Here is a 121896-nt window from a genome sequence, read left to right on the forward strand (position 1 = left end):
CCCAACCGCTCTCATTTATGCAGATGATCAGCTCTATGTGACATTTATGTAGGGACGTGAACCATGGCAGTTCATCAGACTGTCCCTTGGTGTCAAGAAACTGAATTCCAAGGCAAAAGCCTCTTAGTGCAGGACGCACTCACCAGCTGGTCAGGGAATATACAAAAATGACTTGATTTCCTAACGCTTAAGGCTCAAGAAAATGTAAGTTTATATTTAATTACCTTTTCAGAGGAGGGCCTACCTTTCAGAAGGAGCAGTAGCTTGGATGTGCCAGCTTCAAGTAGATCAGTGTAAGAAAACAACACACCAGATGGAGAAGCTTTTTGGCTGGCTGAGAAGAAGCTGTCCCAGATTCTTCACAACAGCCAGGGTTGTCCCCATCTTTCACTATGGGGCTGTTTGGAGACTCCTGCCCAAGGTGACCAATAAAGCATGAAGTGGGCAAACCCAGCAGTGGCTATTTACACGTCAACAGCATTATGTCTATTTAAGGAGAGAGAACATGAATCTTCAAAAGATTAAGCATTGAATTAAATTGAGGAAAATCAGTAGTGAAATGGCAGGAGTCAATAGGTGATTGGAAGCTCAGCTGTCCCCAAGGAAAGGGACAAGGCCCCTTACCACCCTGCCGCATGAACGTTTTGTTGCCCACACAAAGCCTTCCGTTCTGTAGCTCTGGGCAACGTACTCATCACACAGTGTGGGATGCAGCGTGTTGGCCAGCACTGAATCCCTGAGCTGAGGTTCGAGTTTCAGGTGGTGCTGAAGGCACAGGGCTCCCTCGCGCCTGGTACCAGCTGCCAAGCAAGAAAGCAAGTGGAAAAGTGTGACCTATAGGAAACTATGAGAGGCACGCCTGTCTCTGTAGGCTACAGATGAGCTGACGATACCAATGCTGGAAACAGATGCTAAATTAATTGGAAATTATTTTGGCAGAAAGCCATTACTGGAGCAGGAGCCTTGGTACAGAGACAAATTGATGCAAAATGTGTTTTTGAGTCTCAGACCTATTTGGGTTTGAGAAAACAGTGAGTGGGTCTCTTTTTGGCATAGCTGCAGGAACGTGCACAATTCATCTTTCAGAAAGCAGTAAAATCCATGCTCACATGCTGTGCGACAACAACAAGCAGGTCTGCTTGGGATCCAGCAGAGTGTCAGGTCATGACTCCTTGACTCCATGTCTTGTTGGCTGATGGTTCTGGAAGGATGCAAGGATCACCAATTTCAGCTCCTCCTGCTGCAGGCAAAGTATTGGTATCAATGGTCACCCCTTGCTCTAGTGGTGGTTAAATAACGAATGATCTTTGGAAGAATTTTACCAAACCTTGAAACCAGAAACGGCAAATATGGGCTAGTAGAAGGTGAAGGTTAGGGGGGTGCAAAAATGCAATGAATCCTGGAAAAGCCTTTTTCCCTAATGTGCAAAGTCAGGGGTCGAGCCTGTGCTGCCATAGAACAGCTTGGGTAGGAAGGGATATTAAAGCCCGCTCAGTTCCAACCCCTGCTAGGGGCAGGGCTGCCACTCACCAGCTCAGGCTGCCAAGGGCCCCATCCAACCTGGCCTTGAGTGCCCTCAGGGATAGGACATCCACAGCTTCTCTGGCCACTGTTCCACCACAGGCAGAAAAGGAAAGCTGGAAGCTTTCTAAGGCTGATGGATTTTTTCCCCCCTTGTCAACACACAAGAAACTCAAATCTATATTAGACCAAAAAGAAAAGGAATAAATGTTTGTTAATTAATGTTTAAAAATGTAAAAAAAGTTAAAAATGTTTGTAAATTCCTGTAGGGACAGGAATTTAATAGGCCTTCTGTCAAGATATATTTGGGTCAATGTACTGACATATAAGAAAAAATACACAGTAATTGTTGATTAAACTTCTAGACAGACACACACAGGCTTTGTTTCACTAATGACTGGAATAAAACTTTCCTCCTTGAGGCTCTGATTCAGAGAACAGCTTTGTGCAAACACATTGAACTTGTATTGAAAACCTGTGCTCTGTCGTGATTGATTGTATCACAGCATTACAGACCCTCATGCTTCATTTCAGCAGCTCTGCCTTGCCTGTGGGCCAACATGATTGCATGTCAGTCCCACACTTCTCCACTGCAGTGGGGTTTCCACAAAAGAAAACAACTTGGTAAAAGTTTCACACTGGCAGCACTGGTCACAACTTCAGTGCTGTGAGCTTGCATTGCTGTTCTTTCCTCAAATTCAGATAGTCTTTTACTGTTTTTCTCTCTGGTAAGAGACTATTCCACTATCTTCTGGTCACTGCTGATATGTCTTCTTTAAGCTTCCTATTTAAACAGCAGCACCTGTGTGTTCCTACAAGTCCAATACATTCAGCACACCACCACTTCATATTTGGAGCCAGAGATCTGGATTCCTGCAGAGACAAGAAAGCCCATGACCTTTACACACGAACATGACAAATTCTGTCAAAGCTTTAGCTGGAGCTCTTTCTGCAGCTCATATGCCTGTAGTGGCAACAGATTTGCTTATTTTAACCGAAAGAAATTGTGGAGAAATGCTTGCCCATGAGCTTTTTGTGCATGTGATTTCCATTCACTCACATGTGCACTGATGCTGGACAGACAGGGCTACGGAAAGATAATCAGATGTGACAGATAGTTCTGCTCTTGTGTCCTCTCTGTTTATACAGAGAGAGAAAAGGGAATGAAAGAAACAAGTTACATATCTACAATACATAAAAGGCCCTTTCTTCATCTCATCTCAAGATGACCCCAGAATTTTGAAAACCTTGAGGTATTCCTACAGAACAAATTCAAGTCCAGGCAGAAGGTCATCCTTACCTCTAGTTGTTACATACATATCTTCTGATGGTACCAGGCTGGTTTCTTAACCACAGCCTTCAGCTATTTACATTAGCCAAGGACCCACAGCTATATTGCCGATGCAGCTTTTATTCTCGTAATCAAAACAGGCTCCATGTGTGTGAACATTCTTCATACAAAGATACATACAGGCAGTTTCTATCAACCAGAAACATACTCTTTTTGACTGTTCACACAGTATCTAGAACAGATGCAGTCCTGAAGAGCACTTTAGGCCCTCTGTTGTAATAAAAAAAAAAACAAATCCATGCAAGGAAGAAGTGAGATTTTAAAACATGCTTATTTAAAATAAGTTTATTACAATGAAATAATAAAAAAGTCTGGCAGAAGTCTTAACAATACTCAAAAAAAAAAAAAAAAAACCCAAAAAAAAAAACAGATGCTGTATCATGTGAGAGATGACGCAGATTGGAAACTCCAAAATTTCAAGATTGAACTGCTTATGACAGCACAATTTGTGCAATGCTTACGCTGGTGGAGGTGATTTCTAGGGCATGACCAAGCCCTTAGAATTAAACTGTGAGGCAATATACCTTCTCTTCATCTTATATCTCAATAAGGCTCACTGTAAGCTCAGCTTATCATTAATAAAATGAATGCCCAAAACTGGATTGAAAGATGCAAGAAAATAGAAATGGAAACCACAAAAGTAAGCTGCTTTGGTTTTCAGTTCAGTCACCATATTCCAGAATGCAATTTGTTTGTCTTGTTTCAAGTAGACAAAAATCACCAACTTTCAAGGTGGCTTTAAATGAAGGAATCAAATAATATATTCGGGATCCCTAAAAGCTGCAGTGCACAATAAAGTAAACAAATGTGAAACTTCCTTGTTTCCATATCCTGATTCCTTCTCAATACAAAGTTAAAAAAAAAGTCTTTAGACATCCAGAGTATGGGGGTGCACACACACAGAATACTATACCAAGAAAGGGATATTAACAAATGCCAGTGAAAGGCCACATTTTGAAGAAATGCGTGCCAGTGTAAGAAGTCTGTCAGTGAAACATATGCCTGTGCTCAAACTTCAAAGCAAGTGCTTAAATCCTTGTGTGAACTGAGTAGGATGAGCTCCTGAATGGGTTTGCAGAGTGCGTGCTCTGGTCTCCCCACTGCACATGGGTGATTTCATACCAGAGCATGCAGGACATCAAAGTGCGCAGGGTTTGCTCACCAAGGGGCTACTGAAGGCAGCAAAAAGGTAGGAATTCAGTCATGAGTTCCCCCCTCCTCTCTGTTTTGTTATCGGTACTATGCACGCAAAGAGAGGAGAAATAAGCCCATTAAAAATACAAAACCCCATGCTTTCACTCCTAAGAGGTAGAGCTGCCAATTTTGAAATGTCCTGATTTAAATTCAATCAATGAAATCGGCATGGTTGTCTTAGCAGAGTATCTCAAACCAGGGCAAAGCTTCAAAGAAAAGCAGCACATTCTCCATCCAACTCTGTCCTTGCCACAAAACTCAGATCTGCTTTTCAGTTTCCCATTTAACGACTTATAAAACCTCCTACTTCACACTGCTACGGAGATGCTTTGGCTGGACGGCAACAGCTCTGACAACAAAGAAGATGACAAATGGGAGGAAGGGAAGGAGTGGGAAACAAGTGGGGAAGAGGAAAGATAGAAAGGTGGGAGTGTGCTAATGATCTTTTTTGGTATCTAAAATTTAGGGGTCTTTAAAGCTTTTCACAAAAGCTGAATCAATGATAAAAAGAGATGGTGAGAGGCTCCAGTATAAGCACACAGGTAATACCATTCTCTATAGTCCACGTCTCTTTGCCAAAGCACATCACAAACAACTGGAGCACATTTTGGGCATACTTCTATGTGGGCAGCCGAGGAAGTGACAATGTTCAATCTGTGATACATTTTTAAAGCAAATGACTGCAACCTAAATCCTGATGATGCTTTACAAAAGGTTTGTTGGTGAAGGTCTGCAGTCCTTAGCTTTAAGCGCATTTGTTGAAGGGAGACTCATATTACAACAGTATCAAGACAAAATGTTTCAATGAGACCTTAGCGATAAAGCACTTGAGTATGCAATTCAGACTCCACAACTGTAAAGTCAGAGAACTTCAGTATGCAACTGAGTGCAGTGTCTTAAAATAGCAGAGGGGGCTCCAAAACACAGTTTGCTTTAAAAAGAAATACGTAATAAATAAAATAAATAAAAGCCTGCCAGTGCTATGCAGAACTCGACTGAAACCACTTAGGAGCTCTGCTCTAATGCCAACAGCACTGTATTACAAAGATGTGTGTAGGATCTCTACTAAAATATGCTGACAGCCATTATACAGCACTAGATAGCACTTTTTTTTCAGATTGCTTTGGGATTTACCATGTCTCAGCAAGGATGTGCGCTGGACAGACTTTGTCTGTGTCATGAGCTGTATCAGAGTTCTATACCCAGCTCAAAAAGCAGTCTGACTCTCCTAGGGTAAGGCTGTGATTACTCTTATTTTGCCATGGCTAAGTAATATCCCTGAGAATATGCAACTGTTGGACACTGAAGAAACAGCTGAAAACACTTGTAAAGGAAAAGGACAAAAAAACTTCAGACTAGTGCAGTTTAAGAAATTAAAGCAGTTCATGTAGAGTATACAGAGCAAGGGTGCTGTTATCTGAGTCACAAAGACTGCTATCTGTATACAGGTCAGTTGTTTATAAATGTCAGCCACTAAACAAAGACAAGGAAACCCAACCCATCATCACTAATCAATGAGCCAAATAAATCAAGCAAAAACCACCTACCTCTTCTCCATTTCTAAATTTGAGGGCCAAAGTTAGTTGCTTGTCCTCTACAATTACTAAGAACCATCTTCTATGCTTGCCAGAAAAGAAATTGTCATCTAGCTGTGTATTTGTTTATGTGTAATGATCTGGTCTATTGCATCCTTAGAGGTATAACTTGGAGTTCAGCTGTGCAACATGCTGCAGCATTTCTCAGTGGTAGTTTGAGAAGATAGCATCCTTAAGTCTTAAAAGCGCTCAACATCCTGCAAGAACAGTGCAAGAAGCAGCACAGGTTTTGAAAGCAAGGTGACCTTGCTCAATTCCATTTCTAAAAGTCCCCTATTTAACAACCCGGACACTGGCATCTCCTGAAGCCACCATCTTCACAGAATGTTCCCAAGCACCAATTCCACAGTTTAGAAAGACCAACTTTACACAGAAGAGCAAGGCAAGAAAGCCTGCTCTGAGGGCGGATGCCATGCTAATTACACAATATGCACTGCAGATCACTTCCTATTTGTTGGAAGAAAGAAGAACTGTAAAAGTTGGTAATTGCTGAAGCTAGTGGCCCAGTGAAGCTGTTCAGTTCCTTGCTTAAGAAATAAACCTTCTTTACTTCTAGTATCAAATACTTGGCTTGGCAAGCTACTAACAAGCCAGCGGTTCTCTCACTAGCTGAAAAAACAAAACAGAACAAATGAAACAAAAGCAAAAAATGCCCAAGCCTTTAAGTGCTAGATCTGTTTTGCTGCTACTGAAAAAGCTTACAGTTAAAAAAAGAGAAGTCAATTTCCATCATGATTTCACTATCAATTTTTAGAGAAGACTGATCTCTTCCTGCCCTCCCCACACACTCCTGCTATTCTGCGGCAATGTGGTCTCCATCTAATCACAGCATTAAGACCTGTTACAGAAAAGTTTCCCACATAATAGCAGAAAAGATTGAGGAAACCACAGGGGATGGAGAGCTGGTTGTTCTGCTGGTTTTTTTTTTGTTTTTTTTTTTTTGTTTTGTTTTTTTGTTTTTTGGTTTTTTTTTTGCATTCACACTGTGAAGAAGCAGACAGTCATATCTCAAAGGCTCTCTGCTTCATTTTTAGCACTGCAAGTACTGAAATAATTGAATTGAGCTTTGGTCAAAAGTTTTGACTTCATATTTAAACAAACATATACTAATTAAAACAAGAAAACTCCAAGAACTAAAGACCCTATATCCTTCTGATTCTATCCTGGTGCACGTAGGGACTATAGATAGTCACAGTTCAGAAAAGATGACAGGAACAAGAAAGTCATACTACTTAAATGCCCAATTACAGTTCTAGTATCTTGCTTTACTCATCAAGTGTGTCATTTGGTGTTTTCTTCACTCACCATATACTTTTCTTAAAGCCTCCAGTGCTAGGCTCCTGAGAAAAAATCAAGTATTACGTATGCAGAGACTGCTTTCTCAGAATGATGCAGCAGGCCTGCAGTACATTCATTTTAGTCAGAATGTGCTTTTTAGCCTAGCAAAAGCCAGTATTTATCCTGTGAGTATGGTGACAACAAATTGTACGAGGATTTACCAAAGTTTAGGAACCTCATGAGCATTAGTCTTATTTGCCCATGAGTTATACTCAGCTCTTTGGACAAAGCTATCCAAAGCCATCCAAAGCCCTGTGTCACTACTGAGAAACCCACTTATACCTTGAACTGGCAGTAAGTAACTCATAGTGTTCTAATCTTCAACACAAGCAGGAATTTTGTCCTTACTCATTTATGTATAACAAACTACCTAGAAGGATTTCTTTATCACTTCTAACAGCAACTAGGTGCACTTTTTTATCTGTAAAGGAAGAAAAGTGCAAATTTTACCTTCTTACTTCCTAGCCACTTCTGCATAATTTTAGATTTTAAAGTCTGCAAATGGCATAATGTACAACAACTCGGTGATAAATTCTAGCTTCCCCTAGGCTTTGCTATTTCATGCTCACTTTCAATAATACAGGGCAGAGGGAACAATAGTGGTACCAGTGCAGACAGAATGGCACTCCATGCTCACAGCGTTCCCTTCTCTTGTCATGCACACACTTTTCCTTCCTGCACCACAATATATGTTGCAGCACGCTCATCTCAAGCAATATGGGCAGGAGCATCTTGCTGTGGAGGGCACTAAGGAAAATTTCCTTTAGATTTGGCTCACTGTCAGGAGCCAGAAGGGAAAATGTGGTACAAACAAGTAGCTGGGACAGAACACAATGGCTAGTTTCCAAGACTGGTTCCCTGTGGAAGCTCAGACCACCAGCTACATGTGCTCGTGGTGAAGATCTCTAACACTTTTAGAGATGCTGCACTAACAAAACAAAAAAAAAAAAAGCAACAAAAAAACCCCAAACATAACAAAACAAAAAAACAATTAAAAAAAAGATTCAACCCAAAATAAGGTAAAAACTCACTGCATACCTGTTAAGCTGGCATTTAACCACCCTTTCTTCTGCTACAATAAGGTTCACTAGAGTGGGAAGAACAGGGCAGGAGAGAGTCCGAGCCAGCAGTGCCTGCTTGGTTCCACGTGGATATCATGACAGCTCTGCTGCATGCGCAGCTCCCACACAAAGTGTGGAAGCAAAGGGCAAATTCTGCTCCATTACTTTTACAAGGTGAAGGGAACAGGGAGTGAGGAAAGTGAGGAACAGTCCAAAACATTCATTACAGACATAGTTATAGCCCAAAAAGAAACTGTACCTCTGCATTTAAACACAAAACAAGCACAACAAGAAATAAAAACCATACATACCCTTCCCCCCAAACACTCACACCTCTCCCACCTGAAAAGCTATACTGAACAGAAATGATATTCAAAAAAATCTTTGTTAACAGACACAGTCCCTGAAGTTTTAAGATGCTGTCTTACTGTAGTCATACCACCTCATCTGACTCCAAACCATGTACTTCATAGAGAGTGTCCAAGATATTTAGCTGCTTTTCCATGGCTGGTAAGTAAATGTTGAGGTCCCTCTGCATTGCTTTGTAAAATGTTTCCTCCTGAGGATCACAGTCTTCTACAGACAGAGCTGCTACGAAGTCTTCGTACGTTGGAGCTGCCCTTAAAGCTAACTGGGAAAGGAAACAAAGCTTTTAGATTTACCAAACAGAACAGGAAAATAAACCCAAGTGAAACTGTGACACCTAGATTGCCTAGATTTAATACACTGACACATATATGGATATGTTAAGTCTATTAATTGATAAAAGAGACTAAACTGTTTATTATCTCTGTGTAGATCCTCATTTTAAGAAATCCTCAGAGGTGCCAGATTTATAGGAAGTGTCAGTTTATCATATTTTGTACAAACAAAGAACATCAGAAGTTACTTAAACAGAAAATCCAACTAAGTCTAGATTGTTAGGGAAGCTCCCAACCTGCTTCAGCACTGAAGTCCCATTCTCAAAATGCTTTTTAGAAAACTCTCCTCACTATTCCTGTTTCTCCCAATCCCAGTTGTGATCAGCTGGCTGAGGCATTCCTTTTTCTTTTTGTAGTCTCACTAATAATTTCCAGAGAAAGACACAAGGGGGAGCTGGTAGACCGGACAAAAAATAAACTACTGGAGCCTATACATTCAACTCTGCCACACTGCATCAGCCCTTCTCAAATGCTCATACACAAAGAAAGATGAATACTCAAACAAGCAATCTCAAAAGATCGCTTATTTTAACAGGCATGCAAAAGTGAAGTGCAAAACACACGATAAAAAACAATATACATGCAAAAATAATCCATTTCAGGTCCAGAAAACAAGTTCTATCCTGAAAGCTCAGCGCTAAATACCTTGATAGCTACAGTGTGCGCTCTGAGAATAAGATTCTAAGAAAGGAATCTACTTATTTTAATGTTTCAATTTTTAATACGACATTAATTAAAAATAATAGAAGCTCTCAATAACAAGACCCTCAAGTTTAACAGTAGCTAAGAGAAGCACTTACCGCAAACACCCCACGGACAACCCAACCATGGTGCTGCCGTAATGTCTTTCCATAAGCACTGTCTTAAAGTAAAACAAACAAAACAAGATACATGTATGGCATTTAGTTTTGCATCACCAAAGGATATTGCAGCTTAGGAACAACTAGTCAAGGATATATTATTGCTACCTGATGCAAATGATTGCTTTAAGCATTAAAGTTATGACTCAAAGGAAGGAAAAAAGGAGAGGCAGATCAGGATTCTGCACTGGGGTCTCAGCTCAGCTGTCAGCCTCCTATAATGGCAAGTTAGTGTTCTAGCAGACAGGAAGGCAAAGGCAATTACTTGATTAGCTGTGCTTCATTACTAACTTTTCCTCTATTATCTAGTTCTTAGTTCAGTGCAAGTCTGAGAAAATATTACATGGGATGGAACTATATTGTGAGCAGATCATTAGCCAGCTTCAGCCTACATGATTAACTCAGATAATGAACAAGAACTTTCTCTTTACATTTGAGAGCCAAGTTTAAGAACCCTCGAAACAGAAAGCAGAGTCTTAAAAAAAACAAAACACACAAACTCCATACCTCTCTTGTGAGTGCTCCCAAGTGCAGCCTTGGATGAAGATCCTAATGTTCCTAGATAGCTCCACTTTCATATAGAAAATATTTTATATACAAAATGAACACCTTTGAGCCTTATTTTCCAAGTTTGTTACTGTCAATGTTCAATATCCTTGGCTTTCACTTTAATTTTTAAGTATCTGGTGTTGTTACAGATTCCCTGAACTGCATCGAGAAAATATCTCTTTTGCTGCATCTGGATCTTTGCTCAGCGAACCGCAGACAGTTATTCTTGAAGAGCATATAAAATCAGTAAAAGCTAGCCACAGTATCTGCTCCAATATGAAATACTCCACAGCTACCAGTCTAATGACTGGCAAATATATCCTTTTTATCTTTACAGTAAGAGATGTATGTGGAAGGTATACAGCAGTAAGAGCAAAGAAATAAGGGGGAAGTAAGTACTGTGTAGCAAATAGTATTGACAAGTCTATTCTCGGCCTTAACAACAAATATAGAGGCAAACTTCTCAAGAAACTGAAGAAATAGAACAGCAACTGTGAATTTGGGAATGCTCTCGCTGCATATCAGCGGAGAAAATGGGTTGAGACAAAGAACTTTTCTCCTAAGATATGTCTGCTCCCTTGCCAGAAGTATTCCTATTAAGCAAACATTTATGTGGCACTAAATCATTATTTAGCAATCTGCTTGATGATGGCCACTTTTAAACAACAGACGTTTTCAGAAAAAGTTGTGTCTTGGAGGTTATTCATATTATTAATCACCAAAGAAAAGAAAATACATTCAAAACAAGAAGGAAAATAGCTATGTAAATTCACAAGCACATGAAGAATAAACCAACTGGTACTTACTCAGAGCTGTTTGGATATTCTTTTCTCCATTCTTCACTTCTGTCAAAAACCCTTTCAAGAACTTTAAGCCTCTTCCAGAATGAAACAACAAAACAAAGAGAAATCATATTTATAACAAAGTAAGTCCCATAGAGTTCGGTACAGCTCTGGAGGTTTTGTAATGTCAGTATACAGTCAATTTCTCATTTCCACATATCAGAGGGATATTCTGGAGCCAACTCAACACCCATTGCTTACAAAACTCAGAATTACAGAATCATTTTCAATCTGAACAAAGAAATGTAGCCACGTCCTCCAACCTCTCTTCCAGCTTAAGGAAAAAAAATACTCCTGAAACATTTGTGCTGAAGACTGAAATGATCTGCATGATGTACTGTCCCAGCAGGAACAGTCATTCCCTATAACTTGTTCTGTTGTTTGTTTGTTTTTTTTAATAGAAAAAAAGACTGTCTGTGATTACTTTCTCAGGTCTTTTGGTAAAGTTGCTGCGACACAACTACAGATAATACATTAATCTTGAGCTTAGTCAATTTAGATGGAGCCTGTGAAAGTAATATACATAAGCTTGTGCTGACCCTTTGTTGCACTTGATCGTTTAGAGTTGAAATAGTTATAAAACTGTTACCTTTTCAGCCATAGGAGTGCCTCTGTAGCAGAATTTCTAACTTGAGCTACACCTGCACTGACTTCATGCAGTACTATCTTCTGCAGGGTATCAAACTCTTCTTTGTTGGTTATAAATTTCTGATTTATTTTCTGGAGGAAAGAAAAACAAGAGGCAAAGCTTTGTGTTTGAGATTAAACAACAACTTGTCCCATGCATGCCACTTATTTATCATAATTTTTTCCCGCAGAGAGATATTACAGATCCCCCTCCACAATCAGTTCCATCCTCTTATACTCATTACGTGTCATTTAGAGGCTGTACTCAGGCTGAGGGAGTTGGGCTAGGCTGAGGGAGTTGGGCTTGTTCAGCCTGGAGAAGAGAAGGCTGCGGGGTGACCTCATTGCAGCCTATCAATACCTGAAGGGAACCTACACCCACGAGGGGAGTAAACTCTTCAAAAGGGCTGACAACAGCAGGACTAGGGGAAATGGATCGAAGTTGAAGGAGGGAAGATTTAGGTTGGATGTTAGGGGGAAGTTCTATACAAGGAGAGTGGTTAGGCCCTGGAACGGGCTGCCCAGGGAGGTTGTGGATGCCCCGTCCTTGGATGTGTTTAAGGCCAGGTTGGACAGGGTCCTGGGCAACCTGATCTGAATGTGTGTGTTTGGTGGCCCTGCTAGGCAGGGGGGTTGGAACTACATGATCCTTGAGGTCCCTTCCAACCCGGGTGATTCTGTGATTCTGATTCTGTGATTCTGTACTGAGGGATGTGGTTTAGTGTGAAATACTGCTGATAGGTGGGCACTTGAGCTGGATGGTCTTAGAGGTCTTTTCCAACATTGGAGATTCTGTGATTATGTGGTTGGGCAACTGCAACTGACAGGCTTATGACATGCATTCCCCATGGCTGCACACAGCTCCATATACACCTGGCTAGTCACGAGGGGCCACAGATTTGCTGGATCAGCCTTGCACCACGGCACTGCCTGGTTCTACCTGCACCAGGACTTGGCTCCTACTGTGATCCCACCACAAAACGCAAACGAAAGCAAGTGGCTCAGTCAAGGATCTGCTTTTTTTTTTTTAACTGCATTCTTCCAGTGTTTGTTATCATACACTCAGGAGATATGCTTTGCTTTTTTTGTTTTCAGCCTTGAAAGAAAAGCTATGAAGAGTCTCACTTTGAATACATCTTATCTCACAAGTAGCAAACCTTTTCAGACTTAGAGCTGGAAGAACTTTCAGGAGAATCTAAGTTGAAGGATTTGTTCCCCATTTGCAGCTGCTGAGAAACTGGTTCTTAGTGAGCTAATTTGCTCCTTCTTGGGTGAGGAAAGGTGTTTATGTCCTGTTTGACCAGCAGTCTAAAGTTAATATTGATATCACCACATAATAACTTATGATCTTTTCAGCGCAGAATCAAAGTCATATAAATTATGTAATAGACTTTTTACTTGGCAGTCAATTAAGTATTTTTCAAGTTTGCTCATACACAACAGTTGGATTTACTAAATACATGATATCTGTAAGAACGGAATTAGAAATATTTCAGCATTCTGATCAGGCAGATAGCAAAATTATCAAATGTTATAAAGCCTTCCAGAATTGACTACTACGACAAAAATTCTTGGGGTCTGGTAGCTAAGGCAGATATTTTGTTTAAAAGGCAGCATTAAAAAATCAAGTTACCTTGATGTTACCTACAAAATCCATTTTAACAGGAGCAAAAACAGTTGGTCCCAACTTGTCTAGAGGAAAAAAAGGGATACATACTTTAAAATTATTACTCTTTTCAGTCCTCATGTCCTAGTACCAATTTTATTTACTGTCTTAACAATATCTCTAAAAAGCTAGAAAAGTTAGCTTTCTTCTAAAAAGGAGAAGCTAGAAGAACAACATAAAAGTCTTTCTTTTGTGCAGAACAAATCTGTATTGGCTGGAACAAATGTTAAAATACGCAGACTTCCAAACGCTAAGTCCTCAAGATGCACACTTAAAAGGACTTTATACCCACTGTTAGATTTAGGGACAATGGAGGTGAAGGACTGCACCAGCTGGAAACAGAAGTTATTTGGGGCACGGGGGAGAATCAAAGAGTGACAATAGATAGTACAGCTGATGGTACAGCAGACAGCTGTACTGGATGCATAAGGAATTACGTGCTGTTCTTTTGAGGAGAAAAAAAAATTACTGTTCCAGACATAGCCATGGATTTCCAGACAGCTTATACACAGGTCCTATCTAAATGAGAGAGGATCCTCTATAAAGAGCAAGAATGAGAAACATCTCCTAGTACCAGTCACATTAATTCTGCTGGCAGGAACTACTTACATTACCTTAATTCAGGGAACTAAACAATTTGCCAGAACAACTGATCCACCTTTTCTCCCAGCTGGTGGCAGATAAAAGGACTCAGAGGCACCACAGCATGAAAAGAAGCTGCTTACCCAGAACGGGCACAATTGCATAACATGACTCCAGGAACTCTTCTGTCGGTATGCCCTCTTCCTCCTGAAGTTCAATATCACTGAACCTGGTATCCAAGACGAGCAGAAAAAATTGTTACTTTAACAATGCCTTTTCTGTAACTGCTAAAAACCAGAGCTGTTTCATGCTTACTTAATTTGAACAGAATTAAAATTTATACAGATTAAACCACCAGCATAGCTTTTGTTTTAATAATTTAATGTCTACAGAAAATACACATCTGGTGGCATGTGAAGCATGTAATTACAAACAAGGGAAAAACCCTCCCACTTCTCTCTGTACAACTGATTTTACAAAGGGCATCTTCATCCATTTCTGTGCTTTATGCATTCTTGTTACATATTATTTCAGCAAATTAAGCTTTGCAGACAGAACAGACTTGAAAATGAGTCAATTAAAGGCTTAAAAAGTTTTATCATCCTCATGATTTAAATCTGCAACATGTACTACCTATTGCTCATGACACTGAAGAAAGTAGGAAACCCGTTTTCATTTTCATCTTCCTCACACAGAGTCAATCCACTTAAAGAATTTGTTTCTGACTGCAGCAACTTCTGGGCATCAAGGCTTTCTACAGCTTGCAGCTTGTTCTCTCCATCTTCCTTCATGCCTTAAAATTCAAAGAAAACAAAAGAATAAATAAATAGAAAAAGAAAAGCCACATACCCATACTATTATTACTATTCCTCAAGATATGTCCTATTTGAAGGAAGGCATTAGGATAACTGGTCATGTAAGTTTTCTCTGCCAGCACCATGACACCACACTTCTACTGCTCTCAGCTACACTAAGACAACATTTAGACCAGTCTCCTTCCCACTATTTTTAATCAGCCAAACCAAGTACCAGGCTGCAATGTCACCATACTCATGCATCCTCAACAAGGACAGCCTTAAGTAGAGAAGAGCTTTGAAAATGCTATTATATGCAGGTCAGTACAGATTGATCTGTTTGAAGGAAAATAGTTCTCACCCAGCTGTAGCTTCCCCAGTACTGGTAAGCAGCACTGCCCATTTTCAGAAGCTGACTTGTTTGCTTTTCTTGGTAAGTAAAGTGCCTGTTTAGGTGGGTAGTGCTATGATATTAAAGGTTGTTGCATTCTCATGATTTGAAATAATAACCTTCGAGTTTCCCAGAAAAAGATCCTGTTCTCTTTTCCCCCAGTGCAGTTAGTTTTATTTCTCCTCTAGGGACAAGTACATCTGCTTAATGCGGAGGACTACAAAATCACTTCCAAAGCCAAACTTATCTAAGTTTTATATACCCAAAGAAAGGTCACATCCATGCATGGCAAGACCTCCTGACCTCATAGGAAACTGCAGGCCAAAGCACATCCTACTGCCACACCATTAAATAAACAACCAGAATTTCTCAGGGAACTTCTCTCTCCAGAAAAGGAATACTTGCCAATGCCACTGAAGATTTATAGACCCGAAGTGAAATTGAACTTCTGGCAGAAAAGATTCAGCTGCAACAAACTTTCTTCCTCTGAAGATAGCCTGAAAGTAATTTTGCAGCAATCCCAATCATTTGCAGAACCACTAAATAAGCCTGGAATGTGTGCTGGGTGAAAAGAACCATTCACATCTGGTAACAGCAGCAGCAATGAGACTTCACCCATGATCCCCAGGGCAAAAACAAACAAACAAACAAAAAAACCAACAAACCAACACCACAAAAAAAACCCAGAGAAAAATGGCCTCAGCCATCACTATATCCCTGCCTTGTTTCCAAGCAAATAAACGCTGTAAGGAAATGGTAAGGAACAAGAGTTTGGAGGATGTCACTGATTTGTCCTGCAAAAAGACAGAGGACTCAGAGAGTAAAGAAACAGCCCATGTCCTCTGTGAGTGCCATGCATCAAGACCAGGGACTTCTGAAATATCTAATTCAAATAGTAAACCCTAAGTGACAAAAGAGCAAAAGCTCTGAGATGAAGACATGCTAAAGTACTTCAAACCTATAGAGAAATCAAATCCACTGAAAAGATTTTAATAGGTTTGATTTCAGGACAGCTGGGAAAAATACTGGGGGTAAACACCTCTTGTCAGGCCAGGAAGTCTAAGAGGTGCTTTTAACATACTCTGTTGGAAGGAAAAAAGCTTTAGTTTTCCATAAATATTTGTCAGAACAATCATCAGCAACTACAAGGTCAACCACTCTGACACAGGCACCTAAAACTTCAATGTTCCTTTCTGACACTGCAACCCTATATACTCGCAGAGGTGCTGATCTTCCCAGCAGAGAGCCTCTGGGAATTAAATACTTGTTCACAGATCAAGAAGATCCCATGCTCTGCCAGAACATATCGGTGCTCCTGTCTATCAGCATCTAGAGAAGCCTGCACCTTTCCAAAAGAAAAAGAACATCTTATTTGTTCCCCATTCAGTCCTAAGACCAACAAGGGAAAGAACTAAGCTGAGAAGACTTGACAACGGGCAGGTATCAGACTGAACTACACTGACATTCCCTTTCCCAGGAAGCAAAATATCAGCAGCACTCTCTCAGGCAGCCTACAGAGCCCTCCACTTACACTACAAGAATGACGATGCTGGGTAAAGATGGTACTCAGACTTACCTGCCGAATCTTCTGCAATATGATCCTCAACAGAAACAACACTGCTCCCCTCATTTGTTTCCAAGTTTAAACATGCTAGACTTTTTATAAAGGTTTGCTCTTGCTGGTTAATTTCTGCTTTTACAGAGCCGTTTTCACAGGGGTTCAATTCCATCTGTCTGAAGAAAGTGAAGGCATGATGGTTAGTATGAAACAGTACTTCTTCCTGAGAAAACACACAAATAACAATACAGGAAAAACAGTTGTCACAAATTACATGCTGTCACAGACTGCTCTGAGCAAAATAACTTCTCTACAATAACAAAAGGAACAAGGCCACTTATCCACAGCAAGCACGATATATACGTCAGTTTTCAGAATATCGAATGTACTGACAATAATCTATTAAAAAGAGATGCAATCAAAGAAGTTCAACTGATTACAAAAAAATGGAAATCACGGGAGGTATTGTAACCAAAAATCATCCCTGCATTAGTGCTTTTAAATACTATGCATATAATATATATAGACAATTCTTGCCATTTCATGATATTTCTTGCCATAAATAATATAGCTTGCTCTCCATCAATGATTTAATGAGCTTATGCAGTGGAACCTAAGATGTAGGGAAGAGCATCGAGGTAAAAAGAGATGGCTGGTGACTGGCCAGGAAGTCACATGGTGGATGGCTGGGGAGGAGAAAAATAAAGGGGAAAAGGCTGAGAAAGAAAAGATATGAAGTGGGAAGAGCTAGCTCCTTTTCATTGCATCTGTTCCCAAGTATATGGCTCAGAGCAATATAATTCTACCTGTACTCGCTACTGGTAATATCAGAGAAAAACATGGAAAGAACAGACACTATCAGAAACAGATTAGAAAAAGATTTATAGTAAAGATTTATTATACCTTTCTGTTGAGGTGTGACTGGACAAGACTGAGTGTTTTATCTGTAAGATAAGAGGGGGTGGGTGGGGAGACACTATCTATAATAAGACTGTATTGTGTTTCAGAACTTTGCATTTTAACAAATCCAAACTGCAGTCAGCAGAAAAGCTAGGCATAGACCCAAAAACAATATACAGAGAAATACGAAAAATATGACAACACTATTATAGAAAAAAAAAAAAAATTACTTATTTCAGAAGCTAGCTACCTAGCAAGTACCAAGTGAGATGCCATATAGCACATGTACAAAACTAGGGCAAAGTGTTTTCCTTGCAGTGATATTTTCTTTACTTAAAAAAAAAAAACAAAAACTGAAAAACCAGGATGAGAAACATGGAGCCAGGCACCAGATAGAGCGGAGTGGATTCACTTCTCAGGTGCAGTGAAGTATCTACATTTCTACGTACACCTTAACCAGCTGTTTGCCAGAGATGCTTCAATTTTACACCTGTAGCTATGGATTTGAGATTAAAGAAAGTCAGTAAGAAGATAAGCTCATCAGCCCCTGGTGGCACATTAAGACAGATGTGATGCTAGTAACTCAGGAATATTAATTGCTGTGATCTCCTACAATGGACCACCCTGGGCACACAGTCAGGATTTTTTACACGCCTGCAGCTGGATCAGGCCCTGAAAGTTAATGGTTAATAGCTTCTACCTATAATTAAGAGTTAAGAGATTGGCCACCAAAAAAAAAAAAAAAAAAAAACACCTCATTATCTGCTTCCACAAATGCTAACTTAAGAAACGGCACCTTCCACACCAAGACTGATAGAAAAGGGTACTGGTCCCTACCCTGTTTGTTCTGAGAACTGCTAAATGTGGGGATCCTGGAGGGGTCTGATGTAATAACTCAGAAGTAAAGGCAGTATTTGCAATCTGCATACATTCTTCAAGAGTCTTCAGGAAGGTGTCACATGTTGATTTCAACAGAGCTCCCACATCAATCCCACTCTGTAGGAATAAACCAATTGGAACACACAGACACACCACAGAAGATCAGCTTGGATCAACTAACATCTACAAATCCCATAACTGCTACAGACATGATTGTTGCTTGACAAAGCTGTTGTTTGACAAAGTGTCAGCTGCTGAGAGAACTGGCATCCCATATTACTGGCCCAATGCCCCTTTATAGCATTGCTGCTTTCATCAGTTTTTCTCTACAACAAGCAGAGTAGATTTGTATTATAATATATATATGTATGTATATTTTATATATATATAATATATGCCTTTTAAATTACACATCTCTGATGTTAAAAATAGATTAACTGTAAGCTTTGCTGTATTCAGTAGTGGTACTCCAGTGGTATCACTGACAAGGGAAACGAAAGTAAACAAACGAGACAGAATAATCTGAAGAAAACTTTTGAAGTAACTTCAAAAATCCCACAAGCAAAAAAAAACAAACTTACACAGAATGAAGTAACACATTGCCAACAACAATACAGTATTACTTCATTTAAACAAGAACTGTTGTGTGGGTATGCAACTTCCCACAGGTCCTCAGCAGAAAGACAGTGCAACAGTAAGTGTGAACAAATACTGTACTGGCTAACCAGAAGAGTTCAGAAAGCTTAAGTCTTTATTGAAGAGGTCCACACCAAAAATAGAGCTGTACCTCTGGTTCTGATACAGCAGAAATGCTGGCTTCCTTAGTTTTATGCACTTGCTGAACAAGAAGGTTACAGTATAGTCTAAGTTCAGACATTTTAGTCTTCAAGGCTTCTGTGTTTTCAGTGAACTCTAAAAATGAAAAAAATAGTAATGTTGAATTCAGTGCATCCATCTTGCAGTATGTGATTTTGTAAAGCTGCTGAGACATTACTATCCAATCTAATTCAATGAATACTACTGTGTTTCAAAGCATTTTCTATAAATTCAAAAAGATGAGCAGGGTTGGCCAAATATTACACTTGTGACAGGTAAATACGTTTCACTATTTGCTGCCATAGGCTCAGAACGTTCCTAGGCTTACAGCACAGAAAAAAACAAAGAAACAAGTAGACAACATTTGACCTCAAAGGACCTTATGAATAAGACAAAATCCCTACATACTGTATTTTTGTTTGCCTGTTTTTACTAAGTAGCAAACAATTACACTGAGTTAAAGAACTGGGATTCTACCTTCTGAGCAGAAAACGCTGGAGGGAAAAGACATTTACTTTCAAGTACAAAACTTAATGTATATCTTTGAGTCATAGAACGGTTGAGGCTAGAAGAGATCAGCAAGTCTGACTCCTCTGTTTAAAGCAGGGACAACTAGAGCAGGTTGCTCAGGATCAAGTCCAGACAGATCTTGAATACTGCCAATGCTGGACTCTACAACCTCTCTGTGCCACCTGTTCCAGTGCTCCACCACCCTTAAATAAAGACATTTTGTCTTGTATGAATGGCATTTTGTGTACTCTTCTTGTACTCATGGAAGCCATCAGCACAGTTTTCAAAATATTTATACACAGCATGTCTTAAGGAGAAGTATTCAAATCCCTGCAGTGAGAGTTAATGCCTGACATCGCTATCTAGAGCTCCCACATCTTGGTGTTTATCAGCACCAAAGGCCTGAAGCACAGGTTGGACACAGAGATCAAGTACTGATTTTGTCATCTTTGTGTTTCATCTACTAGGGGTTGGGGAAATAAAATGCAAACATGTGTGACAGCAAAAGGGATTTCTTGCCTTTTTCCTTTTGTGTCCTGCTGTCTGTCAGACAGGCTTTGGCAGTTCCTAGCGCAACCAGCCACTTTTGCCTCTCAACTGCATTTCTTGCTTTCAGATAGAAGTACTGTTCCCCTGGGATGATCAGGTCCATTCGTGTGTTATCTGCAGGATGAACTAGAAGCAACACAGATTTCAGGCCAGCTCCTCCACCTTTCCCAGCCCAACTGAATATCTCAGCAGATATGCTAGCCTCAAAACTCCCCCACCGCCATTTTGTTACTTCTGAGCAAGGGAATAGACAGGACACGTATACAGCTGTGGGACAAAAGGCTATGAAAAGCAGCTTCACAATCAGTACAGTAGCATTCAGGAGCTGTGCCTCCCATGGCAAGTAAACCCATTTGAGAGAGCAGTATCAAAGTTTATTACTCATAATTTTAGTTTTAGCACTTTGTGCATAGGAAGAGTCACTTGAAGCTCTGTGTTCTTCCACTATGGCTCATGAAAGAACAGCGACACACCTCCATGTAGAATACCCACTGTATGAGACTTGCAGCTCTTCTAACATTTTCAAAATACTACCTTGTACATAAATCAAGTTCCTTATTTACTAGAAATACATAGCATCAAGATAAGAGCACAAACAGCTCTCGTGACCCGAAATTTCACCTAAAATGCAATATATGCTTATTAGCCAAACCTTGTGCAATTGCGTCACTGCATCTGACTTACCTTGAATTTCACACACAGCCATTTGGATGCTTCCTTTGCAACCCTTCCAGGCATCTTCCTGAGAATCATAGTAGGACAAGATACCACCACAGAGAAGAAACCAACGAGGCTGCCAGCCTAAGAGACAAAATTGCATTTCTCCATTACTGCATCCCCTGCAATTCCACCACCTCTCTAATTCAAGACTTGCTGCAAATAAGGCCCCAAAGATTCTTGGTTCCCCCAGGAAAAATAAATCATTCCAACAGGTAAGACTGTGACAGGTCTGGATGTTGTACTCTACAACCACTGCTTGCCAGCAATTACACATCCTTCCTGCAGGCAGATGGACTTGAAGGCTGTCAGCTACACTCCGGAGGTATATTCCTGAGATGCCAAATGTCATTTTCAGTAGTTATACTAGCAAGGTATAACGGACTCTTTCTCTCCTTATAGCACCTTCTCAGAACACCAGTTTCATCCACTGCTTCTCAATCCACCCCTTCATTCTCTCCAGAAGTCAGCACAGCTGTCTTGCCTTATGTACCTACCTTCCTTCAGAAAGGCCCATTCCAACTACCTTCAGAAACAAAAGGCAAGAAGATCTTATATCAAGGGAAAGAGGGGGAATACACTGATTTCTGAAAGTTGTCTTTTAACAAAGCTTTTCTCAATAGCTTGTGAAACTCCCATGCTGTCCCTATAAAAAGCAGCCTGTAATTAATAACTTGCACTTCTGGACCCATTCCAGGAAAACAATGAAAACACCAGGCTAGACCAAAACAAATCATTTTGAGCATTGCTTTTGCCCACCCTGCTGCCCAACTTCAGAACTAAACTATCCCTTCTGTTTTCTTCTTTTGGAAGCACTTCTTAGCATGAAAGGATACAAATAAACAAGACTGAGTAGCCACCATTTATTTCTAATTAAAAACTAAAAGCTCATTAACCTAAGAAGTAAGACAGCAACGTCACTGGAGCAAATCAGCTTTCATTCCTGAGCTGCAACATGCTTCTCTGGACAGGGCCAGAGCTGAGATACCCATATTCCACACTGGGTCAGCAATCTTACAGGAAAAAAACATGGCCATGATGCACGCAGCACCCCAAGAACCTGAGCACATCTCTTTGGAGGAGTGACTGCTCTTAATCAGCTGGCTTTAAGCCAGTGCTGTAGCCAAGCATTACTCGGTTCACCCCTAGAAAGCCCTACAGCCCCAGACAAACAGTAGGAGATGGGTTTTGTTTTGCGTATAAGCAGTACCACAGCACGAAGGACAGCCTGGTCTACACATTACCAAACCTTTGGGGAAATGGGAAAACAAATTAAACATAAAGCCTTCTTCATATTCTTCTAGAGCTCCTCCACTGCTTTCTAGAAGAATATAAAAGTGTTGTAAATGCCAAAGCATTCTCAAAGGTTCTTTATTTTGCTTGAATGGCAAAAACTACAAAGATTGAAACTTCTAAAGGAAAAAAAAAGAAAAAAAGAGAACAAGTTTGGTTCTTATTAGTCTTGTCACCAAAATACAGTAAGTATCCTAAAATCATTATTTGTATGGAGGAGCTCACAAAAAAAAGGAGATGATTGTTGAGGAGAGAGAAGCAGTTCATTGCTTCAGACACTTGATGGCACAGATTCAATCCCTTAAATAACACAGTGTCACAGTCAATACAGGCCTCTAATTCAGTCTGGAGATCCAGCTGGTGCACGCAAACTATTTCAGCTTTGCTCATGCAGCTGATGCTCTACTAAATTGCATCTCATCAATCAAAGGCTAAGCTATCAATTAGCCAACATGCAAAGCACTCTGCCCCTGTCATTTCAGATGCTGGTTAAAAATGTCATGAGTCAATACATTTTGTGGAGGCTTTTGTTTGTTTGGGGTTCATCTGCAGTATCAGCAATTATCTGTCTTGCTTCTTGCTTTGCAGAACCTAAGTCTTCTTTATTAAGAAGGCATTAAAAGTGCAGAGATAGACAACTGTTAACTTGAACAGCATATATTTTCTGAACACAATCATCACTATTCTAATAAAAATGCATTTTGGTAAAAGTAAACAATTAAAAAAAACCCCAATCACAGCAGGATTCTGTCAGAAGATGCAGTAACCACCTGGTTCTCAATGCCACAGGAAGGTTATCCTAAACAACCAGCTAAAAATAGTGCGTGGCTGACAAATCCCGGACAGTGCAACAGGGTTACAATCTTCAATTACAGGCACTTCACATTCACAGACAGACAAAGAGCAGAGAAAGAAAACAACGAAGAGAAAGCAGCAAAAAGATACTTTGATAAGCACAAATCCTGGCTTTATTTGGTTTTATTCTCTACCCATAAACTCCAGTAGGAAGACTGCAACAGCTGGAACGCAGGCTTCATCTGAGATAGAAAGCTAAAGCCAAACCTCTGGCGAGAGCACTGACACAACAGCAGCATTTACTGAGTCCATTCATATCGCTGGTGTACAGGCACGACTAAATGTAGCACCTGCTTCCACAGCTTGTCTTAGAGGCACAGAGCCATTAACAATAAACACCCAACAGACACTGGTTACTGGTCCTAATAAATACAGCACTTCTTTGTGAAACTTGAAGTTAGTACCTGCAGAGCCTGGAAGACCAAATATTGTCCAGCACAGAAACAAACATTTAAGCAGTTTCCCCAGTCTGAGAGATCTGCCTACTTCCATCACTACCCTTCAGGAAGTCTGGATGTGGCTGTTGCTGAGTAAACTTGACATTTCTTGATAACACCGCTGAAATTTGGACATAATTCAAATTTTAATGTTACACAATTCAGACTCCAGAAAGCTCTGGTTGCAAAGTACCAAGCCTGGAGAAACAAAAAAACAAAAAAACTCCACATTTGAAGACATGTAGATCATGTCAGACATCCATAACGCCAAACCATCTGGGAGAATTACATACTCAAGAAGTCAAACTGATGACCTGGAAAACAAGCTGCAATTAAGAGATGCCAGTTCCAGTTGCATTTCTCAAAGGCACAAAGGCAAGACACATAGGCTTTTATTACTACTTGCTTCCCAGGAGAATTTTCTAAAACTTTATGCTTACTAATTTCTTGAGCTTCAACATAAGTCTTTAGAAAAACATATACAATAAATAAATAATCCTTGGATTTCTTGGACCTGAATTCAGATTTTAAGTGTGGATAGGAGATAACTACGAACCTTCCACATTACAGCAACATCCACCTAACAGGAGCCTACACACCCCCATCCCCACTGCTAATATCCCAGCAACATGACTCTGTGGCAGGCCTTTGCACTTCTTCTTTGCAAAGTCATGAGAGACATCTCACAGCAAGTGCAAGCAACATCCATCTCTTCATCCCACCATGGGTAGGGTAAGCAGTGTTCAACATACTTCCACCCATCATTTTATCTCCCAGCACCCAAGGTATCATGTCCATGACTGATAGCCTGATGAGAACTGCTGGAAAAGCTCAAACAAGCCCAAGGCAGTGCTGTTAGCTTGCAAAACCTAAGTGAAATGCTAAGTTGCCAGCGCTAATGCAAGCCTATGAATGTAATACAAAATTTGGATCTTTGCTAAACCCAGCCTGCCCCTCGTTGTTCAGATAGTAGCTATTACCCAGAATACACCATCTTCTTATCATGTAACAGTTACTTACAAAATGCCTGCCTTCCAATGATGAAGAAAACTAGGTTTTCCAGTAAAAGGATGCATCTTCAATGGACACAACACAGGACCGAGTCAAGAGATCTTATTTCCAGCTGCCTGACACCTTGCTGAGCTGTCCCAGGCTGTGCTGATAAACTTCCTCCTCCACTGAGCTCCCTGCACTTCCTCAGCTGCACAACACAAATAACACAAATACTCCATGTCAGCCCACAAGCAACCCTATTGATTTTAACACACTAATATCTGAAGGACATGGCATGGATTTTTCTGTCAAAGAAAGGCAATAAAAATCTCCATGCTGCAAAATGACAAAATGTTTTCAAAACCCCAACTTGTTTGTAATCTCAAATATTAGGAGCATACATGGTAAATCTTAAAGTTCTGATCTTAAGAATTAATTTCTTTTACCTCTTATGAGATTAAATTCAGTTCTCATGTCCAAATATTTAATGTTATCATTCAGGAACAGTATTCAGAAGAAGAGCATTTTGCCTAGACAAAGCTTGAAAATTTCCCTTTTCCCCTGCAGAAACAATGCAGGAATGGGCTATCCTGACAGAAGTAATGTGCACCAGAACTGCTGCATTTCCAAACCACCTTCCAAAGCTATGAAAGGATTTTGTGAAGGTGCAACCTGAGGCATCGGAATGCATTTTGCAACCTTAACTCTGTAGTGAAGCAATTTGCCAGGATAAAAATCCACACATGAGGGACAGCAGAAATGCTGCGAATGAACGGGTCACGATTCATACAACAACCTTTGAGTTGTTATCCTCTCACCTAGAGAGCAGCTGCCAGGAATGCCTGCAGACTACTTTATTAGGGAGGATGTGCATGGTAACAAAAGGTAGCCATAACAATAGCCTCTGAAAGCCTTGAAATTAACAGACATAGCACTTGAACCATTGTATCACTTTTTGTCATGAATTCATCACTCTTTTGAGGGAGAAAAGTGGTGCAAGTGAAGCACACAGCAGCTAGAACTGGCTTAAATACAGAGACCCTTTCCCAAATGTTTTTTCTCCCAGAAGTCTCACAAAATCCAGCCCCATTCCAAATATAACTGTTAGCACAATACTTGCAGCACTGGAAAAGCAACCTGCTATCACAGAGCAACTGTCTGTGTGTTTGCAAATGTAGCTCTAGATAGCTCTACAGCCGTGGCCAGCTATCCTTAAGAGGAATGGAGAGCATCATCCCAGTAACCAGGCATTTTTGAAAGGGATGGTGAAAGGACAAAGGGCAGAGAAGGGATTGATTGCTGACAGTGATGGAGGCAAAAGTGCAGCAAATCAGCTCACTGCTCAGACACACTAATTTGAGTCTTCTAAGCAACAAAACATTCACCTATCAAAATTCCCCTCCTCTGTTCGCACTTCCCCAGCTTCTGTCTGTGACCTGCGCTGTGGTTAACCTGCTAACCGCAGTCAACACAATGACTTTACCAGAACACACAAGACAATCTCTACCGTCATTCTGCCCCACCTTCTGCTTGTGTTCCCTGTGATGGCTTATTTCCGTGCAGAAGGGCAGAATGAAGAGGCACCGGTACTGCAGCATACCTGCTGGGAAGCGCTGTGCTGCTCTGCAGCTCCCTCACCTACAGAGGAGAGAGGGGACACTGCCGGCCTTTCCTGCAGCCTCATCCAACTTCTCTGCTGCAAAGCACGGCGCTCATTTCCAAAAAGGTATGACAGAAGCAAGACTGCTGTGTGAAGGAAAAGCAGTGGAGTGAGGGAGGTGTGCTTGCAGAGAATGGATGGGAAAGGTCAAATCACACAAACAATTACACAAAATGCAAAGACTAACAGCTAGTCTGACAGCAGACACGGTCAGTAATGCTGGTCAGACCACTGCCCTTCTCATTTTATGCAGTCACAAGCTGGACTATAACCAGAGCCAAAAAGAGGGAGAAATGTGATAAACAAAAGCTTTTGGGAACCAAATGTTTACTTAATGTGCAGTTTTCAACTACTTCCTCCATCTAAGAAATAGAGGACTTTACTTCTCAGAGCTACATATCGAATAGATGTGTACATATCCCCCATCCTGAAAGGTCAGATTTCTTAAACTCTGAAATCAAAAACTCATTCTAAGCAATAGCATCCAAATATCCGCAGATCTATGTATCCATAGCTACAAACATTTGAAAGAGCGTCAGTTTTCTTTAAAGTTTCCCCTCAAGTTGTTTAAGGAAGTCTGAATCATTAGAGACATGAGTAACTTCAAGCTCTACATGAAGCCTAAAATCTACTGCTTGGTACTGGCTCTTGGCATCTTGGAACAAACTGCAAAGAATTCAGAGTGTAATAATAAAATTACAGGGAACAAACCATAAAGGCAGACGAGAGGAGCCAGCTGTGGCATGTGGTGCGATGCAGCATCACGAGCAATGGCATGAATGTGAGGTGCCTTAGGGAAGATGAACTTGGTAGGGTTAGAGTTACTCAGCAAAGGGAATATTTAAACACCAGGAAAAGGTTAGAAAAAATAAAACCAATCAAAGCCACTTCCCTAAGCACATAAAGAATGCTAGGCAAATCAGTGGAGGCAGTCAGCATTTTTCTTTCTAATGACTAAGCTGCCTTTGATCCACAAGCCAAGACCTGATACATCCCATCCCTTCCAGAGTCAGCCTCAGTCCTGCCTGGGGCCAGTTAACCCAGGTAAAGCATGCCTTATGCTGAAGATCTGAATTTAATTCAATTTCAGAAGTAAAATTGTAGAAAAATCAATCAGAGTGCCAAGCTGATACACACATAACTGAAAGAAAGTATTCCTTGTCTCCACCCTATTTCCCTTTGGATAATAATAGCTTGCTCATTCTATAAACCTTGTGAGAAATCAAAATCCCAGCTTATTTTTACAAGGCAATCTCCGAAGAGTTAAGAAATTTATTTTCTTAATCACAGAGTGTGACAAACAAGAAGTGTGACTTGCAGCCTGAGTTCAGCAGAAGCATCACATGGAGGCAGCTTCCAAGCAGAAGTGAGCAGCTTGTGTGTGCAATCCATCTCTGCTATCTACTTTTCTTTGTTCTGCAATCAGCATCCCCCCTGTTTGGGAACAGTTACATTACAGCACCGCAGCCAAAAGTCTGCTTTGACACTGTACGTGCCAGAGAGCTCTCAGCTGGCCTGGGCCACAGGGCAGCAGCACAATAGACCAAAGAGGCATAGGGAAGGTACAGGGTGATGCTCTTAGCACTCAGACTGCTGGCTACAATAGGCCTCACAACTTTTACCAAGCAATGCTGAAATACAGTTTTGGCGAAGGATGAAATGTAGGAATTTTTAAGACCAAATTGCATGCTCTGATCACAGACTTGGCTGAGGCTATCTAACTTGCATGCCTCCAAGATTTAAGATAACCAGAGTTTAAGGATTTGTAATTGGAAGCTTGCTGATGCATCGTATTTACCAAGTGAAAAAGTTCTACCACATTTAATACTTCAGCAACGATTCTTACAAAGGGCCCCATTCTCTTTAATCTGCTTCAGAGGATGAGACACAGAAAAGAGTATCTGATCCCTACTCTAGGGAATGTGCTTTAGCAGTGGGGTTGGACCGGATGTCTCTGGTCTCCCAGTCTCTGCACCTCTGTAACTCCAGGAAAGTTTACATGACCATAAAAAAAATAGTAGTAATAATGACATAAAGAGAAACCACTGTCTGGTGACCATTGTATTGGGGATAAAACAACTGAGTTCTAAAGCCCAAACTCTCTACACTTGGATTTCATGGGCAGCTTGGAGGACCTGTGTGTAGAAATCACAACACAAACTGAGGCTTAACACCAGAGGAAAACCTATCTCCAAGCAGAAATCAATCAATACTAACTCACATCATCCTAATCTATAATAAAGCAAACAAATGTGTTTATTGTGAAACGAGGTAACTTGTTTGAGCAGTAAGGAAAGTTCATCTGTGTTTCAGGTGGCAATCCAAACATTCCAACCTTTGCCCATGGTAAATCCAATTCATTTCCTACTTCTGAAACGTTCTTGCTATCAAGTAAACATGTAGGTCATAACAAAGATGTAGCTTCCTGCCCCAGGGCTGTGGGGAAATACACCACTGTATTTTTTTCTGCATGATCGCATAAAGTTATAACTCAGTGGCCTCAGGGCAGAAAATATATGCCTAAAGAAAGCACATGCAACATTGCTAGTTTGCAGAACAGCCAATTTACTGTTCTCAAACACAACACAGACAGCCCTTCAACAACCTGGGAAAAGACAGGGTAACCTTGGCCACTATGTTCACTAGCGGAAACAAGAAATAAGAAAGATACTTCAATCATCCATTACATGGTTTCTCCCTGTGAAGAAGAAAGCTTATCTAGCTTTCACTTGTGGCAAACCTCATGCACCCAGATAAATCAGATTATTTCGCCCTGCATTAATTCAGATTGACGTTTGCACAGCGTCATCTTTCTTCATAACGGTCGATTGAAAGGGAATCACGGAATCATTAAAGTTGGAAAAGACCTCTAAGGTCCAAGCACCGACCCACTCCCTTCATGCCCACTGATCACATCCCTCAGTGCCACATCCACGCTGTCCTCGAACACCTCCAGAGACGGTGAATGCACCACCTCCCCGGGCAGCCGGTGCCACTTTGCAACTCTTCTGGAGAAGAGTTTTTTTCCTAACGTCAGCGTGGATAAAAGATAAAGCGCTGACGGAGACGGACCATTTCTAGCAGAGCAGCTGCTGAGCCCACCACAGCCGCGCGCCCGGCAGTGCCAAAGGCGCTCGCTCAGCTGCAGCGGCACGGGGACACGGAGCTCAGAGCTCACGGCATGAAAGCAAGCGTGAGGCTTCAAAATACGCCCCAGCACCTACGTGAAACGGGCGAAAACAAACAGACACAACTTTAGATCAAACGGACACAGGACTTGATTTCTTACCGACGATGGGGAAATGACTAATAACACTGCAACCCGCACTGAAAGCCGAGAACGGCTGCTCCCGCCGCACAGATACCACAACATAAGGGTATTTACTAACGAAGAAACCCACGCCTGGTGCCTCACTGTCTGATTCCCCTCAGAGCCCCGGAGGCGTGAAGGGGAAGAGCGGCAGGAATGCCCCAGCACATTCTACCCCGCCGCCTGGCTCGCGCTCGCCGCCCGGCCGCACCTCGCTCAGCCCTAGCTGGGATCGCCAGCGCCCTCCCACCCGCACAGCAAGGCGCGACTGACACGGTGCCTCCCCAGAGGACCAGACCCCGCCGCTGGCGAGGGACAGCGACTCACCGCTCAGGTAGTTGGTCCACTTGTACAGCACGCCCTCCATGGCGACCGGGCCCCCGCCCCCATGCAGCGCGGCCGGCCCCCGGCGCGCTCACGCCGTTCGCCGCTGCCTCCCGCCGCCGCTTCTGCCGGCACCCAGGGCCATAGCGGGGCACCGCCCGCCCTGCGCGGCCCGGCCCCCGCCGCCGTGCCGGCCCTCTGCCACGCTTCTGGCGCAGGGTGCGCCCAAAGAACCACCCCTCAGCGCTACGGTTGCGTAAAACATTCCAAGAATCGCAACTCCGCCTGACGAGCACGCGAAAAGGGGAGGGAACGGGCGCAGCACGCCCGAAGCAGGTGGCCTCCCGCAGCCTATAGGAACGCCTTCTTGGTGACGGCGCTGCCCAATCGGAGGCCGGCAGGAGCCGGCTCTATTGTGCGGACTCTCCGGCGCGCTAACGTTCGCTTCCTGGAGCTCAGGTCCCGCCCCCTTCGCTTAGCGACCGTCTCGCAAAACGCCGCTTCCGATTGGGCAATCCGAGCCTCGGAAAGGGCAGCCAATGGGCCAACGCTTCTGCTTGAGCTGAACCAATCAGAGGACGTGGTTCCCCCTAGTCCCGGCCGGCAAGAAGTCGAGGGCTGCCGGCCGTGAGGGCAGCTGCCACGTCTGCGGGCTGGCCGGGCCGAGCGGCCGCCGTGCTGCCAGCAGCTGGTGGGCCATGATGGGCTCGCGGCGCTGAGGTGGGCGCTGGGTCTGGCGGCGGGGCGGGATGGCGGCGCTGCGGGCCTCCCTGCTGGGCGTCCTGCTGGGCTGCGCGGCCGCGGCCCTCATCCCCGCGGCCGACGTGAAGGTGGAGGTGCTGCAGAAGCCGTTCCTGTGCCACCGGAGGACCAAGTGGGGGGACATGATGCTGGTGCACTATGAGGGCTTCCTGCAGAGCGACGGCTCCATGTTCCACTCCACGTGAGTTTCCCGGGGCGCGGGGCCAGCTGTGTGGACAGGGTGTATATATGTGTGTGTGCGTGTAAGTGTGTGGTGCAAGAGGATGAAACAAGCTAGACGAGAGCTTTGCTATCACCTCAGAGCTGGCAGCCAGGAAGCTTGCATTGCTGGCAGGGGCTGCTGCCTTTTAGATTCAGATGTGCTGTAAGTGGTGTTCCTTACCCGCCCCAGACACATCGCATTCTGAGGGCAACTGCAATGCAAATACGAGGAGGAGCCTGCAAATCCCTTGCTAATGGTGCCTTTCCTGTGAAGCGATGGGGTGCTAACAATGGGAGACAGCGAGATGCTCACGAGACCGCAGGCTGCACTGGAATCACTTGTGGAAGTCATTTTAAATAGCAGCCAAAACAGACAACGTTTTGCATGTTCACGGTCCTGCAGATGCAAATTAAAATCTCACTAATTTTCTCTTGTAGTTAACCCGCCTCTCTCAAAGGAGTTGTAGTGACGCTTTAAGTTTTTGCTGCTGACTAACTCCTGTAAGTGCTCTTATGTCGTGTTCGGCACCTTTCTTGCATGGCTAGAAATGGAGCTTTGGGCTGTAGTTAAAATTCTGTGCCTGTCAATAGATTGGAAGTGGTTGTGTTGTACCACCTGGTTATATTTGAAAAGGGGGTCGTCTGCCTGTTTTAAGTGTTTTGCATGCATTTATTTCTCTTTTTCTAGGTATCTGTTGTGTAGTCGTTTTTTCTTCCGCTGGCTTTTTCAGAAGAGATGTGACTGACTCTTCTAAGCATGTTATAAGGTATACTGCAGTCATGGCCAAGCTGATTTGTGACTTGCGATTTACAAAGAGCTTACATAGCCTTGAGCATAACTTCCAAGCATAAATGCCTTTCTAGTCTGATCAGTTTCAAAGCAAAATAAATGATCAGGAAAATGGAGATGAGGATCCAGGTTTCTCAGCGTTGTCATGAGTGCACCCTGTATGTGCTGTTTCATTCCTTTGCAGTTCTTAAGGCGCCTTGTCATGCAAGACATAACTTCTAAGGACTTTAAAAGTGTAGAACTTTCATTTGAGAAATACCAAGATACCATATAGGCTTTTATTTTTTTTATTGCATAAGTGTGAGTGTTTTTGGTCTGTCCCATTTGCCTTTTATGGAACTTGCTGTTTAAAGATTGTTTTATTCCATTCTTTTCCAGTCACAAACATAACAATGGGCAACCTATGTGGTTTACACTTGGCATAAGAGAAGCCATCAAAGGCTGGGACAAAGGTTTGAAGGACATGTGTGTGGGGGAGAAGCGGAAGCTAACTATTCCACCAGCCCTTGCTTATGGAAAAGAAGGGAAAGGTAAAATGCCTGAACTCCTTCTCTTGCTTAAATTGTTTTTAATCTCTATTAATTTTACTGATTTTGACTGAAGAGGTTAGCAAGTTTTCCATGTTGATATCATTAATTAAGGGAAATTATTGGAGTGGGGTGCTCTTTCTCAAAAACTTGTTTTCTGCAGAAAATACTCATTAAGTGTCTAAAGTGGTGAATGCAGGAGAGGAATTCATGACAGCAGCTGTGCTGTACATTCTGAGTATTACTTCTGTTAGTGCTGAGCTCAGCAGTGCTCTGCTTTATTATTTATTTTCAGTCAAGCTTGAAGTGGTTACTGTAGTTAATACTTTGGTTGTTGCATCTGTGTTTGTGATAATAATTCCATGAATGTGCATGTGCAAGCCTTATTCTTTTTTGTGGGTTTCTTCTAGGAAGCTGAAGAACCTCCAGTTCTGTTCATCCTCTTTATGTTCTTAAATGTTACAGTGAAAACTCACCATTTATTTCTCCATATAGGGGCACTTCATTCTTTACAACTTTGGGCAGCTGTGCCTGTTAACCAAAATAAGATATGTGGGAACATTAACAAGCAAGCTGGTATCTACCAAAAATGTACTGAATGATGTGCAGGCAGATAAAAGCATGGCTTGTAATGTTTTCTCTCAACCTGTGTGCTGCTGGCAGTACTTTTCTCCCCTTTCAAACATTTTCAGACAAACCTTCTTTTAACGAGAAGGTCAAGACTGGAATGTGTGGTTAAATGAGTGACAGTTTAAATGATGCAGGAATGTTACTTTTTCTGCTTTATGCAGGGCACAGCTGTAAGTCTTTTTCTACAAAAAAAAAAAAAAACACAAACAAACAAACAAAAAACATTAAATGCTGTAGAGGCTCACCTGGTAATTACAGGCCTAATTGTTTTGACTGAAGGCTAACTGTAGTGATTTACATATTAAAGGCTTGCAAGCCTCACTTATGTATTTAATGCAAGAAGGCTAAACTAGTAAACACTGCTAGCTGCCGTACTTTGGGAAAACACTGAAGTATTTGAATACATGAACCTTATGTTGCTGTGCTGTTGAAGAATTCTGTTTTCTTCATACTTTCCACTGAACGCTCAGGAGTTCACCAGCTTCCCACCTGGTGCCTTTCTTGCTCTGCCCTGAATGATGAGTCACATGCCTTATTCTGCAACCCTCAGGAAAAAAATTTACCTATGTTCCAAACCCCATGCAGGCCACCGTGGCCTATATTTCCAGAAGATTCTGTACATTTATTCATTCTGGAGATCTGTTAGCATGTTAAATATATTCTGAACTGCAGGAATAAACATCACAGCTTCCAAACTGTTAAGTGAGGATTAATTTTCTCCTTATTTCAAGGCATGCACGTATTTTTGGAGTGCCTCTATCCAATATAGAAATAGAGAGGTTAAATAGGACCAAATGGCAGAGGAGCAAAGTTCAAAGCTAAATCTTTGACAGTAGCATCAGCCATTAGGGTGAGGATGTATCATGCTATTGAAAAAGCCAGAGACTGATAAACTCTAGGGATGGTAATAATTAAATGTTCTCTGGCACTATCAGAAAATTATTAATGTATTGACTTGCATCAAAATGGAATGATGTTAATAACCTTATGATCAGGCTTATGTGCCCAGTTTCTGCTGTGTGTTTGGAAGTAGTTCAGTGCTTTTTGTGCTACAATTCAGAGACAGCCATAGGATACTGACAGCATTGCTGCCCTTCTGCTTTTCTTGTCAAGAAGTGTCAGGATACCACATACAGAGGTAGCATTCAGTCCATCTGATGCACTACTTGCCTTGCTGTCCATTGGTCTGAGCTGTGTACTGAAACAGTGGCCACCTAACTTTATGGTCTACTTCACTGCTTTCTGCTCAGACTCGGTCTGGCTCAAAAAGTGGCTCAAGAATCTTGTCTCGTAAGTCTGTGATGAGTTACTGAATAGGAGCTCACAAGAGTACACGCTAGCTTTCAACAAAGCTGGTTGCATCTGAACTTGCACATGTGTTGCAAGGGCTGCTCAGGGTCTGAGCTACAATCTAAAATAGTTGCACTTAACACTGTTACAGATGGTTATTCATTTTGGCTCAAAATGCAGGTTGCTTTGAAATAATGGGATTACTCTGAAGCATGTGGCTTTCATGGTGCACTAAACGTGTATCTTTCTAACTTCGTTCTGTGCAGGGAAAATTCCACCTGAGAGCACACTGATCTTCAATATTGACCTTCTAGAAATTAGGAATGGACCCAGGTCTCATGAGTCATTTCAAGAGATGGATCTTAATGATGACTGGAAGCTGTCCAAGCAAGAGGTGAGTGGGTTACTTTTCTTGCAAGCAAATTTAACAGAATTATGTAGTAAAAATGAAAAGATAAGATAAAGCTTGGAAGCTTAGCTTTCAATAAAACTAAGCTGAAGATGCACGGTTATGCTGTACCAAGCTGAGCCTTGGATCTTGAACTGCTGAACTGAGGAGTCTACAAGTGGATTTTGCAAGCTGCAGCACAGCATGTGATGGAAGTGCACCCCACACTTATGGAAAACTTCATAAAGTAAAACATCTTAGAAATAAAACTTCAAGGTTTGGTTGTTTTTTTTTTTTGAGTTAGTTGCTGCTTTACTAATAAATTAGATTTTGAAGATCACCTACTGTGAAGCAGTCCTGTTTTGTAGCTTTTACTGCCTGAAGAACCTTTATGGAGCATTATTCTGCATTATTCTTGTTGCCTTTTATTTTCAGGCTTCTGTTTTTACGCTGTGTGGATGTTATCCATGAGAAGTTAGGATAAACCACTAAGTTCATAGAATTACCAAGACTGGGAAGGATCTCCAAGGTCTTCTAGTCCAACTGTCCACCTACCACCAATGTTTTTCCACTAAACCATGTCCCTAAGTACTATGTCTAAAGATTTCTTGAGAACTTCCAGGGATTGTGACTTAACCACCTCCCTGGGCAGCCTGTTCCAGCATCATTTTTTATTTGGGGACTGGTTCAGTTTGTCAGTCCTTAGGAGGGTTATCTTTTTGTAATGCACAGCAGCTAGGCAGTGTCAGTGTTTCCAACATGCATATTAGAAACATGAGTAATGACCATAACACAGACTGGAATGTGAAATGAATAAAACAGACCTGAAGTGTGACCCATTTATCTTCCTGTTAACAGTCCACTCTTGCAGTTTCTGTTAAACAGGTTCTGTCTATTTAACAAAGGGATGTGTTGCTATTAATATTCTGGAGATGCGTTGCTATTAATACTCTGATAGAAAGCTTTGTGATTCAGAACACTTAGGCTCTTGGTAGTTAAACTTAGTAAAAATTGCTTGCCGTTTGTTAATGGCTTGGTGTACATAACTGTTCTAGCTCTCCATTCAAAAACTGCCTTGAATCTATTTGCCCTTCAGAGCCTTGAGATTTCTAGTAATACATTGTAATGTGTTGCCATTAGAGCAGTAAATGTAAAGATTATGGATAGATTTCTGTATCATTTTGGGGTTGCTGTTTGGGTTTACATCTGCTAGTTTGACAAATTGCTAAGACATGAGAATGCTGTTTTAGTTCTGACCAATTGGTAGTTATAATTTCTGCCTACCCGTTCATACTTTACTATATAGACATCAGATGACATACCTTCTTGGCACAGTTTTCAGTCATACAATAAAGCCATGGCAACTAGTTTGCTAGCTTTATTTTCTTTCATCACCAAGCAGGGCCAAAGAATCTAGTTAGACAAGTTTCCTTCTGTTGTGGCGTAGGAAGGAAGATAACTATTAATAGTTTAATACTACCATCCCAACTCTCTCTTACATTCCAGTAATCAATTATCTTAAATATGAAGGCATTAACTCTCATCTTTTATCTAATAGGTGAAAATTTACTTGAAGAAAGAGTTTGAGAAGCATGGAGCAGTGGTAAATGACACCCAGCATGATGCTTTGGTTGAAGACATATTTGATAAAGAAGATGAAGACAGTGATGGGTTTATATCTGCAAGGGAATTCACATACAAGCATGATGAGCTGTAGGAAAGGATGACATAATTTTTTTGACACAAATGGCAATGACTTAGACTGTCTGGTTCTCTTGTCGTCTTGATTCTGTGTTTTGGAGTTGACAGCTGCTATTGGCAGAAGAGAAATGACAAAAAAAACCCCACTTTTTTATATTAAAAGAGAATTTCAGTTGTTTACGTTAAAAATATATATATATTTTAAACTATTTGTAAGATTGAAATTGTACTTACTGTTGTGCAATGAAGACTTGCACGTTTTGTTTTTTAATTTTGTATTAACTTATTTTTTCAGAAATGAAACAAGGTTTCCAGGTATCGAACATCTTGAAAATCAAAATCCAGTACAGTGCCTTTCTGTGCTTTATTTCTTCAGATCACATTCAGTGACTTTTACATATGACTTCTAGTCTGACTTAATCAATTATTTGACCTTTTTTGTACCTTGCTGCTTGTAAAGCAGTGTGCTGGCATTGCTTGCTTTCTGCAGATTTTGAAATATCCACTAGAAAGCACCAACACCTTGTAGGACAGCTGAGAAACTCATACGAAGCTGAATGAGAAGAATGGCTGTCCTATGCTGATTCTGCTTTTCTAAAGGAGAATACCAAAATAACTGTTTGCATCACTAAAGGAAAACAAACAAAAAAATAGGAGTTAAATATCAGACCTTCTCATTTTTATATTAGCAGTGTTCTAGAAGATAAGGTACTATTTTCCAAGTAGTTTTGTTGTTCTGCAGAGGTAGCGTCCTTCACTTCCTTACATGCATTGGTTTGTGAAGAGATTGCATTTTCTTCACCTCAGGTGTTGAGAGACATCTAAAGAAAAAATTTAGCAAATTTTTTTTCCCCATTTTCAGAAAGGAAGGAAGGAGCATGCTAACATGCAGGTCAGTATGTCCTAAAGAACACTTTGTGTTACTTGCCAGCTTTGCTACTGCCTGAATTGTAGAATTTGTCTTATTTTTTTTGCACCTTTGCTGTATTTTCACAGGTAGCACAAAAGTTATCTGAGTCTTAAGAAATAAAGTGACTTTTAAAAAAAAGAAAAAAAGTGAGGTAAACATTCTGCTGCTGAATCTTTATGGTGTGGAGATGATGAGGATTTCAGCTCTGTCTTGTGTGTTTGAACCCTCTCTAAAGAGGAAGAAGCTTAGTCATCATCCATGGGCCTGAATGAGTGGGTGAGGTATCTCTTAGAAGGATTTAGCCTTTATTCTTCCAGCACTAAAATGGGTTTTTGTACAGAATACTTAGATTTAAAAATACTGCCATAGGTTTTGTAGGGATATGAGGTAAACCAAATTGTATAAAATCAGTATTGCTGTAATGTGCTAAGGAGGGGTGGGGGAGCTTGGGGGGAGTTGCATTCAAGATCCTCAGTTAGCTTGATGAAAATTTTCTCTGCAATCTAGCGTTGCATGTAAGTATTAGAAGACTGCTTTATTGTAGACAGCAAGGATTTCTGTACAGTGATTGTGCTACGTGAAGATATGCAGGGGTGGAGTTTTTGCGTTCCAGCATTTGGTATTTTATGGCATGTGGCTTACATGATGTGGAGTTTTCATATTTTGTTTTAAACAGTGTTTTTTTTCCCCTCCTTCACAATATCTAGTTTTCTTGAACCTATTTATTCTTTAGTTCTGTGGCAGTCACAGTAGAATGGCATAGGATGCTACTTCCATTTGTTCTTATGCTTGTTGCCTGTCCTGGTTATTGTGAGGAAATAATTAACAAGTCATCTTACCAGTCATGAGTTTACATAAACTTTTTTTTTCCTTTTTGCTCTAGAAAGTTTGTCTTGCCTGACATTGTTTGTGTGCTGAGCATCTTGATTTCTCCTACAGTCACCAGAGCACAAGGCACTTTAGAGTAATTCGTCATATTTATATAGTTCATATTCTGTTAGGGTAGATGCCTTATCAGTCAGAGGTGCCTATCTTCCCCCATTAACTACGTGGGGAGCATAGACAATTCTTGCATCCAAGGCCAAGAATGTCTAATGGCTTATAAAGTTGACCCTTGAGGCATTACTGCTTAAGATTCAGGATCTGGTTGGTAACAGCCAACCAAATAGAATTACAATGTGAATGCTGCTGGGAAGAGTAGAATTGAGACTTGGAATGGGTATATCAGGTTTTAAAATCATCTGCAGTATTTAGCACGCTCACTGAACGTCTGGCTGGGAAATGAAAGCATAAAAGCATGAAATAAAAAATGACCCTGATTACTGGCCAAATACTTCAAGTGTAAGCTTTTTTAATGGATACCAACCTACTTCTAAAGTGAAGGCCAAATGTTTTGCTTGTATTCAGTAGGAGTTTAGAGTCGGTGAATACTGTGAAATATGCATTATCTTCTGTTTAGATTTTGAAAATATTTCATAAAAATAACTTCAAGTAAACATACTGTAGACAGTTAATGCCAGCAGAGTATTAAAGCTGCAAGGCCAAGATGATTTATTTGGTGTGCTGTGCGTAGATTTACACGAAGTGAATTCGTTTTAATGCTTTTCTTGGTAGCTATGTTACATTTCTGAAATTGAACTTAAAAATTTTTTAAAAGTGCAAAATCAGCAGCAGATTTCAGAAGCTGCTGCAACCTCATTACCATTTGCTGTCATTCAAGTCCTTCTGTGAAAATGAAGAAATTTCTTAGGAAATAACTGCCTGTCTTACCCTCAGCTGTGTCTGGTTGTTAGTCCCTGGGGCGTGCTTCTGCATTGTCAGCAGGAGCCAGCTAGCTACTTACAGGGGAGCAGACATGAGCAGCTGCTCCTCCTCTGATGGGAGAAGAGGTATTGGAACTTCAGTAGCACTCAGCAACCGGCTTCTGTGCAAACTGCAAGCTCTATTTCCATGAGGAAACAAACCTTTGCTGCTTGTCTGTAAGATGCTGCACTTGAAAAAGTGGAGATGGCTCAACAGTGTTGTGAGCACGTACTGGATTGTTCCTCTTTCTTGTTTTCTGGTTATAGATGAAAACACTTTTTTTTTTTTTTTACATACAGCAGTCTGTCATTCAGAGCTATGACCTAGCAATTACAATAGGAGTTGCTGTTTTGTGTACTTCAGAGCTCCTTTTATTTGAGAATCCTTGATAAGCATTGCAGTGACACAAGAAGGCTTTTGGCAAAGCTTCAGGAACAGTGTTTACAATCTTAAGTGTTTTCTGAAGCTTTCTTCTCTGAAATCAACTGACACAGCAAATGGTGTTGAAGCTAAAGGAAATTGCTTTACTGGGTTTCAAGTCTTTGCTTTATAATATTTTACATCTGTGCTATCCACAATGTTTCTGGTATTGAGGTGTTTATGATGGGATCATAAAACTGCAGTGTGAAGTATGTATTGCACTGCTATGATAATGTATTGTTCATGATACTTAGGACAAAAGTGATCTATGGCATGTTTGAGAATTCCACATAAAAATAGGTGTTACAGGTCAACCATTAAATTACAAGTGCCTTTGTCATATGTGCTCTCCAAACCACAGTCTCTGTTGCTGGAGAGTCTACCTCTTAATCCAGAGATCTCAGCCTGAAATGGCAGCTATCAGCAGGGTGGAGAGAGCTCACTGCTTTGGGATGTTTCTGGGAAAAGGAGTGAAGCTAGGGCAAGTGCAGTAAGGCACAGAAGAGTGATTTGAGAAATGCAGAAGGCTTTGTTGTCTCAATCCTTTGGCATCTGATTCCTTGGCAGAAAACTGGCAGCCACTGCTACAGGTACTGCACGTTGTAAGGCGGCGGGTTCTTGGTCTGACTTGGGTTAGAAATAGCTGCTTCAGCTGATTCTTTTTGTTTCTTTTTGTGGGTTCTCCTCTTATCACAAAGTTAATTCACACTTTCAAGGTTCATTAAAGAATATCCAGAATAGTTACTCTGAGTTTAATGTTGTCTTAAAAGTATCTCAGCCTCACTGTAAAGCTTTTGCAAAAACAAAAACTAACTATGAAATAAACCCAAAACAGCTTCATTATTTTCATATAATCCTGGATAATTTTAGCTTTTCCTGAAAGCCAATCATAATGCTTACGTTCTGTGCCCTACTTTTCTCCTGGTGTTCAAGAAAAACAACTGTGACATAATGATCTTTCTTCAGCTATCCTGGTTCTGCTCTTACATCTGTGCTTGATTATGTCCACAGTTTTACTCAGGAAGTTAACTAAGAAGATCAGTAAGAAGCTGCAGGGACAAACACATCCTTGCTTAGCTTTCCCAACCTGCAGTGAGCTCAGATGGGAAACACCTTTCATTGCATAATTTTAATTCCCAGAGCTTCAGATCCAAAAGTAGAGTGGTTTAGCTTTTACTTGATTTGGAAGCCTTGTGTTATTTTCTATCTTGGATGATATTAAAAAAAAAAAAAAAAGAAAAACTTAGTTTAGCTGAGAAATTTGCCAGTAAAGTATATGATAAACTGAAACTTCAGCGTGTCAGGCAGATTTTGTGCAAGGTTTCTGAATACCCTGTTCTTGATGGAGGGTGAGAGTTTGTACAGAGGAATTCATTCTCTACTAGAGAAACAACAAAACATCTGAAGGCTTACATTAAAAGCTTGCTGGCTTTTTATTTACTGACTGAAATACTTTTCATAATATTGTTAGTAACACATCATGTACGTGGGAGGGATTTTAAGCATATGTGCTGTCTATTCCTTATCCCTGTCCTTGCGAAGGGCTGGACTGAGCCATAAGTGGAAACCAGGGAAAACGATGTTCTGGGGCTTTTGCACATGTATGCATGTTTGTTGTGGAGGTGGTGCTTTGTTTTCTTGTAACTGCTCTGCATCTTGACTAGGTAAATAATGAACAAAGACCTTTGAAAAAATATTAGGGTTTATTTGGCTGCTGAAATCTGGTGTAGCCAACTCTTCAGAGCTCCTCAAATCTCTTTTGTGCTTTCCTCTAATTCAAAAATTCTGAGGCTGTTCCTACTACTGAGAGCTGCTCTTTGTTTTAGGTATGATGCTTCTAATTTCTAGTTTGTGTTGTGATCTGCTTAAGGAGATTAAATGATGCAGGATAATTGATTTCTCATCTGAGAGTCAGACTGAAAGCATTAAATCAATTCTGTCCTCTTACATTTTGTTGCCATTGAAATTTCTTTAAAGGAGCTGATGTTTCTTCTTTCCCAGACTAATAAACTAGGTAATACCCATTTCTTTTGCACATGTGGCTTGCTGCCTCTCTGGAAGTAAACAGCTCAGCTTAGCTCTGGTATCTCTAATCTGCTGGGCTATGATTTCAGAGAACAGGTTTTCATTCCGTAAATGCAAAGCAGAATGCATTAGTGACTCTGTGCCCAACTCTGGGTATGGAATCCATATAGTTATACCTAGCAGACTAACAGTAGCTTAAAGAAAATCCTGACTTTCTGGATTACTCTTGGCAGCTTTGAAAATACTGTTTTGTGCTCCTTCCTTTTAACAGAAGGATGCAAATGCAAATTGTTACTATTATTCCAGCCCTTAGCTGGAATCCCATCTTGTCCTCATTGCTATTGTCACTAGTTGGGTTAAAATCTGGGAAACAGAAACAGCCAGTGTTAATTTGTTAGCAAGTTCCTCCTATAGCAGGGCTTTACAGCCTCAAGCTGCCATTCACAAAGCAGTGGGGCACTGTGAAGGCAGCCATAACCTCTGCACCTTGCCTTTTCAGTAGGCAGCTGTGGGAGAGCAGTACAGAGGCAATAATGTCTCTAGATAACTAACTGAAGTGCTGTCAGCCAGGTCCTGCTGTCACACTGCAGCCCTAGGGTGTAAACCTAAGCACAAGCCTGGGGAAAATACCCCTGGCAATGGGGGGAAATAGAAGAGAAAATAGAAAGGCAGGGGGACAGCTTGTTGTACCAGCCCCCTTTTCTTGTCTGATAACTTCAGCCAAGGAAGCTTAAACACTTTTAGGTAACTGATTGCTGATGTTTCTTTGTTAAAATAAGTACATAGCATGCAACCAGTGTGAAATAGGAGAATTTGAACTGTGTACTATCTTCCCCACCACCTCTTCTCTGCCATTTTCCAGACATACATTCTGGATGAATGTATGTAGATGTATGTAATGTAAAGTCCTATGGGCTCTTTTATGAGTGAGAAATTCTGACTTGGGAATATTTGTCCAAAACTTAAGCCCCCTGATGTGCAGAATAATAACAAAGGCTGCAAAAAAAAAAAAACGTGCGTAGATGGGACGTGCCACTGTTCAGTGTCCCACCTTATGATGTGTATGGAGTGGTGAAAAGTGGTTGCTGACACGTTTGACTTGTAAGTGTACTTGGCAGACCTGTTGCTGTGGTAACTAATCAGAAGGCTAACCTCCTCCGAATGAGTGCTGTTTGCCTTGCACCAGATGGCTCATACATCACATAGTGGCATTTTCTGTCCCTTTCATTACTGTTCAATCTTTTCTCTAAGTGCTGTGATTTAATTTGCAGCAATTTAGACACAAATTATTCAGATATGTGACATGCTAAAATACAATACAAAGCTGCTTGGGTGGATGCAACCAAAGATCTACTATTTCAATAATGATATATATAGAGCACATGGTTACCATAGCATATTTCTTGCAGATAAAGTGAGACCATTTTTTCAATTCGTTGCTCTGCTACAAGCAGTTCTGCACAGGCAGCATGCTAGCAATGAGAATATGGATGAAGGCTAAGGATAATTTCATTAAAAATTCTGTATTTGTATTTTCTGATTTTTATCTGTTGGGTTTTTTATTGTTTTTTTGTTTTTATTACTGGCTTATTTTCTCAGAATGACAGATCTATTTCTTTCACCTACTTTGACTATTTGTTATTGTGAGCTACTGTCAAGAGATTCAGACTAATTGTTACAGATTCTGTTACAACTCACCTGTAAAGCCATAGACCTAGAGTTTTTTCTTAAGTCAGTAATAATAAATATGTCTCATGATAACTTTAGAATTATGAAAATAAGTATGCTGTCACAGATCATTACACATCATCAATGTTCTAGTTTTCCTGTTTTAAAAATCAAGTGATAGACAATGCTTTTTTTTGGTAAATGCAATCATCACTCCAGGGAAAGGCAACCTTCTTGAACGGGTGTTTAGTTGTGTAGTTCAGTGCTGAGTCTGACAGGTCTCTAGGCATCAAGCACGCCCTGAATCCTTGTGGTGTGCTGGCTTCTGTCCCTGTGACTCTGGTTAGCAGTTGTGCTTTGTTATGTCACTTCTACAATGGAGAAATGAATTACTTTCTGTGTGCATGAGTAAGAACTGGGCATCTAAGCATACCATTGTGCCTGCGATGGCATCTTATGTACAGCTGCAGCCATTTACATAGCTTAATCTTCAATGGTTTAATTGGATAAAGGGGGTGCACCCAGGATTTCTCCTATCTTTGTAATTCAAACAATCACTGAGCCCAGCAGATGTGATCTCTGTGTATCAGAATATTGCACCTGCTGCATTCTGCCTTTGTTATGGACAGAACTCCCAGAGTGTGCGAAAGTACTCTCAACTATCTGCACCAATCTCCTGACTATAAAAAAGGAACCAACACCGAAGTATCATTGATGATTTCTGCTCTTAATTTATGACATCACAGCTCATCTGAATTTACTGGCCTATGATATGACTATTATCCTAGGGGCTTCAGGGGTTTTTCAGTGTTGCACAGAGTTAGCTCTTCTGTACTTGGGATTTTTGCTTCTGTAACTCACTGCAAATGGAGTCCATTAAGTTTAGTAGAATGCCTTTATAGCTACAGGTTTAGAATTCTGACTTAGCAGTAGGCAGCTAATTTTTCTCTGTACAACACTAACTCATCTGATTTTTATGTGCTCTGAAACAATGCTCCACCAGAGAGGACAAGGCTAAGATAGTTGCTTGAAATACAGAAAAGCATACCAACAAAAGGGATTTACTGGCTGAACTCACCTTTCACAAAAACATATATGATTTAAAAACCTAAGTAGTCTTTTTTGTTGTCTGAATTAAGCTAATTTGTTTCCTTCTAAACAGTGCTGGAAAAAAAAAGTCATTTAATTGACTGTATGCCTGCCTGCATGTCTGCTCTCTTAGATTTCCAGAGGAAAATAGTTTGGAAAGGAGGAATCAAATTTATTAGTACTAAGGATGCTGGATACTAGTTCTGCTGAATAGGCTTTGATCTCCAACTGAGGAGGTGTTGAAAGGACAAACACACAGTGACTTAAACTGTGTGTTGTTCTGGTTGATTAGTTTTTCCACACATTAAAATAAATAAATAAATAAATAAAAACAAGCAGAACAAGGGTTTCTTAAATTTCTGTTCTGTGAAGATGTGTCCTTCCTGTGTTCCTTCAATGTTGTGTTTTTTACATATCCATAAATTCTGATGTCATTATATTAAATGTGATGAACAAATAATAGATGAACATAATGGTTTTGTATTTTTTGTTTATGCAACAATCTCCATTCAGAGGTTTCAAAGATGCAGCTGTAACTGAGAGCTCTCTCCATTTCATTTTCTCCATCTCATTTATAAGGCAATTTAATTGCCATGAGGTTAACAAGCAGTAGCCTTATGGCAGAACAGCTCCCCTGATTGCTGGGACTGTGCTCTAACCACGCGTCTTTGCTGCTTTACACAGGTCGTGACAGCTTACACAGAAAAGAAGCATCAAGGATTTCTATGTAGCCAGTGTTCAGTCATTCAGCAGACTAATAATTCTTAGGTAGATTATACTTAGCCATAATCATCTCTAGAGTAATTAGGAGAACAGACTTAGTCATGTAAGTGAGCATAATAGGGCAATGTAAGTAGTGTGTTATAGGATATAATTTAAAATTCCTTTTAAATTGCACCTGCTCTTTTCTTTTGCTATCTTTCTGCTTCTGAGAAGCGAGCTGACTGTGACATAGTTCATACTTGATGTAATTCCAGAGCAAGGAATTTGGATTGTTATGTTTAAACAAAGTTATTACAATTAAACTGGTATAGACTCCTCAGCTTTTCAGTACTGATTCAAAAGATTCAAATCACCTTACAGTCAGGTATTTCAAGTAGGAAGTATCCAGCCTTTTTTTCTATTGCACAGCATCTTACACTGTAATTCTGATCACAGCAAACAGTTCAGCGCAGAAAAATCAAAGGTCTTACCTAAAATACAGGATGGAAGATCTTGGAGTATCAAGAACTGCACGAAGCTATTGATCAGCCCTGTATTTTAACCAAGAGCACTGAGCCTAAGTGGTGACTTCTATTAGTCTCTATTCAGGTTGCTGATATACTTAAAGAAATGTACAGATGGCACAGCATTTTTCATTCACTGAAATTTAAAGTGTGAACAGCAATTATTTTTTATTTGTACTAATTATTTATTTGTTGCTAATGAAGATGCAACTTCTGGTCTGTGATGGTTTCCAAAGCTTACCCATAATTTCTGAACCCATGCAGTCTCATGGATCCATGTTGTTTAAGGTGGTGAGAGGAAATCACTGCCTCCATATATGGTTCCAGAATTTTTCCTTCTAAATTTTCTTTTCATATGGGATGCTGTATACAGAGCCTGTCTACCTTTTTGACTTTCCTTTGTCAGGTTATTAAACTAGATCTAGTGAGCAATGTGATATTCAAGTGTCTTGATTCCTACCTTGAAGAGGCGAGTGACTTGTACTTCTATAAATTTCTGTATTTTCTCGGCCTTCCTTAGATTCTACACTGGTACACAAGCTTTGCATCTTTACCTCTTTCTGCTCTTTGGCTGGAAAGCTCTAGTTGTTAATGCTCTTTTTTTTTCCTGCCTTTTGGTTCATTCTTGTCTTTCTGTCCTTCTTTCCAACTTTCTTTCAGTCTTTCCATCCTCCTAGCAGACATGGCAGCCTCTTCTGCACACTGAATGTCTGGGCTGGAGATGATGTTGGCAGAGCAATGCGGCTCCTACTGCCTCAGTCGGGGCTGGTATGGCACATAGGGCAAGCTATCCGATCCCTGCACTGAGGATGAGGCAGGCTGTGCCCTGTACTGGGCCTCAGAGGGATGGATGCTCAGGACCATGGAGCTGGCAGGTCCTCGGGGTTCATGCACTGGAGGGGTGACAGCCTACTGTGCCACGTCCCTTGAGGCCAGCCGAGAAGCCCCGATCTCGAGGCCATCCTCCATCTTCATCAAGGCTGGGAGCCGCAGGACGGGCGAGGACGCGTGGGCCGCTCTGTACCCAAGCACGCCAAACGCGGCCACCTCTTCCAGCCGCCATTTTCGTGGCCCCTGCGTGGCGTCGGCGGGACCCCCCGGCGGCGGCCGCGAGGAGCCGCTGCGCTCCCTCACACGGGGGCGTGGGGAGACCGCCGTTATCGCAGAGCCGGTGTTGAGGACGGAGCCGACGGGCCTGGCTGCCGGGACAGCGAGTCGCAGAGCCGAGACCGCCGCGGGGCCGCACAACCGCCGCGTCCTCCGCAGAGCCGCAGCGGCCGGGACTCGCAGCGCGGAGCGGTTCGGGCGGCGGCTGCGCGCGCAGGGGAGGGGGGAGACCGACGGGGACCGCAGCCAGCGCCGGGCTGAGGGGAGCGGAGCGCAGCGCCAGGTGCGTAACGGTGCGGGATCGCCGCGGGCAGCGCTCGATGGAGCGGGGCGGTGGCGGGCAGCGAGCTGCCGGCCGCGGCGGTGTGACGGATGGAGGCGGCGGTCCCGCTTCCCCCCGGCCCATCGCCGTTCCCGGCGGCTCCGCGCACCTGCCGCGGGGCTGCGGAACATGGCTGCCTCGGCCACCCCTCGCCGTCCCTCGCCCTCCGGTTGACGGCAGGGCTCTCCGGTGCCCGCTTTCCTCGGGCTGCCCTCTCTGCTGGCTGCTTCCCTTCTGCTTTTGAAGCGAGCAGTGCTTGCCGTTTCCCCTGTTCCTCTTCCACCTCCCCCAACCTCCTCTCTTCCCCCCCCATTGGCCCCCCCCCCTTATCTGAAGGTGCCTTTTCGCGTAGTCACCTTGGAATGCGGCCGCCCCGGTGCCGTTTCCAGGCGCTGCTGCTCTCAGGTGGGTTCGCGATGCTTTTGCTTGCACGAACGGCTCCGTGCGGAGTCTGCGAAGCTGAGCTCTTGATTTATGCTGCTCTATGATCGACCTGCCTAAAGTGAAGTCGTTTTCTCCGGTACTGATAATTAGGGAAGAGAAAAAGATCTTATTGCAGCAGCATCCCAAGCAGAAGGGAGCTTTACTGGGCCTGAGCCTGTGCGTGTGCAAGTGTATAAATCCATCAGTGTGAAAAATTTCCTTAGTGCTGTGGGTGAAGCCGTCCATACCTGTAAAATGTGGAACTTTAAATGCAGCAGTCTCGGATTGTATTGCAGTAGAGTGGGTTAGTTCTGAAATGCAAGCTCATTATGTGTGTTGGATTTACTCAGCAGTTCAGGAGGTAATAACTACGTGAACCTGTGAGAAGTTGCATCCATTATAGGCTATTACCATTTATACTGTTGGTCTAAAAGCTGTTGTGGATTTATGGACTTAAAGCACCTCTAGGCAATGCAGTTTGGTTCATGACATGCACCCCGAACCCTCCAAACAAACAACCTCAGAACAAACCCTCTCATATGTATTTAGGAACCTTGTTCCTGTGAACACAGAACTTTAGCTTTGATTCATCTCAAATCAGAGAAAATTAAACTATTCATAGTGCTATAAACTTTCCCAAGCAGTTTAGGTCCCAGAGTTCGTGTGGACAGTCTGAAAACAGATGTCATATTGAAGAAAATGTGGTGAATGAAAAGAAATCCTTTATTGACATGAGTAGGGTTTATCCTACCCAAAATAGCATTTGTGGTGCTTGGAGTTTGAGATCTTTATGAAAGATATTTGTAAATTTGTTTTCCTGCGATGGCAGGGCATGGTTTAAATTGCTTTTGCTTACTCTTGCTGAGTGTATTTTTGGTAGAGGTACCAATTTGTTCCATCTAACCTCTCTTCAGAAGTCAGCCATGCAGATTGCATGTGGGAAGGTGTGCTAGTTAGTGCTAGGAGCTTCCAGTGAGAATTCCCTTGTTCATTATGGACTTACAGATTTGTGGAACTGGAGCTGTCCTGGTTATGTATTAGCTTTTTCTTCATGTAAAGTCATTAAATTGAGAAACAGAATGGAACTGAGGTCCATGACTGTCACTAAGATACCCAGGTGGCTGGCTTCTGATGCTAGGTATTTTATTATGAGGTGACTTTTGCAAACTCTGTTGCTAGCATTGCAACATTTACTCTTGTTTGGAGTTATATTTTAATCAAAAGTGAGACTTCTGACAAGGCACTTGGATGCTTTTTATTTTACCCCTTGTTAACACCACAGCGTTGCTGATTTGAATGGACTGCCAGTCAGTGCACATCAGCCAGTTCTGTGTGCAGGTGGGCATCCCTTCCTGTACCAGATCAGGACTTCACTGTACAGCACAACTGGATTGTATAAAGATGGAGAAGTACCCTGATAAAAACTGTGCAGCAGTAACACCATCTCACAATGAACTTTTGTGCTGTACAGATACTTTGGATGCCAGTAAGTCCTGACTACAGTCCCTGCCCAAGTGGCAGAAGCTGAGAACTTGTGCAAGAAAACAAATCCTTCCCTACCAAAAGCAGAGGCACAAATATGACCCTAGGTCTCAAGGTGGAATAGCATCTACAGAAGGAATATAGTTCTGTGTCTGCTTGGAGACTTAATTAAGTGCGCTGACATCCACTCAGTGAAGAGTTGGTGGTATAAATAATGAATTTTCCCTCCGTGCACAGCCTGTAATGGAAGTGAGATTGAAATCTGTTGTCTTCTGGATGGGTGACCCTAATTTGTTTTTAAATAGAACCAGTTTTCATCAATGTAATGTGAACTACTTGAGGCAAAAAATTATTTCCCATTTGCTTTTGAAAGATGTCTGCTATGACAGGATGATTGAGGGCTTATTAGACAATGAAAATAGAACTGGTTGATCAGAGGACTGCAGACTTTCTAAATGGCTGAAATCTTACCTTATGTTAAGACTGTAAATGCTGAAGAGTTATGCCAGTATCTAATTTGCTACACAGATACAAAAAATCTAGCAGCAGTCTTCAGGATCATCCCAAATTTTCCCCACATGCAGCAAGAGAAATATTTTCAGTTCCTTTCAGTCCTGTTATGCATTTGTTTAGTAAAATGACCGAAGGGGGTGTGCTGTGTGGGAAAGCTTTGAAATGTTTTTATCCTTGTGTAGGGAACTGCTACATCTTATAAGTAATAAAAGTGAAGCTACTGGAGAAAATGGCCATCCCAAACATATAGCTAGAAATGTTGAGGTTTTGCTCTTATTCTCCAAAATGCAGTAATTCCTTCTGATGTAATTAGTGTTCAAGGAGAGCGACTGACTTGAGAGAGAGAGAGAGAGAGAGAGAGAGAGAGAGAGATGTTGAGCTTGGTTTGTGAAATTTCAGCTGCTGCTAACCCTTGTTAGATAGCTTCTCAGACAGTTGGAGAGAGAGACAATCAAAACTGAGTTACAGTTCTGTAGGATGTGGCACCTTTGAATGGTGAATTTGTGCCACTGTTCTTGAATGGTAAGGAAAGAGTCAAACAGACTAATAATGAAACATCCAAACCATAGGAACACACATCTGGCACAGTTTTGTGCTTTATGTTCAGGGAGAGCCTCTGCTTTTCTAATTTTTTTAATTAATGCAAACTTCCTCTTTTCTGCTAAGTCAGTCTTTAAAACTGTCCAAATTGTCAATTTAAAAAAAAAAAAAACAAACAACCTTTCAGTGTCTCCTAAGTTGGGAACAGTATTATTATTGTGCCTTTCAGATTGCTATCTTTGTTCTGTGCCTGAAGCTGAATGAATTTTGCTCTTCATTTCTGTTTTTGGAAATGTTGCTTTTCTGCAGGATGCAGAGATCACATGTCTCTGTGCATAAGATGCTAGACTTGATTTGTAATGGAAAGACAAGCTTGTCTCAGGCACAGGAAGCGTTTTATTTTGAAGGTTAAAGCGTTGTTCGAAACCAATGGCTAAACACAGTTTTTCACAGTTGAGATTCCTTCCTCTCTCCCTATTAAGAACACGGGAGAGGTAAGAGGGTATGTGTAACCCATTTGATGTAGTCTTTCCTTCCTAACGAGAGAGCATCTATCCAAATTTGAGGAATGTTGTTCAGGTGCTGCCTCTGAGTTCTTAATTGCAGAAGTTTGCTGCAGATTAGGCAGCTTGTCCTTTCTGGTAGCAATGAAAACAGACTTACTGGAATCTTTAAACATTACTGAATAGTTCAGAAGTATTAGCACAGCTGGGATTCTGTTTTGTAAAAGCACAAAATACAGTGAGGAAAAGTCATGTTTTTATACATAGAAACAAGCTGTGTGTCTTTGTAAAAGGCTTAATGTGCTCTCTGGAGTTTAGAGGCACCTTTTGCAATATAAAAATTAAAGAAAATATTGACATAACCAGAAAGCATTCAAAACTTATCAGCAAAAGTTTAGCAGCCTCTGTATTTCTGGTACCCAAAGCACTTGTCCCAGACCAACTTCAATTCCAAGAAACTGTAGAAGTGAGAGTGGGGAAAAATAATGTATATGGTTATTGAAACTGCTGTGAAGGTCTGAGATGAAACCCTAATGCTAACCCTCTTAGCCTTGTGTTTGTGGGTACAGGCTTGAAAAGATGTGGACCATTTCTGGAGATGACAATAAATAACCAAGGACAATCACCAGCGTGCTTGAAAAACAGGGCATTAAGGGGAGTTTAGACTTCACCCTGTGCAGCATAATAATTGTATCAACAAAACTCTTGGAGACAAACAGGAAATGTTCAAAGAGTGTCTGTGGTAGTGTCTGTGATTGTTTGAAGAGCATCTTGTGCTGCCAAGGTGGTAAAGGGATGGGAGCATCTCTCCTGTGAGGAGAGACTGAGAGCTGGGACTGCTCAGACTGAAGAACAGGAGGCTGAGGGGGATCTCATCAGTGCGTACAAATACGTGCAGGGAGGGTGCGAAGAGGACGGAGCCTTGCTGTTTTCGGTGGTGCCCAGTGCCAGTACAAGGCTCAGTGGGCACGAAGTGGAATACAGAAGGCAGCATCTGGACATCGGGAAGCGTGTCTGCACTGCGAGGGTGACAGAGCACTGGCACAGACTGCCCAGAGGCTTGAGGTGTCCTCCTAGGAGAGCTCCAAAAGCCACCTGCATGTGGCCTGGGCACCCTGCTCTCAGCATCCCTGCTGGAGCACAGGTTGGACAGATGGACACAGAGGTGTGTGCCAACCTCAGGCGTTCTGTGAAATGCGTGACAACGAGAACGAGGGCAACCTGACGATGAACTGAGAAAAGGGGAAAGAGCAGGAAAGTGGAAGTCTCCTGCTTAGATACGTAGCTGCTAACAAACTGCTTCAGTTGTGCGATGAAGGAAGATCAGTGGTGTTCTGAACAAACTTGGGCTGTGGTGTATTCGAGAAACTGCTGTCCTTGTATTAAAAATTAACCTGGTGAGGTTGTAGGAAAAACTGCTACCTAGCAAAGTGAGCAGATTTAAGTTGTAGCTGACTGCTAACTGGCTTCCCTCTTTAGAAACAGAATTTAAGATCTCAGGGGGGACTTCTAGGGTAATTGTGTGTTCAGTACAAGGCTATAACATTTAACTTGTGGTGTGTAACTGTTATATGCAGCCCTGTGTGAAGTGTAATGTGTTGTGGAGTGTTACAAAGTAGCTTACTCCTGTGTTCATCCTTAGTGTTACCAAATTGGCAATTTGTTTTTTGTTTCAGTAACTGTTGGTAAATCTAAAGAAACAAATCAAGAACCTGACAGATAGAAGTGACCCCATTTTATGCCAAGGAGGACTTCAGGATTCTATACAGCATTAGATACCTACAGATTTTTGATTATTTTCCTGAACTACTCAGTCTGCAGGTACATAGAAGTCTGCCTTGAATACCTTAAATATTCCTTTGCTTCTTTTTAAGCATGCCTGGCCATATATTTGGTGTGTAGATAGAAGAACGTCCAGCAGCATAGAAAGAAGGTTAGTGTCTGTCAGTTGCCTCAATGCATTTCAAGTAGACTCACTTGTGTTTAGAATAGAAAAAAAAAAAAAATCTTTTGCTTACTGATATCTACTGTAAGGCTGCAAGTTATTCAAGATTTTGGCTGGTCTGGCAAAACATCAGAATAAAATTTAGAGCTCTGAGAAATGATTTATCTAAGTGTAGATGTGAACTCTTAGTGTTCGTTGGAAAGCAGCTAAATTGACATCACCAATGTAGCAAAAGAAATGTATGTTCCTGGAATAATTCATGGTTTACACCGACCAAAATACTAAATTGCTTCATTAGAGAAGCAGTTTGGGCAAATCACTGACAAGTTGTATTTTAGTTTAATCGTAATGCTCAGATGGCTCACAATGGGTGAGAATGGCAATTAAAGTGGAACTTTGTCTCCATGTCCATCTGCAAGACACCTATGTGCAACTCAAAATGTATGCTGTGCTAGTAAGTCCTCCAATAGGTGTCCTCCACCAGGTGCATTTTTACCAGCTGAACTCACTCTGGCTTACAGCTGCTCAGCCCTCATCAGTGGTCTAAACTATGCCTGTAAAGAGGGGCTTGTGAGTATAACATAGTGTGTTTTCATCTTAGCTGGCTTGTTATTTTGTGTAAAACCTTACCTAAATTGTTACGTGAGTTCCCTACAGTTTGTCAGCCCTCATTGTGTTGGGTCTCTTGGTGATTTATTTTTTTTAAGTTGAGCAAATCTGTGACCTGTTCATGGTTTATAGATGAACTCGGGTGTTTTCTTCATAGCCCACTGAAGGGAAGTCATTCATAGCCCACTGAAGGGAAGCCTTTACATAAAATGGTTTAACATTGGAAGCCTGCTATTCTGTCTCAAAAACGTGTTCTCAAGTGGTACTATTTAAAAGAAAACGTCAAATTTGAATAGTGTACAAAAACAGCTTTGCACATCTCCCTCCTGTACACATAGTGCTCTTTCAAAGAACTTAGTAGCCATTTTGTGGAAAGTTTTGATTGTGTATGTTGTGTCTAATGCATTGAAACATGTGCATCTGTTTTTACCTGTTCAGAATATGATGGAAGGAGAAGAGGAATATACACATTCGTTTTTGCAGCAGGGAACTTCTGATAAATTCTGATGCAATGATCTGTGAAATGATCTCAGGAATTGATGCTGAGTGCTATTTTAACAAGCACTGCACCTTTTTCTTCTGGTGTGTGTCAGAAGGTTCAGTGAAGGGAGAAAAACTCAGTTATAGCAATGTACACAAGATGAGCCACAGGGGTGTCATAGTCCTGAAACCATTTACACTTTTTATGAATAACTGGCATTAAGAACACCTACAATGTTTGTGCTACCATGCAAGCGTTTTAAAGAATATTCATATTAGTCTGCATAAACAACTAAACTGCAATCAATTAACTTTAGGTAAGAGCAACAATGCAGACAAACCGCAGAGGAAATAAAGTGCCATTAGTGCTTCAGTCTCCCTGATCTGAGTGGATAAATTGACAGGCAGTTGTTATAACTGTGCTATATCTTTGTTCTGTTTCCAGTTACACCACTGTCCTCCCTCAGGAATCCCTCAAACGTGTTTTCTCTCTCTCTCTTTTCTTTTTCAATTTTAATTTATTATTTTTTAATTTTGAACTGCATGAGAGCAGTGAGAGTAAATTAAAATTCTTCTATGTCTCTGCACTTGTCTGAGTCAGCAGTATACAATCTAGGTCATGTGTTCCCAAACAGCCCTGATGCAGAATATTTTCTTTCCTTCTATGGCAACTAAGTAGTTTCATTAAGGTACAGTCATCTTGTCTTCTTTCCTCCTCTGTGTGCCTTCACGAGGCCTGGGTAAAACATGTCTGAAAATCTCTACAGTTCTTTTTATTAAACCCAGATGAGCCTCCTCTGAGCTGACACCATCTTCCACTATCATTACATAATGAACTGACAATTAGAGGTGATATGTTGTCTCTAAGATGCAACAAATCACAGTAGAATTAATGATTCTTTATTGCATGAAATTACAAATTAGACAAACATCAGTTTTAACTTTTTTCTTTTTTAGGATGGCTGAAGCTCCTCCAAGTTACTGTTTTGTAGCCTTTCCCCCATGTTCCAAAGATGGGCTGGTGGTGTTTGGAAAGAACTCTGCACGACCTAGGGATGAAGTACAGGAGGTGGTCTACTTTGCTGCTGCAACTCACGATCCAGGAAGTAAAGTTGAGGTAAGGGTGAACCATTACGTTTCAGCAATGAGAAATGAGGATTATTAAAATAAATGAATGATGCTTGTTTTCTTGTCAGATCATGAAATCCTTGTTCCCTTCATTCAAACCTCTCTTGAGTAGGGGAATATGACATTTCTGAAAGTTCTAAAAGTGAAATTTGGAATGTAATATTTTTGTTGTTATTGTTTAATTGAGGAAATTTCCATGAACTGCGCTTTTTCCAGCAGACAGGCTGACTTGTTCACATCTCAGGAAACTGCTCTATGTAGCCTACATGAGAGGAGGTTAAGAAAGGGGAGAACAAACTGGAAAGGAGGAGGAGCAAGTGTGTAGTGAAGGTGAAATGAAGAAACTGAGGTAGCAGAAGGAAAGACAAGGATAAGTGGGGGTGGTCATTTCAGCACCTGCATCCATCTCTGGCTGTGCAGAAAGCAGAAGACACTAGGTGGGATGCATGAGGAGTGTATCACCAATCCCTACGGATCATTTATGGATATCAGTTGATACTTCCCCAGAAGAGATCCTAACACCAGTGCCAGTTTTATTCTGTCCTTGAAGTGGGACCACTTCCAAATTTTAGAGACTGTGGTGCTGTTTGTCTTTGCAGCAGTTAATGTTCTCCTGATTTATTTCACTACTCACATGTAATGGTTTAATGTTGGATGTAAAGTAATCCCATCCCCCTTCTGAAAAGCACAAACTGCTGCTTACTGCAGTGCTGAGTAAGTCGCACTGCAGTAGACCTGTGCTAGTAACAGAACACAAGTGTGATGATAAGACAGGAAGAAAACTGCAAAGTAGTTTTTTAGACAGCTTCTCATCGCCAAACTGAAGATGAAAAAAACTGGTTATGTGGAGGAAAAAAAAATTTAAGCCTTTGTCTCCTCAAAGGAGAATAATTCTAAGAGCTTACAGAGTTAGAGTATTTGTTTATTTTGGAGTCTTTTCCCTATATCTTGTCCTCCTTAAATCATAGAAACCTTTTTTTTTTAATGGAGGTAAAGTTTGTTGCAGTGTGGTGCAGGTGCAGCATTAGACAAGAGACTGAAGTGGACAAATACCTTAATTGTATATAGTTTTACTTTTCTGAAGTTTGGGCTTAAGCCCTAAGTAGGTGGTTACTTTGGCCTCTGCTAGACTATGCTGTTGTATAATTCTACATTACCTTAAGAGTACTGTGATTTACAAAATGTGTGGGCTCCAGCTGCTTGCCTAAATTCTTCCCATTTCCTCTTAGCAGAGAATAAAAACATGTTCAGTTGCTCTGGGATTGATGTTAAGTGACTGCTTGCACTGCATCTTTATCACACTCAGCACTAAGTATTGTTAATGAGTGGGACTTTTTGTTGTTTAAACTAATGTGTGTTAGAGTTTATAACAGTTACTGGCTTTAATTATTTTATGAGGTCTGAAGATTCTCTCGTGGCTTTGCAGACTCCTTTAGCTGCTTTCTTTCAGACAGACCTAAGCACGTATTTACTTGCCAGTTTGAGATGTTTTTCCTGCTTTCATAGACAAGTAATGTTTATTTTCATGGAAACTACAACAGATAGAGCACAATAACGCTGTTTGATAGAGCAAATTGTCAGCTACAAAATGCTATTTTTCAACATAGACACCACCAATAGCTGTGTGTTTCTCCGCAATGAACAAGGGCCTGCATACAGCACTTACACATCTGTATAGCCGTCTGGAACATGACCTGTCTTTCATGCTGCTGTTGCCACTGCTGAAACGCAGTGCCCATCACCTCACTGTGCTCACATTCTCTGCCTCCATGAATGTTCAGTGTCTCCAGCGAATGTCAAGGGGTGCAATTTTTTTCTGTATGGAGGAATTCAGTGACATCCCTTTGCTTCATACATGCTTCCGTGCCAGCCGCACAGTTCAATCCCTACTGCCATACCACCAACATCTGCCTCTGATGTTGTGGGCCGACATGATAAAATAGGAGGCATTGCTTTTTGGAGCAGCCCTTGTATATTAAGTTCAGTCAAATTAATGAGTCTAGCAAATACAAATGTTGGAGAGTGATTCTCTTTAGATTTTGCTGTTTTTGTAAACTAGTCACTTCAAAGGTCTTCCAAAAAGCCTTATAGTAATTAATTTGGTAGGAATTGTGACTGACTGAGTGGATTAATGAAAGCTCTACAAAAAGAGTTTCAGGCTGCTACGTTTGATTCTAGGTTTTGCTTTTGTATAAACTAAAGGAATATGGTTAATAAGAAGATTGCAATTTTAAGCATGCTAGCTCTTCATGACATCAGAAGAAGAATATGATCTTCAGTTTTTGCTAATTAGCCAAAATGTATGTAGTGTTCTCCTAATGCAGAAACATGTCTAATGCTCTGCTCATCTCAGGATAAATGCATACTTACCTATATGCAGAATTTGTGCAAAACTCATTAATTTCCTGTGTACTGTTAATTGGATCCTTACAAGTTAAGAAAAGCTTTGGAGGCCTTGAATTCAGTTGCTTCATATTTTTAAACTAGCAGCTATGTGAGACTCTGTCTACCTTCCAAGAAAATTTATTGAGCTGTCAGAGATAATAAGCTAATATGGGGAGTATAGAGGAATTTCAAAGCTTCTAGATGTATCCTTTGACATCACTTTTACCTTTTTATTTAAAATGTTCATTTTCTGGGGTTTTGCTTTGGGTTGCTATAGATTCTCTTTTGTCCTATAAAATTAATTGAACAGCTATGAGAGTGTTAAACGCAGGTTTTACAAAAGGAAAAGTGTGATTAACCTGTTTTATGCTACTGTTTCTCCTAAGCCAATAATCCTTTGTTCCTCTGACTAATACTTCTCTCTCATCCATACATTTTTTTTTTTTCCCAGATGAATAGTTGTACCTTTTTATTGGCTTCTTATGCTAGATACACATCCTTTATTGTCACTGGGCAAGGATTATGGGCTTGCTTTTTGTTATGTTCTACTCTTTACATGTAGTATACTCCAGTGCCTAACCCATTTTGAATACTTTTCCATAACTCTGTCACTCTTTTTTTACAAACTTTTACAAGGTCAAGACTCTCAAGAACTCTGTGCCCTGTTTGTTCTGTGCTGCTCATTTTTCCAACTGTGATAATGTACAGTATAACAAAAAAATGGAATAGTAGTTCAGCTAGATTATTGCTGTAAAGAAATCTAGCAGGCTTTGTTACATAGCTATCAGCCAGTGTGTGACAGCACCTTAAACAAGGGAAGATGGATGCTCAGTGAATACTGCAAGTCATTTTAAGTTAGATGTTTGTGGCACAACCAACCAGAGAGTAACCCTGCAGCTAACTCATCAGCATAATTCCTTCCCTCTATGTCAGCAGGTTCCCAAGACCCCGAACAAAGGGGCTTTTCATTATGGTCTATTCTGTGCCTGTGTGTGACAACCTTTCCAAACTTTGTTCACGTTTTGCATTGTTATTTTGCAGTGGCAAATGCTGATCATTGCTCGCTGTAGTGGGCAGTATAGCAAATTTGTGTGCACAGGTTAAAATATTGCTTCCTTAAACATAAATAAGGTCCTTTTTGGAATCCCTGTACTAAAAGTAAGTATTCTATCTTTTCCCAGTCTTGGATTGTCTTGTGCATTAGAGAGAATTTGTGGTGTATGAGTGTTGAGATGCAAAACTGTTTTGTTTTCAGGGCAGATTTTACTGATCAGATTTCTCTTGTTCTCTTGTAACCTGTCACTTTGCTGTGATTTTCTTTCTCCTGAAGAATTCTTGGGCTGATAACTTTTTTTGGAGCTTAGTTTTCTAGATCTTTTTTTTTCTCTTTTAGCTCAACCTCCCTTCCTTATAATCTACCCTTTTATCCATGATTTAATGGGTTGCTTGCCTTGCTAGAACACAGAGCAATACACACTCCTCTGTCTTCATAGCACGCAATATCTTATGAGAGGAACGGAATGAAGAAATTACAAAGAATGGTCCACAATAAAGTCTATCGCATTGTGGAATAAACATGGTTTTCTAGTAAATTGGTATTAAACAGTCTTCTGGGCTTAAAGCCAGCCCTCTGTGGGGTAGGAGGAATTCCATGTTCTCTAAAAGTTTTTGGCACAGTTACGCCTTAGAGATGTGGGGTTCTTTTTGGTGTGGGGTTTTTTGGTTTTGGTTGGGGGAAGTGAGATGCTCCTCTGAGTTGTCGGAGAAGTATAATTTTTTTTACTGTGCATCACTTTGAACACTGCAGACAGAAACTCAGTTGAGGTTAACTATGGCATCTGGTTTGATGTTAGGAGGTGGATATAAAATTTGGAAAGTGGATTCTGATTATGTTCAAGTTGGCTTTGCATTACATGGATATACACTATGGTTTTTCTAACATGATCATCAGATGTCCAGCCAGTGCTGTAGTTCAGTTCTGATATACTTTGATTCCCTCTTATGCTGTCTGTCTGGGAGGTTATCTGGGATATCTGTATTATATCTGGGAGTAACATGTTCAGACATATATGTCTGTCATATGTGTGGTAATATAAACCAAGCAGCAGCTGAATCTACTGAGAACTTGCTTTCCAGGTCAGATTGGCAGTGCAACACTTGCACTTGTGTCACTGCAGCTGTGAACTTAAACCTGGGCGTCCCAGTGTGATACCTTCAGGAGTAAGTGCTGGCCATCAGGAAATCTTCAAGAAACATAGTGATGTCTGTGCCCATGATAAAACTTTTAATTTGCTCTATGGAGATGCAAAAGATTGTAGTCTAAAGGGTTACAGTTCAGACACAGTTTAGGAAGCTGTCTTTTCTTGCTTTTTAGCTGAAAGCCAGTGACTGTATAAGCAGCTCATCATGGCATGCAGTCAGACAGCTTAGCTCAACCCACCCTGTTTAAGCTAACCTTTAGACTTCAGAGGGGAAGCACTATGCAGGCAGACAGCAAGTGATGAAAGAGAGAAAGCGGTTTCTGCCTTCAGCAGGCTCTGTTGCTTGGCTAATCTAAGCTTTTTCTCATTTCTACTCCATTGCAAGCCACTGGCCTTTAAACTAATGTGTTTGACTTTGCTTTGTAACACCATGCATGAGCAAGCAGTAATTCAGAGTTAGAAGTCAATCTCTTGGATATTTCTGCTTTTTCAAAGCCTGTGTTTTGACTGTAGGGAAGTGCTGCTGCTTTGCTTCCATTTGCCACAAAGCAAAACTAGTTAGCTCGAGCTATGCATTTGTGTTTGAGGAGCAGAAAAAACTTATATCCTCTTTTGGCTCAGTGTTTACTTGTGGCCAAAAAATATGAGTGTTTCAAAGTGGCCAAACTTAGAAATTAATTTTAAGGTATCTGTGAATTCTAAAAAATCTCTCACGGTTTTTTGTGACTTTATTGAAATCTTTCTTATCAGTTTTTAAAAATGAACTTAATAAGTTTCATCCTGCTTTCAGTTTTATGTTTGTTTAGAATGCGTGAGAGTGCTAGATTTGTAACTCACAAAGCAAGACATGAATTCTTGATTGCTAAATCACTTCTGATATGTAATGGCACCCAAGGCTGAGAGCGTGCTGGAGATGTGCTGCACTCAGAGGTTTGTTTAACAACTTATGTATTTTATTTTGTTAAGTTCAATTCATAGTGTGGCATAATGCTGGAGGCTCTCTGGTGGCTTGGTGAAATAGGTCAGAGTTCTCCCCTGTATGTAGTTCTCCTCTCCGCATGTAGTTCTCCTATCAGAGAACAGTTCCTCTTCTTCTAGCTCTCTTGAGCACCCAAATACTATCTTCCCAGTCCTCCCCTTCACATGCGTGGGAATGCCCATGGTGCCCATGTCATCTGTGGAATCACCTCCTGCAGCTGTATTGCAGTGCAGTAGAAGATGCACAAACGAGTTTCTTTTCATAATGAAAGGAGAAGTCTCCTGTGCTTATGACTTCCATATTTGCTTTTGGAATACCTCCTATGTACCTGTATGCTGTAGCTAGGATGGGAGGTGCATTTGTGCTTTGTGCTAAGTTTAGAATTGCCTTGTTAAGACTTTTTTTTTAATATACTGTGAAATAAAGGAAACATTATTAGTTTTCAGTCTGCTCAACTCTTCTCAAAGATGTTGGCTGCATCTCTTGCATGTGGAGTCCCTATTGTTTACTTTGAGATGTGCCATTGGAAATTCAGTGTCACAGCACGTGGTGCAGTTGTGCTGCTTTCAGGACTGGAGTTCTAGCAAATCAGCAGAGCCTGACCATTGACTCACCAGCAGCCAGTGCCATCAGCTGTGTCACTAGTCTTGTGGTTATTAGCATTCATGCTGTAAGAGAATTATTAGGGTTTGGAAATCCTGAGGCTGGTTGCTTCAGGAATTTAAGGACAGAATTGGTTGCAGGCAGACTCAGAGCAGTACCTTCTGTCTGTTGGATTTGTCATTGTCCAGTTTGGCACAGCTCTCATTATGACAGGCTGCTATGCCACTGTGCTGGAGGGATTTGCCAGATCAGAAGGGCTCAGGGTGGGGGGATAGGGAGGTTGTGACTAATGCTTGTTCTTGAAATCGTCTTCACCTGAGCTCCAAGTTCTGGAGATCTAGTAGCTGCTGAGTTTCTGTGCATACTGTTATCCTCTCTTAATACTTTCTTCCATTTGTCAGCTGTTATGAACGCGTGTTCTGATTTGTGTGGAATAGAATGGTTTGTTGTACTGCAAATCTAGCAACTAGTTTTAACTGACCTACCTTTATGATTGATGCATCTTGGATTAAGGTGGATAACTTGGTTCCTCTGCTTCTTGCACCTTGTTTCTACCGTGAAGATATTATTTTATCCAGGAAATAGTTTTCTGATGTTATTTTAAGGGGTAATTTGTGTTACAAAGGGTTAAAGTATTTCAGCTTAAAATGAACAACCTATTGTTGTATCTGGACCTAGATGCTCTTGGCCTTCTTGGCCACCTGTGCACACTGCTGGTTCATGTTTTGGCCAAAATTTGACCAATATCCCCAGGTCTGTTTCCTCTACACAGTTTTCTGCCCCAAGCTTGTAGTGTTCCCTTGGGTTGCCTTAGATCTGCTAAGATGGTTTATACAAATAAGGTGTGAATGTTGTGTACGCGTGTTGATTTTTTTTGAAGCTGAAATAACAGAGGTATGGCCTGTGTTTGCTTGGTGGGGGAGGGAAGGAGGTGGAGAATCAATGTAGAAAGTGTCAGATGTATTTTGTTTGCTGTTTCACATGCTCTCCTCTGCACTTAGCCTACTGCCTTCCTTACAGACTGGAATATTTCTAAAGGAAGGAGGTGCCTGGAGAGGCCCCTGATTACACAGTTACAAAGCAGAGGCACTTTCTCTTTTTTTTAGGATTCTCTGTATCCTTCCAACAGAAGCACACAACTTCCTCTTTCTCCTTCTCTGGTTGCTACTGCTGATAATAAAATCTTCTTAATCAATTGCAACTTTAGAAATGCTTGGTTTTGGGATGAAGCCCAAATTAGTGTTTGGTGACAGGGATATGCAGTAGATGATGGTTTGCGAAGAAAAAATTGCAGCATTTTTCTCAGTGTATCACTTCTCGCAATGTTCATCATTTTTTTTCTCCTAGAAAATTAAAGCTCCAACGTGTGCAAGGTTGTATAAGAGGCTATTGGGTCAGGGAATGCTCACAAGGATGGACTTACAAAGTACTGACATCTTCTCCGTACTGCCTCAGGTTTTTGCTTTTCGCTTTCTCCTCCAGAGTTGGGATGGTTGATACACTGTACGGCTCTGCAGGATGGCTTCAACTTGCTGATGGAGCACCTATGAGATTTAGGGAGCCAGAAATCGCCCTGTGGAGGGGTTGAGGTTTCCCTGTCTGCAGACTGCCTGAAATTTGCTCTTGTCATGTCTGTGTGTGTTGTATAGGAAGGTGCTTGACCCAGCCCCTTTTCATACTGAAGCAACTCCTTTGCATATATCCAGAAGATGCAGCTGCTCTCTGTTCATTCTCACACATATACAAAGTGCTTTTCCAAATAGTGGTGACCTGTAGCTCTGGATAAAACAAAAATTAAAAACAACAACAAAAAAAATTGCACAACATGCCAAAAATATATATATTTGTTGGATGGTTCTTAGTTCCAGGCTAATGCCAGATGTTGTTGCACTCCAATAGATTGATTCTGTATCTACTAAATGATAGTCTGTTACTATGTAAGCAATATATATGCCAGCTTGGTCAAATAATAGGGATTTTTCCCTGTCAGAATCATATTGCCTAAACTAGATTTCAAAATTAAGCACATGGCTAAAAGAAAAAATTTTTAAATATTCCTGCAAAATGGTACAGATTATTTCCATCAGGGAAGGTGTTGCACCAGGAGTGCTAGACATTAAGAGCTGTCTCATAAATATGACAGTTTCAGTTTCCTCAGTCAAAAAATCTGTGGTCCTTGAGGAACTTGATGTGAGCTCAGGAATAAAATATAAAACCCATTTCTTTGGTTTGTCCAAGCCAACGATCTAATGATGGATCAAGCTTTCTTCCATGCTGCTTGGGAAAACAGGGCTTGTTTTTATATTCCAAAACAAGAGAAAAGTAATTATATTATATGTGAAAGATAATGAATGATTTCTTTCTTCTTTGCAGTGTCAATGACTTCTGTACAGCCTTCCTCTGCATCTTTGACTTGTTAGAATGTATCCATAGAACTCAGATTACAGTAAACCATTTAAAATAGCTGAAACATCAATTTAAGCAAAAACAATGCCTGTGCTTTTCTTTCTGTGGCTGTTTATCCACCGAACACTTTCAAGTCTTGATTTTTCTTTCTATCAGCAGACTTAGACTTGGTGCAGGGAAAGCACTAAGGAAGAGGGGGAAACTTTCAGGGGGAAACTATCCAATGTGCTTTGTCCAATTATTGTTATTACACCATTTACATAAAATACAGGAGATGGTTTTTAAGTGAGATGAGAGATTGTTTTGATGTTGTTATGCAGAAAACATGAACTGTACTGCTAACACTGAGAAGCAGACCACTTAATTCTGCTTTCTACTGCTTCTAGCACTTGGGTTCTGCATGACTAACTGAAGCCTTCACCTGTTGAAATAGATTCAAGTCTCCCAGTCTTCTGTAATATCAAGACATAAAGGTTCAAACCTAACAATATTGTTTTAAAAAAATTCCCCAGCTCATACTCAAGAGGTGTTTTTTTTGTTTTTTTCATGATGTGTATCTTGTCTCTACGTTAAATGTTGTGCTAAAGATTGAAGTCTATCTTAGAGTCGGGAGATTAAATCCAGTGCTTGCAGCTGTTTTACATTTTCTCTTCCTATTTTCTCTGCCAATGCAGTGCACATATATTGAGATTGAGCAGGTGCCAAAGACTCATGCTGTTGTGCTGAGCAGGCCTTCCTGGCTTTGGGGAGCAGAAATGGGAGCCAATGAGCACGGAGTCTGTATAGCTAATGAAGCTGTCGTGACCAGAGAACCAGCTTCTGAATCTGAAGCCTTGCTTGGAATGGATCTTGTCAGGTGGGTGGCTTGCTGAGCTGTGAACATCTTTTTAAAGGCCAAACATTTAGTTGATGAGAATGGGTAATGGCTTTAGTGGTGTTGGTGTTAGAAGATTTTAAAACAAAAGGCACCAGAAGCTTTAAAGCACTTGGAATCTGAAGTTGGCTACTGTTTATGTGCTACTTGTGCCTAATATGAGTTTACTGAACCTACCTTGTCTACCTACTATACAGTCTAGTGACTATTTCTTTACGTTGTTAGTTAGGAACTCCTAATTTGTAGCATCAGATTGCTGATGCACCCTTCATTCTCCACTGCTTTAGAACAGCTTACTCTGACCTAAAAAGCTTATCCTGGGCTTGTAGCCAACTGTAGGCATAAACAAACTACTATGCTGCACTTCAGCCCATGCATTCCAACACAAACCATTGCCCTTTTTTTAAATTCTGGCAAACAAAACTCCATGGAAGTCTGTTCATTGAAGGCTGTCTGCCTGGAACACTTGTGCTGCATTGCGTGTCTGCATGCTGGTGCTACAGTGAAGAGAATTTAAAGAAGAGTTACATGGAGGAAGAAAGCTGAAAATGAAAGGACAAGAGAATATGGTGCAAATCCATCACAAAGAAAGGAGAGCGAGTATTCAATTTAATTAAAAGATAGCACAGGACAACTGCTAGTTATGTAAGCAAATCAATTTCAGATTGTGATCCAGTGATCCTGCTGAAATTTTTCCTAGGATACCTAATGAGCAGGCTGAACCAATTTCAAGAGCACACTCATTTTACTTGATCTAGTGAAAGATGGGAGAGATTCTGGATAGCTGGAAAAGGTTAAATGTTGTGGTGTATCTAAAAGCATTCAGAAGAGCTGTGGGAATAGACCAACATAACTCAAGGGAGAAAAGGCAATTAAATATCAAGGAGATGACAAATGTTCAGTACTGACTTTTAGTCATGAAGAATCCTGTCGAACGCTTTGTTTGCCCCTGTAATGAGTCAACAAGTTTTAATGCTAAGGATTAGGAAATAGATACTTTGACTTTTACAAGGTCATTAAAACCTTGGAAGGTATTCTCATAAGTACGCTGGGAATCGTAGTCATGGGAAATTGCTGTAAGATGTGCAGTGCCTGACACTGTAGATGTTCTGACCCTAATGTCTCTGCAGAAATACAGTATTGGGTTCCAGCTGTCACAGTCAAGAATAATGTGAGCGAGCTGGAGGGCAGACAATGAAAATGGGAAATATGATCTAGAGAATCTGATCAATGGGAAGTTCATGTGGGGATTGGTGTTTCTTTCCTCTTTGGTACTTTTTCTAATTCTGGTGTTGCTGAAGGAATTTACAGAGAAGCTGTACATAGGAGGACTTGTGAGTTTGATTGCATTAAGGGAAATAAAATAGACTGGGGAGCTTTTTTAAGAAGAAGTAGGACAAGCTTTTATCAAGATGAGGGATGTGGTAGGTGATTTTCCAAGGTCCACCTTTATTTTACCCCTGCTACTATCATTCTCCAATTTCAATAAACCATTGTTTTAGGTGCACAGTTCTGGTTGTTTTTTTTGTTTGTTTGTTTGTTTTGTTATTGTTGTTGTTTGAGGTTATTGCATTCTCGAAATACTGTTTAACATTGAAGTATATGTGTTATCCAGTAGCTCTAGATTTATCGACACTAAAATATTAGGAGATACCAAAATATGGAGAAATGACACAGCCTACCAGTGGTCACCACCTGGAGATATTACTCTCCCTCTCTTCCTTCTTATCCGTAGAGGAAATTGTTTGTAGCTGTAAGGCAGAGAGCATCTGAGGTAAAGAGAAGTAGGGATTTTGCAGTCTACCATCTGTCTCTTGTTCCAGCCAGAGTGGTTCTTTCTTACTGCAAAGACTTGGCTGGTAGCATTAAGCTTAACTGTTTTGGATGATCTCATAGAATAAAGAGAGCCGTCAAGTGCAAAATCAATCATATAGGCTGCAATGAAGCAGCTGGCACCAGCTCTTCCTCTTGGTGCCCATCTGCAAAAATGGTTATCTCTGTCACTCAGGATTTATTGGAATGAAAATTAGAGGAGGAATTTTAAGCTCAATTAAGAAATGCACTCGTCTGCTAGTCCTCTCCCCTGCCCTTCCCTCTCAATGAAAACCCTATTGGATATCTGTGAAGTTGCACTTCATGGAGTTCTTAGCTTGTTTAGTGCGTGGCTGCTGATATAATAGCCAAAAAAATATTTCCTCTCATATGGCAGCATAGTAGGTTTAAGACACATCTGCAGATTTTTATCTTCATAGTATATCACAGAGCAGCAGATCAGAATGATTCTTAAGAAGGGGTGGTGTTTGTGCAGTTGATCTGGGGCTTAGAGGTCAGTTGTTAACACAGGCCTATCCCCATCCCAGTTTTATCTAAGTGAAAGACATAATGGTAGTTTTGACAGATGGAAATATTGGGAGAAAATTGATTCCAGCATAACTTCTGAAGAGATAGAGTAAATGAGAATAGAAATTGAAAAGCTTAAGATAATTTTTGATAATCTTATGGTTTTTCAGAATAGCACTGAGGCAGTAGGCTGTACTAAGTCACAGAAAATTTCTTAATGGATAATTCAAGCTGTCCAATCTCAGTGCAAAATTACGTTAAGCTTTTCTCACAATGTCCCTTAACAAGTGCTCTGAAATGTGTTAGTGAGAAGGTTATGCTAAGTTATGCTAGAGTCAGCCAGCAAGTTGATGCCAAGATCAGTGTCAAGACCAACGTTTTTGTAGAGATGTGTGGTTGCTGTGTTGCTTTTTGTTTTTTATTTTCCCTGTCCCTTGTAACTGACAAATAGGAGCACACAAACAAAAGCAGAGCCTAAGCCTTAGTAAAGTGGAAGTAAATGTAATATTGAAGCTATTTGCCATACAGTGATCTAAAAGAGATTTCTATAGCCTAAATCTCTGCTGGAGTTTTTGAAGAGAAAGCTAGACTAACCATCTCAGAGAGAAAATTGCAGGGAGAAGTAAAACGTTTAGTGTGATCTTGTGTCTCTTGCCAGGTTTTGATCTAGTTATAACCTAATGCTTTTGATCATAAGACGAGGAGAGGAGAATAGATTATTGTTGAACTGGGTGACTATATGGCCATCAAAGTAGTAGTTATCAATCCATTAATTTACATGGACCAAGGAAAGTTTGTGGAGTTGTTCTTAGAAAATAAGTAAGACTTGCTTTTGGGCTGTTTTTTAGTAGGTGATGTATATAGTGCATGCTGACGAGTGAGGAAGAGAATGAAGGAGTAATACAAATGCATAGAGACTGAAAATAGAGACAACAATGCAAAATGAATTTCAGCTAATATGACGAACAAAATGAGAGGGATATAAATATGAAGTCAAAGGATGATAGGGGAGGAATCGTCAGTTTTAAAGCCAGTATCTAAAATTTTAGTAGGATTTCATTTGTCACTAAGTAAAGAGATGAAATTGTTGCTTTCAATAACTGAGACTAAAACAAGGCTAACAGTAGACTATGCACAAATGCCTCTGTCCTGTGTGTAATAAACATCAAAAGATAACATACACTTAGCTTCCATGGCTGATTAAAAATTTGTGCATTCAGGAAGAGAGGTTGCAGGCAGGTAAAACTGATTACAGTCTCTTATCTCCTGTAATAATCACTTCTAATTTTTCCACTGTTCTGTACAGAGCAGAGCAAACTTGTATATACCTGTTACTTTAAAAAGGCCATTTAAAATTATTCTTCATTACATTCTGTCTGAGTGGGATAGAGTATTGAAAGGTTACAGGGCTTATAGTGCAGCTAAGGTTGTTGGTTGGTGGTTTGAATTCTTTGGCTAGCTCTGATACTGAAAATAAAGACAGCAGAGAAGAAAATAAAAGCTTGAAACAGTATGCATTTTGTCTTATAGTTCTAGTAACTCATTAAAGTGAGAACTCTTACACCAGGCAGACTTGGCACTTCTGTGTTTTAATACCAGATCAGTGCTGCTGTTCAAAATGAATAACTTAGACATCTCACTGTTATACATCTGCTTGAAAATGTTTTGCTCTTTTCATACAGACTTGGCCTAGAAAGAGGTTCAACAGCCAAGGAAGCATTGGATGTAATAGTTGCTTTGTTGGAAGAGCATGGGCAAGGAGGAAATTACTATGAAGATGCAAGTTCATGCCATGCTTTCCAAAGTGCATTTTTGATTGTGGACAGAAATGAAGCCTGGGTACTGGAGACATCTGGAAAGTACTGGGCAGCTGAAAAAATCACAGGTCAGTTCATCACTCACAGCAAGCCTAGTTCATAATTAATGTTTATTATTGTTTTGGAAGAATTGTCTTAAAATATCTGATTTTAAGTAACTAATTTATGCAAGTGTTCAATTAAATGATCAGTTTTAATCTTGTTTTTATATATATATTTATACTACTTTCAGCTTTTAAGCATTGATTTACATTGGTTAATGTAACAGCATTTTCTGTCAGGTTGGAGAATATGTTGCCTGTATACAAAAGCTTTATAATCATTATGTTTACACTTTTATGTTTGATAAATGTTGTGCTTTCCCAGATTTATTTACTGCTTGGAATGTGTCAAGAATCTTTTCACTGTAGTTAATGTAGAAAGTATTGCTTACTAATCTGAAATATTAAGAGGCTAGGATAAGCATTAGTAGCTTGAGAAAAGGGCTTATGTGTAGGTGGTTGTCTTAATTTCAGCTGGGACAGAATTGTTTTCCTCTGTGTTTGGTATGATGCTATGTTTTGGTTCTCAGAGAAAAACAATGTTGATAACACAGTGATGTTTATAGTTGCTGCTAAGTAGCATTGTACAGAGCCAAGGCCATTCCATTCACAGCGAAGGACCCTAGGAAATGGGATTGAACAGAATTAGGATAGCTGACTTAAACTGACTGAAGGGATATTCCATACCACATGACATCATGCAGAAGGAGTTCTGAAGGGGAACTGGGCTCTCTTCCACCTCTCAGGGCCTAGCTGGGCAATGGTTGGCAGGTGATGAGCAATTCTTTGTGCATCACTTGTTATGTACATTTATATATATGTGTATATATATGTGTATATATATATATATATATAATAATTATTTTCTGTTTCCTTCTCTCTATCTTAGTAAATAGTTTTCTCTCACCCATAAGTTCTACTTTGCTTTTTTGATTGTCTCCCCCATTCCACTGGGAGGGGGCAGAATGAGTGAATAGCTGTGTGGTTATGAGCCACCTGCTGGGTTAAAGCACAACAGTGGTAAATGGAATGGTCTGCTTCTGTTTGCTTTACAGCAATAGATATAGGCCCCTCATATTCCCATTTCTTACCTAACAGTGCAGGATAAAGGATTTTTTTTTTCTCTTTAATAGATCACTTGTTTTTCTCTGTGTGTGAAGCCAGATCTTCCAAAGTGACTTCTAAATTTCATTAACTTTGTGGCTGCACTTACTTAAAACTTTGTGGAATATATGTGCTGCCGTAAGATTGTCTAAGGCATATATTTTTTGTGATCTGGTTTATCGTTTTTAGTATAGAAGGGATTTCTATTTTTGTAAGAGAAGAGAATATGAAAATTACACACACATTTGAATGAATTAAAAAAATTACTAGGGTTATGAAATGACAACCGTCTTCTATTAACCTGCCTGGCTGCTGTTTGAAGTGTTTTTCACTCAACCTTTTTAGCTACATCAGCAGTATATAACCTTTGTGTGCTGCTTCCCAACAAGTGAACTGTTGACTTCATCTGCAGCTTGTATCTTTTTGAAGTGATACTGCAACTCTGTTCTCATTTTTACCAGCACATTTCTCTTCCAGGGGTCCTTTTGAGCAGCAGATTAAATTGACTAGTTTCCATCTCCTTCCTGTAGCCTGCTGTGGCTGACAGGATGAAAGTGGATGGCTGCTGGCTATTGAAGAACTGTGTATTTCATACTTGTTCAGGAGATTCTTTTCTGCAGCCATATTTATGCCTTGAAAAATGAATGTGTGGATGCTGTTAAAACAGGGAAAATGTGTCATTTCTCAGCAGTGGGAAGAGAACTCTCAGAATTATTCTTTTCTCATTGCTGTAGTTCTGTAAAGCTTATAGTACATGTTTACAAGCAACTTTTCGACAGTAATTTAAGGATAAACATTTTAAAATTCATCCTGTTGCTATTCTTCAGTCTGAATGGATAAATTAATCTGCGTGATAAACTTGTCCCCTTCAAGGGGATCAAAACCATGAAATGCTATTTCACATCAGTTACTAAGTGTAATAATTGAAGAGTTTTTAATGAGTAGCTTGGCTAGCTTGGTGTGAGCTCAAACATTTTTATCACAGAAGTCAAGCCAGTTCTCTGAAAGGCATGCTGCTTGAAAGCACGAGCACACTGTCAGAGAGCAAGTACAAACCAGAGCTCAATGGCAGTAACTTTCCCAGACTTATGCCCGTAACTTTCCACTGTAGTTCTTCCTGATTATTTAAATAGAACGTATGTGACATTAGAAAGGCGAGCTTGCTTTTGTGAAGGCAATATTAATTAATAACTTTTAGAAATACTGCTTTGATTTCTGTTTAAGAAAAGTTTGTGCCAAATTCCAGAATCTGATTTATTTTAGTTGACGGATTTGCTTTATCAGCTTTTCCTTTGGCTTCCTATGCATTTACTTTATCCTTTCCAAGGCATATCTGCAGCTGGCACTGTTTGTTAGTCATGCTGTAGATATATGGGTATGAGCACTGCAGTATTTTTGAGGAAAGCAGTTAAGAAAAAAAACAACAAACACTTCAATATTCTTTGAAGGTTGTTTATGCTGCCATTTCATTTCATGGCATTTTAAAATTCAACATTAAAAATGAATTCTTTAACTTCAGCCTATCTTTTGCTGCTTACAGTAAAATTATTTTTCAATTGGGAAGCTTAAAGCAAACAATTAAAATATTTTCCAAATTATGTTTTCAGTTTTAGGGTAGGAGACAAAGAACATTTATTAATCTAAATGAAGCTTGACCGACATATATTTTTTGAATCAAATTAGACCTCAAGTCTTGTTGCAGCTGTCTTACTGGACAGAAAAATAAGGCTGGCATCTTGTCAGTGTTAAGGTATGCCTTGTGGCATTTGGAGACATCTTTCACTTTATGATCACGTATGTGAAGTTCAGAGGTACTGTGAAACTGCTGTCTGACTGAAAAGCACTATTAATCATGGGGCAGTGTAAATATCTACATAGGGCAGAGAGAACTGAGCTTTGCAACTTGCAGTGAATGGTAACTGCGTGTGTAATTATGCTGTTATGTTAAATGTACATCCTGATCGATGCTTTCATTTCTTTCCTAATTGCAATTACTTTGTCCTTCTAGCAACTCCCATAAGAACTGCATTAATACTCTTGTAATATGTGGCTCTTTCTGTAGAGGGGGTGAAGTGCATTTGCAATCAGCTTTCACTAACTACAAAAATTGATGCTGAGCATCCTGAACTAAGGGATTATGTGAGAAGTCAAGGCTGGTGGAATGGAGACACAGACTTCAATTTTTCTGAAGTGTTTTCTCTCGGTGATGGCCATTTAGCCTGTTGTTCTGGCAGAGAGAGCTTGGAAAAGCAAAGTGGTAAGTGTGAACTAGGTTTGTTTTTTTTTGTTTGTTTTTGTTTTTTTTTGCATATACAGCAGGGTTTTTTTCACTACTGCTTACTTTCTGTCATCTGTCAGAACTGCAGGTGACTGAATGTAAACCATGTGGAAAGGAAGACCAGAAATGAAGGCTATTCTTAAACTTGCCTCAGTTTAGAATGAAGTCCTTAGTGTTCCTCACAATTTTGTTTTAAGAGAGGGTTGAAATTACAAAATAGTTTGCTTTGCTCTTGTTCTACTGTGCACGATGCGCTTTGGTGCAAATACAGTGGCCCTCTTTTATTTGTTTTAATACTGTATTTATAGTATTAATCTCCTGTATGAAAGTTTGATCTCAAAGAATGTTGTGTTTGGAATATTTAGGATTTTGGGGTAGGAATTCAGAACGCAGTTTAAGGAAGATAAATGCTATTTAGTTGTGAACTGAAGTTCCTTTTCCACTGTTGAGTGGAACTAAGCTGCCAGGACAGACAATGTGCCAATTGCCTTCAGTCAGATAAAGAGTTTATTTCCAGACTGAAGTTAATGACTGCAGCTGGCCAAAGAAGCTAGAATATGATCAGCCTGTAGCAGTGCAAAGCTGACAGGTATTTGCTTTTTAAGGTATGAAAAGTGGTACAGATAAACTTTTTATGAAGATTCCTTTAGTAAGGATGTGAGTTTACTATATTTTTAGCATTTTCATATATTGACAAATGTCAAGAATTGTGTAGAGATGAAATGCTTAGATGAAATGCTTATTGTAGCGTAGGCTCCTGCTAACATAGAATTACTTGAAGCATAGCTTGCATGTGAGAGGCAAATAAAACAAGTGTGAAGGATCATAGATGAAAGGGATTAATAAACCCAGATAATAGTTCTGAGGATCTTGATGGACAGATGGCCATGGCTGCAAATCTTGCAGCCTTACTAAGCTATCCCATGTCTCCTTGTGGATTGAAGCACTCAAACGCATAAGGGTGAGGCTTGGGAAGTTGCTGTAAAAAGAAGCCCTGCTGGCTTCTAGTGCAAAATAGCATGGAGGTGCCATGGGTAAAAATAAGGCATGTGCAGGAAATAACATGAGAATAGGAGTTTCTTGCAGGTTTGGATAAAAATCTCTGTGTCTAGGCTAGACCTAATGAATGCAAGATGACTGCTCCAAAATTTGACTGAGAACTAAAGGAAATTGATAAGAAGTGGAAAATTAGGATGTTACTATTCTGTCTGAACTTGGACAGGGGTAGCTTCTTAAAGGAAAATTAGGTGTTTCATGCAAGTAATCTTTTCACAGTGATTGCTGAGGCAGTATTACAGACAGGGTAGCTACCTGAAAAAACCCTTTTATATGAGATTTCTCCCTACACAGTAATTGTAATGCCTAATTAATGCTTCTTGCTGTTCTCTTTTACTGATAGGTAAGCTCATTCTGGGTTTACATTGTTAAACTGTTAAGTGGGATTTGGCCATACTGAGTGTCACTGGACAAACTAATTCAAACACCATTCAGACTGAAATCTTTCCGTGGGGTCCAAGCCACTGAACACTCAGGAATTTTTTTTCCCCTCATATAGGTGGTGTTTCTGCACAAACTATGATTGATGTCCTGCGTGACAAGGATAGTGGTGTCTGTGTGGACTCTGAATCTTTCCTTACTACAGCTAGCATAGTGTCTGCTCTGCCTCAGGACCCTAGTTTTCCCTGTATTCATTACTTCACTGGCACACCAGACCCTTCAAGGTAAGCTACAGCACTGGGAGTCCTCTGGGTGCAGAGCAGATGATGGTTTGAAGGATATTAAAGAAGCTTTGTTTTCAGAATTGGAATTGAATAGAGAAGCGTCTGTCTTCCATCCTGTCCTGTGGTTTTCTTTGTGGGTTTGGTTTTTTTTTTTTTTTTCCAGAGACATTTTTAGCCAATAAGATTTCCAAAATGGAAAGCTGAGTGAAACCGTAGGGTTGTTCTGAACACTAGCAGAACCCAAAATTACAGTGACACAAAGTCAGCTTTCAGAATAACTGTCAATTCCTAGTAGCTATTAGGAAGGTACATTTTATTGCGCTTCCTTTCATGAGAAAGCCAATGCAGAGTTATTTCCTTCACTTATAGAACAGGTGAGATGTTTGCTGCCTTTTCTGTATTAGCAGAGCTTCCATTGACTGGAACATTTCCTGCTGCTGAAGGGGCTCTTTCCTGTCTTCCCTACCAGTCATCTGAGGTTGGAAGAGGAAGGGATGTAATGAGAAGAGCACTGGCTCAAGAGATGATAACAGAGAGGCTAATAACACAACTTCCAGGCTAGGCAGGCAGGATCGGAAAGATATTGCAGTGTTACATCTCAGCTTGGACTGCACACAACTGGGACCGAGAATGCTCTCTAGGGACACAGATTTTTTTTGTGGAGGATGTTGAAAGATGAGCTATTATTATATCGTCTTCAATTAACAGAGTCTGTAGGGGACTCTTCAATTTTAAAGCCTTCCTTGTGAAGACAAAGAGAAACATCCCTATACCAGACTGCAGCATGATACTTCTTTCTCTGGCTGTTCTTTCTGTTTCAAAAGAAATTATTTGTGAATAGACCTGTGGATTATTTCACATTGAAAGATTTCTAGGATGGGAGGAGGGAAGAAGTAGTAAGTATTTATGGATTGCAGCTATTAGGAACCATGAGCAGCCTTCTTACAAGACAGAATTGCAGTGAATTAATTCCTCTCAAATCCTCTCAAACACCCTGCCCATCACCTACTATATTCTCATTCTGGTTTCTGGTCAGATTTTGGAATTTATTGATAAAGCTTTTCTGAACATAGAATAAGAAGAAATTTTGAGTAGACAGTGAAAAATAAAAGGTTTGGTACATTTCACCCTGTTAGCCTATAGATAACTTTGCACGTGAATTGATATTTCAGCTTGTTTAGTGGGCTGTCTTTGGTGATCAGATCAGATACGCGGTGGAAGTGAGGCTTTTTAGAATGACATCTTCATTATTAAACAGATCCAAGAAAAGAATTTTTTTTTTCCTCAAGGTATTGATGAGCATCTAAATTACTTCATGTTTATCAACATAAATATAAACATAGTTTATAAAGCATTTAGTTTTTCTAGACTTCTAGGTGTTTCATTCTTAAAGTGAAATGAAGATAACCTGGGCGGTAATTCTGAGTTAGAATTACTTATTTTCTGGTTAATTAATTGTACTTAACTTTTCTTCTTTTGTCAGTTTTGTCAGCATGAAGGCACTAATACATGTAGAAAGAAAATAATAATAAAAGCTTAGTGTGCAAATAAACTCAAGCACAAGAAACAGACATCTAAGTACAGAATGCTCTTGGATTAATGTGACACTTTAATTAGCCATTTTTGACAGGCCCTTGTTAGAGGGAAGAGATGGATGTCCTTGGAAAGCCTTTAGTTTGTATCTGACCTACAGACCAGCCAGTTAGGTCTCTGTGAAAAGGGTGTATTTGTGCCATCAAGTTAAAATCTGAAAATTTCATTATCTGAAAACCAGACAGCACTTTGTTAACAGCTGTTTTTCAAGTCACTTTTTGGTCACTAGGCTGTAAGTGCACCATAGTTACAGTGCTGTTTAGGAATGTTACTGTTTAAAAAGGCAATGCAAATCTTCAGATACACTTTCTAATGAATACACTGCATGATGTTTGTATTATAGTATATGCAAATGCTTCAAGAGCATGTTCTGACCAGAAATACGATCAGTAGTCAGTCATGTCTGACAGTCCTGTGTTACTGAACTACATCTCGTTGTTTAAACGGACCCCTGCGTTAAAAGACTGGGTTTACAGTGCTTACTAGCCAGCTGGTTTCTTGTTGAGACAGGAGGTTTGTGGGCCATTTATTGACTCTCTTGAACACATAGGTACTTTTTCAGTTTTAAACCTAAATAGTGAAGATGGGAGTTTTTGAGATAGTATTGCATGGCATCAAAAGTGAACAGAACATATACAGCACTCGCAAGCTGCTCCCATAAAGTTGCTCCCACATATCTTCCTTATTGGAGGCTGGATTTCCATTGCTTTAACAATGTCTTTTCTAGTTGGACGCACCTGAGAATACAAGGGAACTCGTGGGCTAGATCATTAGAGAAATAATTTATCTTCTGTTATAAACAGAATTCGCCTGGGAATCACAGATATTAAGCTGCATCACTTCAGTTATTCAGAGATTTGCCTCTTGCATTGAGGTAAAGAAGCTATAGGGAGAAATAAATGAAAATGTTGTCTTCGAACAGATGATGGTTATTCCTGTAAGAGTGGTTAAGCATTATTGTGCTACCAAGTACTACAGAAATCATCCATGCCAAAGGCACTTTCCATCCACCTTGCATTATGCAACTCAGACACTAAAGTTTAAGAAAATAAATTTGAGCTTGCTTACCAAAACTTGTATTTGACTTGATGCAAATTATTTGGGATTAAAATGAGCAAAGCTTCAAACAGTTTTGGTGAGATTTCTTTCTTTTTTAAAGAATGAAAGTCTGGCTGTTTAAAAACAAACAAACAAAAAAAACAGTTTAGAGGCCTTTCTTGCTTTCATTTATGCTCCAATGCATTTAAAAAGTGCATTATTTTAACTGTAGGTACTGAGTCAGGCCTCATGACAGTGATGGATAGAGTTGCAGCAGTGAACCTGCTGAGTGCATGCAGGAAGCACTATCAGCATTTTTGCATGTCTTGCACTTCTCGCAGCTTCTCTGCAGAATGCAGGATGATGTTTTGATGTGCATCTAAAGGGAAGGCAGTTTCTCCATGCATGTGAGAATACATTCTCCCAGATTCTCAGGAATTAAGATCCTATTTCTTTTATTTCTCCTCTCCCTGAAGTCAGATCCAAATTAAGTGTTGAAATTGCTTATGATGTGTCACAGTATGGGTAGCCATGTCTTTTTTTTTTTCCTCCTCACATAAAATTCACCAGTACAGCTGGTCATATGCCAAGTCCTCTGATATTGAACAAGCTGTGTAATTATTGTCCATGCTACACATGGACACAAATCACACACACATCTGCATTTGTGTGATTTTAATGGAAATACTGTGTGGGGAAATGAGAGATGGCAGTGTGAACAGAGGAGAACAAGCTGATGTGGAACTGAATGCTGAGATCTTTTTTAACAACTCAATACTACTTTTCTTAAGTAACAACAGAATTGGTGAGAAGGAGACCAGTGAAAGCTGTAGGTAAACCCAGCGAATGAAGTCTTGCAATAATTGGCAAAATTTGCTTTTTTTAAAGCATGGAGATTTATTTTGCTTCTGCACTGTGCCAACTCTCTAACCTAGTTTGTGGATGGTGTAGGTGAATTATCTATGCTGTGCCTGGCAAACATTTGAATGATGTATATAAAATCTGTCTGACTGCTGCAAGCAGTAACTCTCATTTCTTTCAGGTCCGTGTTTAAGCCTTTTATTTTTGTTGACGATGTAAAATTAGTACCAAAAGTACAGTCCCCTTCTTTTGGAGATGATGATCCTGCTAAAAAGATACCTCGATTCCAGGAGAAACCCGATCGCAGGCACGAATTGTACAAGGCACATGAATGGGCCCGGTCTCTCCTTGAGAGTGATCAGGTAAGAGCTGTGGGACCTGGAAACTGTTATAATCTTATATAGATTTCCTTAAAGCTATCTGTTGATGACTTACTTTGAGTTAGAGCACCATACAAGGTTTATGCTCCACTCTCATCCTTTCTTGAAAACATTCAAGTCTGAATTTAAAATCCTATCTATCTCTGTATTGTATAGTGATGTCTAGGTATATAGAGAGAGGGAAGAAAATCGTGGGATCACCAGGGCCTCCCAGTCATGGTGCTATTGGTATTTCAGGCAGTTTGTGCAGATCCGCAATGTCATGCTGTACTTTCACAGAGGACTTGCTTTTCTGCAGTTTTCCTCAGGTCAGAGTCTTGCTAAGATCATTACAGCATTCAAACTTGCTCATTAGGGATTAAGGTACCTATGGTAACCTCTGCTAGTACAAACTCTATTTAAATGCAGTTTTGGCTAGGTGTGGTTTTAATCCCTTGGAATGGTTTAGTTAAAAGCTGTGGCCTCTGTGGTAACACTGACTCAGTATACTGCTCTTTCCATAACATTCATTGAAGTCTGTTCTGTGAGATGCTGATTTAGTGAAGACTTAGAAGCAGCGCATTAGTAAGTTTTTATTAAAATAAGAAGTCCCACAGTGTGGCACCAAAAGTTCCATTAAGAAGAAAATGAACTTTTAGCCACATTCATGGTAAAATAACTGACTACCTGAAAGCTTAAAGCTTAGCTTAGGTGCACTGTTTTTCTGTACAAATGGCAGTATAAATCCTGGAAACCCTCACTCATGCTAAGCCATTTTTGTTTCTGGAATTCAATTTTGAAAGCTGCAAGCAAAAACAAACGGCATGCTTCCATTAAGTATAAATCAATGAATAAGAGACTTTAAGCAACATCTGGATAAAACAAAATGACACCATTAGGAGTGAATTTTCTGCCAAGAAACATGTAGAGAAGTAACCCAGAATGATGCAAGCAGCCTGGACTCTCACTGCTGTTACGTTGTGCATCATTTCAGATGTAGCCATTGTCTTGCAGGTGATGATGTGGGGGATAAACAGTCATCTGTATAATGCTCAGGGTTTCTAGTCTTCTCATACAGATTTGTTCACTGGTTTTCAGGCATAAGAAGCTGCTTTACATCTTTCTCACACAATATACCTTTTTCCTCTATCTATCTTTCACTTCATCTACCTGCTATGCTTTAAAATTAGCAACTGTTTTTTGGTTATTACTCATAAAACATCAAGTATCCAGCACTGTTCCTTTTAGCCTATGACCATCCAAAAAAGCTATTAATAGAAATAATGTATATTTTAATCAGGCTTTCTTATTTTGAAAGGTACTTGAAAAGATCTCTGCAGCAGAAGAGAATGGGTAATACTTGAATGAGCTGGTTTACTGCTTAATTCAGTTTGGTCATTTTATGCTTTTAGGAGAAGGGCCAGAAACTGATGAGCATTATGTTAGACCTTGAGAAGCAAGGCTTAGAAGCAATGGAAGATATCCTTACTCGTACCGAGATTCTGGATCCTGCTGAAGTAGTAGATCTTTTCTATGACTGTGTTGACACAGAACTAAAGTTCTTCAAATGAAGTAAGCAAGCACTTTAATTCTTTAGATACTGGTACCAGCTGTCAGTGAATGTGAAATGTTGGATCCAATTCTGACCATCCTCTTTCACATGAAGTTGAGTTTCAAAATCAGGTCCAAAGCTACCTTTCCACTTCAGTGCATCTAGTTGTCTCAAAATTGACTCTTTGCTCTGTACTGAAGTGCAAGCATTTATATTTATATTTACATTTTTCTCAGTTCACTGTTGCTTGGAATGGATTTTAAACCAATTTTATCTCGTTTCAGCTACAGTGGCTACTGTTAGCCTTTTCACAGGAAGACTGCAAAGTTCTTCAAGCCTTGAAAGAAAGTCTTCACACTTATGAATTTGCAGGAAAGACATTTCTAGAGGGAAAAAAATGTTACCTGCTAGCTATATCTGGTTAACAAATTGCTTTCCTTTGTCCAATCTTGTGGTGTTCCTGTTTGTGTATGTATATAGTGAAAGGAGAAAATCACTGACTGGTCCAATTACTGTGTGCATGCTGGCTAATTTAGTACAGAATGTTTGAAAATGTATGCTGGGCAACAAATTAAAGCAAAGATTAACTTCATCAGGATAACTACCATACTGTCATTGAAAGCAATCTGTTTTTTTTTTTCTCTGCTGCTCAGGTCTAGGCTTGCAGCAAAGCTGTCTTGCATTTTTGTCTTTTTGCTAATTCCTGCAAAGAATAATAGAGTTGAAATCCCAGTTTTGAGGGGGCAGGAAGGTAAGTCCTGTTTCTTGGCCTTGTTGTACCAGTCTCATTTTGGCAGATCTGGTTACAGTGACTTAGCATCTCACATTATGCCTGCACAAATGGTCAGAATTAGGTCCCCCAGGATAAGTTTTGTCTTCATCTGCTACCTTGGTGTTTGTAATGCACCTGGCTAATACCCTAGTGCTGAGTACTGCAGTGCAGCCAGGCTGAATGCCAAAGACATCTGAACATACCTTGTTGACTCTTAAGACAGTTAATAAAACAATGTACTTATATACAAGCTATAAATTTGGAATATTTTGAGGGAATAGATGCTGGACATTCATCATAACTATTTTCCCTCCAGGCCTTTGTAATGCTGAACAGTTACTGGTGATGTCAGTGATGTACATACATGGCTGATGAATCCAGTAAGTACCAGTGAGTTACTACTGGTGGGTCTGACTAAGCTTAGAAATGGTTGTGTTACTCTTCTTTATACGATAGACCTTGCTTTTTGTGTATTTTCTTTTGGAAGTCAGATGAGGGGAATACTTTTACGAATTAAACTAGTAAACACTACTTTCCATGTCATATTAAAACAGCTGTTTTAACAGGAGGGATAGACAAGAAGACATTCTTAATAAATGGACATTAGCATTTGGAGATATAATCCTTCATTGTTCAGGGAAGGGATAGTGATGAATCGCAGACTTGTATTGAGGAAATGAAAGCTACTTAAAAAGGCAGCAGTACCTCAAATTGAAACTAAAATTAGGGAAATTGCAATATTGGCACACTGGCTTGTCAGATTTTTAACTTTTTTTAATGAATTTGTTCCATCAGCCTCGTTACCTTGATATTGCCTTATACAACAGATGAGAATTGGAAGACACTGGATTTCCATATATAGAACGTAAACATGAAAATGTGTTCTCTTAGGCCTACCTAATCACCTTCCTATTCACACTGTATTCCTCTGAGAGGCTCTGCCATGGGAACAGCTCTACCCGGATAGATCTTTCTCCTTTATTTCAGCTCCTGTGCCCTGGTATTATAAAAATGATAAAGGGCACAAAGGGGAACGAAGAAAGAGGCAAGTAAGCCTAAAATTTAACTTCTCTCTTCCTGGCCAGAATAGTGACAGCAAGAAGCACACTTCATTCCAGAGACTATTGCACTGGATGAAGATGAACGGTGTGCTTTTCCTAACTGCTGACAACTCAGGTAAATGGATTTCCTATGAAATCCACATGTGGAATGAAAGGGTGCTTAGAATGAAAATACTCCTATCAGAATAGACTTAACACTCACCAACTGAACTTCAAAGCTGCTTCTACAGCTGCTGCTTGCAGAGCACTGTGTCCTGAAAGGAAAAGTTGGATACTGGTGAAGCAGGGGAGACCAGCGATAAAATGCTTGTCCCAGCTAGAGGGCAGAGAGGCAAGACAGTGTTCCTGCTAAAAAAAAGATACATATTTGCCCTTTTGAAGGATCACACATCTGCAATTATCTTGTGGGAAACTATGTACTTACTGCAAATTGTTTTTATGACAGAACTCATCATTTTGAGCGCAGTGATCTAGGCAGTGTTTGTAATAGCTGAAGCAAAAGGAAGATAGGTAGTGAATTACAAACAAACAAGTGTCTACAGTGCTTGGTTACAGTCACTTAGAGAAAACTAAAGCAGCTCCATGGCTTGGACCTTCCAGTGCTCCTGAGCACAAATACGGCCTAGAACAGTGCAAGGGCATTGTGGTGCTGGCCTGAGTCATTCTTTGTATCCAAGTGCTAGGAATTACTGAAGTGTTAATAGATCTTGAACAACAAGGATTTAATATATATTAAATAACACTGCACCACCACTTAAAAATATGTGCAAGCTTTTTAGTTTAATTTCTATAAGATGTATCTTTCTAAAACACTCCTAATCATAATAAAAACAGGAATAACATTGGTCTTCCATTAGATATTTTCTGGCATGTGGTCTGAGCTATATATAGCTTTCAAATATTTATGAAGATACTTATTGCAGAGTTGTACACGAGTTCCAAAACGTGAAAATCAGCAGTACATCAATTTTTAATAATAATAGAGCAAAATATTCTTTAATACAGTATTAAACTTATTTTTCCAGTTGTTTGAGAAACAATGCTGATCCCTACTTATTACTACATCCATGCATATGTATTAGTAACTATAGTACTGGTAACAGAAAGCATTGGTGAAAGCATTGCTGATTTTTTTTTCTTTTGACATGAAGAACAAGGTATCGTAAAAGACTAATGATGCTTTTTTGGAGTCCTACAGGCAAGATATTTAAATGCTTCTTACCCTTACAGCACCTGCACACGGTAAGCATGCATGTATATATGGATGAGGTGCTGCGAGATATTGTTTAGTAGCTTAGGGTAGTAATGGTGATAGGAGGACAGTTGGACTAGATGATCTTGTAGGGCCTTTCCAACCTTGTGATTCTATGATTCTATGAATAGGAGTCATAGCATAACTGAGCTGTTACAAGAACTAACAGAAAAGCAGAGATATCTAAGGGTGTAGTTACCTGTCTTTTCTAAATACTGTTGTCCAAAGGAATAGCCATGGGGAAGGATCTCCACCTACCATTTATAATATTTTTAACAGCTGCCGGTGTAAAATGTGGTATTTCTAGAAATAAATCATAAAATAACCATAAATAACCTGGCTGTTAAATGGGAATAGCAGGAGACTATACTCTCTGGGAAGCCCAGTTCTAGTACTGTCACCCCAGAAGTAGTTCTTTCTCATATTCACATGGAAATTCCTTTATTCTACTGTGTGCTTGCTGCCCCTTGTCCTATCGCTGGACACCAGCAAAAAGAGCCTGGCTCCATCCTCTTGACATCTGCTTTTTAGGGATTTATAAGCATTGGTAAGATCCCCTTTCAGTCTTCTTTCTCTAGGCTGTGAATAGTCCCAGCTCTCAGACTTTTCTAACCAGGGAGGTGCTCTAAGCCTCTCATCATCTTTGCAGTCCTCCACTGGACTCTCTCCCAGAAGTTCCCTGTCTTTCTTGAACTGAGGAGCCTGGATCTGGACACAGTACTCCAGATGTGGCTTCACCTGGGCAGAGTAGAGGGAGAGAAGAACCTCTCTCAGCCTGTTGGCCACACTTTTTAATGTATCCCACAATACCACTGACCACCTGGGCCACACAGCACACAATGGCACATGGCCAACCTGTTGTCTACCAGAAAAAGTAAGTCCTTTTCGGTAGAGCTCCTTTCCAGCAGCTTAGCCTCTAACCTGTACTGATGCATATGGTTATTCCTCCTCAGGTGTAGGACTCTACACTTCCTCTGGTTGAACCCCATCAGGTTCCCCTCTGCCCAACTCCAGCCTCTTGAGGTATTATTGAATGGCAGCGCAGCCTTCTGATGTCAGTCATTCCTTCCACTGTCATATAATTAGTAACCATTCTGAGGGTGCACTCTATCCCTTCATCCAGCTCATTAATGAAGATGTTGAACACGACCTGGGGAGCACCACCAGTTACAGGCCTCCAACTAGACTCTGCGCTGCTGATAACAATTCTCTGAGCTCTGCCAGTCTGCTGGTTCTCAGTTTACCTCACTGTCCAATCTTCTATCCCACAGTTCCTAAGCTTAGCTATGGGAATGCTATGTGAAGCAGAGTCAAAAGCCTTGCTGAAGTCAAGGGAGACAATATCCACTGCTCTCCCCTCATCTACCCACTCAGTCATGTCATCGTCGAAGGCTACCAGGTTGGTCAAACTTGATTTCTCCTCAGTGAATCCATGTTGACTACTCCTGATAAAAGACAGAAGACTTCTGATAGAAGAGATAGAATAGATAGATGGCTTCTCCTGCCAGGAGAGATGCTCCAGTCCCTTCATCATCTCGGTGGCTCTATGCTGGACTCTCTCCAGTATGTCCATTCTCTTTTGTTCAGGGGAGCCCAGCACTGGGCACAACACTCCAGATAAGCCTTCAGTGGTGCTGAGTAGAGAGGAGTGATCACTTCCTACAAGCTGATGGCAGCTCTTCCTAATACAGTGAAATGCTGCATTTGTGTAATTCCTGCTGGAAGCAGACATTGTGTGATCTGAACATCAGTGAGCCAAACAAACATCTCACTACTGCATCTTAAAAGCAGAAGCTCGAGTCTCATCCCTGGCTGCCTTGCTTTTTTTTTTTTTCAACCAATTCATTTAACAGGAATCACAATCTTAGGGACTCCTTATTCTATATGGTGTGCTTCCTCTTTCTTTAGCCATTCTGGAAAAGTTCTGTCATCTTTGTCAGGTCTGTGGCCACCCTACCAGCTGGGTTTCTTCAGACATGTTTGCTATCCTATAGGGATCTGTAATTAATAGGAGGTAGCTCAACAGCTGCCACAGCCCCTGATTTCCTTTCTCTTCATGCTTGATGAGGATTATTATGGGCCTTTCTGTTCTTGAAAGTGCCATTCTGTTGCAATCTGAACACAAGTAGAACAGAAGAAGTCAAAAAGCATACAAAAAAACTAAACATGTCATGTTAGCTTCTGACAGCTCATGGAAAAATGTCTGAATAATAACTGAAGGATTACTAAAATATTTAAAAATGAAGATGGAAGAGGAAAAATGAACTACAGGCACATCATGCAAAAAGTATTCTTTGAGGTAACATATCAGCTTATTAAGAATTGTCTGAACACTACAAAGATTTTAAATTTTATGCTTTTTCATTTAAAAAATATCCACATATATACAATATTTAAAAGCCTATGCTAACACTTTTGTGGTGTGTATGCCACAAAGTACTTCCAAAAGTATCATTTACATCTCTCTTTCAGCTTATAAAAATGTTAACATTGCAGCACTTGCAATCCAAATGTAATTTCTATCGCTGTAACGGGGACTCTTCAGTTCTGTATATTATCTTGATGTTCTCCATTCTTTAATACCAGTCCAGAAAGGATCAGATGATTCTTCTCATCTCACGTGTGTTCTTAATGGTGGATTTTTAGAGGGATCTGTAAATACGTAGGACAGGTTAATTCATAGGAGATAGATACATATTTTGGGAATGCATTTTGGATGTAGTTCTACAGCAGTTTAAACAACCTATGTTGTGTTTATCATCTGTTGTTAAACAGATACATATTGCTCTGTAGGCCTTCCGATGCAGAAAGTGTTAAATACAGATGATGATTTAGACAGACTTAATTTCTATTCGCTCCACAAATGCAAAAGTCTGAAGAACACAAACTGCATGTCTACCCACATAATTTTATTTTTTTTGCTACTAAGTCTTTACAGTAATTAAGTGGTTTTCATTATATCTTTGGTCTCTATTACCACTGTAACAAATCTCAGTCCTATCTGTTCTATGCTTACAGTCCAGCTTTTCATAGTACAGCTGGTTTCTGTTCATTATTTTCTCTCACCCTATTTAATGCTCTTGGATAACTGTATGACATTCCCATGTTTACACACTTACCTCTAGGTATCTTGCTGGGATATATTTTCTGAAATGGCTTGAATTCATCAGGTGGGGGGAAATCCTCCACAGAATGGAAAGTAAATTTAGATTCAAAGTCATCTAGGAAGTTTCAGGGAAACAAACACTAGTTACTGTTAGAGATTTAAATAAATAAATAAATAAAAATTGCCACTATTGATTTCAAATGCAGACTGGCTTTCCCTGGAATAGATAGTGGCTTACTCCAAATAAGAAGTCTAGAGCCAGTTTGTGAGCCATACAAATTTTTTAGCTTAATTGCAAACACTGCTAGAAACCGAAGTTAAGCTTCTGGCTGCCTTTGCAGTTTTCTGCACTGATGATGTGGTGGTAACAGATGTATTCCTCCGTGGTTTTCAAGCAATTTAGCAGGAATGAATGGCCAATTCATCAGACCACAAAAGTAGCGTTTAGCAGGCTTTGCTGCATAGGATTAAAGCTACAAAATGTCTGTGAACTGTTTCAAAGAAAAATAATGTAAGCACAGTAGCAAATTCTCAAAATCTCAAATAATTTTGCAGGTAGTTCCTGAGTTTGTCTATTGAATTGTTCAAAACCTTCGTGGAAAAAAAAAACACCTTCATTTTCTCTCGGCAAAAAAAAAAATCTATTAGTCTAGTTGTACTACTATACTGTTATGAGAAAGACATGAATGAGTTTCTAAAGTCTGAGAAGCAAAGGCTTTTGTACTAAAGTCTTCAACTAAAGCTAATTTAGATGATGTTACCAATAATATGCATATTTCCATTTTTGAGTGGTGGGTAGGGGTCATGAACTGTTGCCCAGGCTGAGACTCCAGACTTGCTTGTGAGTTCAGTTGTTGGTGACCTGGCAGGTGGCTGTGGAGGAATGGCAAGCTTCCCAGCACCAGCTCCTGAAAAAGAGGAAGCAGACCAGCATATAAAAGATCATCACGAATTAATGACACTGACAGTAAGCTCTGCACAGAACTGGAGGGAGTTATAAAAAAGAGTGCAATATCTGGGACAAACATATCCAGCTGCTGTAGGTGACTACATACATCTTCTGGACACACTGTGTAAGAGAAAGGGATCCTGAGGCCTCCAAGTTAGCCACTAGATAACCCAAATGGAAACCTCAGAAGTTGAATGATCACAAGAAAAGCATCCCTATAAAATAATGGTTCATCACACAATTCCCAAGCAGCATTAATCATTGTCACAAAGCAGCTGATCTACTGTACTCAGAGCCTTCCCATGGCTGTCAGAGAGAACCAGTAAGCTTTCTCTTGACGTCTGGCTGCTGAGATACAGAGTACAGAACATTCTCTTCAAATGTTCCATATTAAATAGCTGTCTCCATTTCACAAGTCCACACAGATCTAAACTCATTTTTTAATTATCCTCATTATATCATGTCTGAAAAAAGTTCCTCCTATCATCTGCTCAGGGAAACATTAGCCAGTATCTCCACTACCCAAGTACTCAGAGGAGCCTCACGCTCTACTTACCTTTGCTGAAAAGCAGGGGATTGCATCCATATTTACCTTTACACATCTATGGCTGCAGCTATACTGTATTTATTCTATTCTCTCCTGTAAATTTCCCAATATAGCTCCAGTCTGCACAATTACATCAGAAGAGGGATGTTAAAAGCAGTCTGGAATTTGAGTAACTGCAAATCAGACAGATGTTACTGTCAGAAGAGCCTGAGGTCTGGCCTGCTCATTACACACTATGCTAATTACATTCCTCCCACATTATGGACTTCATCCTGCTGCTACGTATACTGTACCTGCACCCCTGTGAGCTCTTCAGCCGTCAGTGCCACTTCCCTGCTGGCCAAAAGAGGTAGAAAACTTTATTTCAAACAAATGCTGCTCTCACCTGGGCCTCGGCCTGGTCTCTTCTTCCTGGTCTCCACCACTGCTGCTGGCTGAGGAAGGGGTGGGGTGGGAGGGAGAGGGAGCGACTGAATATTACTGGGTTTATGCAGATGGGACAGCAAGTGGGGAGACTTGGGGGGCAGTGGTGGGGGCACGTCACCACCACTCCCAGCACTGCTGATGGCTGGGGAGGGTGGGAAGGAGAGCCTGTTGGAGGTTGGAGGAAATGCGGGGAGTGGAGGAGGAGCTGGCGGCGGTGGTGTGGGAGGTGGATAATCCCTCGCTTCTGATGGGGAGGAAGCAGCAGTGGAGAAATCGGTCGTCCTGGCTGGAAATCCACAGGGGGGTAAGGGAGGAGGAGGAGGAGGCAGTTGCGAAGCACCTACTGGTAACTTTGTGGGCTTGTCGGCCTGGGGAGGGAGCGGGGGCAGAGGAACAGAGTTGGGGGATCCCCCCTTGGTAGGCCTTTCTGCCGGAGGGGGAAGAGGCGGAGGAGGAGGGAAGGTGAGGGAAGGTTTGCTGGCAGCCGGAGGTGGCGGAGGAGGCGCAGGCAGGCTGGGCCGTGCGGTGCCAGCCCGGGAGGTGCTGGGAGGCTCCGGTGGGACGGCTGGCCAAGGGCTGTCGGATGGGTTTGAGGGGCTACTGCCTGCCTTTGCAGCGCTGTTCGGTGGGGCTGCAGCCTTGGGAGCTGCTGCCCGGACTCCAGGAAGCTGCCCAGGCCTTCCTCCTGAAAAAAAGAGAGATCACACCTTACATACCGGTATTTTGTTCCATCTCATCAGACAAAACAGCACAAAAAACACTATTCATCTTCCCTCCCCAGTGGTCACTCAGAGTGATTAAATGAATCCACTCAAAATGCCTCATATCCCACAAGTCTCCCCATGGTGCAGAGGACCTGGGAGCTGATGTGTTTTACAAGACACTACAGACTCTGCTTAGTTAAATGCTGACCTACTGAGAGGCCCTGCTCCCCTCTCTGTTCCTCAGCTTCTGCAACACAAAGCACTTGAATGAGAAGGTGTTTTTCTGTGGTGGCAGGTGTCCTACATAGTGACACATCTGCCTGGTGCAGCCAGCTGGATGTGAATGGTCCATAAGTTTGGGGGCATTGAGGGTTGGAGTGAAAGGCCCCAGAGAACACAAGTAGATTGATGCACATCCACCTGCATCCTTAAGTACTTGCTTATGATTAAAAAATTCACACCAATGTTACATAAATCTCAATCCTGTGGATTTTTAAAAGTGGTGCCTCAAAGGCTTTCCAGAAGATGCAGGTTCAAATGTTTTCTTTTCAACGGCAAATGCCCAAAGACACTTGACCTTACATGATTTGCCTAAGTACATGTCCAAATTTTTCTGAAACAAGATGTCCAAAAGGTATCTCATTCTGCATTCTGAGAAGTCTGGTCCTAGTTTAAGAACAACTCAAAGCAGCTACTGCAGCTTTGTGAGAAAGCCCTGTCATAACCTGTGCTGAGTATCTTGAGCTTGTCTTCCAGAAAAAAAAAAACAGAACAGCTGCAGGTAGAGTCAATTGCTGTCTTTCCTTGCAAATGCCTGCTGCTATGTCCTGCCCATGCTGCCCCAACTATGTCCTGCACCAGCTGCCCAACTGCACCAGAGGTCACTGCAGCCATTCTAAAGGGCTGAAAAGAGACAAAAGCAGCAATAGGGCTCCCAGTCATCCCTTGCTCCTGTCCTTGTGAAGCATCAGTAACCTTCTTTTTCAGGTCAGTAAATTACCTTGCTGGATCAGAACTGTCCTTTATAAAACCCAGATGGCATAAGTCTTAAAAATTAAATTCTAAAGTAACATACAAACCTGTAACATCATAGAAATACACAGTAATGGACAACAGGAAGTATGACTTCTTTTTTTTTTGCCATTTATGCTGAAGGTGATAAACAGAGTATTGAAATCTGAGGTTATCTGAGGCACAGTTATGAGTTTACATTAAGCTAATGTAAAATGTAAAATTCTGCAGTCTACTGAATCTATTTCTTATCCATTGTACTATCCATTACAGTTCCCCCCAGCTGCTCTTCTGTGCAAATGAAGTCCTCACCTGGCATGTCTCTCTGGCCTGCTGGTCTGAGAACGGGAAAGCCGCCAGCAAATAAGCCTCCCAGGGGCTGCTGAGAGCCACCCTTATTAATGGCTGGGCTAACTCCATCTCTGTTACTTCCTTTGGGTTCTGTTATAGGAAGAAAAGAAAAAGCATGACAGAAAGCCATTTCATCAATGCTTTCAGGCTGCTAAGACTGAGCAGCAATAAACACAGTCAAGACCAGACTTATTCCTCATTCCATTGGCTCAGTAAGGACAGTTAATACAGTAATGACCATTGTTCTGACGGGTATCTTGAAGCACTGCGCCCTCTGGTGCTTTTTAATCTCACGTCAATGATGGCACCAGCAAAAAGTTGTTTTTAACTACATACAAAGATCTTCAGATCACAGATATGTATGTAATCCTTGTTGGAGATTCTCCAACAGACCTGTCAGGAGTGACTTAGGGTTTGGCTGATCAAGCACATCAAGATCTTCATAACCTTACTTCTGTGTCTTGCCTCTTCCCCACACCATTCCCAAGATACTTTCTTCTAGCACTATCACATTAAGATAGACAAGAAACTATTAATAAATAAAACAACTAAACAACAACAGGGTTCTGCCATTAGCAAGTTGCCTGGGAAAGGGTTCAGGTGAGAACAAACACTAAAACGAAAAGGCTCTGACAACTGCTGTAACTTGTTAACAGTCTTTTCTCCGATTCCAAATGATGATCAGGCATGTGTTTTCAGCTAAAAGAGGTTAAGAAGTAAACATTCCTGTTCCAAAGGAATTAAGTTTATACATCCAGATTTTTAAAATTTATTTATTTTTGCATCTTTTGTTCTTTTTATCTAGTAAAGAACAGCTCTTCTGCTGGAGGCAGTAATTCCTGTTTAAACAATCATTTAAAAAGAAACTCTCATGGGTTTCATCATTCCTGACTTCATTGTTTTTTTTTTCTGGAACGAGGAATGCCTGTTAAGGTGACACCCAGATTCAGCCTTATTATGAAGTATTAATAGCTGTTGATCTCAGGACAAGATGTACCTTTAGAAAATTGAGCCCTCCCCTTTCACATCCTAAAGATGTTGTCCATAGATGAACTCCAAACCCACACAAATCCTGCCCATCTGACCTCCACAAATGGGGCTTCTGCAGAGCCCACCCAAGGCCCTCCTGCAGGTACTTACTTTCAATCTGTGGCGCACTTCTGTCATTGATTTGAGTCACTTTTCTTAAGCGAGTTCCCTGCTGGATATCAGCCAACAGCGCATTTCGTGCTTTCTGCTCATCCTTTTGCAATTTGGGCAGTTCTGAACTCACCTGTTGACGATACGAGCATTAGACAGCAGGTCCTGATAAAAATGTATGCCTAGAAAGGACGCAAATGTGACAGAAAATTTGAAATAAACCATCTCTGGCAGCTGTCATTCCAAAGCCTTTGGATTCAGCCAATCAGAAGAGCATTCGTTTGTACAGAAGGCAGCAATCCTGAAAGTTTAAATATAGCACACATCTAATATCAGTGAGGTTAACACGGTTGAAAGGAAATTAGGGGGTCATGCTTACATGAAACGTGACCCCTCACTTGGCCGCTTGGGGTCTCTGCCCCACAACTGCAGCTCCAACTGCCTTTATCTCTTTTCACTCTATTTACAATGCTTTGTAACTAAGCCTCCTTAGAACAAACACCCTTCTGTTTTAGTTGTATTGCCTTAGGGAAAAAGACTATTATTTGCATATCAAACTTATAATTGAACATGATTGTTAGCCATTAACTGATTTAGATTCTCTGTACTGGAAAATTTAAGCAGTTTAAGTAGACAATATTTACAACAATGCAATTATATTTCATTAAATTTTCTAGCCTAACTGAGGACTGTAAATGTAAAGTCAGACTGAAGTTCAAAGTTTCGAAATAAAAACAAAACACATTTTTATTTTTTATTCTTATTTCATTAAGTTTCCTTTTATAAAAAGAAGCACATTCTGCTTAAATCTTTGGCAGTTTTGCTTTTCTGAAGCAGAGCTATTTCCAAACCTATCATGTGGTTAACAGAGCAGTCTAACAGAGGGAAATCTTCATAGCAGCAACGTGCTGCATCTACTACAAATTCCCACAGGTTTCCACAGGTTATGTCTTCATAACGTGTTCAAGAAAAGTTTAGATGTTGCACTAAGGATCATGGTTTAGTGGGGAAATATTGGTGGTAGGTGGACAGTTGGACTGGATGATCTTAGAGGTCTTTTCCAACCTTAGTGATTCTATGACTCTACAATAAACCCTAATTTTACCATCACAGGCATAATAAAGTACAATACTGTCATGTTTTAAAAAAGCCAACCACACACAACTTGGTTATTGCATTCTGAAGGCAAAACAAAAGCTTAAAAAATGTAACCAGCTGCTAAATTATTAAAATGCTTAACTTGCTAATTCTAAATGAAAAATTGCACTGTTATTATTTGCAGTTACATTAGCTCAAAAATATTTATAAATTGACACATTTGCACAGCCCCACTAGATGGCACTCCAGATTGCTGCTGATGCCAGCTGCATTCCTGACAACTGATGTAAAAACTCTGTATTACACAATCTTGTGACTGATAATGTAACTATATATTCATTTAAAATATTATGGAAAAAAACATACACTTTTACACAGCTTCCCAATCTGAACCAGTGCTACTTCCCCCTGTGCTTTAAAGGCAGGGATTCTCATTTCCCCTTATGACCACCCTGAAACGCTCCACGTACAGCGAAAGCAACATTAGATCTTGGACAAGCCAGGAGCTCTTTCCACTCACATTTCCTTGAAGCTGACAGTACTTACTGTGAAAAATGGAAATACCATAACTGGAGCAAGGATGACTTCCCTTTCCACACAGCTTTTTACCAGTATCTTGAGCTTCACGCCTCTCTACGGCTACATGACAATTAGGTTTGAAAAGGATCTGATCAGGACCTATGTTTAAAATTAGCTCCAGCAGCTGTTTTCATTTCCAGGTTCAAGTGTCCACACACTATGCCAGCTGCCCACTCCATCTTCCCAGCCTGCATTTCTCAGCAGGAAGATTCTTGGAATATAAAAATTCACGATAGCCACACAGCTATTAGATTAAAATGCCCTGCTTGTGGCAACTTATATTTGCAAGCAACCCAAGAGTTGATATCACTGTAAGAGGGAGGAGATAGCAATTTGTTCACAATTTATAACACAAGAAAGGAATGCTATGCTGGAGGCCCAGAAGACAATCCCCTTCTTTCAGGACCTACCCTGTGCCCGGCCCCAGCTGTCTCTGCCTCCTCCAGTAAGAGAACTATGATCAGCCTGGGTGGTTGATGAGCTGCTGAGTAGCTTGATACGGATTCTCTTTTTCCATCACAAAGTAGGGATGCTCTGGGTGTAATGTTGCCTGCCTGCACCCTGGTCAGAGCTCCTGCAGACTCCTTGTTTGTGGCTTGCTCTTTCAAGGGCTGCCACTGTTCTTGTCAAGAAGTATTTCAGCAGGGACCTCACCCACACTGATACTGCCCTGTCCTTGCAAATTCTTATTTTCATCACTAACAAGAACTCTTATTGGAGTTCAACTTCAAGTCTGAGCACATGAAATAGAAATAATTAAGCGGGAAAATAAATCCATTTTGAGTCACTGAGGGAAAACAGCTGCAAAACAAAGGACGTAAGTAAGTCTCAGACTGCTTCTTTTTCCCCTCACTGAAGGGCAGTCTCACTTATTTACAGAAACACCTCACTCTTTCAATGAAAACCAAAAGGGAAGCAGAGAATGCAAAGATAATTTATTTTATCAGATGCTAGAACTGCCTAAGGTAACACAGATTGAAATCAGATTCTATGCTTTATTTACATGAAGCAGCAGAGGACTGGTGGGCTCTCACTGTTTTAATAGCCACTGAGTTATTCTGCTACTAATTCAAGTACAAGCAACGGCATGTTCAATATGTACTTTGAAACAGAATGGAACAAACCACACATGCAAATAGCCTGAACATAACAGAAGTACTCCCTCTTCGTCTCAAACTCCACCAGCTCTGCCTTCAGTGTCCTAACATCAGGCTCTCTGTAAGGCATTGGATCAATACAGGACCCCATCCATGGCAGCACACAAGGCCACGTTGGATGGGGCCCTGGGCAGCCTGATGTGGTGGGTGGTAGCCCTGCCCATGGCAGGGAGTTGGAACTATCTGGGCTTTAAGGTTCCTTCCAACCCAAGCCATGCTATGGTTCTGTGAGTCTATGAAAGTTTGGACTACATAACACGACACCAAAGCATTTGTAAACAGGAAAATGCTATCAAATGGGATGTTCCAGCTTATAAATTAACAACAACGGAAATAAACATTTCAAAATTTACAGGTGGTAACAGACCAGCACAGTAATGAAAAATGAGGATAGGATACAGAGGCTTTGAATCACTGCATGTTGAGGCCATTCAAAAAGAACAAGAATGCAAAACATACTCTCCACCACTGGAGATGCCAGAAGAGAACCAAAGTGGCAGTCAGAAAGCAAACATTTAGATTTCAGGAGCTCAGCCTGGTTGATCAGCCTTGAGGGTGATCTGCCTACAGAACGCACAGAGCCTTGCAGAGAAAGAATGGTGACTGCTAAGGACCTGCTAACCCAGCAGAGACAAGCGTTTGGTGATTTCATGTAAAACACAGGCAACCTATGATTCGAAAGCAGGCAATTATAGAGTGACCATTCCTTGAGGAAAACAACTGTGGACAACAGCAGATTATTTCAGTCTCGGTTTTCAGATTAAGGCTGGCCCCTCTGTGGCAGAGAGCTTTTTGTGAAGCACAAGTCATTGGGCTTTTTTAAAATCTTTTTTTCATCCTAGGAAATTCACTTCATATCTTGCAAGCTGAGTGCAATCACTGACCTACCCTCTGGGCTCCTACGACACTTAAAATATTTAAGAGGTATATGTGCTCAGGTACTGAAATGATGTAAATGAAGAAAGCACCAGGCATTTGGAAAAGTTCACTGTAGTACTAATTACAGGGACATACTAATTACTACCTTTCAGATGTTAAAGAGCAGCTCTGCACTCAGAAAAGGAGAATTCCTCTGGACAGGTAGCTCAGGTCACAGCGGACGCATAAATTGTCCCATAAATGGGTTATACTTTTTCTGATGTTTAAATATATTCCTTACTGAATTTGAAAAGTAATTTGGGATAGTGTAGATCTTCATAAACACGACAGCTGAAGCACAAGTGTATCTCCAGCCTTCTGCAAATCCAGCAACCAGAGAACCATAGACCTTTATTTCAGAATTAACCCATCATCTGATGGGGGAAAAAGGATCCCATGCTCCATCTCTGTAGTGGGTAGGAGCCACGAGTAAGATAAAATAAAGGACAATTCCATCTAAGAACACTGCATTCTCTTTTATTTCAGAGAATTAATATTTTAATATTCATAATATTTAATGAATGGCATCATCACAGTACATTCCCTTTCCTGATCACTTTCTGTAAGAAATACGTTAAGGAGAGCCGTGTAGAAAATGTATTTATTTACCTGAATTGGATTTTAAAGAAAGTCAAAATACATTTAGCCCATGCTTAACAATATCTATTTGGTAAGATATATGGCAACAAAATTAAAGATCAATCAATCATTTGACACACAGTCTTTCATTATGGGCAGAAAGACAGCTCTCACGTTTGCCAACAATTTCATTTATTTCTCTGAATCTGCTGTCAATCTTCCTTACTCTCTCCTGTGTTCCATTTTTCCCTCATCAAAATGGAATTTGATGCAGAGATCAGACACTGGCAGGATGCACGCGCTCTGTGTATTTCAGTAAACAAAGAGCTTGATGATATCCCTTAACAAATCCTTGCCTTCCTATTATCTTCCTATGCTATTCCTCGCAGAACCTGCCCAGACATGGGCTGAGGCAAGAAATCTTCCCCTGGGCAGCATGTAGCATCTCTCTTTTGCCTTGTGAGGAAGTAGAAATGCATTGCAGTGACAAACAGAATGCTTTAGGATAGGGGACGCCTGATCACAAAGACATATGAAGGAGCACAGGGCCAGACCTGGCCTCCTCCAGCATCCAACCAGACATGATTCACAGACCAAACTTGGAAATGTGAAAGAAGAAGTAAGGCTACAGGTGTGGCAATGCACAGCTAACAGCAGCAGCGCGAGCAGCAGATGGCGTCAAAACCAGCTCCAGATGTTCAGGCAATGCAGCCAGGGATGCAAAGTGCCAATCTGGGTGAAGGAACTGTGTGTGAGCACTGCCGAACAACCGCGACATTGAAACCAGAACTCAAGGAACCTATGAAGCCTGGGGAAGAGTCTGAACAATCAGAGATACAGCCCCTTTTCCTCCCAAAAACAAGGAACAAATTTTGTTCCTATATCCCCAATAACTGGAATCCTAGAGCGGATGATACAGCCTGTTCAGGAAGGATGACAACAAAGGTTAAGCTAGCTGTGTACATTGTGTATGCACAATGCTAGGGACAGCCAAGAACATCAAAAGGAACAGAACACATTTTTTGGGGGGGTTGATTCCTCTCAGGAAGGACCATTGGTGTTCTCACTGCCCATATGGCACCACAAGGCTCTACAAGCAGATGAGCACAGTGAGAGGGGATGAGAATCAGGACTCATGGGTTTAAATGAATCCAACTTTTAAATGACTTTTCCATCCTTTTCCAAAACAGAATTGAAAGAAAAAAATATTTGCAGTAAGATGCCAGAATGTTTGAACCAACCACAATATCATAATTTTCATTGAAGGAATCAGGTTGTTTTGGAACAAGATGGAAGATTGAAGATGACCATAAATCTCAGTGTGAGCCATCCCCCTCTTTGGTACAAAATTACGAAACTCATCTATACTTCAGTAGTACAAAATCTGAAACACCAGAAGAACTTGTTTCCCTCAAAATCTAACTCCTGCTGCCAGATCAGGATTACGCCAGGAATTCACAGTGTTAAATTTGTAGCAGCAGCAGTTTGCTCAGCAGGCAGGAACATTCCTATCACAGAGCGTTCTCTGATGGGCAGCTGAGGTCTCCCTCAGGAAAGTGCTGGGAAGCACAAGTGCAACAAAACCCAGGAGCTTATTAAAATAATAAGCCCCGTTTCCAACAAGTCGCAAGCAGAAGTATGGTAGAGAAAAATGCTGTCACCCTTCTTTTCTTGTTTTAACTGTGCATCAGGTGTGGTTTTAATTATGCACTGTCAAATGTAAAATAAAATAAACAAAGCATCCCCCTTTTCCAGCTTGAGGAAGAACCCAACAATCCTCTCCAACAAAATATATAATCTCTTGTATTCTATGTATTCTAAAGTGAAAAACACAGAAGTTTGTGAGATCCAGTACTCGCAAATTTTGGTTTGTCCATTAACAACAGAGCTTCTGATTTCAAGCCTCTCGATTAGGGAAACCTCACCACGGTGCAAGTTCCCCTTGTACTCTCAATGGCAAGGTCAGAGCTACTCCTGTACTCCTGCTCTACAGCATAGCATGAAACCAATTAATTCTTGGCACTCAGTCTACCTGCGTAAACACGGCCATCTCACACACTTGTAGTGATCTGAGCTCCAAGCACACACGATGTGACGGGTCATGATCCAGCCCACATTATTTCTGAGGGAACCCACAGGAGGGACCCGCCAAATCACTTCCTGGCAGCTAATCAAGTCATTGTTTCAGGAGAATGACGAGAGCAGGGTTTTGTGATTCCATCTACACCCAGCTAAGTAATGATTAACTGTGATCTTGACATTTATCATGCAAAGTTCTGCAATCTGAATCTGAAGGGTTGAAAAGGCCATCGAGCAATGTGTGTACTCAGATAGGCTGTGTCTACACCACACTCGATCCTCAAGCAAAGGAAGTATGGTGCAGAAGTTTAGTTAGAGACCTGTTCCAGCACTTCAGCCACAGCCTAATCCCGGCATTAGCAGATCTCAGTAATGAGGTGTTCCATTAGCAAAGCCCTGTGTTCTGCGCTAGCATCCTACCTGCTTGCAAGGTACAACTAGATGCAAATGTGCTGGCAATCACAATGGCAGGGAACAAAAGATAAGAAAAAGCACAGTAGGTGTTACTCTCTCCTACCTCTGTATTCCAGTGTTCATTTCAATGGCCACCAGCAATCAATGCCACTGCGCCCCACAGAAACCCTCCTCGCTTTATGTCAGTGCCACTCCATCAGACAATGACAAATTTTGCATTCTTAAGAGTTAGATTGATCCTGCTATGAATGGAACTGTGGGTTTATTAACAACAGAGTACTTAAAGTTTTCCTGTGTGGGTTGCTAAATTTTGTACCTGAATGCAAAAAGGCAGCAAAATCAATATGACAATTTATACCTGCTGAGCCATTCAACTTTCACATATTTAACTTCTTGACACTCACACTTTGAATACAAATTCTGGCCATTCTTTCACTAAAATAAAATACCGAGGAACATAAACCACCAAAATGGAGGCACTGTAAAATCAAATTATCATTGATGTGTTTTCCCAGCAGCTCACAAAGATCATGAGTCAGATACCAAAAATACCCTGGGTCTGGCTTCAGAAATTCACCTTCTGATGTCAAAATTTTGTCACATTTTTGGGGATTCAAACTCTCAAGCTCTCCTCTGCATTTAAAAAAAAAAAAAAAAAAAAAAAAAAAAAGTGAAAATTCTTATATAAAGAAGTAAACCCTAAGTCCTGGCACTACAGTAAAAACATCACACACTGAACAAGGCTGAAAATACCACAGTGGGAGTTGGTGTCACCACCTGCCCTACCACAACGGGGTCTCCAGAATGACACGGGCTATTCTGAATGGTGATAACAAAATACTCAACAACAGGTGGCAAGCTACACATATTGCAACTTGACCTTCTGTTCTGTTTAAGAATGCTATGCTATCCGTCCGACCCAATTACCTGGATTTGCATTTTAGCACCAATGCAAAATTATGGTCAGCCCAAATTGGAACAATATTGAGAAACTGAGGTTTCTTGCAATGTCACATTCCAGCACAGGTATTGCTATAATTCCAGGTTGCATTTTAATTGAGAGGCTAATTCAAGTGTAGCATGAATTGCGAGATGGAATTTAACATGCAGCTATTGCATATACTGCAGATGTGATTTTTTCAGGGCAATAACACCTTGTGAGAAGAAAGGTAAATCAACCCTTTGCTCTCTGAAGCTTCTAGTGCTGGGGATCAACCAGTTACAGCCACTTACAGTGGCACACTACAGTTTTCATACTTTTAGCCATTAAATACAAGAAAGTGGTTCACAAATCAAACGTAAAAAAAGGACAGCCAAAGCAAGAATAAACTTAAATACTTCCCACTGCATTCATACAGCATGTCTGACACACAGCATTATGAAATATATTGCAGAACAGAGCTCACTGCAAAAGCAGTGACCAAAGAAATTTCAAGGAAAGCAATGAGGAAAATTAGCACACACAAGCATATGCAGTGCTCCTGTCCCTGGCCAGATGAAACACGTACTACACACTACAAAAATGTAGTATTTCTGCTTTCTCCACGTCTTCCCCACCTTTCACAGTTCCCACAGATCGGTTCTGTATTCGTTGCCTACAGGTGCAGAAAGCTACAGCAGCACCACTTTGTGACACCATAGCTATGTAATCTCACATTTTCCACTCTCCAAAAATAAAGTTAAACGAACCGCATGCAGACAGAAGTGTAATTGCCCCTCACTTCTTTATGAAAGCAGACTGGAGTGAGATGCAGTACATTATTAAAACATCATAAATCAGCTTATTTTGGAATTTTGGAATGAAGATGGAATGAATGGTTGGAATAAATTACCCTCAACAATTTCAGCCACACTTTGTCCAGCCTTTCGCACAGCCCCTGTGATGGCCAGCCAGCAAGTAGATCAGCAGGCATGAGCTCCCTCTCCGCAGCAATAAACATGACGATTTGCTATCCCATGACCTAGGGACTTCATGACAAAGTAGCAAGTATCTTCTTACTCAAGGCTCGCAGAAAATTTTAATAAACACATTCCTAAATAGTTCATAATCGGCACCATGCATGATTCTGCTAACCATTCAGCATCATGTTCGCACATCTCGGGTTCCAAATGAAAACTTAAGAAGTGGCCTTTACTTCTACAACCAATGATGAGCAAGTATGCACACCTACCTATGCATACACATACATACGCGTGTACGTTCTTCTTCTCATGGTATTCAGTAGGACCAAATCAGAGTACCACCAATCGTCATTACCTTCAGCCAAGCTGTTTTACATACACTGTTTTTCTCTTTTCAAAGAGCAGTAGAACCAAATGTCACAGGAGTAAAACCGTCTCCCACACACTTTCAGATAAGCACTGTCATTCTCTGAATTCCTTGGGAAGGTTGGGGTAAACAGCTCAACAAGGTTTGCACTCCAACAATTGCACGAAGCTGATGTTTTCCTTAACATTGCAAACTCTATCTCTGTGTAAATTATGCATTTGTCACAGTGTTATACCATGAGGAATTGTTCTTCTGAGTTTTTTTTATTACAAGCATAGAGTATGGCCAAAATAACAAACCTGGTGAACACTGACATACGTTCATCCATAGCAGAAATTCTTTTTGTTTTAACTAAATGAGAAAGCAGTAATCATTCAGACTAATTTACATACCAATTTCATATTCAGCATTATGTCAAATTTCACATTTTTCCCACTGAAGTGTAGTCTCCCAATAAGTGTATTTCTTTCCTCTCCTTTACTCCTATTTTTTAGTAGGCCAATAAGGAAAATAAGCTCCTGGTGCTGATTTACTGGCTTCAATCACGTGATCTATTGCAAATGTTGGGGTTCATTTCTACGCTAAGGCTTTGTTAGGAACACGAGAATAGAAGTATTTTCTTAAGCTCCACAAATACATGAGTCATTAAACAAACACCTCCTGTGAATAAGGCTCAACTCAGCAAGCCTGCAACATATACACACTTCCTTCAATATTAACATTTTAATGTGTGATGACTGAACATAACATTGGGAATTCTTATGTACAAAGGCAACACAGCACTGCACATAAAAAGTGAGCAAGATTTATCAAAGCAAAATTCTCTCTTGATCATCTCTTCGGAGCTTTACCTGAGAAATTTCTTGATCTGTCTCAGTAGTGGTCTCTACTTTTGGAAATATGACAACCTAAACTAACCATCATGCCTCATACAACTACAAGGCAAAAGGGGTGAAAAGGAATAGAAAAGGATAAAAGATCTGAATAGTGCAAACCAATGCCAGCAAATGTATTGGGGCACAGTTTTATTCTGCCTACTCATCTCTCTCCTCTGACCCCATGAAGGCATGCATTTGAAGACATGCCTAATTAATCTAATTATATTTACATTTTGACTCAGCCACCTGCATCTGCTATTACAGATTCATAGCATTCCCTCCCAAAAATTCCACTTGGTTTTCTTTGAAGTATGCTCTAGCAGTCTTTTTCAGCTGTTGGGCACAGGTGGCTCCAAGCATGTCTTAAATATCATCTCCAAATCACTTTAGTATGGCCTTGCAACTATGCAAGAAGTGAGAATTCAGTACAAATACTTCAGGGTATCTGCAAGTTCAAAGATTCGAAAAGAGTAGTATAGAACCAAACTTCCTTTTGACTGAAGTTAACAGTACAAAAATGTCAAAGTGCTTAGGCTTTCAGTGAGGTAAGGACTGCAACATCATTTAGGATCAAGGCTCACTATATTCACTAAGAAGACATGCAGAAAAAAATATTAATGACTATTTCTCTAAAAATCTTTTATTACTGAAAGCCAAGAGAAAGCACAGCTACTACCCATACAATTAGTAAAGCAACACCAATCCGTGGTACCCACATAACCCACGTAATGGTATCATGCAAAATGACAGGATTCTACAACCCCAATCAACACACACTCATCTCCCTTTTAGCATAAAACAAGTCCGTGAAACCAGCAGATTGCCTAAACATCAACACAGCAATTAAACTCTAACTTTTATTTGCCAATATGTTAAGTATTACTGTGGTTTAATTATATCAATATGAAAGAACAAAAATCACAGTGCTGTGTATTTTGAAACATTTCTGGGTGTTGACCAAGTAAAACTTGCTTGCTTTGAAGGTTTGCTTAAAGCTACATGACTATGAGAATTCTTATGCCTCCATCCTCCAACTGTAGATTTAGCAGCTGTAACAACAGCTGTGCACATTAGCAGCTGTAAAAGGCAGATGCCAAGTTCTAAAAACCAGCTTAACAGTAAATGACAATAGAGCCTGTAGCAAGTTCTCATGGATTCCTCAATTAGAAGATTTTACTGTGCAACTTAACATCAGCTGGAGATCTGATTATTGTACTGTGCTTCAGCTGAACTTGGACTACAGGTCTTCCCAACGTTGGCCCTCTCTGATTCCATTACGACAGGAAAAAATCCTTTTGCTGTTACAGAAAAGCAATACTCACTCACACTGGTATACTAATTCTCTATATTGGCACATGTGCTCAGTACTTTCTTTGGAAGGAAGGCTTTAATATCAAAGAATCACAGAACCCTTAGAGTTGGAGGAAACCTTTAAAAGTCATCTAGTCCAACTGCAATGAACAGGGAAATGAATTAGAAATACGTTTGGTTTCCATCGCATCAACAAGATGAAACTGAGTGTAAATTCTGTACATCTTACCAACAGAAGATAATTTTAGTTAACGAATGATCTAAATAAAATATGGAAATATTGTATAATTTTGTCATAATTCTTATATCAAAACTATCGTAGCAGAGGCTTTGGCCATCAGCAAAGGAGGATGGAAAAAAACAGAACTTGCTGGTATTGGCTCTTAGGGGTCCTCTTAGCTTTCCCAAGTCAGTTACAATCTGTTTTAGGAATCTAAAAAGTTCTCTTACTGAGCTAAATTTATTAGGATAAGAACACTTGCAGCTTTGTTGACTTTGGCTGCTGATGTGGGCATTAAGTTGCTTACAAAATGCAGCCCACCTATTTCAGTATCTAACTGTAGGTGTACCAACTCAGTGAGCTGCTAATTGAAAACACTGCTGATGGTGCCTAAAATTAAAGCAGAATGACGAAAGGAATCAAACACTGCTGATTTAATGCACTGTCTCTGTCTTCCTCCTCTTCGTCTCAACAGTTCATGGAGAGTTCTACAAAATGGCTCAGCCTGCAAAGTAGTTAAGAGAAACATGCAAGAAAATCTCCACCTGGATGAAGACAACATAAAAACATTATTTAAAAAAAATAAAAAAATAAAAATCAACAGATCTTTGTGGGAACAAAATAGCAGACACTGAAGAACACGAGACAGGAATAAAGCTCTTGACCCTGCCACATCCCAATAGACTGTTTATTTCTCAAAAGAAACAAACAAAAAAACCTCCTCAGATACATTTGAGGCATGAAAAAGTACTGTTTTGCTATAGGAACTAACTTACATGACAAATAATTACAACAGTGACAGAAAAATACATGGAAACATAAGGAGAGATTTCATGTCTTGAACATAACCATGCCAACTTTTACTTCTTCAAAAACAGCCTATGAATTTCAGTGCAGAAACAGGTTATGAACAAAAGATTACGGTATAAAAGGAATGGCTTAACCTTGTTTGTTAATTGTGAAGCTCTCAAAATGTAATACCATGAAACTCCAAACACAGCATCCTCCCCTTACTGCAAATGTGCTGGCAAGGTACATGTTCTACTTCATGGCACACAAAGTAATGATCTGTTACAAGCAGTAATTGTTCCTGCACGTGTATAAAAGCATATTGTGCTGTATCCCCAGGAAGATGGCATGTGCTAGAAAGAGAAACAGCAGCAGCTGAGCATTGAGAGTCTTAACAGAAGCTATATGAAAGCAGATGAAGAAATTAAGACTTACCACCTGCAAGTTATAACACAAAAATCATTTCTCTGAAGGGAGAAGAATTCACTAATGTCAAATTCTCACCACATGTACTTTAATGTAGGGGTCTCCAATCTTTTAACTTTTTGTGATCATACATTCCTATTAATGAAAAAATTTTCAGCATGCACAACCAGTATACATATATTTACTAATTTATAAATGACACACACATACTACTGAAGTCCAAACATTTTCTCTCTTCCCCTCAGTGGACAGTTTTACCTCACTCTGAAGACCACAGCTGTAGTGAACAGAAGAGCAAAAGCAAGCAAAACGACACTTGCTCCAGGTACTTGCTATGAACGTGCACACCAAATTCTGGGAGCTCTGAGCTGGTTACCATACATAAGATTTTGCTAATGGAGATAAAAAGTCAGCCTTACCGGAGGTGGTGGTGGTGGAGGGGGCCCTCCAGAAGGTGGTGGAGGTGGTGGAGGAGGAGGTGGCGGAGGTGGCACAGGCATCCGTCAGGTTTCTAGCTTCACACAATTATGAAAAATATAGCCAAAGTCTGTGTCCTTGACGGGAAGGAAGGGAGGAGAAAGAAAACTGGAAAAAAAAAAAAAAAAAAGAAAGAAGAGGAACGAATGTGTTTATGCACTGCAAGCTGAAGATCAGCCAAATTTCTAGCTCTCAGCAGACTGAAGACTTCTGCTCTGCACCGCTTCCAAAACTACAGTAAGAACAGCCTCATTACAGTTATCTGATGACAACAAGCACATAAAGACCAAGCTCACATATTTGGACAAGTGCCATGAATACCAAATGCATAGATGCCAAGCTGTCCAGCTTTAATTATTATGCTTTCCCTTAATCCAGCCCACAGCTCCAAAATGCAACTCTGCAGAGAACTAATCGCAGTCAACCAAATGTAGACACTCCTACTGGGACAAAAACTCTGATGTCTTTAAATCAGAGGTTTGATGCTCAAAAGATCAAGCAAGGAGCTTTGGAGCAAGTCCAGTGACTCACAATGTAAAAAAAAAAAAAAAGAAAAAAAAAAGAGACATACATGATTGAATTAAAAAAGAAATAGTTCTACAGATTAGAGTTTCATTAAATATAGATCTATTACTAAATGGCAGCATATAAGGATCAGACATTTCAAGCACTAAAGTCAAATGTATGTTGTTCTGTGTCACTTTAAAATGTTAACTTTACACAATTCCTTATTAATATACTGACTAAAAGGACAAATGTGTTCCAACAGAATGCTGAAGACACTAATTTACAAATAGGAAATGGGATTATCAACACCCAAAGCTTGTGCAAATGTACCTAAAGCAATATTGGTAGATATATCATTAACAATTTGCAGAGTTTAGGTTAATGACAGATTTTGGTTGACTGCATTTCACAAAGCTCCCATAATTGGACTGTATTCTAGGCAAATTTAATTGAATTGGGTTGTTTGAGAAAAGATGCAATTTTACACTGTTTTAACATTATTTAGTTAGAGTTTAGATCGTTACAGAATCTTTAAACTGGACATACCAAAATATGCTTGAATAGCTATTCAAGTTATAATATAGCAAAGACATCACCCAAGACTAGAATTCAGAGTTATTAGAAGTAAGCACTATTAGCCATAATTTTAAAAATGACATCACCTAGTCCAACCACTAACCCACCCCTCCATGACCACTGACCATTTCCCTCAGTGTTCTTGAACACCTCCAGGGACCTCCCTGGGCAGCCTGTTCCAATGCATAACTGCTTTTTCTGAGACGAATCGAATATCCAAACTGAATTTCCCCTGGCAAAGCCATTACCTCTTGTTCTGTTTCTAGTTACCTGGGAGAAGAGGCTGACTGTTGCTATAACCTTCTTTCAGGCAGTTGTAGAGAGTGATGAGCTCATCTCTGAGCCTCCTCTTCTCCAGACTGAACAATCCCAGCTCCCTCAGCCATTCCCCATAAGACTTGTGCTCCAGATCCTTCAGCAACAGAAGGGCAACAACTTTGTTGCGCTTCTCTGGACACTCTGCAGGGCCTCAATATCCTTTTTGCAGTAAGAGGCCCAGAACTGAACATGGTACTCAAAGTGCAGTCTCAGCAGTGCTGGGCACAAAGGGACAATCACTTCCCTGGTCCTGCTGTGACATTATTCCTAATACAAGCCAGGATGCCACCTCTGCACACTGCTGGCTCATGCTCAGCCAACTGTCGACTAGCATCCCCACATCCTTTTCCACTATGCAACTTTCCAGGATTGTTACAACTAAAATGCAGGACCCAACACTGGGTCTTGTTGAAGCTCATACAGGTGGTCTTCGCACATCGAACCAGCCTATCCAGATCCCTCTGCAGAGCTTTCCTCCCCTCACATGGTGTCATCCTCAAACTTGCTGAGGGTACACTTAATCCCCTCACCCAAATCATCTATAAAGATATTAAACAGGACTGGCCACAGTACTGAACCCTGAGGAACACCCCAGCTGACTGGCCATGAGCGTTTTAACTCAATTCACCACCACATATTCTGCAACATCCTTCCAACACCAGAGAGCTTCCTGACCCAGCTGTGCTCTTTTTCTCTTGAATCTCTTATTCACTTTGGATGGATAAAAGAATACATACTTAGAACTGGTTGTCTCTGTTCCCTGCAGCTCATGTATTTAAAGGCCTGTACCTCCCATTTCAGTCATTTCTTCTTTTTCCAAATGCCCTGCTTTTTAAAAATTTTACTTGTGGGTGATAATTTCCCAACCCCCGATCATTCTTGTTGCTCTCCTCTGAATTTCTCCCCACTGTACTTCCTGAGTTGAAGGAACTCAAGATTAGGAGAGGCAACAAAATTAAAATGTACGTGCAGCCTTGTTCACTTTCCTAGGAAGTGTTACGTGAACAACATCCATACAGTATGTGACTATTTTCCTTCTACATCTTGCAAAATCCCTCACGGGAGATCAATCACAAATTAAAAATGCAGAGACTTTGCAGCATTTGCTTTCACCCATGAGAGAATACTACGCAAAGGACTAACATATCAAAGCACTCTGGATCTGTAAGAATTGGTTGTAATCTTTTTAATAATAGCTCAGTGAGGCTTTCCAAGAAAGACAGCATCACCAGCATCTCCACTGTTCCATCCTCATCATTGGCCTGTGCAAAATGCTGTTATCAGAAGATATCTCTTTTCCTCAATTAAGTCATTCAAAAACATGGACATAAGGAGAATGAGTCTTCCCTCTTAATAATATGTTACAGGTTACTATCTTCCTACCCTGCAATACAGGCCTTTTGTCTTTATTAAGGATTCAGATTGGGAAATATGCCCTTAGTCAAATGAGAAAAAGCCCACAGCCCACGCTTCTGCAGCAGGCCATGTGTAAAGCAGCAGGAGGCAACGTACGCTGGGGGCGAGCAGCAGTGGGAGAGAGGAAATGGGAATCAGATCTTGGTATTTAGAAGTCGCCCTCTGAAATATGATCAGATAACTTTGCTGGCTGCTTGTCTCACCAGCACCAGAATATGATTCTGTATGGCCACCCACAACTCAAAATTCAGGATTGTTACCATTCACCTCACCATGTATCTCATACACCCAGCCTAAATCCTCTTGTCCAGCAACACGGGAGTGGAATGCATTTTGAGGGGCTATAATGCATGATCCCTGAATGAAGTATTGGAGATGCCCTATAGCTTTCCCTCCATGCTGTTTGAAATCCTTGCAAATAAGCTATCCCTTCTTTCAGAAAGCAGTGAATGGCATTAAATCCAACTGGTGACTGTTCATGAGTGGTATTTCCAAGGGGTCAGTAGTGGCGCTTGTCTTGTTTAATATCTTTATTATTTGGATGAGGGAATCATGTACCGTCAGTACATTACCATCAGTAAGTTTGCAGGTGACATTAAGCTGGGGGGAAGTGCTGATCTGCCTGGAGGTAGGAAGGCCCGACAGACAGACTTGGACAAGATAGATCAATGGGCTGAGAGCAACGGGATGAAGTTCAACAAGACCAAGTGTCGAGTCCTGCAGTTTAGCCACAACACCAGGCAATGCTACAGGCTAATGGTAGAGTGGCTGGAAATCTGCATGGAGGAAAAGGATCTGGGGATGATGGTCAACGCTTGGCTGAACATGAACCCACAGTGTGCCAAGATGGCCAAGAAGGCCAATGACATCCTAGCTTATATGAGAAATACTGCAGGACCAGGGAGATTATTGCTTCCCTGTACTCAGCACTGGTGAGGCCACACTTCAAGTACTGTGTTCAGTTTTGGTCTCCTGAATACTAGAAAGACATTGAGGCCCTAGAGCACATCCAGAGAAGAGTAACAAAGCTGGTGAAGGGTCTGGAATATAAGTCTTACGGAGAGTGGTTAATGGAAATGGGTTCAGTCTGGAGAAGAAATGGCTCAGGGGAGACCTTATCACTCTCTACAACTACCTGAAAGGAGATTGTGGCAAGGTGGGGGTCAGCCTCTTTTCCCAGGTAACAGCAAGAGGACAAGAAGAAATGGCTTCAAGCTGTGCCAGGGGAGATTCAAGTTGGACATTAGGAAGAATTTCCTCTCAGAAAGAGTGATGAATTGTTTGAACAGGATGCCCAGAGAAGTAGCGGAGTCAGTGTCCCTGGAGGTGTTTAAGGAAAGGGTAGATGTAGTATCAAGAGACCTAATCTAGTGAGCAGTATTGGTGATCAGTGACCTTACAGGTCTTTTCCAACTTTAATGATTCTATGATTCAGAATTTGCTTACATTTGTAAAACCTTCCTCTCCCTATGAAAAAAAGCTTCTTAAAAATATCAAAGGCGAACAGATTAAGGTAAACATTCTCGATGAACCAATCTTCATCCTTATTTCCACATTGCTACCCAATCTGCAAGAGTCAGGAAAACTTATTTTAAATGTAGATGTATTTATACTTGGAAGGGTGGAGTCTGATTTATCCCTGAGGGACATGAATAGAAAGAAAAAAGTCATTTGAGTTTAAAAAGTTGGCAATAAGTAGAGGCAAGAAATCATGAGTGATTAACCTCAGTCGTTCAGGCCAAAAGTAGTGTAAATCCTCCCTTCACTTCCATGTCATCATCCAGAATCAGGCCCAACAATCTCAGAATTTATTGCAAAAAAGGAAAACCTCCAAGTCTGCCTTTTCTAGTCCACCTCCCTACCAAAGCAAGGTTGTACAATTTTATAGTGCTTTCTGAAGTCTAATTTTAGATGTTCCAAATAATGTAGCTTGTATTATTTCCCTTGGGAAGTTCATTCACAGTCAAATAAATTTCAGTTGAGACTGCCTGACACTCAGCCTAATTTCTGCTTTCCTTAATTTGATCCTGTTTGCACTCCACTGCAGATGGCCCTACCCTGTAACGCGCAAGTTTCTTCTACCCCTCAATATCAGTTCTGTGAAACTTCATAGTTTAGAAGCACATTTGCAGGTACTCGTTACACTTTTCAGCTGTTTTGCTCCTTACAAGTCATCTCATCAGCCACTGAGCATTATTATTGTTCTCTGATCTATAAATACTTGCTCTTTTTTTTGTCCTCCTGGTAATGCTAACACTAAAGTTGGTAATTTCAGGTGTCACAGACTGTTCTTCTATTCACTATACATGGTTGAATAACTGCTGGGTTTAAGAACCACAGTAATCCTCAATGTATAACTCAAGCACCAAATTTCTTAAGTCCCAAAGTCATCACACAGATTTTCCTTTCGAAATGGAAGACAAGAAAGAGCAAATGCAGATTTTCCATCTTTGGTACCTGCTCTCTCAGTTCTGTGTTAGATTCACCTGCACCAAACTCAACGCATCTGCTTATGCTTTTATACAGATTTGGTCTCACTTTGCCTGCCCACTAGACATACGCAAGCTCTGATCCAAAAGCTTCCCAAAGATCTCCTTCTGAAGTATCACTGCCATTGGGCTCACCTTAAGCCGAAGTCCTCCTGGGATCCCAGCACCATGAAGAGCAACAGCGCAGTGTTTGGAGAGCTGCTGCCACCGTTGCTATCACACCAAAGCCCTGCAGATCACCATCACTGGTCTGTCCACAATGACTGTACCAAAATATGTCACTTGTCATAGAAGGGCAAGGCACGGAAGAGCCGTAACTCCACTTTAGAACAATGCTGAGCAGGAGAAAAGATAAAGGGAAAAATCACAATCATTTCAATATATGTGGTAGGCAACATAAAATTATTTCTAAATCAGTAGCTTTTCCTTTAAAAAAAAAATGGTTATTGCCTTTTGGTGGTATAGTCATTACAATACAACAACACAGTTGGATGAAATTCAACCCTTCTAATCAATTTAGGGAAAGAACTGCAAAACAACAAGTTTACTATTACAGGACTTACAATCATTGCAACTGTGCATCTGAGTTAGGAAATTCAGATGTGGGGAAATTTACAGATTTTTGCATAATAGTGAAAGCTAAGATGAAGACTACACCGGTGTGCAGGAAAGTTCATCTAAAACATTGATCTTATTTTGTTGATTAGAAACTGAAGCATAAATGTGGACCACAAACCCCGTCTCTAACTTTTAGCCATCTTTTACATAGTCACATGTGATCTCCAAACTATACTGTTCTGAATTCTTTTAAATCCTTCCACTTCAACAAAAAAAATCAAGAAAATTTAAAATCACACAAGAGAAATAGCATTAATAAGCATCTGTTCAGCTTTCATGATCTGCGAGGTAGATTGTGCAACACTTGTTCCTCTCAAACATCACTGAAGAACAGCTGAAGTCCCTGGTACAAATAAGCCACAAATGTTTTAATTCCAGTGTAACACATGTAGAGGCAGAACAGGGAGGGAACAGAGAAGAACATATGCACGTTACAGACATTAATTTTCCAGCTACTGCTATCACACAATTGGAAATTACTTGGAAAAAGCTTCTGCTTGGAACGAACCACGTTAGATTTTAATTACAATTGAAATCAAAACAAGTCACACCACTTCTTCCTACTGCTTTCAGTGTGAATGACTTTCTGAATTCAGAAAACAAAACTAGTAAAGAATCAAAGCAGAGCTTCTGAGTATCCTCACAGCCTCCATCCTCTGCAGAAATAAAGCTGTCCACAAAATACTCAATGGATTCTGCTGTATGTGAGAGATTTAAGAGCTACACAAAAGCACAAAACTTACAGTTCTCTTTTGCACCTTATTAGAAACACAAGCCCTCATATGCATACCTAGTTTACTATCCATATTTTAAGACATTCAGAGGTAAATTCCCACAGTAGAATAAAAAAACTTGAGTCTTTTACCATTTGCTAACAGACCACACTTTGGACTGTATACAGTTTACGAGAAATTTCTGCTCCCAATCTCCACTTACTTCAACGCAACTGAAAGGAGAATCTGGCTTTTCCATTTCCATTGCAATGCACTAACCACGGGGGCTCTTCCTCCATTTAATACCTGATGAAACACTCTTAGGAAGCATTTGCCTACACAGGATCTGTGGAACTGTCTCACAGCACATAACAGTATTCTGTATTTAAGCCTAGCAATGACAGTAAAGCTTCCCCAGTGTGGAATATTTCCACCAGGTGTGGAAATATCCAAATAAAGGCTACATCCCCTTTCTTTCTGCTTGAAAAACAAAACAAAACAAAACAACAAAACACTCTAACAGTGCAACTCTTATCCTGCCAGCAGCCTGATAACAGTGTGACTAACCAGCCAGGGCTGACCTAGTGCAGATTACAGGAATCTGAAGACGCCTTGCTTCTATGTGTGCAGAGGGCAGATATCTTTGCTGGGTTCCCCATGGTGCTGAGGCTACAAATTAAAGTGCTGTGTCTTGACAAATCTTCCTTCAGAGGCAAAGCTGCATATATGACTTCATATTCCCTATGCATGACTATTTTAGGGTGTAGCTTCCTGTGCTCTGTGGAGATTTACCATAGAAGAATGATTGCTGTAATGCTGCAGAATATGAAATTTGTCATCCTGTTTAAATCAGGAGTAACAGAACAGAACTATACATAAGAACAAAAAATGAATTATGCTCACAGTATTACTAACCCCAGGTTAAAGAGCTCAAAGAGACCAAGGTAGATGAGAAGCAATTAGGACTGGCACAAAGACTTGACTTTACAAAGGAAGCAATTTATACAAAGGTTTCCTTTAAATGCACTGTATCATCCACACAAAGACAGGCCGTATTTCACTGCCAGATTTATAAACAATGGTGAATTTGATATACAGTCATTAGCAAAGTTAATCATTGGCCTAAGCTAAATAAAGAATGTGCGACTCAGTTGAAGTTCAAGGTCAGTGTCACATTATGAAGATGACTGCTTACTTTTATACTCTCCAAGTGTTTCAGTACGAACAGCCCTGGAGACCTTTTAGTATGGACAACCTCATGCTTGAAAATATAAGCATACAGAGACCTGCAGAGTGCAATATCAGATTGATCTCTACTAGCTTAAGAAACAGTCCAGTGCTTGCAGTGCAAGAAAAACAAAAGTGGCAGAGCAATGTGAGTCATTCCTCCCTACAAGATGGCATCAATATCTTGGCTTGGAACTGGACTCTGGTCACTGTACTGTAAGGATTGTTCCATAAGGGTTGTAAAAAGCAGTTATCTCATCACCTCTGGGAAGGTGCTTCCAGGAAAACTTCTCCTCAAAAAAAGAATGGGAAGTTTTGATCCAGGTTTTCAGTGAAGCTGCGGTTATCTCTTTTCCCTTCCAAATCTATTTTCAATGGTAAAAATGCTAGCACTGATGTACTGACCAACTGAACTGCAACTCGTAAACATGCTTACACATTCTTCCTTTCCTGCTTATTTGCCAATCCTGCTGAAACTGCTGCTTCATTTCAGTGACATAACTGATAAACTCATCTTAGACATTCTTCACAGCAATGCAAGGCTTCCATACTTACAGGTAAAAGGTATAAAAAAATCCTGTGTTACTAAGGAAGATGAGCTACACTGTGTTGCAAAAGTGTTGTACTTTAAGTACTCTAACTAATTCAGCGTCCTAAAACAAATAAAATGCAAAGTGTTTTTACGGCTCCTTTCATAGCCAATAATTTATAAAATTCCGTGCATAAAAATGTAATTACTCTCGTAAACAGAAAATTAGTTTTGAAGTTAATAGACAAAATATCTATCTCCACTGTCATTCATTTACTTAGGACAATGCCTTCATTTTTTACAAGAAATAACAAGTTGTGAAGTCACTTGTAACTGTTAATTTCCTAGAGAACTGCAGATAAAAGACACTTTGACCTGCCAATGCAGTTCTGAATTTCTAGTCAAACAAAGTTCTCAAAAGGAAGCAATTTGAGTTTTATTAAATTGAAGATTCAGCCCTTCAGTTCAAAGGACTTGAGTTACAAGTCTTTGTTAAAAACATCATATTCAGAGTGGACAATGCAATGGATATCTACACATACATACAGAATAAGCAGTGAACATCCAAAAATAGTCAACTTCCTTTGTTGCCTGCTGAAGAAGGAAAGTAATTCAAGGGGATTAACTGGCAGCAGCAGATTATTTGAAATTGCACCTTCACAGGAATGAAGGAACAAGGTGTTTTTTTCAGTTGTCCCTTCTCTGAACAAGCAGATTCATTTATAGAGCAAAAGCCTGATGCCAGAATGAGCTCTCGTGAACACTTCCTGTGCAGCCAGTATCTCCTACCATCACTGTAAGCAGGGACAAGAGGAGGACTCAAACTAACTCTGGTATCAAATTTTATGCTGGTTTGGGACTCCAACATTCACTTCTACCAGTCTGGATCTGGCCCTCTTCTCTCTTGTTCTCCTTCTGCGAAAATCTCTCTCCTTTCCTAGTGGTTTACTGGTCTCTTCATCCGCCCTCCTCACTTCATTCCTTCTTTATCTTTGCTCCTTTCAACATTCACCTCCACTGTTGCCTGTTGCTGATGCCTGCCAGACAAATTCAGACAATTCATTTACAAGGTTGAGTTGTTTGCCTTGGAGAAAGAAACACAGCACATGTTGCACAAGTAAATAACTGCACTGGCAATATCAGAGGTTTAGTACTGATTGCTAATACTGAGAAATACAGAAGAAATGCAGAAAGCTGACCTGTCTGTGAAAGGGAAATGTGATCCTGTCAGGTAGCAGAAATGTGTTTTCTAGAGAGGAAATGTATCCTGAGTAAAGTAGGTAAGTCTTAATGCCAGATACAAAGCTTTTCCTGATAGTCTTGTACCAGATTGGAATATGGGAATTTAAAAAAAAAAAAAAAAAAAAAATAGGCAAAAAAGACTGGGCAGAAGAAAGCAGCAAAACAACTGAAGTATACACTGCAGCTATACAGGACCTCCGCAGCTCCTGCTGCAGCTTTTTAAAAGCAAGCTCAGATATCCCTACAAAGCACGGCACTATTCATCCTCCCGTTAAGTCAATGTAGCTTCATGATCACTTGATCCAAGTTTGTTTGGTTTTTTTTTCCACAACCCACTTCTGTATAATCACATTGCTGTATACTTATTTCAAGGCTAAAAAAGGTTGCAGTAAGCATCCAGTCAGGTCCCACACCTGTCATTCCCACAGTACACTACGATCTCCCACTATGTCAATTTACTGATTTAGGGACTAACCCATCCCTGATTAATTTTTATGCTCAATTTTCCACTGTTTTCAGTAGAACTGATGTCATTTCCTTAGGGCTTCATTCTGAAAACCCAAGCAAATAACAAGCTGAGGTAGCACAAGTAACATCCCTAAGCATGCTAAGCTGTTTGTGCTTGCACAACTGATCAGTCAAAGCATCTTTCTGACCAAATCCTAGACAGATTTTGGCAGATGTTTTTGAAGTGATTCATGCATCCCCAAGAGGAGCAAACATTCCTCCTAAAAACAAGTTACTCAAACATGCGCTGCTTTCCTCATATGTAAGCCTGGCTTGCCTTCCCTCCTCGTGATTTTCTTATCTGTCTACTCATAGAATCAAAGAACTATTAAATAATTAAGGTTGGGAAAGACCACTAAGACTATCTAGCCCAACAGTTCCACTACCGTGCTCACTAAATCATGCCCCACAGCGCCACATCTACTATTCAACTAACAGCAAATCTACAGACTTTGTACAGATCCTGTGCTCTCTTCTTTTCTTCTTCAGCCTATGTTAAAGGCATAACTGATACGGACAAAAGCCCCCAACCTGCCAGGGGTATTTCATATGCAGTCAGCAGTGCTGGTGTATGAAATTTTCATTGCACAAAACGATGCCAGTTAGAAAAGCAATAATATAATAACTTTCAGACAAGAAGATTCAGAGGAGGAACAAAAGATCCCAAGACCTCCATTGTGAGCTGCCATACTCTGCTCTCCTCATTCTTTTTTTTTTTTTTGTTATTTATAATGAAGAGAGTACATGATATGCTAGCTAGAAAAAAGCTAAACAGTCATTAACAGAGCTGCTTATAGTTAGTGAAAAGGACTGACACAAAGGGGTTACTATCTCTAAATCCATTCATTCACTTTGTTCTGCATTTGCAAGGAAGCATTTCCCCTTATCTTATGAATCAAACAGAAGCACTGTAGTTTATAGCCAATTCTTTAATTTATGGAGACAGATGCTGGAATTGCCACATTGTTAGTGAAGGATAAGCATATCCATTACTTAACAAGTGCACGACAGATACAGGGTATTTTTCTTAGATGTTTGTACAAGCAGTGTCAAAACTGAGCAAATGTTTTCCTGCTGAACTTTCTGTTTTTCTGAGTTTAATGAATTTTATCTTGTAGGAACCTCCTGTCCAGTTTTCCTATGTTTTTCACTTTGTATTATCACTCGTATTGGAGCTATAGCACAGCTATTCTGTTACTCTCCTCTGCCCAGCTGGCCTACAATATCACACAATCACAGAATGACTTGAGTTGGAAGGGATGGCAACGATCATTTAGTTGCAATTCCCACCCATGGGCAGGGCTGCCATCCACCAGTGCAGGCTGCCCAGGGCCCCATCCAACCTGGCCTTGAGCATCTCCAGGGATGGGCAGCCTGTGCCAGTGCCTCACCATCCTTTGAATAAAAAAAGTTCTTTCTAATATCCAATCTAAATCTCCCGTCTTTTAGTTTAAGACCATTCCCCCTTGTGCTATTACTATTAGACCATGTGAAAATTCAGTCCTCCTCCTGCTTATAAGCTCCCTTAAAGTACAATGAGGTCTCCCTGGAGCCCTCTCTTCTCCAAATTAAACAACTACACCTCCCTCTACCTTTCCTCACAGAAGAGATGCTCCAGACCTCTGAGCATCTTCATAGCCATCCAACAGCTCTGCATCCTTCTTGAGCTGAGGGCCCCAGGCCTGGATGCTGTATTCCAGATAACATTGCTGATGTCACCATTCTCCTCAAGGAGGACTGTTTGTCTCCTCTTAACAGTGGTCAGCAGTGACACAGGGTCAATGCAAAGAAGAATCAGGTTTCCCATTATCTTAATCAAAGGAGAGCTATTTCTGGTAATCTAAAGGAAATCCATCTGAACTGTTGTCTGAATTACCAAGGCATGAAAACATGCTTTTCACATCCTTATGAACAATCTTCAGTTGTTTCACATACTTTTATAGCAGTCAAAGGTGCCTTTACAGCTGTTGTGCATACTACTGAATGAGGTCACTTAATGATACCACTTAAGGTGGACATATTCAAAAATATTCAAGTTGGTCCAAGCATATACAGTTGGTGGTACAAAAGTACAAGTCCCAAGGAGCTGCGGTGCCCCATCTCTGAAGTCACTCAAGGCCAGGTTGGATGGGGCCCTGGGCAGCCTGAGTGGTGGGTAGCAGCCCTGCCCATGGCTGCGGGTTGGAACTGGGTGATCTTTAAGGTCCTTCCAACCCAAGCCGCTTTATGATTCTCTGATTCTATGATATTCCCTTTCTGAGCTGGAAGCCCTGAGGACATTTTTCTGTTTGCAAACACAGCACAACCTACATCATTGGTCACCCTGGTTACAAAGGCACAAGACAACCCCGATGCACAGATACCAGAGATTAATAAGTAACTGTGAAGTCCCATTAAGGTTCTGCTCCTATCAGCTCTTTTTCAGAAAGCTTCAGTCTTTCAAGAAGTACAACTATTTCCTGTAAGAGCACAGGCTGAGGAAGATCTCTACAAATAACAGCAAGTACTGAAGACTTTTAGTCAGAATAATTTATTAGGTATTATATTTCACTTATATATTTATTTAGTTATTAATTTTACATGCAGTTTGGAAGAAGCCAGAAATTTGTATCAGGGCACAAAAGAACCCACCACCATTTTCCCGAAGCAATCACCTGCTTCAATTTTTCATCTGATTCATTAGACCTTTAAGTGAATGGTATCAAATACCTACATAACAATGTGTCTGATGCTCACACACATCCAGGACCAATCTATTACAGAAGCCCAGGGGAAGAGAGCTGAATTGATCGTGGCCCATCTTACCTGCTTTCATTAACTAAGCAGAACTTGTCCCAGCCACCAAGCAAAGAGACAAAAAGCTTCCAGAGAAAGTGATTCTACTGAAAATCATGAATTTCCTGTAGGTAGGTTCTGACTTATAAAACACACAAAGAATGTGATGCCAATTCTTTCTCAGCTTCGCTTTGGAGCTGGAATAAGCTTAAAATATTAAACCTTGGTTGGCATTTCAATATCATTTACATTTGAATTTAAAATATTAAATCATATGTTACTCGGCTTTAACGCTTTCCACATTTATGTCTTAAAATGTGCAAACACTCTTCTATTTGTTATGACCACCACACTGTTTTTAGTTCAAGGTCTTCCTTCCAGAGGACAATTGATTTCCCAAAATACTGACCTCATCACCCCCTTCAAAAAGTGACTCTTTTCAAATACAAAGAGCATCTATTAGCATAAATATGCTAGGATCTATTAAGGCAAGATATTCAACAAGCGCTGCTGACTTTTATGGTATGGTTACTGCTATGTTTTGATTTACAGTTCAAAAAAGATATCTAAATACTTTGTGCAAATTTAATAGCAATCATAAATAAATTCAGTGCATGGCCCTTCCTGATGTATTGCAGTAACTGAAATGCTGCAGGATCTTTACAGGTTAGTTTATCTATATTTCCTTTTGGAAGAGCCATTAGAGATGGAGACAGAGAAGAAAAAAGAAGTTGCTTTGTATTATACTATATAATTTGATAAATGTAGTGTATGCTGCTCTTTCCAGTGCAGAATCAGAACTTCAAGTGCAAGTTGATCTTTCTCGGGAATAGAATCAAACAAGGAATGATTTGAATGCTGATTTCAGCTCTGTACCTATCCTCACATGACCAAAGTCTGAATCTTATGACTCTAACTCATATTCTGGCATCATCTAAAGCAAAACATCCAAAGCACTGTCAGTGAAACAACACACACTTACGCAACCCTTTAAGCATCCTACACTGAGCTGCTTCTGCATGGAAGCTGGTAACTGTCAGCAAAGCAGGCTGCATCCTTCCTCCTCAGGCTGGGCACAGTCCCACAGCTGTGGGCGGCAGCAGAGTCCGCACCGCCCGCACATTCCATCAGGACTGCTTGGGTCACAGGGCCACGCAGGAGCAGGATCTGCAGGCACACATACCTAACGAGTGTCCCAGATCACACTGCTCTAAGGAAGCCTGTGTTCATCTTTCCTGTAGCTTGTTTATCAGTACAAAGAAAGCAAGCTGAAGACTTTAACAATGATTTCAGAAACACTGGCACACTGTTAAATGACCATGAGTTTGTGCTGGATACAGAGCTGGAGAAACTGAAAATACAGATAGCATCAAGGGCAGCTGAGCATACCGTGCAGCACACACAGTAACAAGTATCGCTGTTAACACAACTGCAGCAGTATCTTGCTGTCTGAATCAGCAGAAGCACCCAGAAACTTTAGCCCATAAATCCAGACTGTCCCAAGGCTGTTCCATGTTGAAATCACCAACCCTTATTCTATACCTCCATACCATCTCTCCTTTTGCTGTCTTTCAGCCCTTTCGCCCTCTCAATTCACAACAAACCGCATTTCGTCCCAAGCCCAACCCAGCCCATCGGCCTGAGTGCATCCTTCCCATCCCCAGAATCTCAAAGCCCACCTGCAGCTATGCTGGCTCCTGCATCCCTCCATTTCTCCTTCCATCCCTCCCTGCATCCTCCCTATTCCGGTGGGCCACACCAGGTATTCCCACATGCCCACTGCAATACGTACACAAGCATTTAACACAGTGCACTGCTTACATTTACACAAATCCCCCTTTCCTCGGCTTACCTATTCCAACACATTTACTTCAAGGGCACCAGCCAGGAAAAAAAAGTTCTTCCTGTGTGCAAACAGCCCGTCTGAGGGCGATAAACAAACAGCGCAGCACCGCACCGGCCCCGCAGCTCACATGCAACCATGCTCTCCTCATCCACAGCCCTCACCGTATCCCGCAGCCTGAGGCATCCTGATCCCCACCCTCCCCGGCCCCGCAGCCGGCTCTAAGTTTGCACGAGGAGCCGTCTCGGCCCCGCAGAGCCGGGGCAGCCCCGGCCGTCGCTCTTCACGGCCCCCAGCCCTCCCGGCGAGCTCCGGCTGCCGCCCGGCCCCGGCACCGGCCCCTTCGCCGGCGCCTCCCCGCCGCGGCCCCGCGCTGAGTGGAGCGGAGGGCAGAGGCGTGACGGGCTGGGGGCGGCGAGCGGCCAGCTTCGCCTCCCTCGGCGCCCACCTGCTCGCCGTGCCGCTGCCGCTGCCGCTGCCGCCGGGGTCGGGACGGAGAGGCGCGCTCCTCCCCGGGCAGAGGGCGCCAGGTACGGCGCCTGCCCGCCTCTCCTCGGGGTGCGGGGGTTGGTCGGGAGGCGGGGGAAGGAGGTGTGCGTGAGGAGGGAAGTCTGAAATCTGGAGGGGAGAGGAGCTCGTCGCAATCCTCAGGAGGGAACAACAAACAAACAAATAACTAAATATTAAGTGGTAATGTAACACACACACACGTGCACGCGTACTGAGTGGGAGACAGATGGTGGCCGGCTGCAGCCAGCTGTTTCTGATGCCAACAGCCCCGCCGCAGCACCAGTTGCCACCTGTTCAAGATGGCCCTGGACGGCAGCTGAGGGCTTAGCGGTGGGTACACGGGCTTGTCCTCAGGAGGACAAGGAGGAGGCCCTGGACAAGCCCGGCCCATTCCTCATCCCCAACCCTATCCCCGACTGTGAAGCACTGTCCTGCATTGCAGTGTCTCATCACTCAAGCGCACACCTTGGCTTCTCTTTTCAAATGCCCACATGGAACCCAAAGCACTGCCCAGCAGCACAAAGGTGCCACCACTCCACCCATTGCCAAAGGCCATCCACTCAGTGAACTGCATCTGCCTGGGAAGGGGCTGTGGGTGCAGCCAGATGGCTGCCTTCATTCCTCACCCTCACACTTCAGATTGTGTACTCAGAATATACACGAACAATCTTGGTTTCTTCAGGATTATTTAAAGGCAGTTTCCAGCTGGAAATGCTATGGCCTCACCCCAGGAGAGTTTTCCTTGTTTCTGTTGAGGACAGGGAGTTACTGCCAAGTTCTTCTCTCAGTCTATACACATATTTGGGATTGCCCCAACCCACATACCAAATACCTTGTCTTGGCTTTGTTGAACGTTATTAGGTCTACACAGGCTCACCTTTTCCATGGTCCCTTTGGATGGCGTCCCTCCCTTCTATTGTGTCAAATGCACTGTTCATCTTGGTGTCTACTGCAAACTTGATGAGGGTGCGCTCAATCCCATCATCTATGTCATTGATAAAGGTGTTAAAGAGTACTAGGCCTGAGATGGACCCCTGAGGGACACCACTCATCACTGGACTCCACTTGAACATCAAGCCATTGACATCAACTCTCTGGGTTCAGCCTTCCAACCAGTTCCTTATCCACTGAATAGTCCATCCTTCAAACTCATATCTCCCCCATTTAGAGATAAGGATGTGATGCCGGACCATGCCAGAGCTTTCGCAGCAGTCCAGAGTTGAGAACTTGATTTATTGTTTTAAAAATATCTTCCTGGTGGCTTGTGCAAAAAATCTGTCCCAGTTGTTTCTACAGTGGTCAGGGAGCTCTAAACCCATTTCTGTTGCCCACTAGTTTCAACCTAAAAACACAAAGTAAAACCTAGAGGACCGTAGGTAGCACACAAGAAAAAATCTAAGCATTTACCTAAAAAATGTATTTATACATATATATTCCAAATTTAAAAATAGTCTTGTGCCAGTGTGCAAGAACATTATCTTGTTTTTTAGTTTGGTGCAGTTTTCTGAGCTTTTGACACCCTCTTTATTCATGCATTTTAATCACAGTTAGTACTAGTTTTTAGATTACTAATGCTGGAAACCTCTTGGTTTAGATCAGAAGTGGATTTCAGAGAAACAAGCTGCAAGAAACACACAAAAAAAGTTGACTTATTCTGTTCCTATGACTGCTGTCTGGTTTCTAAATCCCACTATTTACCAGCTCAGTCCACCTAATGGTAACAAAGTTTGTACTGTTCAGCAGTGACCATTTCTACCTGTGCAGCTGCACTCAGCTGCTAATCTGTTTATGCACTGGTTTAATCTGAAACAGCTTTACCCACAGTACATCATTCACATGCGTTTATTACACTGAAGTATGCACTGAAGTATGCAATACTTGCCACTGGGCTAGTGGTAGCATGTTAGAGGAAACTGTGGCATATTACATTTTATTTGAAGAGCCCTTCGGGGATCCATGCCAAGGGGTTGTAAAAGTCTTCTTTTTCTGTTTCATCTTTGAGGGGAATTGGTGGAAAGTGTAGAAGTGCTCACTTCCTGGTACTGTATCCAAAGACAATCCAGGAATGAGCAGTGCTACTGGAAGAGGCCACAGACTAAAGTCCAAGCCATTTTGTGAAGGCTACTGCGACAAAACCCAATTAAAACAAACGGAAAAAAAAAAAAAAGTGCATCACTCCATAGAAGTCCCCTTCCATTCTTAAATTTTTTCAGTACTAGATTATGATGATTATTAATAAATATATAATTGATCATTTCTCTAAAAATACCTTTCTACACCAAGAATATGTTTGTGACACTATTATCTTCAAGACTTCCTGGTAATTCCACATTAGAAAAAAGAACACCTGAAATAAGTCAAATGATTTAGGAGGAGATGAAGGGTATCCCATGCAGGGGAAGAAGAACATCTCTTTTATTTGGCATGATGGTTCAGTTCTCGAGTAGAAGGATCTGAGATATTTCATTAATGTGTGTCAGCATAAGTACTTGTCAAAGAAAGTACTCAAAAAGATGTGTTCAAGTTCTGGTTTTTTTTTTTCATCCATAAATAATAAAATATAGAGGCTTCTGTTCGATTCCTTATTTTTACACATTACTTTTACACATTACTGGTTCTCTAATTTGTTGATAAGATCTTAGCTACTAGAAGCTTTACACAGTACATGAAGGTGACAGTACTGCTCATACAGGTAGCCTCAATCCTACTGGAAAGTAGACCACTATACATTGATCTACAGAGTAAAAAAAAAAAAAACCCTTCCAAGGACACAAACTGAGCAGGCAGATGGCTTGCGGGTGTTTTGTGCTGCCTTAGATCTGATGCTAGCAGCACCCAGCCTAGATGGCCTAAACCAAACTCATTTCTCCTTCAGAACTTGACCCTGGAGAACTATGGGCTCTTGAAAAGAGCTGATGTTCCAGCTCTAGTTCAATGTCAGTGCCACATGGGCAAGGTTTCAAGGCTGTTTTTGTTGCTGGTTGGTCAACAGAAACTATGAAATCAGGTTTGATGCCTGCTGTGAAAGCCCTCAAGTAAAAATGTCATGTTTCAACATTTTCTTGTTCATAAGCTTGTACATTACCTAAAATCAATGGGGAATGTACACATAGGATGTATTGTGTAGTCAGAGCAAACGTGGTTTCTACTGGTTTTGTCTTTTGTTGTGTAATTTTAATTGCTTTAGGGAGCCTAGTACATAAATTTGTTCCTTTTTAATTAACTTAAACATTTAATTCAAGTACTTAAAATGCAAATGTGCCTGGAAGTTACTTTACAATATTAAATATTCCCTCAGCTTTGCTTCTGGTGTAGCTTGTGTTGTACTTCTTGATCACATCAGTGGTAAGTATCGATGATAATATCTTACCCTAAGTACAGAAGAAATGCAATGCATTTAATACATTAAAACACCTTTTTAAGACATAACAAAAATACTGATAAGTCAAGGCATTTGTGCATAATCTGAAAAATAGCTTTACATTAAAGTGCACAGAACAGAAAAGCATTAAAAGGTGAAATAGAAATGTTTCTTCCTTTCAGCCTGCCATTTGATTACACTTCTGAATAGCTTCCAACACTTGAAAGCTGTGTTTCAAGAAATCT

The 121896-nt window shown here is 40.8% G+C and overlaps 4 protein-coding genes and 2 long non-coding RNA genes across 10 annotated transcripts; 2 read left to right on the forward strand and 4 right to left on the reverse strand.

Moving 5' to 3' along the window:
* Positions 1 to 3187: 3187 nt before the first annotated feature.
* On the reverse strand, positions 3188 to 29949 carry PLEKHA8 (pleckstrin homology domain containing A8). 2 transcript variants are annotated; one of them, XM_042816794.1, is made up of 14 exons: positions 29877 to 29949; positions 20969 to 21085; positions 20255 to 20410; positions 19197 to 19321; positions 18368 to 18526; positions 17534 to 17574; positions 16649 to 16806; positions 14521 to 14680; positions 14031 to 14116; positions 13273 to 13331; positions 11602 to 11732; positions 10977 to 11047; positions 9562 to 9623; positions 3188 to 8691 (listed from the first exon to the last, which is right to left on the reverse strand). In XM_042816794.1, the coding sequence occupies exons 1-14, from the start codon at positions 29914 to 29916 to the stop codon at positions 8494 to 8496; spliced, it is 1563 nt and encodes a 520-aa protein (XP_042672728.1). In that variant the 5' UTR covers positions 29917 to 29949; the 3' UTR covers positions 3188 to 8493. The 2 variants fall into 2 exon arrangements, with proteins under 2 accessions (XP_042672728.1, XP_042672729.1); XM_042816795.1 differs by lacking the exon at positions 18368 to 18526.
* Positions 29950 to 30622: 673 nt separating this feature from the next.
* FKBP14 (FKBP prolyl isomerase 14) lies at positions 30623 to 37452 on the forward strand. Of its 2 annotated transcripts, XM_042816800.1 has the most exons (5): positions 30680 to 30816; positions 31525 to 31603; positions 32005 to 32156; positions 34340 to 34467; positions 36020 to 36348. In XM_042816800.1, the coding sequence occupies exons 1-5, from the start codon at positions 30774 to 30776 to the stop codon at positions 36176 to 36178; spliced, it is 561 nt and encodes a 186-aa protein (XP_042672734.1). In that variant the 5' UTR covers positions 30680 to 30773; the 3' UTR covers positions 36179 to 36348. The 2 variants fall into 2 exon arrangements, with proteins under 2 accessions (XP_042672733.1, XP_042672734.1); XM_042816799.1 differs by lacking the exon at positions 31525 to 31603 and having other exon boundaries at positions 30623 to 30816; positions 36020 to 37452.
* A 2179-nt stretch (positions 37453 to 39631) lies between these two features.
* On the forward strand, positions 39632 to 79122 carry SCRN1 (secernin 1). Of its 3 annotated transcripts, XM_042816796.1 has the most exons (10): positions 39632 to 39885; positions 51870 to 52014; positions 54185 to 54344; positions 63604 to 63785; positions 67826 to 68028; positions 71168 to 71362; positions 72939 to 73104; positions 76778 to 76958; positions 78368 to 78527; positions 78792 to 79122. In XM_042816796.1, the coding sequence occupies exons 2-9, from the start codon at positions 51932 to 51934 to the stop codon at positions 78524 to 78526; spliced, it is 1329 nt and encodes a 442-aa protein (XP_042672730.1). In that variant the 5' UTR covers positions 39632 to 39885; positions 51870 to 51931; the 3' UTR covers position 78527; positions 78792 to 79122. The 3 variants fall into 3 exon arrangements, with proteins under 3 accessions (XP_042672730.1, XP_042672731.1, XP_042672732.1); XM_042816797.1 differs by lacking the exon at positions 51870 to 52014 and having other exon boundaries at positions 39633 to 39885; XM_042816798.1 differs by lacking the exons at positions 39632 to 39885; positions 51870 to 52014 and adding an exon at positions 46647 to 46693.
* A 1979-nt stretch (positions 79123 to 81101) lies between these two features.
* On the reverse strand, positions 81102 to 103001 carry WIPF3 (WAS/WASL interacting protein family member 3; the record flags this gene model as incomplete). Its single annotated transcript, XM_042816852.1, has 7 exons — positions 81102 to 84244; positions 84712 to 84813; positions 85460 to 85606; positions 86580 to 87305; positions 88648 to 88776; positions 89827 to 89959; positions 102963 to 103001. Coding segments are annotated over 7 exons (1317 nt in total), but the record flags the coding sequence as incomplete, so codon positions are not given.
* On the reverse strand, positions 97288 to 102956 carry LOC122159318. The gene is made up of 2 exons (XR_006168445.1): positions 102622 to 102956; positions 97288 to 101833 (listed from the first exon to the last, which is right to left on the reverse strand). It is a non-coding gene; the product is annotated as an uncharacterized LOC122159318 (long non-coding RNA).
* LOC122159317 lies at positions 103002 to 118271 on the reverse strand. Its single transcript, XR_006168444.1, has 3 exons — positions 118229 to 118271; positions 108462 to 108661; positions 103002 to 103128 (listed from the first exon to the last, which is right to left on the reverse strand). It is a non-coding gene; the product is annotated as an uncharacterized LOC122159317 (long non-coding RNA).
* Positions 118272 to 121896: the final 3625 nt, after the last annotated feature.

The sequence above is a fragment of the Centrocercus urophasianus genome, unplaced genomic scaffold (assembly GCF_019232065.1).
Source record: "Centrocercus urophasianus isolate 14NV4802_14NV808 unplaced genomic scaffold, USGS_Curo_1.0 seq_16, whole genome shotgun sequence".
Taxonomy (NCBI): Eukaryota; Metazoa; Chordata; class Aves; order Galliformes; family Phasianidae; genus Centrocercus; species Centrocercus urophasianus.

Bases quoted from the DNA above. Each gene is read 5' to 3' on its own strand.
- SCRN1 (XM_042816796.1), top strand. From the start codon at position 51,932: ATGCCAAGGAGGACTTCAGGATTCTATACAGCATTAGATACCTACAGA. The intron at 63,786-67,825 runs GTGGGTGGCTTG...CTTTTCATACAG, and splicing joins CTTGGAATGGATCTTGTCAG to ACTTGGCCTAGAAAGAGGTT. The intron at 68,029-71,167 runs GTCAGTTCATCA...CTCTTTCTGTAG, and splicing joins GGCAGCTGAAAAAATCACAG to AGGGGGTGAAGTGCATTTGC.
- PLEKHA8 (XM_042816794.1), bottom strand. From the start codon at position 29,916: ATGGAGGGCGTGCTGTACAAGTGGACCAACTACCTGAGCG. The intron at 18,527-19,196 runs GTACAGCTCTAT...TTATTCCTACAG, and splicing joins CTGCTGTATCAGAACCAGAG to AGTGGGATTGATGTGGGAGC. The intron at 17,575-18,367 runs GTAGGGACCAGT...CTTATCTTACAG, and splicing joins CAGTTCTCAGAACAAACAGG to ATAAAACACTCAGTCTTGTC.
- FKBP14 (XM_042816799.1), top strand. From the start codon at position 30,623: ATGGCGGCGCTGCGGGCCTCCCTGCTGGGCGTCCTGCTGGGCTGCGCG. The intron at 30,817-32,004 runs GTGAGTTTCCCG...ATTCTTTTCCAG, and splicing joins GGCTCCATGTTCCACTCCAC to TCACAAACATAACAATGGGC. The intron at 32,157-34,339 runs GTAAAATGCCTG...CGTTCTGTGCAG, and splicing joins TTATGGAAAAGAAGGGAAAG to GGAAAATTCCACCTGAGAGC.